This window comes from Necator americanus, chromosome X (assembly GCF_031761385.1).
Source record: "Necator americanus strain Aroian chromosome X, whole genome shotgun sequence".
In the NCBI taxonomy this organism is placed as follows: Eukaryota; Metazoa; Nematoda; class Chromadorea; order Rhabditida; family Ancylostomatidae; genus Necator; species Necator americanus.
Window position 1 is genome coordinate 29,084,992 of NC_087376.1, and position 144,179 is coordinate 29,229,170.

The 144,179-nt window shown below is 37.0% G+C and overlaps 12 protein-coding genes across 21 annotated transcripts; 6 read left to right on the forward strand and 6 right to left on the reverse strand.

Annotated features, from left to right (window-relative positions):
- Positions 1 to 23,148: 23,148 nt before the first annotated feature.
- RB195_025829 (uncharacterized protein) lies at positions 23,149 to 25,181 on the forward strand (the record flags this gene model as incomplete). The annotated part of the gene is made up of 5 exons (XM_064214136.1): positions 23,149 to 23,289; positions 23,370 to 23,470; positions 23,708 to 23,814; positions 24,858 to 24,961; positions 25,050 to 25,181. 5 exons carry the CDS (start codon positions 23,149 to 23,151, stop codon positions 25,179 to 25,181), a joined length of 585 nt encoding a protein of 194 aa, XP_064070017.1.
- A 4,249-nt stretch (positions 25,182 to 29,430) lies between these two features.
- On the forward strand, positions 29,431 to 35,839 carry RB195_025830 (uncharacterized protein; the record flags this gene model as incomplete). 3 transcript variants are annotated; one of them, XM_064214138.1, is made up of 26 exons in its annotated part: positions 29,431 to 29,503; positions 29,561 to 29,736; positions 29,833 to 29,984; positions 30,097 to 30,187; positions 30,240 to 30,332; positions 30,389 to 30,496; positions 30,756 to 30,911; positions 30,976 to 31,068; positions 31,933 to 32,004; positions 32,095 to 32,196; positions 32,276 to 32,356; positions 32,447 to 32,575; positions 32,632 to 32,760; positions 32,816 to 32,869; positions 32,926 to 33,015; positions 33,081 to 33,171; positions 33,239 to 33,531; positions 33,597 to 33,730; positions 33,784 to 33,856; positions 33,922 to 34,008; positions 34,070 to 34,198; positions 34,404 to 34,523; positions 34,874 to 34,990; positions 35,042 to 35,224; positions 35,580 to 35,641; positions 35,791 to 35,839. In XM_064214138.1, 26 exons carry the CDS (start codon positions 29,431 to 29,433, stop codon positions 35,837 to 35,839), a joined length of 2,937 nt encoding a protein of 978 aa, XP_064070018.1. The 3 variants fall into 3 exon arrangements, with proteins under 3 accessions (XP_064070018.1, XP_064070019.1, XP_064070020.1); XM_064214139.1 differs by having other exon boundaries at positions 33,239 to 33,516; XM_064214137.1 differs by lacking the exon at positions 35,791 to 35,839 and having other exon boundaries at positions 35,580 to 35,645.
- A 2,539-nt stretch (positions 35,840 to 38,378) lies between these two features.
- Positions 38,379 to 45,982, forward strand: RB195_025831 (uncharacterized protein; the record flags this gene model as incomplete). 3 transcript variants are annotated; one of them, XM_064214140.1, is made up of 12 exons in its annotated part: positions 38,379 to 38,435; positions 39,978 to 40,052; positions 40,110 to 40,246; positions 43,263 to 43,349; positions 43,412 to 43,553; positions 43,719 to 43,850; positions 43,906 to 44,018; positions 44,146 to 44,268; positions 44,475 to 44,571; positions 44,668 to 44,775; positions 44,867 to 45,065; positions 45,894 to 45,982. In XM_064214140.1, the coding sequence occupies 12 exons, from the start codon at positions 38,379 to 38,381 to the stop codon at positions 45,980 to 45,982; spliced, it is 1,359 nt and encodes a 452-aa protein (XP_064070021.1). The 3 variants fall into 3 exon arrangements, with proteins under 3 accessions (XP_064070021.1, XP_013309453.2, XP_013309455.2); XM_013454001.2 differs by lacking the exons at positions 38,379 to 38,435; positions 39,978 to 40,052; positions 40,110 to 40,246 and adding an exon at positions 42,692 to 42,714; XM_013453999.2 differs by lacking the exons at positions 43,263 to 43,349; positions 43,412 to 43,553; positions 43,719 to 43,850; ... (4 more) ...; positions 44,867 to 45,065; positions 45,894 to 45,982 and adding an exon at positions 41,285 to 41,327.
- On the reverse strand, positions 41,449 to 41,787 carry RB195_025832 (uncharacterized protein; the record flags this gene model as incomplete). The annotated part of the gene is made up of 1 exon (XM_064214141.1): positions 41,449 to 41,787. The coding sequence occupies one exon, from the start codon at positions 41,785 to 41,787 to the stop codon at positions 41,449 to 41,451; it is 339 nt and encodes a 112-aa protein (XP_064070022.1).
- Positions 41,896 to 42,393, reverse strand: RB195_025833 (uncharacterized protein; the record flags this gene model as incomplete). Its single annotated transcript, XM_013454000.2, has 1 exon — positions 41,896 to 42,393. One exon carries the CDS (start codon positions 42,391 to 42,393, stop codon positions 41,896 to 41,898), a length of 498 nt encoding a protein of 165 aa, XP_013309454.2.
- A 1,478-nt stretch (positions 45,983 to 47,460) lies between the features above and the next one.
- On the reverse strand, positions 47,461 to 54,260 carry RB195_025834 (uncharacterized protein; the record flags this gene model as incomplete). Its single annotated transcript, XM_064214142.1, has 12 exons — positions 47,461 to 47,552; positions 47,668 to 47,866; positions 47,932 to 48,039; positions 48,914 to 49,010; positions 50,309 to 50,431; positions 50,834 to 50,946; positions 51,066 to 51,197; positions 51,479 to 51,620; positions 51,687 to 51,773; positions 53,508 to 53,644; positions 53,823 to 53,897; positions 54,204 to 54,260. The coding sequence occupies 12 exons, from the start codon at positions 54,258 to 54,260 to the stop codon at positions 47,461 to 47,463; spliced, it is 1,362 nt and encodes a 453-aa protein (XP_064070023.1).
- A 5,553-nt stretch (positions 54,261 to 59,813) lies between these two features.
- RB195_025835 (uncharacterized protein) lies at positions 59,814 to 64,949 on the reverse strand (the record flags this gene model as incomplete). The annotated part of the gene is made up of 14 exons (XM_013454003.2): positions 59,814 to 59,858; positions 60,173 to 60,292; positions 60,385 to 60,546; positions 60,609 to 60,688; positions 60,748 to 60,871; positions 60,932 to 61,096; positions 61,162 to 61,335; positions 61,397 to 61,510; positions 62,213 to 62,308; positions 62,420 to 62,606; positions 62,690 to 62,775; positions 62,838 to 62,963; positions 63,020 to 63,189; positions 64,862 to 64,949. 14 exons carry the CDS (start codon positions 64,947 to 64,949, stop codon positions 59,814 to 59,816), a joined length of 1,737 nt encoding a protein of 578 aa, XP_013309457.2.
- A 12,367-nt stretch (positions 64,950 to 77,316) lies between these two features.
- Positions 77,317 to 87,270, forward strand: RB195_025836 (uncharacterized protein; the record flags this gene model as incomplete). Of its 4 annotated transcripts, XM_064214146.1 has the most annotated exons (21): positions 78,318 to 78,389; positions 78,539 to 78,684; positions 78,753 to 78,857; positions 78,931 to 79,001; positions 79,070 to 79,185; positions 80,632 to 80,706; positions 80,882 to 81,065; positions 81,360 to 81,510; positions 81,588 to 81,702; positions 81,908 to 82,118; positions 82,181 to 82,204; positions 82,283 to 82,344; positions 82,532 to 82,655; positions 82,777 to 82,887; positions 82,942 to 83,083; positions 83,599 to 84,633; positions 84,717 to 85,046; positions 85,124 to 85,293; positions 85,415 to 86,315; positions 86,750 to 86,800; positions 86,865 to 87,270. In XM_064214146.1, 21 exons carry the CDS (start codon positions 78,318 to 78,320, stop codon positions 87,268 to 87,270), a joined length of 4,602 nt encoding a protein of 1,533 aa, XP_064070025.1. The 4 variants fall into 4 exon arrangements, with proteins under 4 accessions (XP_064070024.1, XP_064070025.1, XP_064070026.1 ...); XM_064214143.1 differs by lacking the exons at positions 82,181 to 82,204; positions 84,717 to 85,046 and adding an exon at positions 77,317 to 77,340 and having other exon boundaries at positions 78,300 to 78,389; positions 83,605 to 84,633; positions 85,061 to 85,293; XM_064214145.1 differs by lacking the exon at positions 82,181 to 82,204.
- Positions 87,271 to 91,179: 3,909 nt separating this feature from the next.
- On the forward strand, positions 91,180 to 94,191 carry RB195_025837 (uncharacterized protein; the record flags this gene model as incomplete). The annotated part of the gene is made up of 7 exons (XM_064214147.1): positions 91,180 to 91,184; positions 91,261 to 91,327; positions 92,318 to 92,444; positions 93,478 to 93,548; positions 93,607 to 93,744; positions 93,882 to 94,001; positions 94,081 to 94,191. The coding sequence occupies 7 exons, from the start codon at positions 91,180 to 91,182 to the stop codon at positions 94,189 to 94,191; spliced, it is 639 nt and encodes a 212-aa protein (XP_064070028.1).
- A 448-nt stretch (positions 94,192 to 94,639) lies between these two features.
- Positions 94,640 to 97,055, reverse strand: RB195_025838 (uncharacterized protein; the record flags this gene model as incomplete). The annotated part of the gene is made up of 5 exons (XM_064214148.1): positions 94,640 to 94,720; positions 96,250 to 96,372; positions 96,636 to 96,713; positions 96,807 to 96,895; positions 96,962 to 97,055. 5 exons carry the CDS (start codon positions 97,053 to 97,055, stop codon positions 94,640 to 94,642), a joined length of 465 nt encoding a protein of 154 aa, XP_064070029.1.
- Positions 97,056 to 113,704: 16,649 nt separating this feature from the next.
- On the reverse strand, positions 113,705 to 117,726 carry RB195_025839 (uncharacterized protein; the record flags this gene model as incomplete). Its single annotated transcript, XM_064214149.1, has 8 exons — positions 113,705 to 113,841; positions 114,520 to 114,672; positions 114,732 to 114,791; positions 114,894 to 115,039; positions 115,161 to 115,264; positions 116,670 to 116,840; positions 116,962 to 117,027; positions 117,631 to 117,726. The coding sequence occupies 8 exons, from the start codon at positions 117,724 to 117,726 to the stop codon at positions 113,705 to 113,707; spliced, it is 933 nt and encodes a 310-aa protein (XP_064070030.1).
- Positions 117,727 to 127,019: 9,293 nt separating this feature from the next.
- Positions 127,020 to 136,798, forward strand: RB195_025840 (uncharacterized protein; the record flags this gene model as incomplete). Of its 3 annotated transcripts, XM_064214151.1 has the most annotated exons (27): positions 127,038 to 127,099; positions 127,158 to 127,351; positions 128,003 to 128,121; positions 128,257 to 128,331; positions 128,397 to 128,457; positions 128,524 to 128,575; positions 128,637 to 128,755; positions 128,999 to 129,111; positions 129,231 to 129,323; positions 129,378 to 129,461; positions 129,578 to 129,644; positions 130,126 to 130,186; positions 130,246 to 130,311; positions 130,376 to 130,460; positions 130,742 to 130,931; positions 130,991 to 131,065; positions 131,555 to 131,611; positions 131,782 to 131,954; positions 132,066 to 132,225; positions 132,323 to 132,446; positions 132,771 to 132,900; positions 135,090 to 135,510; positions 135,900 to 135,961; positions 136,077 to 136,142; positions 136,202 to 136,287; positions 136,566 to 136,654; positions 136,740 to 136,798. In XM_064214151.1, 27 exons carry the CDS (start codon positions 127,038 to 127,040, stop codon positions 136,796 to 136,798), a joined length of 2,943 nt encoding a protein of 980 aa, XP_064070032.1. The 3 variants fall into 3 exon arrangements, with proteins under 3 accessions (XP_064070031.1, XP_064070032.1, XP_064070033.1); XM_064214150.1 differs by lacking the exon at positions 136,740 to 136,798 and having other exon boundaries at positions 127,020 to 127,099; positions 136,566 to 136,713; XM_064214152.1 differs by lacking the exon at positions 130,991 to 131,065.
- Between the last annotated feature and the right edge of the window lie 7,381 nt (positions 136,799 to 144,179).

Here is a 144,179-nt window from a genome sequence, read left to right on the forward strand (position 1 = left end):
TTGTTGTGTTCTGGAAAACGTCGCGCTAAACGGCATTCGATGGCTTCTTTACATTCTTACTACCGTCTTGTTAATAAATACAGATTGATCTCCGTCAAAATAGATACCTACATTTCCCTTCGTCTTCTAAGTTTTTGGTAGCATCCGCATTAGAAGTCATTTTTTACGTTCAAACTGACGCATAGTATCCGAAAGTTTCACTAAAGTGCACTCGTCAACGATCGAACGAAATGTCCGTCGTCGCTCCAGAGCGAGTATTCCAAATTGAATTTGTCGAATTTTGTGGGGCCTTTCTGTGATGTGCACAAAGCAGCGATGTGGATTTGTGGAAGACAATCGGATGTGTAAACCCCCACAATAAGGTAGGGAAAGATATGTTAATGTGGGTCACGAGAGGAAAAGAGAGACTGCGAGTACGTGTGGTTGGCTAAGTGAGAAAAACGAGAGATCCAGCGAGGTACGAGAAGAAGAAAAAGGACAGCAGGAGTAAGATCGGATTTCGTCGTCTTCGTCAGCTCTTGCCTTTCGTTCCATGGGCAGTTAGTTTCTATAACTCACCAACGCTTTCATCGGCATCCTAGAAGTACTCTCAGCGTTGCTTGGAATCGTTTAAATTGTGGTGGAGAATACGAAACTCAAAATACACTGTTCACCTACAGTATCTTCATTTGTCGCGGTTTTCAACACCTAATTCATGCTTTGCAACCTACACATCGTTTTTTGACGAAAAACGTGTGGAAAAAGAATCTTTTGAGCCAAGACATCATCAAATCTCACAGCGAAGAAATTATCGAGCACCTCTCAACAGATTCCCGCTTCAGCGGCAACGACATGATACCACGCCAACTCTCGAACTTATCAAGCAGTACATTAATTTTCGTCGTAAGCTGCGCCTTCAAGACCATATCTTGAAGTATTCACTGAAGGATTATGACGAGAAAAACTGACTTTTCTTCTAGTGGAGGCTACTAATGACAACTGAAATCAAATTTCATTGTGAACCATAATGTTTTCACATTAGACATGAAAATTTTGCCGAAATTAAGAAGCATATTGGAAGAAGCTGTTTTTCTCGTTCAAATATAGCTAATAGTAGCACAAATCTTCGGAAGTAACGAGTGATCGTTGTTTTCACTAAAAATCCTTCAAGTGAATAGAAACAAAACAGAAACACAGAAAATAGAAATTTTTGAATAAACGATATCATTAGAAATTGAAAAGACCGAAGAGTATACCAGAGTTTAAAAGGAAAGTTCTCGAACTTCTCTGGTCTCTGTAGCAAATCGAAATTCTCGGCGTCAGCTTTCACGGTAATCAAAATATAAATAAAATATGGACGATATTACGACACATTTTCGCTGGATAACCTTTTTCTAGAAAGTTCTCGAGAGTTACAAGAATACTCCTACACCTGCGGCTGGAACCATTTCCCGTTAAGTTTCGCACGTTGAAGAGCTGTGCCTGCAAAAACGGGCGTGAGTTTTCGCTGCAGACCAGCGTTTGTCGCTGTTTCTCGTGCCGCATCGCTGTGGCATGGGTGGTGGCAACAACAACGGCAGTTAGGCCGTCCATCATTCCAGTTTTGCCTCCTCATTCGAAGAAACACGTCGACCGCATTCTGCTTTTCTCCCCAGCATGCTACATTCAGCCCCCTCGTCCTTCTTCCTATACCGTAGTGGAGCTAATCCGGGCGAGTCGCGCGCGACTTTTTTCACATCACTTTGATGCACCAGCACACACGCGGAAAGTTCAACAAAATCATGGCAGGAATGTAGAGGAAAAGAGTTTCGACTAGCGTTCTGCCGTTTGTTGCATTTCCCGTGGGACATCCGGAGACAACGTACATAGAAAATGTTGGACTGACACACTACGAGTTTACATATGTATATACTTCTGGAAAAGAATAATCCTGGGAGGTCGAGTTCCACCACCAATCAAGCTGAGTAAGTACCACTGCAAGCCCAAAAACCAACTCCATTGCCACTTAAAAATGGTATGTAAACTGCACTAGCTTTTGTATTTCGACGTTTGCGTGACTAGTTGTGACTCTCTCCGGCTATTTAGTGCCTCTTAATCTTCAAATAGTCGCAGTGGACCTACGACCAGCCATTATCTTATGACCGCTGGCCGCGCGATATTCCATCAATCACAATGGTTTTTGATCGGCTCAATTCGACACGCTGCGAAAGGGGCGTTCTCGATCTCCGTCAGCGACCGCGCCCTAGTAGGCTAGCTGAGCAGCAACAGTAGTTGACTGCAGTGAAACAACACGACTTCAATCCAGACTTCAACAACATGATTATAATCGTTTGGTTTGCAAGGAAAACAAGCCGAAATAGAGAAATTGGCTGAATACGAATAACTACATTACCACATTATGCGCCTAAAACCACACTATTAAACCAAGCAGTTCTTTTGTATAGTATGCGCCCTCTTGTTTTGTATGATATTAAATAAAGGTGCGACCTAAATTGTTCTGCTTTCCACATCAAAACTAATGGAACATAATTTAATTCTAGGCAAAAGTCAAGAGATCCTGTTCAGACTTATAATCAGGAAACTAGACTGTATACTGACTAACGGAAATCTGTGTGAAGATCTTAAAAATTGAAGAAATAACTTCACGTGCTGTGCCTACATACAATCAAAACATTCCAGATGAAACTGCGGAATAGTTGCACGAGTTTGAAAAATACTAGAGGAAACATTATAATCCAGATTGAGAAGTAGCTCTAGTGGTTAGCGCTGTGGCTAACAGTGGTTTCGACTTTCTTCATCAATAGAATAAGAGTTCAAACTTCTCATACCGTACCTATTTGCAACTACAAATGATACCAGCTCGACTAAATTATTTCCAAAGCCCTCGTTCACATGCTCGAAACAAGGATAGAGCAGGCCTCACGCGTATTATACTTTAATGAGTCGAAATAGCAAATAATGATGGAACATTGGAACGAACAAAAGAATCTTGCAGCATTTATTGATGACAATTACTGTGTAACTACTCCTTTCTTTGTTCTACCTTTAAAGGGCACCTTTGCATTTAATACGAAGTATGCGAGTGGAGTAAGATTTTTCGTCTTATTAATAAGCATAATTCGGATCGAAAGCTTATCAAGAGTTTCACCCACATATAAGCTTCACCCATCACTAGAGTTGAAAAACACTCTCCGTCCCCCATATATACAGGGGTGCGGCATGCCTTAACGGGCGGAAACGCAGGCTATTTCTTCAAGGTTGCACTAGTGACAACTGAAGAAGATCCCAAGGAAAAAACCAAACAGCTTAAACGCAATTCTGCGTATACTGGATGTGCAGTGTAACCACAACATACGCATAATCTTAAAGAATCCATGCTTCATTGTCTTTACTACATCGTTGGCTTCTGTTGACGCTGTTGCCCTTGTTGCATATATGTCGCTGGTGCTTGAGAGACGAGCACGAAGAGTTGCTGGCCGAACGAACGAGGTTAAAAAACCAGCTCCAAAGTGCATGACTCGCGGATGAGGCGAGCACTAGCATCCGTTTTACGCTCTCTGCCGTTCGATTCCTCTTAGGGCTCCCACAGGGAGCAGCGCCATGCGTCTTTACTGAAGGGAACCCACAAAATTACTATGTACAATGCACGTTAATAACATATCGACTGAATACCGCTTTTTTGTGTTCACGCTTCCGTCAATCTCAACTACAAAAATAGTAGAGACAAATGGAGATTTCCAATAAACGGCTGGAAATCTCTATTGTCTCCAAAAACATTAAAAATTTGAAAGTTCCCAAAATGAAAGGGAAAGTATCAAATAAAAGGAGAAAGGGAAAAAAGAGCGACAAATACGATGTTCAACTCGCAGGACCTAAGATTTATCACAAGTCTTGGTAGTAGCGCCTTATTAAATGTACTGTTGGTTTCTGAAACTACGCAAGATTCGCTGCGGTCCACGAACCCACCAGGTAGCTGCGCCCGAACTACTGTAAAAGTCGTAAGTTCTTCGAGCAAAAATCAACGTGTTGCTAGTTGTTTTTAGAAGCTTTGAAAATCAATGTTTTCAGAACAAAGAAATCAAATCACAATTTTTTCTACTTTACGAGAGTGTTAGAAATCACGTCACAACATTGTAACCGTGCGAATGTGTAATAAGCAAGAGATAGAGTTCACTTGAAAAGAAGAGAATAACGAAATGGAGATGCTCGTCCATGACGAAAATTTGATATGTTGCACATTGAACGGAGAAGTAAAATAAATCACGAGTAAGTTGACAAAAGCAGTAAATTCAAAAAGCTTGCGATTTAATCGCAACTAACTTTAGTTGTAATCATGAAGATAGACAAATATTCCCATATTAAGAAAACAAAGAATTGATTTTGAATTCTCAGAAAAAAAACACGAGAAAACACGTACGAATATGGATATGGCCACCTAGCGTCAATTAGTGGGTGGTATTGGACAAACGAAAGAAAGCATGCAGACGAAAAATGCAAGCAACAACACATCATATGCTATGGTTGCTGAACATTTTGGAACTACACGCTTTCACAAATCGAAAAAAATACACAGATAACCAAAAGTAAGGCGATCTTGAGTTGTTAGTGAGATGCAATCTTCAACTTCATCAAATCTGCTTTGACGCCACTCATAATTTGTTCCCCTCGTCTGTGCCAAAACTAGGATGAACGAAAGCAAAAATCAGAGGAAACTAGTACTCATCCTCCAAGTGCTGACTGCATGAGTGTAAATGGAGGATGGTGTGGGTTGTGGGTGTAAAGCCCGGGATGCTTTAACCATGAGACACAGAGCAAAAGACTGCATCTTATTATGTAGGCACAGGCGGACACATATCTATTACTAGTTACACAACTAGTTATGTTGTTCTCTCTTTTCGAGTTCTGCACCTCTCAAGACGAGGGAGAAAACTAAAAAACTGTGAAGAAAGTACAAACACACACTTCTTCTCTGAGTCGAGGCAAGGTATATATTGAGTCATATTGCCAGTATGAGAAATACAGTTGAGCATACTGAGGCATTGTCTGGAATTACACGTACCTCACTCTTACAGTAACACCGAAATATGGAATACCCATTTTAAATACGACCCGCAGATTATAATGAAGGTGTGCTTAGAGCAAAAATCAAAAACTCTCCCATTCATGGCATCAAAGTTAGCTTAGTTATAATAAATGCATAGCAGTTCATCGTTATCTGCAAGGCAACCTATGAAATCCGGAAAAATATTAAGTCGTTATATTCACATGATATGTCGAAGTTGTTCCCTTTCATTGGAATGGCATTAAGAGAGTCGTGCTTCAAACAATTCTTAGTGGACGCTATACCAGGGTGGTGCTCACTGATCAATGTACATTAAGCATTAGATTGTCAGCGACAGTGATTGAGACCACACCTATGAAACAACTTACACGCATGTTCGTACACGTACAACTATGAATGTTGCACAAATTGAGAAAAAAAGTAATCAAGGACACAGACGAAAGTCACAATCTACGAAAATAGTAGATTTGTCACTTCTATAAATGAAAGTAATGCATTAAGCGGGCGAAAAGTTTGGATACCTCTCAGGAAAAACAGTGAGGAAAATGTTAGACTTTTGCGGAAGAATAGGAGAAAAATAACTACTCAATTAACTGCCTTCAATTTCCGATAGTGTAGTAAGAACGACATAAGAAGCAGAGTATTTTAAGCACCAATACAGTCGGTTCAGAAAAGGTTAAGGAGGAAATTGAATGCAAAAATATTACATTGTTCTTCGGTTTCAGAAAAGGTTAAGGAGGAAATTGAATGCAAAAATATTACATTGTTCTTTGGTTCGAGTGAATTCAAACTATATGTGTGTTGTTGACTGTGTTTCTTCGTCGTATTCGGCGACGTAATCATTACGGAATCGGACACACCCAAACACTACAGCAAATCTCGTCGCGTCGTCGCCTCGACGAAATGCCTAATCTAGCTACCGTAGCTGCAATGCGTCGCATTTGACGTGATGCGACGCCACCATATCATCGCACTCCACATGCCACACACGTATCCCATGATGCGCCGATCCTCTCCCTTGTTGTGTGAGTGTGTTTTTTCTTTCTCCAAACTGCACGAGGCTATGGAGATTACTCGCAATCATACCAACGATTATGACGTTGCATAAATCGCGTACTGCTGTGCTGCTACTGTTATGAAAATATATCCTTTACATCTAGTATCCGTATATCTGCGTACGAATTGCTCATCTTGCTTCTTGCAAGCACTTACTCAGCGCAACCTGAGCAGATTTTGATGCGCCCCGAAAGGTTGTATGACGTCACGTTACAGTGTGACTACGTCGTTCAAGTTTGGTAGCGAAAAGGAAGGGTAACCGGGAAATTGAGAAAAGATATTCCTCCCCATCGAACATTATCAGAACCAAAGATATAAACAAAGCAAGGCGACGATATTTTCTTCAGACGCGGTCAATGCTAAGCATAGAAATCCCTCGACGCTATCAAACCTCGTCTGCCTTTACCATCTAATGAAGGTAGGGATACCTACAACTTCTCCATTTTTCTTCAAGAGTACAACTGCACAAATCTTTGTTTAGTAGCTAAACTAAACTACTTTTCCCTGACCACTATGTTGTAACTGCTGACAAAAGACACTGACAAAGGCGATTGATTACATTTATAGAAAGCTCTATGAAAGGATGTAATTTTGTCGACTAATAAGTAAACGACAACTAATTCTATAACTATTATGTGTCCACTCTTGATCATATCTGACTTCCCTTCACAAATACTTCATATATTTGCATCTATGTAGCATTTAAATAGAAAAACGAAAAGAAATGAAAGGGGAATTAGAATGGGTACGAACAAAAAAGGTGATAATTGATGGGCACTGGCACACAACAGAGCACTAGGTACTCTAGATTTAAAATAATCACCGAACATTCAACATGTACTTTGAAGAACTCTAAAAGAGAATTTTAAGAACGGTGTTAGAGAAAATGTGTATCTCTACGAGGATCAGCTCTTGGTGTACGTGTACGTCATTCACTTTTTCTAGATGCCTATCACATCCACCAGCTCTTAGTTCAACTGCTATCTCTTTGCATTTTTTCTCATTTGGGTGCAATTTTAGCCAAAAAGGCAATCTATTATGCCGAAATAACTTTGGCTGTATGTTTGTGCCATTTGACCACTATCGCAGCGTTAGGATAGTCCGAAAAATCCGCACTTGCTCGCCCTACATTGCTTGTAAAATATAGGATGAACCGTCGTGGTATGGTGCTACTAAGTACCAAAAACGCTCAGTAATGTTAATAAAGGGGTTATCAAACAATTGAAATGATCCATACATATGCTACCAATAAGGGAGGCAAAGCAACTCTGTTACGTACTTCATCACCAGATTTATTTTATCCGTAGGTTTCTACGAAGTGTGGATAACCTTGGAAGAGTAGAGCACATGAGTTCAAAGTAGCCTCAGCATTACCGAATCCTACACTACTCCGTTGATTTAGTTTCTTCGCTCTACACAATAGCAGTCTATTTCATATAGCACAATAGTATTATATACAACAAACAATAAAAGCCCTATAACGATTACATTGCAAAAAATCTTACGAACATAAATGGAACACATGTTTGAATCTATGCGTATGTACATTTGCTTCTTCTGTTTACCTATAGCTTCAGCGGAAAAACTTATCTGTGACTCGAACACGTGCACAGATGCGTGTATTTCGTCGCCGTAAGAGCAAAGCGCGAGCGTTTCTTCAGAGAAAGATAAATCCGGAGAAAGGTGATCATCAAGGGAAGGCAGAATTGTTGCATTTCAGTTCTAGTCACACAGTATAATCTTAATATATGAAATGATCACGACTCCAAAATACATTCGGTTACTGCCCATCTTTTTTCTTCTTGCATCAGTTTCGTCTCAGCTACGAAGAGAATCATAGAATAGAAATACAGTAAAGGAATGCAGAAAACTAAGCACAGAAATGGTTATCACCTGGAAATTGCACACAGCCGCGAAAGAAAAGTACCATGGGATTAAAAATAGCTCATCATAAGCGAACACTTCTCATGTGCAATATAAGGACCTGTTTCATGAGGCACCAGGACCACCGTTTAATTTAGCAAACTTTCCTACAAACATGTACAGAAATTGTTCTTGATTCTTCCTGATAAATGAAGATTTCTGGATCAGCTACTATTATTTAGCTAATTGTATAATTTAAAAAACACGAGAAAACACAACACTTTAAGTGGAGAAATGACTACGGCATTGAGACATTAAAGAAATAATAAATTGTTTATCAAAAACGAGAAATAATTCGTCTCCAACTTTCCTTTCTCTATCAAAAATTCGGGAAGAGAAATCGAAATGATGAAGGACTATGAAAACTAACTACGAAACCAGTTAGCGCATCCTGAACATGACATATTGAATAAACCAACAATTCTGCACACATACATATATACCACGAGGGAGCGAGGTAATAGCGGCACATACGAGCCGATTCCTAGGGCTACTCTTATGTTCAGCAAAAGTTCAAGAATCTAAAAACTATCTAATGATGAGATGACGGTCAAACCGTTGCTGCATATGCAATAGTGTAGGTGCGGTGGTAATCTCAGCTCTTATCGGCTGCTCGCAACGTTCGCTTCACTGCATCAGCTTAGCGAAGCAAGTCAGCGTTCGTTGAACTCAGCTGCTACGACTATGGGATCGTTTACTACTGTAGACTTTGTTGTGCAAATTAGTGAAGAAACAGGAAAATATGGGAAGAACTTCACAGGAATATACTATTTTTAAAATTGAAAAACAGTGGTACAGATACTGACTCGCTGTCTCATTCACAATTAAAGATGCACTGCACAGATATACGCTTCGAATCCCCAAATGTCAACAGTTTATCACAATCGCTTTGGAAAATACAGAAAGACATAATTCAATTGAAAAAAAACGACTAGCATGGCAAAAGAGACTATTCGTAAAAACTAGAACCACGTGTAACTGGTGATGTGGTACTATTTCGAGGCAGGTGAAAACTTCAAAAGAGAAAAAAATATGTTGTACACAAATATGCTGAAGTCGAGCGAAAAACTTCGTCGAGAAAACTGTCTCGCGTAATTCTCGTTTAAACAGAAGTGTTTTCATTTTATGAGCTTACACATCAATTAGCTGTGACTAGCTTGTGTTGATTGACACGCCTTTTGGGTCAAAGACAATGAATAGCAAAAACGTTTTAAAAAAGGAACCACAAAACTCCCTTATAACTAGCGGGAAGAAGATTCTGTCTGTGTTTGAAATGATGCATCTACAAGGTTGAACTTTTACGTTACAAGCCCAATTCCAGTTTCCAGCGGAGTCGGTACGACTTGCGCTTAAACTGCATACGAAACAATTTTAAAGAATTGTAACTAACGCAGTCTCCATCATCTAGCTGCTGGTACTAGAAACGTAAGATGATATAAAATTGTATCTGCTAATTTAATAAACACATTGACAGCGGAACCTTACAACCTAGCAGTACGCAGTCCTCACAGACTGTTAATGTAGTACACAAATATTGCATTCAGTGAACGACGAAAACCTTTCAGCTTTTGAGATAGTTGCTTTCGCAATACTGTTAACAGTCTTTTGTCAGCTTCTGTTTACCTAAGACTGTTAGCAATACCACGAAGTTTGAGTAGAAAAATTCCGTTGCAATCCATGCATGTTCTTTCGAGAGTTGTAATGTATGAAGGAAATGCCGTTATTCAAACGTTGAAAGAAAATAAAATAATGGGAAGAAGAACTCAAAGAGAAGAAGTAGCTGACGTGAAGACGGGTGAAGTAACAAAGATGGAACCGGGAAGACCTAGACGAGATTTCCAGCTTTCTTAGAAACTGACCCACACCTGTCCGCTTTCGATTACCTTCCAGTTGCTACCTGCTATTTGTTTTCAAATGAGAACAAGCAATGTTACGTAAATTGCGACTCAGACTCCTTCAAATAGAGGTGCCAGAAAGTCTAATATAACGATTCTCGAAAAAGATGAAATCTCACCAAATTGAGAACAAAAAATTCGACGAAAAAAGTATCACGAAAACTCGCGGAAGGTTTCCACGCTACACAATTTGCACACGATCAAAATCATGGTTTGTGACATTTTTGCAAAAATCAAACTCCCATAACTACAGGACAAAGCAATGCTTGAAATCAATGAATAGAGAATTAGAGAACTTGGCATATCTTTTCGACTCCCTTCTTATGGGTCTAAACATCTCACAACTGCTATCCTACACATAAAAAATCTCGGATTTATTGGAAGCCGTGCATAGCTCTGTGCGAAAGACAAGAAAACTATGTCCTTTAAACTTACATGCTAAATACAAGTTCCTACGACTATTCGTCATCAGTATCTATCTGATTGAAGACTTTGTAAGGTCACAGTAAAAAAATATAGAAGGTAGAAAATAACGATAGTCACCAATCGATGCAGTATTGATTATTGCAGAATACAATCTAAAAGTATTTGAAAGTTTGGTCGTGCGACCGAGAATATTATGTGTGATCGTTCCATTGCTATACTGCTGACATTAGCTGATAAGACTTGTTCTAACTCCATAAAACTGAATCGATTCAGATAAAAATGTTATTGTAAAACCTCTCCGTCAGAATACAATTCTGCGAACGGAGAAAAAGTACACCACCATCTTTTGCTACCTGATACAGAGCACAATTAATTTAGCGCAATAGTTGCACCTGATTTCCAGAAGCGTTCACAGGAGGCTTGATAGAAGCGACTGATGTATAGCGCTGGGCAGGACACTCTTTAAAAAAGCGCCGAGTTCGGATGCAACATGCGAACGGAGGCGTGCATGTGTGCTCTGTGTTGTGAATGGAGCTGCGTAACATAGGGGCGACGATTTCTACTGCCCTGCCGACTCAAAGTGGGCTGCTGGGTTCACTTTTCTACGGCGCAATGAAATCTAGCGGGCAAACCGAGAAATAAAGTGAAGAAAAATACTGTTCAAAAAATCTATTAAGCTTGAGCAAGGCTACCATGGTCCATGTTTGCTACGCCAAACTTCTGTTGGATATCTTGCATGCTTAACGAGAAAATCAATGACTTGGAAGTTAGAGCCAATCTTGCCCCTCAAAATTTAAACTACAAATCTTTCCAAATTTGGGAAATCTTGCGCCACTTATTATTTAGATTTGTTCACTTTACTTTTTGTTTATCGAAAATGCATGTTTTATTTAAATTTCATGACATCCAGAGATTTCACCAGATTATGTACAGCTGAATAACAATTATGATGTTTGCGTCCTTCTGAAGTAGCACATCTACCTGAAACTATACCGCAGGAGTGCGGTCATTTCGTAGTGCTACTGCTTTTAAAGTTCACTGAGAGCTGAAATTAAAAGCTGATATCACGCTGTAACACTATAACAAATACAGTCATCGCATATTTCAGTGTACTTTGAAAAGGTCGGACAATTGGAAGTCACCGCCAATATATAAGTCCTTAAAGACAGCCATAATGAGAAGCGTAATTCATATCGGATCTGACAAATGAAAGATCTTCTCGCTATAGAGTTGCGGTCTTTACAATTAACACCCATAAACTCTTAGGTTCTTTATTCTATACCGAAGTGTTCGTTAATATGGCTTGTACCACCTAGCAGTTTTTTTAGGAGGTATTCTTTGCTCGTACTACGTATTCCAACTTCTGATAACTTTACATTACGTAGTAGTCTCGCTTACAAAACAAAATGTATATCGAAGTAGTCAGTCCATAAAATCTATAACTTCTACACAAACGATGGGCAGATGATGTAGTATAGTTTAGTACATCATGGTATAGCTTGATCCGCACTGTGGAAATATCACATGTCTTCTACTCGGCCTCCTACTTCACCTCCATTGCCTATCAGATCACGCTGCTGAGCGAGCGAACTCTGGCTCTTTTTAAGCGGCGCCACGCAGGGATATGCATTATATCGATGCTAACAATCTGGAAGAAACCAAATCTTTTTTCACGACGGAACGAACGCTCTAGGACGTTGCCACAATGAAACAGTCAACGTGAGCGTTCGTCCGCTATCAGATAATTACTCCCTCTCGAAGCTGCCACTTGCACGCACCAATTCGCCATCAAGCCCACAGTGTGTCCCCTCACATCACACACCGCCCAATAGAATTCCAAAAAAAAACCTCCCCTGCCTCATAATACCTCTAAGGAAACTGTTAATGGAAGCAACTCAGCATGAATGGGAAGATAAAGTGAGGGACCCAACAACTACGTTGATGATTTTGAGCCCGTATAACTGGACAGAGACTTCAAGATGAAACCTTTATGTCATAACCAGACAAACAGTTTTTTTTTCCAGTAAAAGTGAAAGGAAACCACTGACGAAGCCCAAACCCTGACCTTTACCATATTGTTATCGGATAAGCTAGTAATCCGAAACCACAGATCAATGTTGGGAAACCAAAACAATTAGAAGACTGCGCAAAAATATACTGAAATAGTGCCGAAAGCAGCGTAAATATGATCCCAAAGACGTTGAGTAGGGAGAACACGAATCCTCGGAATTAGTGATGAAGACAATTAAGGGATTATTCACAATGTTCACATGCATCAAAGTAATCGCTGTTCTATGTTCACATTTGAGGGTTTCTTAAAAGCAAAATATGCATAGCTAAATTAGTTCTATACAAGAACCAACAGCCTAGTTCCAGTCATGAACAAAATGACACGTTTCTCCGTAGAAATGTAGCAGTACATTAGATAAGGAATTCGTTGAGATCTGACCATATGCATAGCAAATATACAATGTGACATTCTGCAAACTTTACTTACATTGTGATTAAAGGAGTGTTAGAATGGAGGACTTGCTATACAGTTAATTACTGAGTTTAATTACCATAGATTTTTTGGTGAAAAGAAGAGGAGAATACGAAAAGTGAGTTTCCAGTTCAACGCATTACGGAGTGGTTTCGGTGATTTTCTTTCTAAGACCGGCATTTAAAAAAAAACAGAAACCAAAAAACATTTAGATATTGAATTTAGTTTTAGCCTTAAATTAGATTAACTAGTTACCACTGAAAAAAAAAGAATGGAAAAATGTTGGGTCCAATTTCCGCACCAAAATATTTTATATTATTATAATATTGTATTATTTATGCATTTATATTTTATATAATTCTGCAGTATCTTTCAAACACAGCCACATCTAGAGTTAGAAAGCGCCTAATCAAGGTTTTCTTTCTTTTCACATTTCTAAAGAAGCTCATAACAGTGGGAGAGGGAATTTTCAGTAGGATCCCAAGCACTTACAACCCTTCACGTCGAGGTAAAGAACAAACTTTTCTCATTAAAGATGCGGAATATTTGTTATCAACACTTGGATACCCAATCTCGACCCTCTTGAAGGAGTGGAACGCGGAGAGGGAACACGCTTAGAATCAAACCTAAACTCATTTGTATGTTCCTCCGAACCTTAACTTTAAACACAAGCACTTCACAAAACGGCAAGCAGAACGTCACTATGTAGAACTTATCCGCCTTCGATGATCACCTAGAAAAACGCGATGATTCAGTAGCCTTGTTCGTTGATAAGATTCACCGGTTTGTCTTCTTGTTTGTAGCTCTCCGGTAGTATATATAGTTAAGACGATACTGAAGTTTGGCAATGAGAGAAAGTGTGATGGGATACGCATAGTATTAGAAACCTCGAACCATTTTCAGGAATTTGATAAAAACGAGGTTCTCGAGCGTCAACCCTCAAATTAACTTTAACCGATACCTCAAAAAAAACATCAGAAGTAGAAGATCATCCCTCAGTTTATTTCGCTGCTCTGAAGGATAAAGAAAGATTATTGGACGCTCTCAGTGACATGCTTGGTCACGGTATTAAAAAATCGTTATGAGCGGCAGAATTAACACCACCTTAGAGCACTACAACAACTTTCGAAAATCTTTGAAAAGTTCCGTTATCCTACCGTTTTTGTCTACGACATGGCTGGGAAAGGAAGTTGGATGGGTCTTTTTCTGAATTTTTGAGTGAAGCAACAAGCATGCGTGTGTTCTAACGTCATACGGTCCTGGTTACCCATAGACGCAGTCTCAAGTTCGCAAGTTTGATTCGGTATTCAACTATGCATCAAACATATCTTTATGACAACTACACTGCTATGCGAAGAAGACTTTCCATATAGGGTTTCTTGGTTCCTACCACTAGTCTGAAAGTCATCACCCCACGAATCTGGGGTGATGCGGGTTTCAGGTGGGTTATGCCTATACCGAGTCGTAGATTATGGAGAGAAGGGTGATTCCGTCTAATTCTTCCTAATTGCCGTAAGAAACGGCCCGGAATATACAATTTCGAGGGTTCCGGCGCGCTATTTTCTACAAGGAGTTTGATTGGAGCGCGCCAGCCTTGTGCATGCGCCGCATCTTCTTGTTCGTTCACTACGGCAATTAGGAAGAAATGAACAGAATCACCCTCTTCTCCATAATCTAGGACCCGTATAGGAACTCTTCACCTGAAATCCGCACCACCCCAGATTTGTGGAGTGATGCTTTAAAGTATGCAGAGTATCTGTTACTGGTTACTTTGCATTTTGGTTGATGATATGCACTTTTAAGCATCATCTCGCAGCAGCGAAATCACTACGAGCAAAGCAGAGATTTGAACTCTGCCATTGCTTGGGGAAAAGCTGTGATCCAAAATTAATTTGGATTGAATTTGGAGTGTCAGGCTTAGAAAATGCGCATATTAAACTCGACATTTTTATTCAAAGATGATAAAAGGTGAAAGTTTCAAATCGGTTTCCATCTTCTTTTCTTTACTGTACTCGTACATTACCTCCAGATCTACATAAAAATCAGAGGAGCTGTATAGCAGGTGACAAAAAAAAGTAGAGCGAAGGTATTCTTTTCTTAATTTATAGCACAACCACCTATTTTCAGGATCGCTATGTACCTAACAACAACCTCTTAATTCTAAGCTTAACAAAGTGGGGAAGCTAGGTAAAAGTGATTATTTTTTAGTTTGATTTAGATTTAGACTGATTATTTTTGAACGTGATGAACCATTTTTTCCAAAGTTAAGGTTTTCCCCAACTAACGCACGTCTGTGGCCTCTCGCTCGTTCTCTAATATTACTATTCAATGTAGATGAGATCAGCAGTAATTCCACCTTTTGTTTGACTTGCGATATTTATTTTATTTGAGTTCCACTACCACTAACTACCATTACTAGATATTCCCTACCCATTTGTTGCTTTTTTCTTGATTCCGTCAAAAATTTAGTCAGTTGGAGTTAGACTGGACATTTTTTCCCTCTTCAAAACTTTACAGAACAATGTAGCCTTAAAAAAAAGCGTAACGATGAAAAGCAGATGTGTTTGGTATCAGAAGACTTAGCAGGTTCAAAAATTACGTTCGAAAAATTCAAAAGTCCCGAGCTTATAGCGAAAAAAGCTAGAGAAATCACCGGCATCTTCTTTTCACCAAACAACATCGTCTAGGAGAACCTTGTATTCTCTTCATTGAACACTAGCCATCACCATATAAAAACTACACACACTCGCAACTTACAGCATTCCTTCTCCATAGCTCAATTCATTATAATCATCATAGCTTTTGGTAGTTGTTTGTTCGAGAAATGCATTTGCAAATATCATGCTTTTCCACCGTTTTTTTCGCCTACCGCTTTTTTCTCCGAAATTTTGTTTCAAATTCTGTACTAAGTAAGATTGGATTCATTTGTTAGACTTTTGTGGAAGTCATTATAACAACCATAGGACTTTTGTTTGTTTGAAAAGCCCGGGCAAGGCTGCAGGAACTCTGAAAATAGGATGAGCGGAAGCTCACAATACCAAGACCAGAGTACCACTTTTGATCCAGTGATTTCTTTTTTTGCTTGCGGAAAAATATAATTTGGACTAGAGAATTGCGAGGTTATTGCCGTTTTTGAGATCCAGTCGATTTCGGTGTTCGAAATATTTCGTTATAGACATTCTCGTCAATGCTGAAAGAGGAAAAAACAGCAGAAAAAAGTATGTATTGTGTAAAAAAAAGCAGAAAAAAAGATGTTTGATTCAATAAACATCGTTAAACAATCGCAAGACTAAGAAGACTGAGCACATAAACTGCGCACAAGCTATTATAACGCGCATGATCTAATTCATATAATTAATAAATATGTAAGAAATACGTGTAATCGATACAGAAACATACCGGAATGTTTTAATATATACATATCCAAAGTTACCAGTGACTACTCCAACATTAGGTGAGCTACAAAAGAACGTAGCTATCCTCTAGGAAAAATTAATAAGTCTTTCGCAACTGCTGTGTATGCACTCAGAAAACAGTGAGATTTTTTTATCCAAAAAGTGACGGATTTGACATATCTCACATCCCGGAGAATCCTTATGAGACGAATTATCGCAAGATACATTGCGAAAATTGATCAGATTGCAGATGTACGTCCATCATAAATGGGCAAAACTCAGCTACTTGGGACAAGATTTCCCGCCGCTTTCTTGGGACGCGGGAGTTGCGATACTCATGGCAACGATCAATACTTTTTCCCAGCTTTTAGAAACGTGAACTTAAAAAGATTTGGTAGGTTGGGAATTATTCTCGGTAGATCCTTAATTATTCTTTCGGTAGATTACGAAGTGTTCGTTAGCTCAGTATCGCTCGGTCAAAAAGATCCTTACAGATCCACAGATACATTTGTGCTCTTTGGAAGTTCTTGGCGGCCTCAGAATTAACTTACCTAGTACTAGTTACGGGAGCTCTTTGGCACTTTGACTTCACATTTAAATCGAGATCTTTGCAGTAGACAACTGCATGAATACAAATTTGCAAGCTTAGAAATCGCCGAGTACGTATGGGCGAAGTGTGAGATTTCGCTGAACTCAGGGAGATTTGAACCAAATGCGCATTCCGGCAAAGTTTCTAGCTATGATAGCATTTGGAAGCACGATTAAAAAACTTATCTATAAAGTACCAGTTGCTGATCCACAGAAAATCACAAAGAATAATACCGACTACTCTAAAGAACTGAGTCAGAGGTGGTGATGATTCTAGGATCACGATCGCAAGTTGAATACACGTCTTCGAGAAAGGAATTAGACCAGTTCCACCCAAAATACTAGTACAAAGTATGACATAAGCTTAAGCACGACCTAAGAAAACTAAAACCTGGTCGAAACAACCTAAACAGAAAGAAGAAAAAAAGTAAGAAGAAATCGAAGGCTCTTTCTAGTAAATACACCGAAATGTAGCGAAAAGTTTCCCGACTGCCACCTATACATATCCTGTCGGATATTTCAATAAAAATCCAGGAAGGAAGACGCTATCTTCTCTTGATGCAATTCATAATCCTAATTCTATATGCTGGTTGAAACTCCTACTCATTTGTTGTAAGCAACTCAGGGGGATCAGCTGTCACTCCGCATGCGGTTATGTGGCAACTCAACAGTTATCCCTAATATTCCACCATTACGGCGTTAAGCGCAAACGCAGCCAACAAGAATGCCAAAAATTATCAAGGAGATTATGCAAAAAAAGCAAACAGCTGACTTTTTTTAGATTATCTAAGCTTTAAGAATCATTCTGGGAGGAACTGCAGAAGCTGCAAGAGATGTTGATCCAGAGATTTAGCATAAATTCGTCCGGCTTCATTAACTACGATGGGCTTATCTGCATTCTACGATGCAGTCGTTTTCTAGGAGAGAAAAAGTCAACTGTGGGCGAAATGAGGAAAATTTGACGATGCATCCATCTACCACCAAAAAGATCTTCGGCGCTAAGTACTTCTCGACGAGAGCGCTTGTACAACCAACAGTAAACTTTAAACGACGTTCGTACCTTCGAAAAACCACATGTTCGCGCAAATGTTTGATCAAAACACGTTTCTTTTGTAGAAGACGTCTTTACTGACACATAAAAAAAATCGCAGTACAATTGAGGGTCAAACAAGAGGACCACGTAGAAGTACCCAATTCAAGAATAAAAATGTTGTTAGCCATTGTAAAACAGGTTCAGCTCACAAGAAAAAAACACAAACGAATCAATTTTGTATGATTTTCAAATACTTCCCGGATGTTAGAAAAGGCCACCGATTTTTGAAAACTATCATGTAACTTTTTAAAAGTGTGAATGAATAGTATAAAACCTTTCGAAGTATTATTATGAAAACTCCCCTTACAAAAGTAAATTTTAGATTAATTTGAATGAACATACCGAATTCTAAAATGCATTTCTAATTTCTAAAACGTCTTATTATTGATTTGAGACATTGTACAAAATGAATTAGCAGTGCTAAGGAAAATAATGAAGTGGATCATGGAATAATTTCGTAAAGCGTAACATAAACGACAATCTTCCGGAGAGCATACAACATAATGTGGTTGAAAATTGACAAATAACATTTACACACGTGCGCAATGACGTCGAATTTTGATCTTCTCGTCAAAACTTCGCCTACAATTTTGCAATAAATCCTAATCATAAACTAAAATGAATCATAGATTTTAAAGAGATACGGTAACTATTATATTTTAAAATCTAAAGGCAACTATTTTAAAATATAGTGAAATACTTGTTTACTCTGCGTTTAAGATCAAATACCGTAAGATTGTTAATCGTGGTCTACCCATCAATAAGTTGTGTGCACAAAGAAGTGAAGGATGTATCGATTGGAGATTTTCACAAAGAGAAAACCATTGCACGCGCTCTAGAAAGCTCAACGTAAACTTTCGGGGAAAAAAACGAGGATTTGTCGCAATCCTTAGTTTCATGGAACTTTTGGTGGGGACGACAAACTGTTTCCTACGTCTCTCTGTGCAATCAGTAATTGAGATCACGAATATCCTTCTTATTGTCATCAAGAATTAGGTCGCAGAAAGATAATTATCAGCTTTAGAGTGTAGATGTGAAAGCGAAGGTAATTTTTGTTCACTGTAATTCTCTGTAACTATGTAACCTCGACTATAAAATTGCACACAATCAGAAGTTTGACACATACATATGTTCCACTATTTTGACGAAAACTTAATGAAACCAGTAAAAAATTGTAGTCAAAATCAAACCTCCCTCTGAAATTTACCGAAGATACGCAAAATAAACATCCATATCACCTAATTTTTATACAACCTATTTCTCATTTCCTTGATTTTGTTTCATAGTTGCACTGTGCAGACACGCTTTACATCCAATTTTTTAGGCGTTCGGATTTTTCAACCAATCGATTCTATTCTCAACATCTCGAATTTCAAAACACAGCATTTCTCCAAATAATATTAAGCTGATTACCATTAGAATGTTCCAATAAAAATTCCTTTTTTGGAAATTCATTTAGAACTCTATTCTGGTAAAAAAAAAGAGGTAGCAAAACGTGTACTCAATGATGTCAAATCTTTGCTACTATCGCTTCGTAACAAAAACCAGTGATATAAAGAAGAATGTGCGTGATAAGATTTGAAGAAAACTCTAGCTAGGTTTCACGCTCAACAAAATTTTATACTCAGCTTAAGCAAAATATTGCTATAACTTCGAACAACCTTTATGCTTATCCTTGAAAATGGACAATTTTGCTACATGGGCACATCTAATTTTGCTACAGTCATCAACATGTTCTATTTTAATTTTATTCAACATGTCATTGCTATTTTTAAGTCTTTCACAATGCTATGAAGTCTGGTAACTCTGAAAAGGGAAGTAGATATAGAATACATTAAAAGGAATCTTTAAAAAAAGTTACAGGCGAGAGTAGTTTGCAAATTATGAGCACGTTGAAAAAAATACCAAAATATACCAGGAATAGCCGTATATGTTGTTTATGTCCGTCAGATACGCCATATACATGATAGCACCAAATTGTTACCTTCGTTAAATAAATAAAGGATAGATACACATATCAATGGTCTTCATACACTTAGCTATAGGAAAACTAGCCTTTTAACACGAATATTGATCACCGCATAAAACGTACGAAATGTACACACATTCGTTCATGGCAAATACATGTCCGGCTAGGCAGATATTTTCATTTTAAATGACACGTATGAGCGGTGCACCATAATTAATTGCCGGATATTCGAGATACAATGTTTGGATAGAATAGTGCACAAAATAATCCATTCAAACGATGTCCAAGACCACACATATTCTTATAGCAAATAAGCGAAAGATAGTAGGATATGGGATCCAATTTAAAGTGAAATCAGTAGGATCAACAAATCCTGGTGATATCAATGAGACACGTCACGACACTCTACTCTCATAAATTTCCGAAGTCCGTTCCTTCATTAAATTATTGTCAAGATGAAAGTTGCTTAAAACAATGCGAAGAAATTATGAGCAAGTCTAGCAGACACGGAGAACTACTTTCAAAATTTTATCCACACACTTAGTACCAGCACTCAAAAAATGCGAAGAATTTGTAGTTTGTAGTCTCGTTCTCTTCTTTCATCGGAACAAATGAAAGAAATTAATGGAACTATTTTTCACTCAACAAATTTTTCATCAAAATTTCACGCACAGCTCCTACTTCTCCTTCTGCTGTACGTACTTTTTAACGCAAATATATAATGAAGGTCACAGTACATTCGGATTTTCCTTTCAATTTGAATAAAATTTTTCTTCTCTTAGCATCTCCAAGACGGGTAGTTGTTTGGTGTTGTCTGTTGTTTGTTTGACATATTATCGTAACCACAAAAAAAGGTGAGATTACTTCTATCCTCTGCTTGTTCCAATCCAGAACTAATTAACTAACTAACTAACTAATAAAATTAGCATCAGAAGCAAAAACCAAAGTAAAGTAAGTGGAACTAATGAGACTTCCTCCTAAAATAAAATGTCATAGAAAAAACATTTCGTAGTTTGCCACTCACCCAGATACTACCTGTACAAATCCTCGACGAATTTCACCAAATAAACTTCAAAAAACTAATACTGCCCTCAAAATTGTATCCAAATTTCTTTTTGAAAAATAAACGAACAAATCTTGTTCAGATGATCTCGGTAGAGTTTATAATAGTCAAGCAAACGTTGTCGGTTTACATGGTTTTATCGATAGGAGCTGAGCTTTTATCGATTTAATTTTAAAAAATAAAAGTATCCAACAAATATTGTTATTACCCGGATAAACGTGAAATGTCGGAGGCTTTATCAGAGGATGGTTGCTGGATAGAAAGCTCAGAGTTACGATGTCAGTGCATGACTCCCCAAAGCGATGAGCTTAAACCCTAGAGGTTTAGCCAGAAATGGGCCTCATTGTGCCTGACCAATCTAGCGTAGGAATTTGCGCTAGAGATGGTTCATCTGCTCGACTCAGTCTTTAGGCTTTAGGCACGAATGAGAATAATGAAATGCCAACCATCTACGAGATCTACGAGAAACCGTGCCACAAAATTGACGATGTTGGAAGAGAGTGTAGATCACGAGTACGGCTGTGATCACACTCAGCTCCTCTTGATTGGAATGAACAACGACGTGGGAAACGGCGCTGACGATCAAATTTTCCCGCGAGCTACCTAAAGACGCATTACGTACGCGTGCGGGAGACACCGAGTCAGCTCCTCACTGATTTTTCATTCGCCTGCAGGCGGTGCGTATGTATACGCTCGCGTTCGTGATACTTTTCGTAATACTCCTTATCTAAAATTTTAACCTCTATCTTTTCCTGTAGAAATCCTAAAATCGTGGATTTCGCGATGAGATGCTTTTAAAAATCATTTTGTTCCGCAAGTAGCCACTCCCTCCCCATTTTTTCATCCTGATAAAATTTCTGGTTTTATTTAAGGACCAAGTCAAAAGACGGTAAGCATTCTTAAACAATACTCTTAAAAAGGTAAACATAGATAAATAAGTGATAGACCCATCGACTAGTAAGCTGATTCAGTGGCTTCTAATAATTTTCAATCAAAATTATAGTGCGTTCAGCGTTAACGAGAAGACACAAATCTACACATATGTCAAGAAAAAATCCACCACAAATCCAAAAATCCCTTAAAGGAAGCTTTCCAGCAGTACACATATGAGTTGATTTGAGAAATATGCAGTTCGCAAACACCACAGCAGAGATAAGAAACACCTACTATAAATCCAGAAATCAGAGGCTCCATAACCTTCAAGGAGGCAGGTCCTCGAACCCATAAGATTGGCAGAACTGTGAAACTGTTCAAAGTGAAGTAGTCTTAAATCTCCTGATTAGGTTATTCTTTGCCCTCGAACGAGTAGCGAGATCCACTTCACGTTAGCTTCCAGAATCCAATATAAAAAGAAATGCTTGCAGGACCACCCGTAGCAAAATCCCAGCCTGATTCTCCAGCCACTCACGTCGTTAATTCAGGACCAGCTGAATAGCGGACTACTCGTGAGCTTGCGTAGAAATCTACGTCAGGAGTGTACCTTTGGCACTTGCTGTCTGAAATATTCTCATAGTGGTATTTTTTTCTTTTTTTTTTGAAAAGATATGGTGTGAAAGAAAGGAATTACTGCAGCGGCTTCCTGAATTAGCTGACAATTTTGCTGGGTAAAGGTGAAAGAGCTTTTACATTACTATTATTATTGTTATTAGTATGATTATTATTACTGTTATAATTATTATTACTATTATAATTATCATTATTATTAGCTACTACTATCTATTGTTACTATTATGGAAATACATTTTTAAAGGATTATGTCCTAATAGTTTGTGTCTCCTACGAGAACTGAGGATTCCTCGGTATCCATCAACGACAACGAGTTATATGTGCATTCTCATATTCTTGTTTATACAGTACGCTCCCGTCCGAAGTCCGAGTTTATATGTTAAATGGGAAACTCCTGAATGCCCCGACTGTAGGGGATCGCAATGAAGCAGAACATCACGGGTGCTCAGAAATGACGGATCGATACAGTGTGGTAGTAATGATTCCAGGAGTTCAAACTGGGAGAAAAATCGCACACGCTTAAATCGTAGCACTAATTGAACTGTTTCAGCGATGTTTTACCTGAAACGAGGGCCAAGCTAATGGGTTAAGTGACCCGTTGAATGATGGGTGGCTGCGCTAGTAGGCAGGGACAGTGTGGGTGTGAGAGAGCGGTTTTTGGTGGGCGGACGGACGGTCCAGTCTCGCTTAGTGTTCACGTCGCACTTGACGATGAATCGACGAAGCTCCAATGACGTCTTCATTGTCATCTTCATCGTCACCCTCGTTCAATTATCTTCTCAAGTATTGAATGAAAACAACAGGAAACTTGAATGGATCGTTGGCAAATGGAGATCCGAGTTCTCCGGCAAGGTGACGACAGCAATCGCTCTACGGCTTTTACTTTGACTACATCCTCATCCTCACAAAACACTTAATCATATGTTTTGAAGGTTTTCTGGCCAACAGTGCCTACAATGACGTTCGGTGAAGAGTTGCTCATTCAAGAAGCACCCATCGCTAAATCTGCCAATGTTCAATTCTTAAATTTCTCGTAAGTTACACTAATTGATCATCAAGTATCTAAGGCGTATCGAATGCCGTTCAATGCAACTTCTCTCTCAAAACACATGGCTGACTCGATGTTGATTCGCAAAACTGAAAATGACCGTTCCGTTTAACGAGAACCTGATTCTGTTATCTTTTCGGACAGTTTCTCACACCTTTGTCTTATTCGAGGCTATTTTCACTTACTGGAATCGTAACTAATACATTTTTGTTATTTATTCAGTGCAAGGGCATGGTCACACTCAACCAAGGATCACTTCCACGACGAATGGGGATATATGACTGTTGACAACAACGGGAATGCAACGTTAATGACTGCTGGGAACAATGGCGAGTGCAAATTCTTCGATATTGTTCTATGTTGAGGAAATCTTTTTTCTTTTATATCATCCTATATTTCCTTCCAATCACTCTTCTCTCTAACAAATTCGAGAGTTTCACAAAGTCTGCTGTGTCTCAACACTGCATTCTTCGAATGGATTACATCAAAAAGAAAAGATAGAGTAAAACGTGACAGCGCTTCCAACGGTTCCATCCAACAAATAATGGATGACTGCTTACTTGTATAAGAACTTTACTGGCAGGCAACCTTATAACTATTCTTTTGGGACACCTTCGAAGATCAGCTAGTTACTCCGCATTGATTGAAGTTACGAAGCCGGTATGGTAAACCGCAAGGAAGACCATGATGCAATACCTAAGAAACGTTGTTTGCAGATCCAGACTGATTCTTCATATGAGCAGCATCTTTCTACAAACGCTGTGCAGGAACAACACACGTTCTTTGGCAATTGTAACGTACGAAAATCATTTGAAATGTTCCGGAATTTTATTGCTAATTAAGCTTTCTTAAGGCAAAACAAACGTATTCTTTCTGACGCGTATGCTTTCCTTATCGTGAGAGTTTCACGGACGAAATATACCTGTTTCATAATCGAATGTTACCTGTTGGCTGCACAACCTTTACAAAAAAAAAGATGATTATGGCAGAAACTTGCCGTGAACAAGCATCATTCGAATAAGAATCCCAGTTCTTTTACTGGCCTTACGACCGTCACAGTCATCATGTTCGCCTTCTTCGTCTACTCATCTCAACGACAACGAAATTGATCCGCGTTTGGACCGGCTATTAGCGATGTAAGCAGGGCGGACACTTATGTAGGAAGCAATCACACTACTGATCCAGATTTTACGTGATCGTAAAGCTTCATGGAACATCATTGTATCATTCTACACTGATATACCAATTGTTAATTGCAAAAGATGATGCAAAGATTTAACATTTTACCCGTCTAGTTTAGATGACAGAAGCTACGCTTTTTTTTTCTTTTCAAAGCAAAAATGGAGGAGAAGTCTAATAGCACTTATTGCAGGTTTTACAACTTACGAGGTTGGAAAGGTGGCGCACCACAAACTCGTTCTAACGCTCAAGGATATCGGGCGAATTTCGTTTTCGCGCGATTTGCCCGTCGAGGATGTGAGCCATTTTCGATACAAGAAGAACACCAACCTCATGTTCCTTACAAGCCTCCGTCACATCCCATCCTACATTTTTACGATTTTAGCTACGCCGAACTTTCATACGACACGATGACCGTTACATGGAACAAGTGCTTGAGATGCGGACGGCTACACATCCGAAATCTGGATACCTGGAACATACAAGAGTGATTTACACTAGACAAAAAGATGAATGATGGTCGTAAAGCTCAATCCGGTGATATGCCCATGAAAAAAGAACGAGTAGACCATGTACAGAGTATTAATTATGTAATAAAATAATTTGAGCATATATATTTAACAGCAGAAAAACTTCTCGTCTTACTCCTGGTAATCCAACTCGACGTGTCCGATTAAACCTTTCGCTTGCGGAATTCTCTTTTATACTCAGTCATCAAGTTCTCAGTAATCTCCTAGTTCTTTTTTTCTTTCTTTTTCTCTTCAATTTACTACTTGCGACTGGTGAAGTAAATGCCTATTGCACTTTCATACAAGAAAGTAATGGACCATGAGGTACATTCAAGACCCTCGTCCAAAACAAACGTACAGCTTCATAGCACGGTCTGTCGTGATTGTAAGAACGAGTTCTCATTACTCACAACCAGTTAACGTAACAATAGCAATTGTGTGTAAGTTTTCTTTTACAAGTTGCTAAGGTATCTATGGAGGTTGAAATACCAAAAGAGGTCCCACCAAGCGTTATTTCTTACTAAAACAGGGCTAACAGTACACATTTAAAGGAGGTAAAATGTCAAGTGAAATGAAATATCTGATAATGCGATAAGGAAATTCCATGAACTGTCAGAAAATTTATTTTAAGCCTCAAAACGAGTTGTTTCGTCTCTCTCTTGAAGTGCGAAAACGTCAAAAAAAGGAGAAAAAATTCTGAGCCCGTACGCTGGCAGGAAACAATCCGGTAATACCACGGTTTTGAGTTGTTCTATTTCCTGTTACCCCTAGCAAGGCCGGTTCCAAGTACAAAAAGTTGGACATTAATTAGTTTAGACTATGGGTAGAACAGAAAGAACTCGAGAGATTCGAGTGGGAAGAATCACGGTTAAGGTGTGACGGTTGCTAATGAGTTGTTGATCGAATCCTATGAACTACGTTGCATCCTCAGTGCTAGTGCGTTCACCGAATCTGAGGGGTTAGGTGGAGTATGTATACGGAGGGAGATCCTTCCTTTTTTTTTTAATTGCCGTAAAAAACGGCCCGGAAGATGCGGCACGGCACAAGACGGCCAATCAACCCTTACAAATGCAAAACAAGGTATCTTCTTTTTACGGCAATTAGAAGAAATGGGAACACTCCCTCCCGTAGTCCCCATCTCAAAAAACTCCACCTGAAATCTGCACCACCTCAGATTCGTGGGGTGATGCCTTTCATTGATAAATTTTTCTTACCGTTCCCTTCATACATACGTAGTTAATGAACTCCCGTGATCCGAAAGCTGTACCGAAACATGGCTGATGAGAAAGTACAATCATAGTCCTGCCCCGTGAGATCAAAAATTTTCAGGTGGCATTTTTGTCCATATATATCTTGTTTCGGTCACGAAGTCTCTCCGCATATTTTTTAGTCAAAATTTCATCTGTAGCATAAAAAACCAATGAACTAACAAGCTTGCACATATCCTTAGCGCTCGATAACTCGGAATGGGTGACTGGGATTTCTTACCTGAGCTATTACCGTCGAATTTGCCACATTTCAGAAATTTTGCACTAATATTATAAATAACACGATTAAAAACTTCAGGGGATCCGAAAGATGATTTATATGAATTAAAAGTATCACCACCACTAACCTCAGTAAACTCCTATCCTAGCGCTGGAACCTCACTTATGACTGAAGGTACTAATTCAAGTCCTCAAGACACCTCTAGTCCAATGTCGACAGTTTTTTTTTGGCTCCCAGTCATCTCTTGAGAACTTTTCCGATTTAAAGGATTATTTTCTCTCTAATAATGGTTATAGTATATTGTACTCTAAGGTTACGGCTCAGTAAATGATGAAAACTAACATTTGTAGCCAATGCAATAAAAAAAACCATTCAAGACAGCCAGCAGCAACAGCAGCAAATCTAAAAAAAATAATAATTGTACACGATGACGTTTGGAGAAGTATATATCGATTACTGTGTCACCTCCTCTCTTACTGTCGCAAAAAAAAGTGATACAAGGGTCCTTCATCGTTGGAAGCTTTTTTTATTTATTAGGTAGATGAAATGAATTGTATTGATTACTAAAGAGGGCCTCCAATACTATCCTACAGATAAGCGTACAGAGATCAGTACCGTATTGTTGCTTCTTTCTAGAACACAAAGCTATGAGGACGAAGAATACGGATAGTAGTTATTGTTTGGTTGTCCATAGTTCATTATAAGAATATTTTTTGTAATAGTGAAGATCCTAGTTGGAAAGTTGAACAAAAAGCTGTCAATAATATCATGGTAAGGAAGATAACCAAAATATTCGAAAATCTTTGGCGCTTAAAGTTAATGATAGCGTATTCGCCCAATACAATAAATTGTGAGTTCCAATTGAGATATAATCCGTTCAAAACGACCTCCAACTTTGTGCAATGCAATTGCGTAGGCGACTGCGTTCGAAGCGATGCGGGGGATCGTAGCAGCTAAGATCGAGGAAGTAACCTTGCTAACGCCATTTATCGCTGTAGTTCCCGATGGTCCTACTTCGATCCGAACCGCTATCTCCGCCGCGCCGCGCCGCTTCGAACACGACCGTTTATGCAACTGAAAACAAAATTCAGGTCCTTTTGACCCAATAGTATCAATTCAGTGTCCTCATACTCCCAGTAAGTGTGGTTCACATTTATCGATCGAGGAACGAAACGCTTGCTTGGAATGAGGCAGTTTCGAATCGCCGACCGTGAGAACGCTGTAAAATCTCTTACAAATGTTCCACAAGTTTCAACATAAATAAAATTTTAATTTAAGAAGCAGTTGTGTGATTTTATCCTGGCACTGGGATCCAACTCATGTTTTTTTTTCATATCCACGCAAAAAAAAACTGCAAGATGGTTCGGCTGCTCTTTTCCCTAAGGGGATCAATGATGAACGCTACGAGAATTTATCGGAATAGTTTCACAACTATTCCTACTTTCTTTCTGTTTTTTTTTTTGTTTCATCACTGTGAAGGCATTCTATTCACACTTCGATCATAGTCTAAAAATTTCGAATTTTTACTAGTGCTTATGCAGGACTTAAACAACTAGTCTACGGTAGTAATCGAGCAGTTTTTTATACGATAGCCTACACTTAATGCTATAATTTTGTCGAAGCGTCGGACTAAAACCCATGCAATATGCCTTGTAACTCTAGCGTACACAGAAAATTTGAATAAAAACGTATTTTATTAAGTGTATAGCCTTCTGATATATGAAACAAATAATGAATGATCCCGATGATTCCTTCTAATTTGTCGAACGTTTGCAAACTCAAGCTACAGTCGTCGTGTTCAATTGGACTGACGCAGCGCGTCCATCGTACGGGACGCAATTACAGAACATTCATCAAGTGCATTTCTTATTGATATTGAAACACTATGATTTTGCGCCCACTCGTTCACTCGTTTATTGTTCACTATACCAGAATTTTTAGACTAATTGATAAATAAAGTTGTGTTAGTTATTCTGCAAGTTGTTCATACCACATAAATGGAACGGTGCGTATCAAAATGAGTGACAACACATTCCCACTGCAAGGATTGAAAATCGTTCCAGCTTCTAAGACTTTGTTTCCAAAGTCCCCTAAACAATAGAGATCTTTCCGAAGTGATTTGACTATCCGGAATTTACATTTCTAATCATAAAGTCCTGGTCCTTGATTACTTGCCACAATACATTTATGTCCAACGAAACAGCTACTTATTCTTCTACGGAATTGAACCACGAACTCATAAACATGTACCTCTTATAAAAAAAGAATAGTTCTCCAAGACTGTATTGGAGTTCAAGATGTATCACATAGGAATTAATTGATCTAGATTTTGGTGTTTAAGAGCTTTCGGAACTGTTGACGGTTCTCCTTGACTCCAATGCATTACAGAGGAGTTAGAACGAAGTTCAACGCCCCAAAAGCATGCAAAGCGGGCGGGCAAATGAGCAGAGCGCGGTCCTACGCGGAATATCTGCAACGATATCTCTAGTACACGTCGGCAATGTATGGCGATAGGCATATTTATTTAAAATTTCATGCAAATGAGTGAGGTTTTAGAGGTAGTTGTGCCGGAAACTTTACTAGTGTCCACTTCTCTTATCTATTTAATATCGTTCTTGAACTCCTCTTCATTCTCAGTTATAGTTGTAGTTCACTCTGACAATCCGACATACTTATTACCGATTTTGATTTTTTTTCCCCGAGTTCTCTTTGGATTCTGTTTTGGAGTTTTGCTGGTTCAATGATGAGATGTTACGTCTTTAGGGCAAGATGATCCTGAGATCATCAATTTGTCGCACTCTGCTGGGTCTAGTGGCTTGTACATTCTTTTTAGATGGTACAGGTAAGCTTATTCCTTGAAGCAAAAATAGTATAGTAATATGTATTATGGGTTTTCCAGATGCCGCTCTTGCTGCAATGTCGATTGACTTGGGATCAGAGTTCATTAAAATTGGAATAGTTAAACCAGGAGTGCCTATGGAAATCGTTCTAAATAAGGAAAGCCGTCGAAAGACGCCGAATATTGTAGTAATAAGAAACAATGAGCGATTATTTGCAGAGACCGCAGCTGCTGTCGTAAGTTCGCGAACCTATTATGCATTTTTACAGTATTTTTTTTCAAACTGCTTTCTATTCAAGGTAGGTATCTGTGAGGTTTTGTGTTTATTCCAGGCAACAAAATATCCAAATTCGGGTTACCAGTATATTCTTTCGCTGTTGGCTAAACAAAAAGGTGATCCAAGTGTTGAACTATATCAGAAGAGGTTTCCTTTCACTGCTTTCACGTTCGACGAAGTGAGGAACACCGTTTTATTTCCATCAGAGTTGGTTTACATTTGCAGTTCCTATTTTTTATTGTTTACAACCCCAACATTCGATCTTTTCGGCTAGATTTCTTTCATACTCTAATAATTCGGAATGAGGATCATATTGCAGCAATGCTACTTACAATGTGGAAACCTTACTTGCAATGATTCTATGGTCAGCCAAAGAAACTACAGAAGCTTTCGCAGAACAAAGAGTGAAAGTAAGTTCATGCCCGAGGTTTACTTTTGTAGGATCTATGCAGAATCTTTAAGGATTGTGTAATTACTGTGCCTATCTTCTTCAATCAAGCTGAACGTCGAGCTTTGGTGGCTGCAGCTGATATCGCTGGGCTAAATTTACTTCAGGTAGAGTTTTTTTGAGGTGGCTAGGTGCTTTTTGCTTCCATTTTTTTTATTTTTAGCTCATCAATGATGGGTCTGCTGCAGCTCTTAATTATGGAGTTTTTCGTCGAAAGCAAATCACAGAGAAACCGCAGACCATGATGATTTATGACATGGGTGCTAGTAAAGTGATTTTTGTTTTTCTCTCTTTTTTTACTGGTGGTCAACACAAAGAAGTTTTTTTTTATTAACATTGTCTCCAATGGATGAGGGGAGAGACCGTTTTAACCGCTCCAAAACAGCATTAACATGTGCTTTACCGTTTGTGTACGACGAAAAGAACACACCTTATCTTTCCGGATGCAGACTGTTTCAACATTTGCTCTACTGTTCCTTCTTTGTATCTTCTTTGTCAATTCTATTCTAGCTATTTCTATTAAATTCCAGACAACTGCTACCATTGTCGAATATGTCCTTGAACCCGACAAGAGCAGCAAAGTGTCAAAAACATCGAACCCAGTTGTGAAGACGATCGGTGTTGGTTATGATCGAACCTTAGGAGGATTTGAAATCACGTTAAGAATGAGAGATCATCTTGTCAAGGTGATAATGACTTTATTTTATTTAATCGCATAGCGGGGATTTTACATGCTTTTTTCCATCACAGTTATTCCGTGAGACTGTAAAAACCTCTACTGATATCACCACAAATGCAAGAAGTATGGCAAAACTGTTAAAGGAAGCTGAGCGAGTTAAACAGGTATTCTTTTTTTTTGTTGAATACATTGACGGGTATTCGACCAGTCTTTCGATTATATTCGTTCCTTCTCTTGGGACCGTGTGATCTTTAGCATACTAGTATTAGTAAGTACATTCAATTCATTTTCTTTACTCGAAATCGTTCTAGTTTCCGGAGTAGAAAATTGTGTAGGGGACAAATTGATTATGGAAACTGGCTGCTTCCTTTGAAGCGTTTTACTACATTCGGTTATTTACTATTGCTATCATGATGTGTTAATGATAATTTTTTCCATCCTTTGCCTCCATAACGTTACATATCCTAAATTCCGAACGGTAATTTGATTCGCACGTTGATCACGAATATACTGTCCATTTTGCCAGTGTACGAAGTTATCTGTGCTCTTGTTTTCCTGATCATAGTGTGAAAATAAAAACAGCGTTGTTTCACATACTATTCTTAGACATGATATCTTTGTAGCGCATTTTGAAGCAATCTGCGGCTTACCATTCTTTGTGTTCATATGCGGCCTCCTTTTAGTCATAAAACCAGTTTTTCTGTTTCGAAAACGATATAAGCAGTTGAAGTTGACAGAGTAAATAATCCCCGCCATTTGTTCTTTCCTGAACTAGGAACTATTGTGCGATGATGTTGACACGAACTTGAAGTCGCACTCGTTGTAATTATGATCAAAAACGCTACAAAAACGGTGACTATACGCAAATGTCACGATACGAGATTGATGTCACACTCGTTGTAATTGCATGCGGTATAGCAATAAAAGAAGAAAGAATATGAGATTTGCTTTCGTTCACTGTTTGCACCATTATGAATGAAGTTCCTATACGAATTTATCAAATGGGAAGTTAACTTTTTGCAGTTTAGGTTTTGTCAGCTAACAAATATCATTACGCTCAAGTAGAAGGTCTTCATGAGGAACAAAACTTCCGATCCAAAGTAAGTGTTAACATTATTTTTAGAGTTTTAGTTAATTTAATTATGATTGATAGTACCCTGTTGATGCGAAGCTACAGTGTATTAAATAAGGTGACACGTGAAGAGCTGGAGGAAATGATTGTGGACTTGGAGCCTCGTTTCTTACAACCAATTAATGATGCCTTGGCCATGGCTGAGAAAACTATTGATCAGGTGAGCTGGGAACCGTTTCTTTTATTCTCATTTCTATTCTTCCGTTCAAAGAGAACTTCCCTCACTTAAAAGTGTTCAGATCGATCAGTTTGTTCTGATGGGAGCTGGTACTCGAGTTCCGAAGATTCAGGAAGTTCTTAAGACGATTTTGAAAGAAAAGGTAAGAAGATAGGGCATCAGTAACTACTATTTAAAAGCTCTACGAATAACTTCTTCAACTTCATAATTTCTGGAAACAACCCACTTTTAGGAAGTTGGCCATTTCCTCAATACTGACGAGGCAATTACTCTTGGAGCTGTTTACCAAGCTGCCGATCTTTCAAAATCATTTAAAGTCCTCCCATTTGCGGTCAAGGAATTGGTCCTCTTTCCCATCCAGGTTTCGTACAAAATGTTCTCAGTTTGGAGTCTGCTCCGTACTTTGTTTCATTTAAGGTCAACTTCAAGTCAAAGTCGGAAGATGGCAATCTCAAGGATGTCACGCGCCAGATTTTCGGTTATAAAACACATTATCCAACAAATAAGAAGATAGTTACATTCCAGTCTTACAGTGATGACTTTGAGGTTCGCATTTGAAATGTTTTTAATCTATAAGAACGCACAAATTTACTTCGTTCAGATATCTCTTGGATATGGTTCTCTTGAACATCTGCAAGATGTGCAGAAGAAGCAAGTTTTTATCACTTTCTTAGCTTTTGTTTAAAAGTAGCCTTGTTTCGTTCCAGGCAGTTCGGAAAAACTGATTTGGCACAAGTTTCTATCAAAGGCCTTGGTACTGCAATCGAGCAGAACGGCACATGTCCGGAATGCGAAATTAAGGCAAGGCTTCGTCGGCAAGAATCGAAATCGGAAAAAGATCCTAGTCTGTTATATTTTGGTTTCAGGGTGTAAAAACTACCTTTGCAGTTGATCTATCTGGTATTGTTTCTGTAGTCAAGTCAGAATTTGTTGTGGATAAGAAACCAACACCAGAAGGTTAGCAAGGACTACGATTTTTTTTGTCTTTACAGATTACATTTATTTCTTGTTAGACGTTTTCTAGAACTCGCTACGTATGAAGAAGATTTGAAAAAATACGAGGAAGCTGAAAAGGTGCGAAAAGAAGAGGAGGAGGCGGAAAGGAAGAGGAAACAAGAAGAGAAAGAAGCTGAAGAAAAACGGAAGAAAGAGGAATCCGAAAAAAACCAAACCACTGAAGAAGCAGAGAAGAGAGGACAGGACGAGGAGAAGAGCTCAAGCACAGAGAATAAGACCGAAGACGGAAATGCAACCACTAACACAACTCTCGAGACTGGTGAGAGTGAAAAAGAAACTGAGGAGGTAAAAGAAAAGAAGGTGAAGTGGTGCACTGCTAAGTAAAAGTGTTGATATTCTTTCGTTTCTCAGCTGATTTATTTTAGCCACAGAAGAAGAAGCCGTTGAAAGCTCCTGTTCAGCCGAAAGCCAAGACTGTGAAAGTCCATTTAAACACTTCAGTCAACTACGAGGACCTTCTTGATTTGAATGAGGAAGAGATGATGTTGGCTAAAAAGATGTGAGTCTCTTCGACTACGAGATCTCATTCAATAAACGTTAAAATTTCTGCAGTCTGGCTGACTTCGATCATGCTGAACAAGAAAAACATAGGCATGAGGAAGCCATGAATGCTCTAGAAGGATTGGTAAATCATGTTACACCATCTGATTAAACTGGGAATAGTGTCTGAAATTCGTGTACTACCTTCAGGTTTACGACCTTGCAGTAAAAATTGAGGACGGTGAAGAATTTGCGGAATTTTTAACCAAAGAGGAGAAGGAGAAGATATCAGAAGAGGTTTCTTCCGTATTCTGATAAAATTCTGAAGTTTTTTTTTTCGTTATTTTATTTTTTGCAGTTGAAAAGATTGCGTACATGGATGGAAGATGAGGCGGGTATCGATACTCCCACCGAGGATTTCATTTCAAACAAGGCAATTCTAGACGAACTAACTGCTGCTGGGCACAATCGAAAGAACGAGAGATTGGTGTGTTTTCTAGATTCTATATTTACATTGTTTTTTGAAGTACTTCGCGGAAGATTTTTTAATAGAAGAACAATCTGCTTTGAAGCCGTAAATTATGTTGTATCTAATTTCTTATACAAGGTTGGATACCACATCACAAATTCTTTAAATGAGAATATCTTTCGATTTTTTCAATAGTTCTACTTTGATGAGTTTTGTGATTTAGCATTACCCGAAAATGGCTGAAACTATGAGCAGTCTCTTCAATCAGTCACAAACATTCTTCAGTTTTGCCCTCAACTTGACAACCACAGATGATCCTGTTTTCACAGAAACTGAGATTGAGGTAAATTGAATGTTTCAGACATTGTTACGCACAGCAATTCAGAGCTCAATATGTACTTTAAGAGAGTAGAGAGTAATTATACCTTTGTAGTGATATGGTGTGGTGAGTGTATTAAAACTTCGTAGAATCGTATCGTAGAACTACAGATTGGGATTACGAAACAAAACACGTAAAAAAATTTGCTATAAGTACCTGACACATAGTTGTTATAATTGAACAAAAATGCCGTAATCCTGCAAGAAGATGTCCTTGATCGAAATAAATGTGATGCTATTGCAAACGTACGAAAGGGAACGGAAACTTGCGTTAATCCTCCATATTGGTAGCTTCAGAGACGTTCAGTGTTTTAGGTCCTGTCCAAGTTGATCAATACCACGATGGAGTGGTGGGAGGAAAAAAGTGCTGCTTATGACAAACAGCCGAAACATGAAGATCCTGTTGTAACGATAGAAGAAATGGCCACAAAAGTAAGGTGTAGATTGCTTACGCTTGACTTCATTACTTGGCTCTATTTACAGATCCGTGATCTCGATCGTGAAGTAAAATATCTTATAAATAAGATGAAGAATTTTAAACCGAAGAAGAAAGTGGAACCGAAGGAACCTGAGAAAACTAACGATACTGATACATCCTCAACACCTGACAACACTACTGAAAGTGTCGCTGAGGATAGTGAAAAAATGGAGGGCAAAGAGTCAAATGTTAGTACTTTTTGGATTTTTACACACAGTGTGTCTTTCTATACTCTTTACAACTAGTATACAGTTTATTTGCGAACGTACTCATTCGACATTTTGTAAGGAAGAAGGAGGAAGGAGTGTTAGGAATGGAAATATGAGGAATTTTTTCTTTGTTCTAATGCTGTGAAGTGGAAAGGAAACAATATTGTTTACCGTTGCTTGCTTGAACGTCCGATCTAGTCGACGCCGCGCTGTGTTCCCTATAGCTAGTCATTGCTTAGTCGTCAAGAACTCGTCCCTCAATTTCCGAACAACAAATTTGTTGGTTAGATCTTTGAAGCCAATGGAACTTCATGTTTTTAGTTTTTCCTTTTAGGACACAGACGCTGAAGAGAAAAAGCATGAGAGAGAAGAAAAGGAACACGATCCGTCCGAACTGTAGGCGTTCAGCGGAATCATAGGTTTTTCTCGTAATAAATACGGGGCATTTCATTCTCATAAGTGATCATACATTTTGTTACCTATAAATATTAACTCATTGTTGAATGTCCACTTCCGTTGTTACTCATATATTATATTTATTGTAGGCTGCTTTTTCATAATACCAGGCGGAAATGTTGGTTTGGGGTATTTTGATCCAAATGTCACTTTAAGCTTTTATGGTGTTGTCTTCTCTTTGATTGAATCACTTCTTTTCTTCATTCTGTTGCAGAATGTGAATAAATTGTTTCTCTGCTCTTCCTCGACCGTTTTGGTTGTTTTTTTTTTGCAGTCAACGTTCCATCCTTCCCTGACCAAAGCGTGGAATTATTTCAGTGAAAAGAAAAGAAAGTGACTCTGATTGTGGTAGCACTTGTAAAAGCCAGAAATCGTGAATGAAAATACCCTCGCGATTCTTTTTTGTTGAAGGTTATAATCTAATAAATAACGAAGAATAGATCTGTCGAATTTCAAGGAGCCAATATTAAAGGCAGCATACCACGAATCTGGGGTGGTACGGATCTCAGGTGGAGTATCCGTATACGGGTTCGTGGATTATGAAGACCGAAGTGGTCCCGCTCATCTCTTCCTGCATCACTGCAAACAGCCGGCCCCTGAATGCTGCTTTGTACGATGTCTTCTGTTGCAGCGCGCCACCCTTGCGCGCGTACTGCCTATCGGGGCAGTCCGAATTGATTTTCGACGAATCACAGGGGGAGGCGGCGCAAGGGGTGGAGCAATAGATGGCGTCGTACAAAACAGCATTCTCGAAGCGGCTGTTTACAGTGAGAGATGCAGGGAAAGATGAGCGGACCTACCCCGTCTCCATAATCTACGACCCGATATATGGATACTCCACCTGAAATAAGCACCACCTCAGATTCGTGGTGTGCTGCCGTTAAGGTACATGGTTTGGGCATTTCTGCAGATTCTTCAAGGCTCACATTTTGGAGATGTATTGCTCGAATCGGGTGAGAGTTGAGGTCATCTTTAAAGATAAAGGTGCCGGCCCGGTTTTTTTTTTTTCAAATATGACAAAGTTTAGGTGGGAGGAAAGGCCAGGGCACTCAGTCGCGCTCTTATTTCTGGAAGTTAATAACTAAATCAGCCGGGCGTTAAGAACTAACCATTAGTCTTTTAGAGGATCAATGGCATGTAAGGTAAAGCTACTAAGAGAAAAAAGAATAGTGCATCTAGAAATAAAAGCGCGGTTGAGTTTCCTCCCAACTACATTTTTCTCCGGATGCATCGTTCATAGTATTGGGTGCGTCTCATAGCTGCAGTGGTTACAAATCCACAAGGGCACGGTTTGACTTGACACCGGTATCTTGAGTGACGTATTTCCGGAAGTTCTTTATATAAGTTCAAGGGTAGTGCAGGAAGAATATTTCATCGAGTCTCTATAATTTAAAGTTAAACATTGATTCGATTTAGGGCCGGTGTAGCGTAGCTGTTAGAGGTTCCGCTTCCTGCTCGATCGATCGGAGGTTCGATTCCGCATTAGTGCCAACCAAGCCTTTCATCCCTCCGGGGTCGATTAATTGATAGCAGACTTGTCTGCGAGGATAAAGATACCGACTTGACACATCGACTAGCCACCGCAAGTCACTGTATAGGCCAGTTACACGATCATGAACCTCAACGATTCTGAATTGAAGTGAACGTGGGGGGGCGCATCCCAAGCGGATTGATTAACGCCGAAAATTTTATCCTTTTATCCTTTATTGATTTGATTTACAGCATGAGAAGAGCGGCTGGTTGTTTTCTTTATTCCATTAGATCTCGGTAACAAACTTTGCTGGAAATATGTGCACTGGACGAAGTAAGTGAGGCCCGTTGAGCTCTTATTTCTACAATTTTTCTACTCCAATGATATTTTCCCGGTCTTTCTGATACTTACTCTTATCAACCAGACACTATAATGGAGATTCTAATCCTACGAAACAGGTGCTTACGACATTTTGTCCTTCAGGATTACTGTATTGGTAGAGGTGTTTTTATATTGAGCTCTTCTATGTGGAAAAGTAAAGTGGAGGAAAAAAGAGCGTTTGCGTTAGCATTTGAAATGTTGTTCGCAGACAATTTTTTGTACTTGGCACCCAAAATAATGCATTTATAATCGTTTCGGACCATCAAACTTGTCTCGAACAGATGAGCAATTGAGATTTTGTGGAGAATTTCATCACCTCCTCGCTTTTTTTCCTAAGAAGATGTCATTTCTTTCAACTGTCAGCACGCGAGTGCGTTGCGATTTTGACTGCAAGATAGCGGTGATAAGATATCGTTGTGAGTTCTTTATTGTCTTCATCGCATGAATGCTTTATTTTCACGGTAACGCTTTCGTCGCTCATCTGTGTTGCTTCCTTTCATTTTTCATGTTTTTTCCACTTTAATTCATATCTTTCTTGCTTCTATTAGTCATTGTTGCCTCCTTAGAGACAATCCTTATTTATTTTCTACCTTCTTCCTCTTTATTTCATAGCACCATGTCTCAATTGTTTATATTCAGTTTTTTTTCCACACCTAATTATTGCATCTATCACAATAGACAACATTTGAAACTCGTAATTTGACCTCTTAGTGCAAACAAACGTATCCGCACTACGTCAATGCATAGCACTTGACCGAATTCCATTAAATTTTTCCTAACCACATGTTCAAACATGATATTTTTATTTCCGAAGTTCTACCAAAAATGCGAAAACCTTCATCGGTCACCTGTGACATCGTTACCACCGGCGAAAAGAAAACGGTTCGTGTAATTTTGTCTGTTATTTTTTTGTGTGATAAGGAGCAAAGTATTCTGATAGGTTCAATGTGCATTTTTTTTGTTCCCTCTTCAGGAGAACTACTGAGCAGATATTAGTGATAGGCTGGCTACTACTGGAGAGGAAATGAAATAGTCGTCAATATTTCTTTATTTTTTTGAATTAATTTTAAATTCTCCCACGTTATTGACGTCTGTACATAATTATATCTCGTGTATATATTCTATTTATTTGAATAACAATACTAAAACATTTATTTGTTCCGTTGACACTAATCTGTTCGTACTAACATGTCTGAATCTTTTTTTATTTTATTTTATTTTCTGCAAATTTCTAATGCATTTAAAGAAATTCGTGTACTTCTCTTACGAGAGGAAAGAGAAACGAATAGTTGTTTAACCGAATAATTACATTTGGAACATTATCCGGCTACTGAATGCATCTGAATTCCAGACTATAAGCTTTTTTTTCAAGGAATGTTAAATGAAGATTTTTTTTTGATGTTTCTTCTTTTTGCTATTTTTTTCATTCTTTACGAAGACGTCAAAACGATAGCTGTAAGGAAGAATTCATAGCAACTCTGAGAAAAAAAGATATTCCGAACTCAGTATCCATTAGAGAATCGTCACTCCTAGAAGGAAAAATGTTCCATGCACAGGATATTCATTTGCCACTATTGCTTGCTAATCACATAGCAGAAACCTAATCCAATCATTTTGCTTTTTTTTCCATGTTAAAAATTTGGTTCTTCCTTAGTTGCTTTAATTTTTATCTCACTTTGCACATTCATATGTAGTGTTCGTTTTTTTTTTTCATAACTACACCTTTTCTTATCAAACTTAAGACTTAACTAGTATCCACTAGAAAAACTAGTTTTTAGAATTCTACTGTTTCTTATTACTCGAGGTTATGGTCAAGAAACACACAGAGAGAAATACCGAAATGTTTCTCTTGTTTCTTGGTAGTTTATCTACAAAATTTCTGGTATATCAATATAGTTTTTTATCGCTTTGCTTTTCCGTGTCCACATAAACCTAAGCTGCATCACATATTCTTCCTTTCTGGGATTTTTAGCTTTGAAAAATATCGGGTCTTTCCTTATTTTAACTTTTACGAACATAGTTTAAAAATGAATGTTATAAGATGGAGTAGTTTAAAAATGATTGTCATAAAATGGAATCCTTGTATGGAAATGAGACTGATCATGGATAAAATGCTTATATTTTAGCGAATACCTAATTAACTAACTTATCTCTACGGTATTATTTTTTTATAGCTATATTCAAAATTATAGTCAAAATTTTCATGGAAATCACGGAATTTTTCCACGCAACTGGTATTATCACCTGTAGATGGTTTTCCTGTCCGTCATGCTTCTTCAACGATCACGTGCACTCGGTTGATATCAGCGAAACTTGAGTGCGATGAGTTCAGCCGGGCAGAACAGGGCACGCAAAAACACGATAGCACTGCCTTCCTCGTCGTTCAAACGGAGTGCTTATTGATCTAATTTTCTATCATTTCAGTTATTCGCTCTTCGAATCGATGGAGGTCCATCAATTAGAAAGAAGATGGAGGATTTTGAGAAACTATACAATAAGGTAGACATTAGAACATTTCTAAAAAAAAAATCAATATAGAAATAAATAAATTTCTAGTTCAAAGATTATCTTCCTGCATCTACCGCTTCACCTCCTAAAAAGAAACTTCTTCAAGCGGAAGCGAAATTACAGGAAAAACGGCGACAATGGATTATTGCAATGTCACAAACTTTGCTTACCAATCAGAACAGCAAGTAAGCCGATATTTCAACCTTTCACAAGTTATTGCAATATTTTAGGATGATTTTTTACGAATCATTTTTTGCCATTAATTATTAATTATTTTTAATTGATTTTTCTTTAATTTTCTACTATGTGTAGCATGAGCCACTTTTATATGGTGTCATAAACATTGATCATTATTATCACAACCGTTGGGCAAAATAACAATTTTATTTACTTGTGTTGCTTTGAAAGTTTGCAAAATTTTGTTTAAAGAGATTTTAGCCTGTACAGAATATAATCGTTCTATGTTAAATAATACTTTTTATTGATAATCAAAAATCAAGGAGAATTTGGAACACGAGTGCTAACCGGTGACCCTGAGTAAAATTTGATATGCCGGTTAGCATATTATTTTTATATATGTATTTCATATTCTATATAAAGCGCAAAAACTGCATATACGTTCTGAATACAAATTTCAGACTACAGATCAAAATGAGCTATTTTTTATTCATATACGCATTACGATTTTAAAGATATAGAGATTATACCGATTGATTCTATTGAATTTTGCATATTTTTGCGCTGGGATGCAGTAGAAATTTGTTAAAGACTAGGAACATAGTGAAGGCTTCTCCCATAACTCTAGACTTTTCGAGGATTTACTGTCCACGCAATGAGGTGTTGAAAATGACAACCGTACATAGAGGCAAAACCAAAACTCATAGTACGTAACCAACAAACTAATGGTTTTACGTCAAAAAGCAAAACATGACACTAAACACTGAAAGTACTACACAACAAATTCTTTTGACACATCGAACCATCAGGTATTAGTTAGGCCCAACATATTCCTTTAAAAAAAAAAGATAGCCTCGAAGTGTACAGTGATACACATTTGAGACCAAAAGGATGACATCAATAGAAAATATATTAGTGCATAATTACCATAGCATCAGTGATTAGAAACACATAAATCAGTAATTACAAAAAAGAAACCAGTTCATTTTTTGTTAGTGACTAAAACCAAAGGTCTAGAAATTCACAAACACTCATTTTTTGTCTAGGAAATTATCACAAAATCAGCGTCGGCTAGAAGTGGACGACTAACAGACATGATGTTGCACGAGTACACACAGACACAAACAAAAAAGATCGCATGGGCAGAGATCGACCAAAGAACTCGAGGCGAATGGAGGACTGAGATATGCGACGATGAGAAGTTCTTTCATCAAGAGTTCCGCGATCTCAGTGTCATCGACCGTGTGACTACGGAATGTGCGGAAGTCGTGGCCGGCGCATTGTTCGTATGAGTGTTTGATCTACCGGTATTGACACCGCGACCATTTCCTCCTCCCGTGCCACACCGGCGTTCACGAGATTTTTCTTTTTTCGGTTTAGCGATCGTCTTGCGACTTCGTTCTTCCTCAATCTCTTTGGGTCTATCGCGCTCCTCTTTTTCGCGTCTTAACCGCTCCATTCGGGACTTTTCCAGATTCCTTCGTGAGATGTACTCATGTTGCATATCTGAGTCGTTTTCCTCTTCATCTTCATCGAAGCTGCCTATCATATCGTGATCACTCCATCGATCCGAGCTGGAATAATCGACGCCATCGTCCTCCTCGTCGCTATCGAGTTGTTCATCCTGCACCTCGAAAAAGTGATCATCCATATCATATCATATCATATCACAATCCCCTTCGTCGGAGTCCCGCTTTCTTTCCCACTGCTCCAAATGATTCAATTCTCGTTCGTCTAGTTCTATTAGTTGCGCCTTATCTCGTCGTTTTTCTGGAAATGCAATGAGGTACTGCTCAATTATTGAGTTCAAAGTGGCTTCGCGTGTGATATCTACAGCGCTCCAACGACACTTGGAACATTTCGAATCCAATGAATTCCATTCGTAAATGCAACCAGCACAAAACTTATGATTGCAAGGAGAGACATTCATTGCGTTATGCATGATTTCCAAACATATATCACAGGCTAGAAGGGATTCGTCGAAGAAGCACACTGGTTTCGAAGCGTCGTTTCCATCCTTAGCCATCTGTGACTGCTTTTCTCCATTTGATTCCTCACGGGAAAGCATCGCAGCTTTCATTTTTCGAGCTTCTGCACGTCGAGCGTTCAGCGCCAACAAGGAAAGTCTTTCCTGCCTCCTAGTGACGGGAGCCATGCTGTCGCGGTGTAGGACTTGACCAATATCCGAGTAAGGTGAGTGCCAATAAAACAATCAACGTCCTCGGTAACTTTAGAATCAAGATTTGAATATAGTTGCTCTATTTAGTCAATTTTGGCCGGTACTAATAAACATCGGTGCTTGTGTAGCTGTGTTTCCTCTACTTGCTATGCAACTATTATATTTATTCGTATCCTGTTCGCTTTCTCTCACTGCTATTGTTCTGCATATATGTCACTGATTAATGTACTTCTAGACTTTTCATTCATTTATATAAGTTTTCTTCCTGAGTTCAATGGAAACCTTACCTACTGAGGGGTAGGGGTTGCGTGCACCTTTTGTGAGTATGATTACAATACCATAAGCGAAAATATCGATTTGTTAGTTTTCCCTTTGTTTCATTCCAAACTCTTTTTTTTTAAATGCAATTTTTTTTCCAAAAATTTTCAAATACGCTGGTTACACATATGGTAATCAGTTTGTACAAAATTCCCAATCTGGATACCAGTGATGAGCGTACATATGTACGTAATGCGGAGACAACCTTTTTGGAAAGCATTATATGGCAAAATTCAAAAAAAGTTGGTGGTTTTTTCCAAAACCGTTATTTCCGAGAGAAGTACATATTTATGTATGTTTACTTTTTCAGAGATATATATATATATCTAAAAAAAAAGTTCTTTCCTGGAGACACAAAACAACTAATTTGAGGACAACTAAACGTATGAGTACCTCCTTACCTCGACGATTACGTATTTCCTCACAATTTGTGGAGAAGTTTAAAAAGGTTGCATGAAGAAGACGATTACAGTCTTCAAGCAATTATCTAAACAAAAACCTTTTGCACTCTAGTGCTTTTTTTTCAGCGAAGATGTTCGTGAATTTTTCGGGCTGGGGAGTTCAGAAGATGCGAACGATTCTCATGTTGATTTAGGGCCAAAAGAGATCACAACGTGAGTGAAATTAATTTACAAAACAAGATGAGAATGAATTCAGCCTACATTCAGCATTGCAGAGCTTGCGCTGCTGATTTTGATTTTCTAACAACAATTGGAAAAGGTAGTTTTGGACGTGTTTTCCAAGTAGTGCATAAAGAAACGGGAAAAATTTATGCAATGAAGGTCCTTTCAAAGGAACATATAAGAAAGAAGAATGAGGTAAGATACATTAGGAACTTTATTTGATCCTTACATATTTTTTTGTATATCTAAATAGGAAATATTGGAAGACAGAACCTGTACACGTTATCGTAAGTCATCAATTCCATGATTTTTTTCCTAGCACATCAAAATTTTATTTTAAATACTATGATGATAATTAAGGTTAAACATGTTATGGCGGAGTTGAGCGTACTGAAAGCAAATTTCCACCATCCATTCCTAGTTTCTCTTCATTTCTCATTTCAAAATAAGGATAAACTATATTTTGTGCTAGATCACCTTAACGGAGGCGAGGTTTGGTTTAATATTTTGAACGTGCTAAATATCTCCAACTTGATGTGTGCTATAGCTGTTCTCGCATCTACAAAAGGAAAAACACTTTTCCGAGTCCAGAAGTCGATTTTATGCCGCGCAAATCGCATCAGCACTTGGATATCTGCACGATAAAAATATAATCTACAGGTGAACTATTTAAAAGCAAGTTTTAAATGATACTGTGCATTTTCTTAAAGTATTGCTTTATATGTACTTTTAACGACTGTCATTTGCATTCGTATCCTAATGATGACTGACTAACCTCTCGTTGAAGGGATTTGAAGCCTGAGAATTTGCTCTTGGACAAACATGGATATCTGGTTCTCACAGACTTCGGGCTTTGCAAGGAAGGCATGACGCCAAATACCGTGACGTCGACATTCTGTGGAACCCCTGAGTTAGTCAGTTCAATTTATCACGAAACTCGTCAGTTAAGTTTCAGATTAGCTCGAAGTAGCTGCAACAGGTCGATGTAATTTTGCCACGAGGAAGCCTGGAATCACCAGAAGAGTTGTTATAAACCAACAAAGATTAAACTGCATTATTTATTTTGTTGGAAAGTTTAACGTCTTATCGACAGGGTAATATGAAGAGTCTTTGAAGGTACCTTGCACCGGAGATAATCCTGAAGAAGCCCTACGATATCTCGGTTGACTGGTGGTGTTTGGGATCAGTTTTATACGAAATGATGTACGGTTTGGTGAGTTAACACTGACTTTCGGTGAGACTAACAAATTGTCGGCGCATCCTTGAGTTTTTATTACTGTTCCAGTAGTTTTCGATTAATATCCTTTAGCCACCATTTTACTCAAGAGATCACAATGAAATGTACAATCGAATCGTAAACGAACCTCTGAAAATTAAAAGGAGCATTTCAGCGGCATCGACTGACATCATTACTGGGGTAAGAGTTAAATTAATAACTTGTTGGGCTTCAATCGAAAGATCTAGCCTCATTTAGATTTCAAACTTTTATTTTTCTTGACTTTTTTCAGCTACTCCAAAAGGACAAGAATAAGCGACTCGGTAGTAAAGAAGACTTCAATGAGGTCAAGGAGCAAGAATTCTTTAAAGTCATTGATTGGGAAAAACTTCTCCGACGTGAAATAAAAGCTCCATTCATTCCTCGAATTGAAAGTGAAACTGATGTTCGGAACATCGCTGAAGATTTCGTCAAAATCAAGATCAATCCGGGTTAGTTGTTTTTGACACGAGATCAACGGGTGTGGAAAGTTAGATGCCGTAAAGGAACGAGGTGTCTCAGTCCGTTCGTTTGTGAATTTCATAGTGTTTTTTCACGGTGAGACAGCTATTATTCTATGGCGGAGACTTGATCAGGAACTGTAGACCCACTGTTGTCCGAAAATATACGGTTATCCATAGTTCCACGACGGTAGCCTACCGATATCTTCTACTTTACAATAGAATTATCGCTAATCCTGCACCAAGATAGAATTGTCGTTCTCACACGAGTACACCACTGTGTTCGCTTCCTGAAATCGTTATGAAGCATGATTTCCCTTGCATTATTCTTGATTAGATTGTTCTGATCGTTTCGGCACCGTTTCTGGATGTAACTCATGTAAAGAACGCTTAACTCTATGCAGCTTTTACCCAGTCAGGATTCGATGTTAATTCTATGTGGAGGTTGCTATTTCTAGTTTTTGTTTTAACTCCCGGTAGTACCCTAAGACTCCTATCCCAGTTCCTTTGGATACTCTCAGGTAGTTTCATGAATGTACCGTAATGCAGTCAACAAATCCAGGCTGAGACTCTGAAATTTTCGGTGGTTGTTGAACTGGTTACAGAAATGAGATGACGGTAAACGCACCGCGTCCCGAAAGCTCAGAATTGTAGCACAGTACGGTTCCGGATATTTGGATGGCACGAATTCTTTATGGCACTACGATTCGCACTCATGATCATCCTTTGACTAGTATGATCCGATTGACAGTTTAACGTCCATTTGGACTCTGAAACTGTAACTGACAAGTACATCGTGGTGGAGTTAATTTCTTTCAGCATCACTGGTTCCACAAAATCTTGCCATGACACATCGCGACCACGACTTTGCAGACTTCACATATGTGCAAAAGAATCTAGTGGCATGACACAAATTGTAAATATTTTCTTTAATAAAACTTCTGTACTTTCTTGTTGGGATGAAGATGAATGAATGATGAAGATTCGATGAAGAAAAATAGAGATGAGGGCGTCTCACTCACTGCAGTACTCATACCGTTAGTATATTTTCACTCATGCTGTCGTCAGACCTCATCACTTTTCGCATTTTTTCATCTTTTTTTTTATTTCAGAAGAAAAATTTCCGCATTCCAGCAATGAAGCAGATTTCTACATTTTTCTTGCATTTGTTTACGAAAAGTTAGTTGAAGTAGTGCTAAAGGCTAAAGTTTGTGCGAGAATACTCCGGAATCAAAGACGTATCCAGAATATTTTCCATTCGAACACGTTCAAAAACGGGTTTTTAGTGTCTCTTTCCTTCAAAAAAAAAATCCTATATACTCCTATTATGAACTTTACTATTTGCGTATTTACAGCTATTCTAAATTCTGAGCTATCTGGTGAATAAATCTTAGATTATTGTATTGTAATTCTGAGAATTTAGTGATCACAGCAATGTTTAATTAAAGTAAAGGAAAACCAGAAACAAAATTTTTGTGTGAGAGTTTCATTGCCAAGTACGTATTGACAACATGATGTTGGGTTCCGAATCTGACATAATCTTAGAATGTGTCAAATCTGAACCACCTTCAGGATTATTCCACTGTCTGAATATGATTAATTACCAAACTATTCTAATGACAAGCTAACAATCTGAAAGCTGGAAATTATGAATCCAAGCTGGGCTTGTCCCTTACTCTTTTCGGATGAGTATAGGAGCAAGCTTGAGTCAAGTTGTTTTGTTTTCACCCACAGACTTCGTCCACGTTTCGGTCCTCCACGTTCGCTGATACATACAGTTATCGAAGTTACCAAGCTCCTGTATTTTCGCATTTCACGAAACTACAACAATTATACGAAAGTTGCTAACATAAAAAAGAATTATTAAATTTTAATTATAGAAGGAATAATAATGCTACCTTACTACAAGGGAACAGAAAAGAATTCTCCTGATGGTGTGCTAAAGCCTTTTACTGGCATTAACTACCATGGACACAGTGGGGGCACTTTTAAATTCAAGAGCAGCGATTACAGAAGGAATTCCTTGTACGTTGCCAAAGTGTGTAATCCAGAAGAAGCAACAAGGCGATGAAGTGCCTCTGACATAGTAACTCTGAGGTGGTGGTGCAATTCCGACATAGCCTGTTCAACTCCAACATGGACAGGTAACTTCGACGTGGATCAACTCTATTACAGACCACCTTCTTAGAAATAAACAAGATCGCATGCGTCCTGACTTCACGTGAGGATATCACCAGCTTAAAGCACGAGCGTAACACGACGTAGAAATTATTGTTGCTTTAGAATACTTAGAAGATTTACAAGGTAGTTATGGGAACGGTATAAGTAATTTAATTGATTGAAATTTTTATTGACTAGTACGATCAATGCAAGTTATGGAAAACTTTTATGTCGACAACGCGTTATTCTGAACGTATGTGAAACCGGGAAAATCGTGATCACGATATGTGGACGACATGTTCTGAGGAATGAGAGAAGCTGAAAGCAGAAAACACTTTTTTTTTTGTGAATACACATAAAAGGAAAAATATTCATTACATCAGCTAATGCTAAATTCAACTCTAATTTCAATATAAAGCTATCTGCAATTTACCTGGATTAATTTTCATCTTAACGAAATCCTCGGAAATATTGTGAACATCCGTATCGTTCTCGATTCGAGGAATGAACGGTGCCCTCACTTCACGTCGCAGCAATTTATCCCAATCAATAGGAAGGAAAAACGGATGATCACGGATTTGTTTGAAGTCCATCTTGGCACCAAGTCTCTTTGTTCTGTCTTTTCTTAGTAACTAAAGGAATTTGGTCGGTTTTAATGAACATGACTCAACAGGAAGATATTTTATCATCCGTTTACCCCGTTGATAATATCACTGGATGCAGCGGACACATTCTTCTTAATCTTCACTGGTTCATTAACAATTCGATTATACATTTCATTGTGATCCCGTGAATAGAAAGGCGGCTAAAAAAAATAATCTTCACTTTTTAATCGCTAAGTTAGTTAGATCACCGGAGAACATAGTGATCGATGAAAGTGGTTTTATTTTACTTTCCATATCAACACCTATCCAACTACTCGTAAAATATTTAACGTTCAAGACAAACATGTCAATGTAGGGACGATTTCTATTTTGGTGCTTTCCGATCATTCGTTCCAGGATATTGCTCGAGTTATGGTGTCATAAAAAAACGTCACTTTGGAATCAGCAGAATGGTATATGACTAAGAATTTTTCTCTAGAATCAAACAGACCTTAGTGAAGGAGCGTTATGTAAGTATGTAGAAATTCCTAATGCTGAATGTTTGAACGTCATTTCTCTCAAATCGTCGTCGCTGTTGTGCCCAGAACATTTTGGTTAATTTTGCGGTTAATTTTTGTTATTACTTCTAAAAGAATGATTTCAGGAAATATTAACAGTTGTTAGTTAGTGGCTTTGATCGTCAAAAACTACACGTTCCATAAATTTCTCGGTATTTTTTTTCAAAGCTTTAACGCTCAGGTATTGAAAACTAAAAAAAAAAATACTGCTTCTTGAGAGCAACCTGAAGATGCCGTCATAGATTAGAATAATTAAATTCGAGACTACCTCCACAGTATGAACGTTTGCACCTTATAAAGTCTCCAAGTCTTCTTCAAATTAGATAGTTAAAAAATTAGACTAAAAAATAAAAAAATTAGACTTCAAGTTGGAAACTCTTCAAATTCCTTAAATTAGATCGTGGGTTCAAATTCTCTCACTATAGTGTATCCTAACATTCACTGCCTTTCTTTGCACAATACCTTTATTAAAATTTGAACTATTCTATTTCAAAAATAGATAACTGTAAAAGCTCACCAAACCAAATAGCATTTCATAAAGGACGCAGCCCAAACACCACCAATCAACCGTGATTCCATAAGGTTGTTTCAACACTATTTCTGGAGCGAGATATCTAAATATACATATACTATGTGTATCCTAACTTCTTCGAAATTTCTTTACTCCACATCCATTAGAAGAACAACATCTTTAGAAAGTTTCTCCTCTAAATACTCAAACAAATCAGTGGATTAACTCATAGTTGAAATTTCTAGTAATTATTGACGAAAATTTGGAGAGTAAGGGGTGGTGAGATCCTATTATAAATTATGTGTATTCGATATCAAAGTCTACACATAAATTGTTATCTAAGCTAGTATTAAACCAAGAATTAAACAAAACTCTTGAATAAAATCTTTGTTACAAATGAGTTTATGTTATTCGTAATAAAGGTTGTTTATTTATTATTTATTTTTATTTTTCATTTTATGATTTATTATTATTATAGTAATATAATATCACTATTAATATTATATTATTATAATATTACCATATTTTTATGGAAAATATTTATCAGAATCCAATACTTCAATGTGAAAAATTTTTGTAGGGAAGAATTCTAGAGAGTGAGACCACAGCAGAACTAAGTATCACTTTTCCTCTTTTTGTTTTCTAAATCGGTTCTCGCTGACCGCTTGTCTTTTTACTCTTTAGGTCAAGCAAACAAACTCTTAAAGTCTTATCAAATCACTTCAGAGGAAAGTACTTTAAGCGTAGTTTATTATCAAATTGGGAAAACATGCAAAGAGAGGTTGTGCAGTTTGCACTTGCGAATAATAATAAGCGTTTCAGAAAAAAAAATAATTGAGACTAGTAAGAAGTTGAACCATTTCGTATGATGTTGTTAAATTATTTGTTCGTCTGTATTTGGTTTATCAGGGGAATAAACGTGTTTCTGGTGAGGAACGAAGCCTTAAATTAGGAAGAAACAAAAACAAATGTTTTCTTAAGAATTTACGCAGGACTGCATAGAATAAGTGATTACTAAGTATTGCTACTTGGCCGGAATAGCGAGGTGGTAAGAGGTCACTAGGTGGTCGATGGACTGACGTCGTCTGGGGATGTTCAGGCTTTTCATTCTCCAAGTATCCATGAATAGACACTAGACTTATCTGAGAGGATGAAAAAACCAACTTCATAAAGCGCTTGGCTCATCATGTAGGCCTCCTACGCACTCATAAAACAGTTAAGATTCTGGATTAAAGTCGAATGAGTTAGCATGAGCCATAAGAAGTGGTCCATAAGAACCAGCACTTGATTTTCTTCCCTCCAACATAAGCTAGATATAGCGGGGCCCATCGGAGTTTTTTTTTTGATTATTTAAAACTTTTACAGTAATAAGAATGGGTATGTAGTGCGAAAAAAACGTACTCAGGTGTTCCACAGAATGTGTTTGTCACGGACGTCGACGTCATGTTTTCCTTACATAGTCCGAAGTCGGTCATAACCAGGTACCCGTGCTTATCGAGTAACAAATTTTCTGGTTTCAAGTCCCTGAAACTATTTACGTCTTATTCATAATTTTCATCAGGTAATTTTTATACTTGTTAGTGTTAAGCAAAGCGGTTACTCCTTCACAGTTACAGAAGAATTAATACTATTAATGCATAGATACTACTAATATTCATTTAATACTTAAATAAAATTAATAGTAGTAATATCTAATTATCAACGATCTAGAGTAAAAACGTTCAAGAGGTTGTTGACAATTAAATGGATTGAATTAGAAGGTTTAACGCCGATGATTAGCAGGAATTATTCAAAACAGTACAAAATGACTCCATCATGTTCAGAAAACTTTTTGATTATTGGCTCAATGTGGCTAAGGTACATAAATATTCGAGAGAAACGTTGATGCATGATGCGTTTCAGGAAATTCAATGAACAACGGATTACCTGTAGATAATATTGTTATCATGTAGATAGCCTAGGGCAGATGCAATTTCAGCAGCATAAAATCGGCTTCTCGATTCACTGAATTGTTTCTCCCGTTGTAAATGAGAGAACAACTGGAATTTTTCAGATAACAATGAATAATAATATTTTACTTTTTACATATATTTTATTTTTACATTATTTTATTTTTTTTTATTTTTATGTATTTTTTTATGAAGAAAAAATTACTTACCTCTCCACCGTTCAAATGATCAAGAACAAAGTAGAGTTTATCCTTACTCTGGAATGAGAAGTGAAGCGATACAAGGAACGGATGATTAATATTGGATTTTAGGACGCTCAATTCAGCCATTACATGTTTCACCTGGAATACATTCTTTCTGAAACGAGTTTACTGTTCAAAGATAGGAAAATGTGCTGATTGCTTGAATGTTTAGTGCCGGAACAAAAACCCTAATTACCAGGTTTTGATGGTTTTGTTACAATCATACGTTCGGAATTGCTACACCTTCAGTTTCCTACCTGTTATTACGAGGAGCTATAGATTGTACAATTACTCGTTCATCAAATTATGCAACAAATCCGACGTCATGATGTCTGTCGGTCGCCTTTTTGAAAGTACATAATTAAAAAAAAAGGACATACCTCATTTTTCTTTCGAATATGCTCTTTGGAAAGAACTTTCATTGCGTAAATTTTTCCGGTTTCTATATGTCGAACTTGATAAACTCGTCCAAAATTCCCTTTACCAATCGTATTGAGAAAATCAAAATTTGAAGCACATGCCCTTAAGAGAGCGTTGTGTAAGTATGAAAATATGAAAATATTTGAAAAAAAAAATGAACAAGCTTACATGGCATGTTCTTTCGGACCAAGATCAACGTGTGCTTCTTCATAGTCTTCCACGTCACGAAGTGAGAGGAATTCGCGAACATCCTCGCTGAACAAGCCCGATTGTGTCAGTGTTAAGGGATAGAAAACTGCGCTTGCATAATGTTTTGGTTAACCTAGACTCAAAAACTTTCTTATTTCCTTGAGGACCTCATCATTTTAAAGATATTGGATCTCAAGGAATGAAGAAACTTGAGAGGTGAGTCGACGCGAAAATGATACTCTGAGAAAGGAACACAAAATTGATTGATGATCTATACAGTAGTGTGCAATAGACGTTGGAAAAGGATGGGATAATGGGAAGAATTTGAAAGGATTCAGAGAGATGGCGTCAATGAGAGAATAGCTAAAATGAAAAGATGAAGAAAGAATTATTGTGAGAGCAGAGGACATTACAACGTGTTAAAAAGAATGGGAGATGAGATGGAGGCATATTTCAGTCCACAAAATTTAACCATTTTTTGGCTAGAATTACAAGGAAATATTTTCAGATAGTCCGAGAAATGAGTGGTGCTCAAATAGGCACCGGTCTCTTAAATGGTTTGTTGTCTCCATTTTTTTACCGAGAAACTTTCTCAAACCAAGTGAATTATATACATAATAATAATAATAATAATAATAATAATAATAATAATAATAATAATAATAATAATAATAATAATAATAATAATAATAATAATAATAATAATAATAATAATAATAATAATAATAATAATAATAGTAATAATAATAATAATAATAATAATAATAATAATAATAATAATAATAATAATAATAATAATAATATAATAACAATAATAACAATAGTAGATTAGAGTAATAAAAATAATAATAATCGATATCTATCCATTTCCATTTATGAGGTAGACTATGTAAATAGAATAGAAGATAGAGGTCAGCTTGGAGGAGTTAGAGAGAGGGAGGGTAGAAGACGCAAAAAACACAGTTAGAGTTCAAAAAAACATATATCACTACTCACAAAGTCTATTATGTAGAGTTTCGTTGAAATTGATGTACTTTTGCTGGAAAACACCTAACAACTTAACATCTTTCGGGAGTAACCTAACGGAACCTAACGTCTTTCGGAAGTGAAATTTTTGCAGGAACTAATCTGCACTTTTGCGGGTGTGCTCAGCTGGAAGTTTAAATGAGCCGTTGACATTATGAATGAGAGGCACACAATGCGATGTTTTAATGATATTTCAATTTGCAAATTTGCGGAAAAAAATTCTGTTTTAATAACGCAGAAGAATCTCTCCATCATTCCAAATGCAAAAGATTCCAGAAAGTAAAGAAGAAAACCGTTCAGAGCAACACATATTCAACACCACGTCTTCCTAATCTATCACCTCAACATCAGCTGTTTTCTTAGAACAGACAGGTTGAGGTTATCGTTGACGTTTGTTCGATGATTTTCGATTTGTTAGCCGTTTAACTGGAAGAAAAATACGTAAGAACGCATCGGGAAAAATTAATCCTTAAAGTCAACTGTTTGCCGATGTAAATAGAGAAATGGATCGTGAAAATGACATTAATTTCAAAGATTCAAGTTTTAGCTACAGATCGAATTACATGATCGTGATCGTTAACCGAAGTCCAACGACCATGATCACCGGAGCAGATCGGAGATTTTGGAACAAGTTTTAACTGGTCACAAGATTTTCTTGGAAGGGTTCATTGTTTTGGATTGATTTGGCTATATTTTGAATAATGTAGTTTTTTAAATGAACAATAGCCAATACAATAACTTGCAGTTTGGAATTTTCACCACTTAACAGCTTACTTGTCGTGATATTCAGCAAGAAGTTCCTGTACTAGTGCAATAATCCACTTTCGTCGTTTTTCTTGCAATTTCGCCTCAGCTTGTAGAAATTTCTTTTTTGGAACACATTTTATTGAGAGCTTGAGCGGCTCTTTCACCTTAAGAAATCAAGTTCTATTTAATAAAAATAAAATACTAGAACGAAATAAAAAAGATTAGCGTTAAAACATCACTTGCACAACCAACCACCTGATGAATTAGTGTTGACAAATTTAATATGACATGTTTCGACATTAAGAAACTGAAATGACCTTAAAAAGTGCAAAACAGGCTTGCCTTCAAATAAAATTCTTCATAATCCTCAAATCGCTTCCGAGTGAATCTACCAGAATTAATCCTGAGTGCAAATACCTGAAGCAAGAAAGAGGATTCACATAGATTTGCAAAAGTTCCCAGAATTTCTACTTGAACTACGCTCATTGCAAAAGAATTTAAAAAACTCGACGCTGAAAAATAACTGCTCTTTACTGGTAAGGACAATAATTGTTGACTCTTTGAATGCCACACATGCCATCATTACAAACAATGAGTTTATTTGCAGTTATGAACTCTTGATAAGCAATCCACGTGCAAGAAATGCCACTATGTATGTGATGATGGATCTTGTTGTACGCGCATTTACGTCTGACAGAAAACCAGTTCAAAAACGCAACTAACCGTCTTTTTCTCGTTGGTAACGATCACTTCACAAACAACAACTGGCGGTTTGCGCATAGTTCCGGATGCGAAAACTCTGGAAATGTGAATGCAACTTATTTATATGTTGTTCCATAAGTGTACACCTACGAATCAAAAACTAGAACATTTGCATGCTAAAAAGAATTCGTAGAGGAAGAAATGACCGATCCTAGATAAAAGGAATCATGAGGACACAGTTGAACAACGTTCTCATCAAATTATAGACCAACACATGAAAGATTTATAGATCCCGCCCAGTTTCAAGGGGGGCAACAGGAAACGGTCGCAGTCCGCAAAGCAGATACAGCTGAAAATAGCATCGTATGGTTATCATTGTGTTTGGCGACAAAAAAAAAAAACAGGAAAAATTGTGGATGAAGAAGGAGGGAGGTATTTGTGTCGTTGTAGGTTCAAACTGTGTGTGTAGTTCCCAAACAATTCAAGCAGGTGGAACACTTGGAAGCCGAAAAAAAAATTGGAACGGTTCGTGGAGTTTGTTCAATTGTTAAAATGAAACATGATACATGACATTGTGATTGCTCGAGAGGTGAAGAAAATTCATCTTAGAATTTTTTTTTCAACGGTTTTTCAGCACGTTACAATGGAGACTGTTAACAGAGACGTAAAAACGAATATGATTTGAAAGTTTACAAATCATATCAACGTTCGGATACACATTTGAAAGTAAAAGTCGTCATTGAACCTGCTGAAGTGGTGCGATGGTAGTATCACGACGATAACACTGACGCGCAACCACGCCGCGAATCGCCCCATTCCCCTCCCATCGGTGGTGTTCGCAGTTTTTGCCGGAATTAACTGTCGACTAATCCAGCACGTAAGCACATGTACTATGCGCGCACAACGAATATGTGTCGCAAATGCGAAACCCCCTTTCGTGACGTGTTATCCTAGAGGTCTTTGCGTGATCGCGGTGAATCAACGGTCAAAATAGGCGGTTTATAAACTTGTTCCGTCTACTTTACTTTTTACCGAAATATACTTCGTACAAAGTATTAATCAAAGAATACAAATGTCTCAAGTTTCTAACTTACTGTCGAACATCACCGTGAATGACCGAGACAGGTAAAGAAACGAATAAAAATGAAAACATACCCGGATCAAGGAACAGCCAGTGAACACACAAATCAAAATTCGAATCAAAAGAAGGAAAAAAATTCAGAAACATAGTGTAATTCTCTCTCTTATGCATTTTTCTTATCTATCCTATGTATATATAATGATTACATTAATGTGCTGGAAATAGACTCATCAATTAATTCATCAAATATTCCAGTAATCATTATAATTTAAATTTTGAGGCTGTCATTCGTAACCGATTAATCATCGAACATTAATTTCTTCACTTGTGCGACATTTCATCGTTTTTTTATTATAACCAACGACAGAGTAGAACTCGTCTAAAACATACTGGTTTTTTCTTTTTGAAAATTCGCTATTCTGCTATTTTAAAAACAAATCGGCATCTTTTGGTTGAATCAAGTGCATTTTAGGTACAAAAAATCCATTGCTCTATGGATAAACTACAACTGTTTCATCTGTTTGCAGTTTAATATAACGCTATACCCCAGCTAAGATTAGGAGCTTGCATAAAATCCAGAAATATTCAATTAATTTCAAGTTTTCAACTTCTCAAATTTACAGAAGGATTGGTGGATATGGTACATTGCACTGGTGTTTTTTTATTATCACAAGCGGTCCGTATCGCGTCATCCGAAATCCTTGTATCATATCTTCCGTATACTTTGAATCGCTATAATCATTCTTTGTCCAAAAGATTGGAAACAAATGCACAGCATCCATTAATCAAAGTCTGGAAGTTAGTGTTGATTAAAACCTCGTTCAATATTGATTGTGGATGCATACCACCGAAAGGATTCACATGTGATAAAAACAAGTTTCATCGAATTTTTCGATTTCGAATTTCATTTCTACAGGATAATTATGCATACAGTAAGGAAAAGAAGGAAGATAGAAAAGTAATCAGTTCAAAAACAGTTGGAATAAAAATGTTGATATCTTTCCAAACGGTATTCTTTGTTAAGGATGAGAGATGATTTTCTAGACTCTTCCGAATCTTCTAATCCAATCACTAATCCAACCAAAACATAACCGTTTGAAAAATTTAAACCTCATAATAAATGCAGCATAATTCGACAGAACTGTCATCCACACTCGGAACGCCTATAACAGTTTATTTGTTGTTCCTGTGTAGTCTATATACATTATCATAAAAGTTTCCATAGAGTTAGCAAACAGTAAAATATATATAGCTCCATTTTGCAAATAAAAATTTTTTATCCTACTCAACAACAGAGCTATTCCAGGGATTTTTTTTCTCAAGCATGCTCTGTTTTATCGACAGATGTGTTACAGTCGTTTGTCAGACGAATCCTTCTTTTTTTTTCAAAAAAGAAAAGGAGTAGTCAAAAAAAGACGTCAAGGAAAGAACGAGGGCATCGAAAGATTTGCCTCAAGAATCTGAGAATTCACCCGAAACAAATTATGTCTGGACTTTCTGCCTGAGAGTAGAGCATTTCACCGATCAAGCCAATCGTTAACTTTGGAGTAAGGATTTAATCTATCTTAATGTATTTTAATTCTACCGGGATTTTGGATCGAAGTAGTGGAGCAAAAATTCATTAAATGAGTATTTCCAACAAAATAGAGGAGGTTGGAGATAATTGTGTTGTATATGAGGAAGATGCAAGCAATAAATGAATAGTAAAAAGATTGTAACTTCGTTGAGGTCTGGTCCTGAATTTTCTATGGCAGAGGCATTAAAAACGAGGACAGGCGATGAAAAAAGTTGTAGGCACTAATTCATACGTTTACATTCTGATGCTGCTGCTGTTTCCTTTTTTTTTTAATAATTTGTATTAAGTTGATTGAGTTAAATCGGGAAAACATTCCGGAGGAAATTCTGTCTCATCCTACATAATATGTAGGATAGAAGAATCTTATTTCATTTTTAAATATTTCAATAATTAGTTCTAAACAACTGCTTTCAAACCTGTTGCTCTGTACATGTTTTAGCTTCAAAAAAATAAAAATTAGATTGAAATTCTTTCAATGGGGACGTCGATTTTTTTAAAAGTGGTATTTTTAGTGAAGCACGGATTCACCTCGGAATCACATAAACAACGTGTATTTTGTAGAAATACCTGCAGACAAAAGGAGAGCATATCGTTTTCCATGAGATTTGATGCTTTGATCTCTTTTCTCACATGACTAAAGCAGATATTTCTGCTTTAATTATGGAATTTTATTATAGTGAGTGAGAAAAACAGATTATTTTTCTTCTTCCTACTTATTTGCCGGGTTTTTTTCTCCCATTTATGTTATGAAACAGAGTGAGTAAACAGATTATGCAATTGCAAATAAGTTAGGGATTACAGTAAACAAATGCTTTCAGGATGGGAGATACTACAGCAGTTCGAGGCACAACCTGCACTTGTTTGAAAATAATTATGTACTGTACTATTTGCAAACAATTTCCTATTCAATTATTTGATTTATCCGGAAAATTAGAATAATTCCACTAAAGTGATAGCTTCAATGCTTGAAAGAAATTGTGGATAACAAATTCAAATAGTGCACAAATGCTGAGAAGTAAGAGTCTAAGATTCAAAGTATCTTCTCATAGAATTCGAAATACGGGTGAATTTTAATGGGGTTGGATGAATAAATTAGACTGGTGGTGTAATTATATTCGAATGAATGAATATTGAGAGAACAAAGTGCTGGCAGCAAATGCATGTTCCTAGCAGAGAGTTAAACCCAATATTGGGGGAATTTTTGAGGTCCTAAGTCGAATATTTCAAGAAATTCTGCCAGATATCAAACTTTTACGTTGCTTGTGGGAAAACTAAAAGGCGACGTAAGAATTAGGAATTCTGGACGTTTCGAGAAGATGCCTCATTTGCTTTCTGTTTAGAAGAAATATTGTGAGAGATGAACGTAAAATTTTAGACGAGAATATAGGGAATTTTGTTCTCAATACCAGTTCTGTATGAATTATAATCGAAGTATTCCTCATTTTACAAAACCAGATTTTTTTTCTTGCAAAATATTTTGATTCGATGAGTCATTGTGAGAATCCACGACGCACCTACAGTTCCCTAATTGTCGCGGTTTATAGCGAAATAAGTTTATCGCGTGTTACTGCAGTACTACTCTAGTTAAGAGGATATGATCAATTTGGTGATGAACAGAGCACAACTGGAGATCAGGTACCGAGGGTATGTCTGGGAGGCAAATACGAGGTCTGATCAGTTGATTTGATTTACTTTCGAGTAAAATCGCTGCGAAAATGACAACAATTATAGCGCACTCTAAACTTTTTTTAAAATTGTATGTTGCGGCGAATTATGTTATCAGTAAGGATAAGTGTTGATTCTTTTTACTACTACTTTGTTACGCTCTTTTATTTTTGTTACGAACTTTGGTGAAGATAAGAAGATCTAAACGGGATTTTCAAGAGAAACATTAACATTCCTGGAATGTAGTAAGGAAATTTTTGATCACATTCCTCGAAGGTATGGTTCGGTGGGTGGTTTTTTTTGCTCTCACATTTTTTGAAAATAATTTAAGTTGCATTACTAACAGCTAAATTGAATTTTAAGACACAGTATAAAATAGTGCACAGGTATTTCTTTTGAAGACAAAGGTGAAACTTTTGTTCTATGGGTAGCGAGACCTTGGAAATCAGTGAGATGTGATGTAGAAATAGTTCTTCTACAGTAATTTCCTTGAGCTACTGTATACACAAAAGTATATGAGAGATGGAGACAGTATAGATATTCTTTAGGCGTCTCTTTACTCATAGAATTAACCCTGGTCGCTGAAAACTGTGTAAATATAATTTCTATGTAAATATATTCCGTTACTTCTTCGGAGTCCAGCATATTTAGAGCTATAAACAGGTGCAGAAAACGATTTTACAGGTTATTACAGAAATACATAACCTTCTACTGATTTTTGAAGGTTCGTTTATGTAACAGGGAACGTTTCGTGCATCCAGGAACAGCGACGGAAACGTAGTGCACAAAGCAAACCAACCATGCATGTTCATAGTTTTTGCACAACGAATGTAGCTATACCGGATGAAATCTGTCAAATTGCGCCATTTACTCCGAAAGAATTCGGAAAACTCGTAAAGATAAGCCGAAAAGGCTGAAAAATCATATGGACGTATATTTTTGTGTGTGTAAGATGTATTTGGAATCATATGAATATTTTGTAACATCAACATCTTTTGAAAGCAACAAATTTTACTACATGGTAATCAAGGCACATTTTTGTAGATGTGGGTGCGTTATGATACGTCCCGCTTCAAGTAAAAATGCACTTGAAACAAAATAATGGCTTTAAGATAACGCTGAAAAACCCTTATGCGGAGAAATATTACGCATAATACTGATAAATTGTCCAGATTAAGCATATACTATGCGGATGTGAGAATAAATGAGCAAGTAGTAGTAGTAGTAGTAGTAGTAGTAGTGATGCGGTTGAAATATGATCATGTAAATGTATTGAAGTGAAGTGAAGGCATTGTCCAGGATAAGTGTTTTATGTGGCGCTTTGACTTTGTCGTTGAATGTGTGTGGCGCGTTCCTGAAATATACATGCTATTGATTGTTCTTTTCAATTTTTACATCCACCCATACAGATACACTTTAATGAAATTGCTGTATGGATCGCTATACAGACAAATCTGCGGCTGAACTCTGCAAACGCTCAACCGCGATTACGGATTGATGGATATGCTAGTGCATCAGCAAATATAGTTCGTGTACTTCCGGGAAACTTTCGTTACCTATGATTTTCTCAAGACCTCTTTCTTGGACTCGTAATTGTTGTCATTTATGGATCATAATTCAGCTCATATAGCTCATGCAGTGATTTTTGCTGTGAACTTGTGCACGAACCTCGCCCTCTTTGTTGTAGAGGATCGTCTGCACGTTCGATCCGACACCAAACGAATCTTCGCTGTCAAACACTAGCGATTCCGGAGGGTTGTGGATACCACCTTGGCCGCGTGCCCAGATCTGAAAAGGAAAATTTAAGGAAATGAGTAGTTGGATAACAAAGCTGCATTCCAGCCGGGCGCAACTCGGATCAACCAGGTGGAAAAGCACACCTTAACGCTTTTTCCCGCACGAAGAATGAAATCATGAGGGAGAGTGTACACGATTTCGCGTTTTCCATCGATTTTCCTCTTGAGCTTCCATTCTCCAATGGGTTCCTCTTTAGAGCGGTGGGTGTTCTCGAGAACAACGTATTTGCCTTCAGGGGATGGATCCTAAAATTCACAACTGGATATGGACTAAGTAGGAATAGAAACGTTTCAAGAAGGAGACCCACCTGGATGGAAACGTTTCCTTTCGCTGAACGAGTGTACGAAGTTCTGCTGGACGTTTCACCTTTGACGACACGCATCGTTTCTGGAAATTATAACAAAATGAGAACCAGTTCCACACCCAAAGACTCTAACCACACCCACCAGTGTCTGCAACCTCATTGATTCCGGTGGTGCGAACGACTTGTTCGACGAGTTGACGAAGACCGGGACCGTCTCCCTCTCCCTCGAGCATTTTGCGATATATCGCAATTTCTGCATCGAGGGTCTGGAAGACGTGATTGTTTCAGACTGCAACTAGCGGATGGCCTTTTGCGGCTTAAACTACCTGTTTGGTATCGAGTAACATTTGCAGTTCAACCATGAGGGCCTGGCATTCTTCACGCATCTTACGGATCTGTGCGTCACGATCATTGAGAGCGGCCTCGTAGGAGCGTTGGTCATCTTCCAGCTGGTAGTTGAGCTCTTGGATTTGCTTCTCTAGGAGGGCGTTCTGAAATAAAATTCACCATAACTCCAAAGGTCACTTTCAAACATAAAGAACCGTCAGTAACGTACTCTTCCTTCCAAATCAGCCAATTTTCCGCGCAAGTCCGTAAGCTGTGTACGAAGACGTTTGACCTCGTCCTTCTGGTAACCTTGTTCCATGTTCTGGCGAGCGCTCTGTGTCTGGATCTCCTGTACCTTCAGCTTGTACCAAGACTCCATGTCGTTACGGTTGGTGTTCATCATCTGGAGTCGAAGGTGTCCGCATACAACAGCTAATATCCTGGTGATGATCACAGCAACCCACCTGATCGTATTCATTTCTAATATCTCTAATCGCAGATGCGAGTTCGTTCTTGAAGAACTCGCGATTTTCGCTCGTTGTGTCACGCGCTGCCATCGCTTGCAGCTCCTTGATTTCCTGAAAACCAACAAGTTGGTGTACCTCTAACGCAGAACCGACAAGAGTTAGCAGAGGGAAGAGGGCAAAAATTGCGGCCCTTCTGATGATTGGAGAGTTTGAATCGGTTATTAAACAACAATAACACTACCATTTGGTCTGGAATGCACAGAATTTTGAGAAATGCAGGGTGCCAAGAATTTTCTAAAGTTTCCTTCAAAACTTTTGTACACTACCCTCGATAAGAAGGAAGGTAGAAATCTGATATAGTGCCACACCTATCAACGAAAGATGTGGTCGCATAACTTGTTTGCGTTTACAACATTCACTTCTGTTCAGTAATCTCAATTGAGAAGGCTGTGGAGTGTGACCATAAATTTTCTATACCAGTTTTGTCTGAAAATGACATCTACTTCTGCGCAAAAAAAAAAATCCCATGACGCAAAAATTCGGTTACGAATTTGTATTCGGAGATTTCCTTATCGCCGTATGTCGTAGCCATCGTTCAACTAGTTTACTTCACTTGCACTTAATTATCCTTGACATACTAAGGTGACAAACATTCAAACAACTTCACATTATCGCTGACCCCATTAGAGAAAGAATTTCTGCTGCATGAACTACAATCCATTTGACTTTTCTTATTCTCCTAATTAATAATCGGCGATGACATGGATGTGAATTAAAAAAAAAAACTGGATAGGCTATTTTTTACAAACTTACTTGATCGTGTACTCTCTTGATGAAATCAATCTCCTCAAGAAGTGTAGCGACTTGATTCTGATAGTCGATACGATTCAGCGTCTCCTGATCGAGGTCCTGAAATGAATAATTTCGTGGTGGTGGACGAGTCGATACGAATGATTCAGAACTGGTCCGAATTCATGCACTCTGCTCTGTAAACAGTAATAGGTTTGAACGATCACGTACCGTTCTTGCACGTTGAAGTTCGGCCATAAGTCGCATATTCTCCTTCTTAAGGCGAGAAATCTCTTCTTCAAGAAGAGCAATTCGTCTTTTGAGAAGGTTAATCTCAGCTTCAATATTTGATAATTTCACAAGAAGTTCGTCAATTTTTTCACGGTCTTCAAGACGAGCTTTTGTAGCTTCTTCAAATCTGTAAATAAGCACCAATCCGATCATGATCCATGATTTCACATCCTTACAATCTGGACAATAATAATATGAACAACTCCCTACTTTCGACGGAACTCATTCAGTTCATCTTGAAGTTTACGAATTTCCTTTTCCAAATCGTCCTTCTCCTTACCGGTTTGGGTGATCAGCTGTTAAACAATTCTCTTTAGTTCAATATTTATTTATTTCATCCAAAAACACTTTACAATACCTTTTTCGCTTGACTAAGTTCACCCTCATACATGCTACGAACGCTGCTGGTATCCTTACCCCATCGAGAGCGTAACATTTCTAGATCAGCAGACAACTTGCGATTTTGTGCTTCCAAGAAACGAACCTAAAGAAATTGGATTTAGTTCCATGGATCCAGAACCTCCTCAGGGAAAAAAGTACCTTCTCAATGTAGCTAGCGAGTTTGTCGTTGAGGTCACTCATTTCTTTCTTTTCCCTCTCACGTGCATCACGAATGGTTGAGGCGGCATTCTGACCGTATGGCGATAAACCGCTGGTTACGGAAGACGATGACATCTCGGTGACAATTTTCAGCACACGATTCCCAGAACCTTGAAAAAAAAAGCTGTTAGCCCAGAAAACAGTTCGATTGTTGTAAACAGTTCGGCGTTGTTAACATTTTTTGACACAAGTAGTAGAAAAACGGTTTTCTGAAGCTATTACGGATGTCCAGGGACATCCAGGGAAAAGAAAAGGTTTTTGTTATGGGAAACCCGTTATCATCTAAAAATCCCTAATTTGTTTTGAACGGACCGTCGATTGGCTAACGTCTTTTGCGGCATTTTTTTTTGTAGTGACAGGTTCTGTTATGGAGACTCCAAAGAAAGACAGAGGGTAATTTTAAAGTGCTGATATGATAGAAAACGCAGCGATGCAACAATGAAACTATCACGAGTCACTAATTTTAATCTAATCTTTTTATGAACATCAATCTATGGAATTTCCATTTTCACTGGACAAATAGACTTAAAGAAATCTAGGTATATAATAATGAGGACTTCGAGGACTTGAACACAAATCATATTTAATTGCATGTGGGAGATTTTGTATAAGAAACGCACTAGGATGCGACTTTTCACGACATTTACTAATTTTTTAACGTTAACCTCGCTCAGAATTTTCGTTATCCTGGCTTGAACACCTCCAGAGCAATAACCGCTCTCAGAACCTGTTTCGATCCTACTGCACACAAAAATTATTTCCAAAATGATGTGAAATTCTGTGAGAAGAGTTCGGATGCGTTCGATAAAAGATCCGGTTCACTAGGGATCCCATTATCTCCTTCATGTCAAAATAGTTCGTGAACAAATAGATGGAAGGAGGGAATATTTGATTTTGATTGGTTCTAATCTATAAGTTGTTGTTTGTGACACGACTTTGAATCGTTACAGTCATGTGGCATTCAAGTTCAAATTCATTTAAACAGTAAGTTTCATGAGAGTTTCCAGAATTTCCTCCTGACAGCGGTTGCCATCTACATCTAGATTTACTAAGCAGTAAAACAAACAAAATACCATTTACTAGTAAAAATCATCAATCACATGTTGCGAAGAAACGTACTTGAAACGCGCAAAGCATTAAAAATCTAGAATTCATCACTGTCACATTTATTCTGCTCTACTCAAATTATTTCACTTAAGGTATCCTTAAACTTTTCTATATTTCTCTGAACTAAGATTATCTACCATAACACACAGGACTCATTTTTAAAATTCCCGCTCAAAATCTATTTGAAACGATGAGTCGAAACGATGAAGGTGGTTTTCTTTTGTTTTCTCTCATCTTTGCATTCTTTAACGTATTTTATACAGCAAAAGAGATAAAAGGGAAACTGCAAAAGTTTTCGTAGATTCTAATCAGTTTGCGAGAAGCAGGTTTTGACGCAGTCGATTGTTTCCGTCAACTTCAGTGCGAGAAAGGCAACAAACAACATCTTTTGCACTAATGGGTTTTTCCTTTACAGTGGGAGCCCTCTCCTTTCCATATAATTCTGCAATGATGTATTTTTACTATTCCATATTTATCATTTCACAGGATCGGATCCGTTTGGCATCGCGCTATTGAACGTCTCACAGAAAATCTGAACATTCTTCAACTAGTATCTCAAAGGGAATCAAACTAGATGAAGAACTGTTTTCTGAAAGCGAAAGTTTTCTGCAAGTGCTACTTCCTGAAAAATTCTAGGATTTTGCTGCATTTTTGATACACAATAGCAAAGCTAACCGGGTGTAGAGTAGTTCTGGGTGCTGGACGTCGTGGTCCGATTGAACGTCGGTCGAGATGTGATAGAGCTGCGGTATTCTTCGGACATCCTTCAACACGACAGCTTTAGTGGAAGCACGAATGAATAGCATAACGGTAAACGTGGACGTACGTGCAAACAGTCATTTGAAGTAAACACGCAACGATTCATGCGTAAGCAAATGTTTGAAGGAGAAGAAAATGATTGCACAAGGAAAAGTAGAAAAATAAGAAAGAAAAGAAAGAAACGAACGAAACGAGTACGAATCACAACGACAACGTCAACGATTGGCTTCGTTGCTTCCCTAAACGAGTGAACGGTCGGCATCTAATCAGATACGACCTCGCGGGCGGACACTGACGGTACCCCCGAGCCACGGCCGCCCACCCCACCGCTCTCCTCCGACCAGCCCCATTAAAACGTCTCCTATTCTCTCGTCGATCGACAAAATCTCTCTTCTATCTCATCAAACACTACACTCTTATCGGAAACGATTCGTTAACTTCCCAAAATGTGCGTTTTGTGGGCTTGAAGAGAGAGAGATAACAGAATTGACCTACTTACTTGTAACCTGACAATCTTGCTGATGTTTTTTAAGTGTTAGGCAGCGAGTGCCCTTTCTTTGTCTCCGATGCAACCACATCGCTGCCAATCAACCGCTTTTTTTTTGACAGCAAAGAGAAAGGTTTGAATTTGTGATGAAAATCTTGCTACTCAAGAACAACGACAAGGTTAAGTTTTGGGAGAGCGTAGAAAGAGGACTGTAGAAGGCAGTGTGGAAAAAGTGTGGAACGAAATAGATGGATACTTTGTTAGGTACAACTGAGAATGGAATGCGAAATGTCTGGGCACAAATACAAATCAAATCGCTCTGGAATTCGTGCCATTCCCAGGAGAAAAACATGAAATACCTTGGCATAATATATTTTAGAGTAATTATTCTTAACAAATCCAGTATTAGAACAAGTGATCAAGTCCAGATGATTTAACTTATGTTTTTTTTTGCTACTTCAACAACTGTATACATAGAATACCCAAGAACATGTAAAATTGCTTTTTTTTTCTTGCAAGTTTCTTCCTCAATACCATTTATTTTAACCTAGTAGGAGCAGTACGGTATATTCCGACTAACGTATCACGCATAAATCGAAAAACTTTTTATGGATGGAGTAGGATGCTTTAGAAACGATATCCTCCTCACCTCAAATGCAATGAGCTTCAGTTCCTAGAAATTAGTTCAAAATTTCTCGTCTTATTGGGCATATAATTCCAATTGATGAGAATAATTAGCTAATGATGAACATTAATGGAATGCTATGGATAATATGAGACAGTAGAACCACAAAAATAATTTTCTTAATCTCACTACTTTAAGGAGGAATTCGAGGATACTCCAGATACGTACTCGGAACATAAAAGATTCAATAGAATCAGTACTGAAATATGTCTGTATCTCCGTGATCAAAACGTGAGGTCCCCATTCCGTTATCATTTCTAAGATCCTGAGTGATCGATTCTATTGTGAGGGACGTAGGGGGACAAAAACACAAAGATGGAACGATAACAACCAGTTGAAAAACTGTCTATAAACATGACAAAATGTCATCCGTTAAGCAAACCATTGAATTCGTCGAAGTTTACGTAAATACACAAGATGACAAAGGGATTCTTATTGATTTCATACCTATAGCAAGGATTCGCCGTAACGGTTATTATATTTAATGTTGAAAAATATTCAAGAACAGTTGTTTACATGCCTTCTGTACGTGCACAGACGAACAGCCAAAATAGCTCAGAGGGTAGCGGTGAATGGGGAGAACGCCGCTTACTCAACACAAAACTTGTCTACCTATGTGAGTGATGGAGTTATTACTGTATTTAAGTGTCGTCGAAGCACAACAATGTTGCAGTCCGCCTTTTACACAACACAAAATGATGAAAGTGTGACCTGCGCATCAGGCAAAAGTACAAGTCACCCAATGTAGTGAAAATAGATTGAATGAAAGAAACTCGGTTCAGGTTGTCAAGCCTCGCAACGTCTGCGACGAGTCCCAACACTACACATTTGACGATGACTGAATATGCTGAACTAACCGGCAGCAGATATCATAATGAAGGTGTCGATGGGGTGGGGTTCGAAAAAGGCCTTCGCAACGGGGCGTGGTATGATGCATGGGACCCCGCGCCGAACGAGTAGGTCGAGGATACACACCCCGTTGTGCACCACCCATCCGCAATGAAGGCGTCGACTCGCAGAGGGGGAAAAAACCACCACCACCACCACGATCAGACTGTTGACGTGATTCAATCATTACGATACGAGTCGTTACACTTCAATGGAGCACCTTGAGGAGGTCAACGAACCTGAATCGTCGTCAGAACGCCTCATGAGAACTTGCCTTTCATGAACGCAATGTAGTAGAAAAAAGAAGCAAGCGGCTTTTGTTGTTTGGAATACAAGTCGTGGAACATGTGAATACGGTGATAGGAACAACTCTGACAGACGAAAAGAATTCAACAAGTGATTCTATCAGAAGTTGACCATGAAAACATAAACCTGTTCTGGAGTTGCTGCTTTGCGTTACTGGGATACGGTCTCGATCTCAGTGCGATGAAATTATTTAGAGAGCGATGAAAACACTTGCATCCATTATTTAGAATATTATATTAAGCTGTGTTTACTCGAACAACGCAAAAATCACATTACATTACAATTTATTGAATCCTCATTAGACAATAAATCAATTTAATCGATTGCAAAGAACAAAGGACTGTTTTGTTGACATCTTTGTTGGTTTTCTATTAGTAGCAGAAACTTAAATGTCGAGTCCTATGACAGTACTTTCATTCTAAGTTGCTGGGAAGCGAAAAGACTCAGAGAACGATCTTTCCCCTGCAGTAGTTTATATTTATGTATTCTCCGGAGAGACGATAAGGAGAGGATTAGACAGTTTAGTAAATCTGTATACTAAAAAACAAGTTCCCATTGCTAAAAATTGCAAAAAAAAATTGCAGCTACCTTTCAAAAGTTTTTAAGGCAATTTCTTCATTTTCTAATAAAAAAAATCATATCTTTCACTCTTTATTGATTCATTGAGTGTGCAGTTAACAAATAAATTCTTTTTCCATAGAAACATTCCTTACTGTTCTCTGACCTTGCTCATAAAAAAGACTATTTCCTATTTCAAATAGTTGCCGAGAATTGGTACAGAAAAAGAAATGACATTGCTTTCGGAAAATAATTGATGTTTGATCAAAAGACAAGTTTTTTTCTGACATGAGGAAACAGCCAAGGACATATCAGGTAAACGTTTACTTTTTAAATTGAAAAAAAAACACTTCTCCGTCAGAAATTGGAATTAGTCATACAGAACTTCCTGAGAAAAAATTGCTTAAGTAACAAGTCTTTAGGAAATTTTTCATGAGTCATTCTTGAAATGGTACAAAAGCGAGTGTCATACTTTGATTTTTACAGTGGTTCACAGTGTAATAGCATGTTTAGAACAGGATTCGCATACATTTCAAGAACCTCGTCGTTCCTCAATGTTTGACTGGTTTCCGGACTTGGAACTCGTTTGTACCAGCTAAATATATACCTTAGGAAGGGGTATATTTTCTTAATAGCATTCTATACATCTGAACATGTAATGTACAATGCAAATAGATCTTGAATACCCTTTAATTTTTTTTTATGAACGGGTTTTCAAAGAATAATATGCAGCACATGAGGAAACTTCCTTCTACGTTGAAAAAATAGTCAAGTAATTTTTAGTCATGTGCCCAAACCAATGTAGCTATCATGATTAAGAATAAAATTTAATTTTAAAAAATTGCAAAAGTTTTTCTTTCTCGCAATGGGTAGTCATTGTTTTATACGTATTTTTCGTAAAGAAAGTAGTCTTCGTGTCTAATGTTAAATGTTCTAATGTCAAAATATTAAGCAAAAATGATTTTTCATTCTTGAGTCTTTTATTTTGGTTTCGAACCACCAAAATCGTACTTGTTTAAAATTAGTCAGCGAATGAATGAATGAGTGATTGAATAGAAGAATGAATGAATGAATGAATAGATGAATTAGATGATGAACTGACAAGAAAATGTGTGAATTTTTCCGACCACTGGCAAAATCAACCGTAGAGAAGAACTCTGATACAGTTTTCAAATTTACGTATTCTTTTAAAAAGAGTGAAGTTCTGCCGGAAGAAACATTCTTGGAGTTTATCCAGATTTGATTTAAAATTGAAAATTTTCTAAAAATATTTTTACAAATATGAATCAAAGTAGTTACAATTAAGGGTATTTATATGATTTGCTCGTGATATCAGTTGATTATCCTAGAATAAACCTTACATAATCGATGTCAAGTAATCGTAGGCGGTTGTAACGCTCGCCTACAAAACGTTCGGAAGGGCGTTGGCCGTATGTGTCAACGAAGGTTACTCATCCACAATGGTTTTTACTCACAATTCATCCCTTTTCGCCTATTGTCATAACGCTTAGTGAAAACGAAAACTGGAAGAACGCTGACAAATGTTCGTAAATAAAGTCTTGCTATGTATTTGCGCAGGGACTTTACTACAGATACTACTGAGAACAGTCACAGTCATGTATTACAGGAAGAATCCGTTCTTTTTTTGTTATCAAGAAAAATTATCCGGCACACCTATCAGCACTTTTCTTTTAACATTCTGTTTCTGGCTGAATATTATAAATTTACCGTTAACTAAGTAGGACAATACGATCTTCGATTAACAGTAGAGCTGATCGATAACACGAAAACTCGTCCAAATTTCGTATAGACTAGTCTTAGATCGCAAGTATCCTCGTATTTGTCATGAGTCACACGACAATGCAATCTCATCTCGTTACGATCATTTGATATAAATTTGAATGGTCACGACGTCCTTGACGCGAATCAGACTGCGGTTTCTCTGATCGAATCAGATAATGCCAGACGATGCCAACGTCAACTGTTATATGTTTAGGTAAACAAACTATGTAGAATTGAAATATGAATTTGAGAAAAATTCTCAAGTTCTTATATAGAAAACGAGACAACATCAAGCGTCGAAACATGAAAATTTCCTCCTGGAACTAGTTTCTTCTCAAGGAATCTGAACAAATGTGCAGAAATCATCCACCTTCTTTTAAAATGTTATTTCCACACAAAACGTTTTGCTTATCCAAACTTTCCAACAGTTGTCGATGCCCTGTTAGTGGCTTTGTGTTGACATTTTGCCGATCATTTTCCAAATTATTCACATATTCAGAGAGAAATATTTTTTAAGTGTGAGTCGCTCAAATAAAACCGAAAATGAGAAAAGTATTTACCGTACGATGATTACTTCAATGTTTATCTTATAGTGATTATTATTATAAACCAACTATGAATTATAATTTTAAAAAAGGCCTACAAAACCATAAATTATGATTAAAACTTAGAATAAAAGTTCCAAATTGGTTTTTCTTATTGATTTCGGGTATTCTAGTGAAATCAATATATTATTTCATGCGTATTTTATACACCTTATTTTTTAAAGCATATCTCAGGTTTTTTTTATATTCCAATAGACAGACACATATCTGTTTTTTAAAACTGGTCTTTCTCAACTAATCGAAAATTTATCTTCGATTCGTCACAGAAATTGAAGCTACAGGAAGAGGCTTCGATAGAATTCCGACTGAATGTTGGACTTTTTTGTTATATCCAGAAATTTTCAATGAATAACAATTACTCGTTATTGTTCGGTCTAACAGAATTTGGCCACATTTCATTGCTGAGTGATTCTAGAATTAAGTATCGTAGTAGTTACTGGTGAACATTGTGGGTAAATTTTTGTGGATTCTAGTTTACAGTACATCTATGTACCATATAGATAGCCCTAAAATTCCACAGTTACAAGAATTATTCGCAACACATGTACATAACTTAATTTCGTCTAATAATTGAATATCTTCTAAATTACTGTAAATTTTCACTAATTTGTCTATAAGAGGGTGTCTAAGTTTACTAGGAAGAAAATTGAAATAAAATGCACTGAAAAAACGAAGCAATTTTTAGGAGAATTCCATTTTTAATTTTGAAATTTGTTCGATATTAAATAATTCATGTATTTGGTTACAATGTGCATTTACAATAATCCATGCGTTGTATGTTCTCTGCAAATTATCGGCTACTATTTTTATTTCTACTAAAAGAAATGGCTACTGTGACTTTATCTTCTTATTGGTTCCAATCTTCAGATGACCTTAAGAGAAACAAGTTTCATCACGGGCACTTGTTGACACTTTATTATATAAAAGTTTTTTCATCGGAAGCAGAGATGGCTGGGCAGAGAAAGAGGCTTGTTTAAAGGTGTTTTTATTTTTTTTTTGAAAACAATGTGGAACATTGGGATGAAAACTTTCTCTTACGAGAAAAAAACATTTCTGAATAATAACGGAAAATAGTACACATCAACCGTAGCAATTTTACAATTCTAATTCAACGTCCAATGGAACACGGATGTTGCAACACTTTACTCATTTGACTCATTCACGTTGTTATGGATGTGGTGCAAAGCAAAATTCTTAATTTCTTAGTCATCATAGAACTACTGGCTAATACAATAAGCACACAACGGGAGGCCCCCACATTCTCAAAAAGAAAACGTTGCGACACGTCGAAAAAAATTGAAGTCACGGGGATGTTAACATTTCAATGACTTCCGCAGTTCTATCAGGAGTATCCGGCAGACATCGCTCAGCTATACCATTATCATTTTGTTACAGTAATCTTATTGTGTTAAATATAACAGTGATCGAATTGGTTCGTGACTGAGTGAATCAACAGTGACCTCGTTCAGATTACAAATCCCTCTCTATTAGCGGTAAAGAACAATCTTTTACCTTGCTCTAACGCGTTGGAATGGATATCGTTCCTCCTGAGAAGTTCTTATAAAAGAAAAAAAATGACAGCGACATATAAGAATTCTAATGTTATCTCTTCCCTTTTTCTCTTCCCATTGTTTCTTCAATATCCTTTATCAGCGAAAATTAGACAAAATAACAGCTACAGTATCCATGAAAGCTATGTATCTATTCAGTGAGAAATATGTTTTCTCATCTATAATATTTTAGAGAAGTTCAGTGAAAGATGTTCGACTACTTTTATATTTTGTCAATCCTGAAAACTAAGAGTTGGGCAGATTGCAGTATAGGATGTCTACTCCCTGAGTTCCTTCTTATATACACTGACAGGGGATCGACGTGACAATGCAGTGTTCGTTTGGGGACCTATTAGAACTATTATAGCACTTGTTTAGTATTGGATCATGTAGCAATTTCAAGGATTTCGTCGAAATAAATAGCGCAAACATTAACGAATCATGTGTTGCTACTTGTGAATGATGTAGGTTGTCTCGAATATAAGATAGTCGTTCATATACTTGCACATAAAAATCCTGAAATCTATTCGGGATTTCCACAAGTAGATGCGAGCAGTATACGGTAGATGCTTCCATCGCCAAGGTCCACTTTCCCTACTGGACCGATGTTCCTATTATTCTCTGCGTTGTGTCGTTGGAACCTCATCGCGGTCTTCTAAGCAAACATACGATAAGGTCAAAACGACATGAGGCACGGTGAGGTTGCTTAAAGGCACCATACCTCGAATCTGACGTAGTGAGGGAAACTACTGGACAAGCTAGAAATGAAGTTGTAGTTCGTGGAATCAGGGAAGGTTCCGCTAATCGCTTCCTAATCCGCTCGTTGTAAAAAAACGTCGTGATATGCTCAGTTTTTTCACGTTTTCACCTGGGAAGCGCCACGATTATACACGCGTCGCATACAGTTGCGCAGCGGTTGAAAGCCATTGAGTTCTTCTCGACTGCCTCCATTCAAGTGCGACCAAAGAATAGGTTGCCGAGGGGACCAGAACGTATACATAGAGGAGCGTCCTAACGTTCTTCAAAGGAACTAAAACGGTTCTCATGCCGTTTTTTAGGACGATTAGGGAGAGATGAGTGGAACCACCCCTGACACCAAAATTTACAACCCCATCTTTAGCCTTCCCCACGGATGCGCTCACCACGTCAGATGTGGTGCATGCTGCTTTTAAGCGACGATGTTCGAAGCGACGCGGCGGAGAGAACGGTTGAAATCGGGGTGGGACCTTCGCGAATTACAGCGAGGAATGGTGCCAGCGAGGGTCCCCCTGTATTCTAACTATTACGTCGCATCGCTTCGAGCGTAGTCGCTTACGCAACTGCGCCTTCCATCATTTCGTTTGGACCCTACTATTTATACTCGTTTATATATCACTCAGTGTTAAAAATGGGCAGGAAACTTTATTTCAGTGGAAGTCAGGATGTTTATGTTGGAAATGAAGGGCTAGCTTTTTTCCGAGGAAAATTTCTGTTTTACCAAGGATTGATAAAGATCGAATAAGTGGTTTGTTTTGGGTAGGTTGACGATTTTACTATCTTCTTTTCTAGCCGTGTAAAAATGTTATATTATGTTCTTATAAAGTATAAAAATATTTCAAAAAAAATTAAAATAAAATGAATGCAGAAGCCTATTGATTTCCTATGAAAGGCAATTGTGAAAAGCTGCGTCCCCCACCAACCGAATTTCCACTTCCTGCTCTTATCCCCGTTAAACGGTGCTAAAGAAAATGGAAGTGTGGGTGTAGCGCAGTATGTAAGCGGTTCGCTGTGGCCCTACGGTCAATTGTTCGACACCGCCGTAGTGTCGACGAAGCCTTTCATCAAACCGTAGTCGATGAATTGGTATCAGACGTGTTTGGGAAGACAAAAACCCTAACATGATCATCGGCCACCCCGTCATTGTGTATGCCGGTTGAACGTTCGTAAACCTCAATTGATTCTGGATTGAAGTGAACATGGTGGGGCATCTCTAGTGGATTCATGCCCCAGAAACTTTATCCTTATCTCTTTTAGAGAAGAAAGAAGTAATTCCGCTAGAGATTTGTACATTTTTGTAGCTCATTAAACCCTACTGAGCAAAATTTTTCTTTGTTTATCTATAGTTATCCTGACTAGTTCCCGAATTATTAATTGATCTTGTAGACCAGTCCCTCAAGAGTGCTTTATACTGAGTTTCGAGGCTGAATTACAAGTAATGTAGGTTCTCATTTTTGTATTTTAAGATAAATTTTCTCAAATAAGCAGCAGCGGTGAAAAAACATATTAGGAATTGCGATCATATGACATTATGCGAAATAATTCTATCGAACTTAACTTGTTTCTGGATTTTTGAACATGTGCCCACTTGAGAATCCAGTATTCAAGTACCAGTCAAGTCTTAATTACCCCACTTTGAAATCATCCCAGGGAACGAAGTTCAAGCGTTTTTTACAAGCCAATTGCCTTCGGGAAGTTCTATAGCATACTTGTGTAGCAAAAAAAGCAAATATTTTCTGAGATGATTTTTTTTTCTTGCGAGGACTTGAGGTTTAATAAAAAAGAAGGACATTGATTGAGGCAAACCTATTTTTTGCTACCAGACGTCGAAACTAATTTTGTTCAAAACTATTATTTATATTCTATAATAAATAAACAGTTCGAATGGTTTCGAACGAAGGGAAATTCACAAATTTCGCCTCATCTTTATCAAAAATCAACATGTTTGTCATCAGGAAAGATCCTCAAGTTTCCTGCATTAGCGTAGTTCCTTCACAATTCTACGATATGACAGCAATAATTATTTTTGATTTTTTTGAATTTATTTGATCTCTATTTCTAATTTTTTAAAAATCCTTACGTAGTGCTGGCGGTAAGGAAAAAAGATTTAGAAAAAAAACTCCATCGGTAGTGCTACACTAGACCAGAATAATTAAGAAAAATTATTATTAGATTTAAAAATCAAAACATACAAAGTAGAGGGAAAATTAATCGGGAAAAACTGTCTTGAAATTCTTAATTAAACAGTCTTTAAAGGAAGCTAATTACTAAGGTTTGAACGGTTAGAAATTCAGAAATTAAATTCTTTTTTTGTAAATCTTCAAAAAAAGATGTCCATGCTATACATCTATACAGGAAGAAAATTTGTTGAACGTTTTGCCGTCAACGGATTGGTCGAGAATTGAAAGAATGTAGTAATAGAAGTAAGAGTAAGAGGGAATAAATACCTGATTAATTTGTTGTTGCGCTTTTTCTGGATTCAGTACAATTCCTTTCCAATTTGAAGAAAGACCTAATGGACATATGATGTGACGAAAAAAAAACGCTTTACAAGAAAAATTAAACAGATAACTGCTGCAAGCGATCCGTCTTACTGTATGCCTCACTTATGAAGACGACAAATGTTTTGAATTGATTTTGACAGCATTCCTTTTGATGCTACCGTTGTGGTCCTCGTTTTCGTAAATGGAATGTTACTGTCGTATTACAGAACTAGGAAAACCAAGGAAACAACATCATCCAGAAAATAATTCTAACCTTTGACTCAAGTAAGAGAGTAAATTGTGAAGAACCGCAAAGAAACCGACACGATGCGATCCATGACTCTGCAGTGCTACGTCGTATGGACAGCTCATTAGCACCTACCGCGAGATTTTTTCCTAGATGAATCCTAGGGAATTCGTATGATAATTAATTAATTAATTAATACGCTAAATATTAGCGTAAAACGTCGGCTTACCTCTCTAAAACCATAAGAGACAAACATGTGAAAATACACGATTGATTTGTATTTTTTACTATAATTATTTTCAGCGCAATTTTTCTTGTATTTTAATTGGAGTTTATTTAATCTTGAAGTTAAAATATTCGTTTCAGGAGCGACAGAGTCAACCGAATGGAATCCATCATGCTTCCTTCACCACATTCTTTCAGCATGTCTCCTACTTACCGTCACAGTCGGTTGCAATCACCTAAAAAGTTGGGAAAGTTTTCTTTCGAACAGTTTAAGATTACTGGAACAAATCGAAATGATCCGTTACTTTTTGTCTGGATTAGTTTAACATTCCTATACATCCTTAACAAAACTGTTTCTTTATTTTCCACTTAGAGATGAGTTCGAAGTTGTGAATCGCAGCACAAATGTCTTTACCGTTCTCGTCAACAGCCGATTTCTAACTCGATTAGTGAGAAATGAACGAAAAAGTGTCGGCGAATTGATGGAGCCATTTTTCTTACAAACTTCATATCTTAGTGTGACCGAAAATGTTGAAGAATAATTCTGCAAGAAAAATTATTCCGTCCTGTCTGCAAACAATTCGTGAGTGAAACGATTCAATTCGAAGAAATATGAGCAAACGAATGGATTCACTGGAGACGTTATCTGTAGCGCATGGAAGAAACAGAAATATAGAAATCGCTGAAATAAAGCAATTTGTCCTAATTTCATTATTCATTATTATTCATTATTATTCATTATTCATTATTCATTATTCACTACACAAATAATTCGATTACTAGAAAAGAAAAGAAAGTACATGGAAAACATCCTATAAGTAAACAGAGAGGATTTTTTTTAAGGTTCTTGGCACTAACGTATTTTGCACAGGTTATTTTCCATATTTGTCTATTTTAGACGAAAAGAACTCTAATTCTACGTATAAGTTAGCTGTGGATCTCGGCAATACCTCCGTAAGAAGGTCCCAGGCTATGTAAAGAATTTTTTATGAATCCGGAAAGTTTTCGGCTATAGTAAAATCAACCCATCCACACTTTTTCCACATGATGTGGATCACTTCGTTTTCGTGCCGAAAGGTTAATGCTTCGTTTATATTGCCATAGAAAACATTTTCTTTACGGGTCTTCGAAAAAGTTAGAGAATAAAAAAGATGATATTACAATAATTGTCTTGTTTCTTTCAAAAATCTCCAATATTTCTCCGCTATAAATTAAATTTAACCTAACCTAAAAGCCTATATTGTACACATGTACAAAACAGCTTCAAAATCAACAAATGTCAAAACAAATCTTATCAGCTCTCAGGCTCTGATGATACCGACAGTTTCGATAGTTGGCCGTATGCTCCTCAAAACTCCTACAATCGTCGAACGGTTTGTTTGATTTCACCTCACCAACCGCCGGTCCGTCCACAGTTGAAAGGGATTGTCAGTTGTTCGTTCGGCCTATATTTACCGAAAATATTATCTTCTGGGACGGGTTATTCGTCTTTCATTGTTGCTGTGAAAAAGTGCTAAATCTTCTTGTTGTGTCATAGCTTTCATACAATCATTCCTCAAAAATTTTTAGTTGTTCTGACGTGTCTGACTTGTCATTATATGTATATGTCCTCGAGATCCTCTTTCATTTCAATACATACACTATGTTTACCAAGAACTGTGTTAGCTCAAACTCTGCTGCGTTTCATTGTCGAGCTTGTGTGCCTCTTATGAAATCCTCGTGAGCTGTCTAAATACGCGAAAAAATCCTATGATTACAGTCATTATACTTACATTTCTTCTCTAGATCCCACGATTTCAATGACGCAGCAGTTAAATCCGCAGGTGATTTATGATTTTTTCGGTAGAAGACCTGTAAAATATCCATATATGAAGATATGGTCTTTTTTGTCAGTAATCATTCTCGAGAAATCTAACTCCTGTTCTAAAGGGACTCATTTTGAGTGTTTACATTTCTAGCTTCCCATTATCTTTTTTCCCCTTCATTTTTAAAGTCGGTTTCATTTTTCCGATTTACCTCAACATTATTTTTATGATCCATCCCAGATGTTGTACTGCATGAATCATTTCGTGTTGAATTACGTTTGCTTATTGAAGTATTTAGCCGTATACCCTGAAATTGGGGTAAAAAAGAGCCATCTACGATTTTTCATGGATATCTATCCTTGATTAAATCGTTTAATAACATTATTGTTTATAATGTATCGTCATTTTCTTTCACTTGCTTGTGGGTACTCATGAACACTGAAAAAGCGCTTTTTTGAGGTAGTGGGAGTCCAGAAATTTTTTGTTCTTTTTTAGAGCGATCCTCTTCAGAAACAATAGTCATAAGTGTTCTGGCCTCGGTTCGTTTCCCTCTCACTGCAATGCCGATCCTCGTAAGAAAAAATTTGATCGATACACGTCAAAAGAGTTCCACGAATGAAGATTTCACGGCTTTTGTTCACCCCAACTTTCAGTTTTATTTTTATTTTTATTTTTTATATTTCTATTTCTAGGAGTTCTAGGATATTTTACAAACAATAGACGAATTTCGAACAGAGTGTTATCGAAAAAATATTTAAAAAAAAAATATGGGAGCCATATCCAGAGAAAAATTCATTGTCAAGTAGGCCTCCATTTGAATTTGAACACGTAGAACCAATCTGTATCTTTTATCCAAACCATGTGTTCACATTCAATATCCTCAGATTTCTCTCGGGCACTCAACTGGGTGTGCTACACTTCCTCAACAAAATAAACATCGCCGATCCTTGAATTATCACATTATCTTCATTTTTTAGGCGACAAATATATCCAATATGTCTCGAAGACATCCAATTCGACGTTATAGACCGGGTTTAGATGAGGATCAAACAAGAGATGCTATGAAAGTGAGGTTTTCTCCAGTCCACACTTTTCTATTTTAATTTTTTATAATTTTTCTACTTTTATTTTTTCTATTTCCTTCACTAGCTGCTTCGCATAACTTTTAAATACTTACTAAATTCGCATAGGTACAATATAACTGCCTTTGATTAAGGTTTTAGAGAAATTCGTCCGTAAGAAGTATAGAAATTCTGTTCTTGTTGGTACGAACGACTACGATCTGAACTCTTCTGAACTTCTAACACCACAACCATCAAGTCGCCCAGCTTCTGGAATACAATTCCCACAATTTCCCAGCAGGTGTTGAAATTTTTTCAGCATTCATTTATAAATTCACATTCTCTTCTATTTCTGCGTATTTGCTGTAGACAATTCACTTTCGATCAATCCACAGTTGGTCAGGAATCTCGTCCGCCCCTTGTCTCTACCTACACGTTTGATTTTACTGAACATAGTGTTAAAGATGAAATTAGGTTAGTTAAGGTTTATTTCTGCAAAAATTTACACATCTAAACGGTCACAAAATTTATCGAAATTTTTTCCAAGGTTCGACAAGGACAACGAAACAAAAGCAGCATATATTTCGCGAGTTTTACGATATTTCTATGAATATTTAGGTATATTCTTCATAATATTTCAACCCAGGAATGAGTATATACTTGCAATTTTAAATTAGTTGTTTCAGGTCTAAAACACTTAGCGCTAATTTTGATTTTAATATTTTATGCGTTGGTTGGCGGCTTTATTTTTATGGTCATAGAGCTTCCCGCTCAGCAACAAGCAGATTCAGATTTTATAAAGGTGAACTTATTTGTTTTTTCTATCCGAATAATTCCGAATTTTCTTCCATCTTTCCTATTTTCTCCGGTTTCTGCCCCTTAGCTATTTTAGTCGTTTTTTTTTTGCAATTTTCTGACTCTTTCTAATTTTTTGACATTAAATACCTGCTTTTTTCTTTCTTTTTTCTTTTTTTAGCAGATTTTTTTCTTCTATGTAACAAATTCTGTTTTTATGCGCAACTGTATATACTTCTTTAACATTTTTTAAAGGATTTTTTTCAACATCCCCAAATCCTATCCGAGTATCTTTCATCATCGCTGACTGTGATATAACCGGTTACCAATATGGTTAAGAATACAGCGCTTAAATCAATAGTTTTCCAGAAAAGAAGAAAAGTATACACGACACAAACAAATCTGCTTTCCACATATTTAACGCGCATCCAGAAGAACTTTTTCAGGATCGTTGCAAAAGCTCTGAAAGTTTCTTATTTGCTGTTGTAATCCACTTCTTGGAAAGCACTGCTAAATTTTACGACCAGACATGCACTTATGCTAATATGCTTCTAAAAATACTCCCATGAAAGCATCGTAATCCGGTTTCAATGATACAGAACCTTCACTGACTCTTCTAGTCAGAAATGTGCTGCACTTCCACTGAATTTGCTTTTTTTTCTCACAAACCAATGAAATTTTGAGAGCATAGCTACAAAAAATCACGGAAAAATCTAAGAAAAATATCAAGGAAAGAATAATGAACTTTGCACTGTAATGAGTAAGTTGAAGAGATCCCCTCTCGAACTCATCTCATAAATATCGGGAACCGTGGAACCTGACAATCTTGTGGATTGTATTGATCTAAGGAGATGAAGATCAGAAATATTTGAACAGTTCCGGAACCAAGGAAGAGCTGTGAAACGATAGAGGAGGACGAAATAGTAGATCGGCAAAATAGTAAGGCTTTCAATCAAAAATAGGAATCAGAAGGAAAAATTACAAAAAGGCGAAGATCCCATTAATTGACGGCGATAGCGAGAATCATATCCGTAAATCGTATCCACTACAACACTCAGGAAATGTTGGTCAAATGTGGGATCAATGTGGGATCGAAGTTGGTAGTACCAACTGCTTAAAATTTTGAGAAATTTTGACATTTTTCAAATAAATAATCACAAAAAAGAACCGGGACCCAATCTTTAAAATACTTTGAGCCAGAATTGCAACTGTTAACCTCTGAACACTTTGTCCACTTGGTGAGGAGTGGTTAGTGATCTAGACCAGATCCATTCCTTTGCACCAATGCGGTCCTGGCGGTACTCAACTGGTTAGAAACACTTCACTCAATCCATTAATGACTTATTTTTGTTTTCTTCACTTCACTACTAAACAGTAACACTTGTTTCTCATCTAGTACGCTGGATCAAAGCATTTATATAACCTCCACTTTTCATCCATGCTAAAATTTCAGGATTCGAAACAACGACACTCTCATCTAGCTTCATTTCTTCTGCAATCCCTTTACACCAGCGGATGTCTCAAAGAGGTTCTTAAATTCTTTACTTAATATCAAGCTTATTCCGAGTTTTTATTCTGGTTGAATTTTGGCACCAAGAGTTTTTTTCTACTTTTTTACGTTTTCAAAAGGAAGAACAGAACTGAAATATCTCATAAGATTTCAGCTCTTTAATTATGTGACCGATTACGGTAACGCTTTGCAGTTACGGTCAAAACATGACTCTGAAACTCAAATAGTACATGAGAATTCATTATGTGCTCTTACATTACGACCACTTCTTAAATCCTACGATGAATCCGTAAGAAAAGCGTTGGCACCACAAATACAATGGAAATGGGATTATTGGAATTCTGTATACTATGCAGGAACAATTTTCACTACTATAGGTTTGTTTGATTAATTTTTTAAACCGTCTGTTTTTTCGAGCTTCGACATAACCTTAGTGATTTTTCCACTTTTTTTGCTATCGTTTCAAAAATTACTCCCATTTTTATACTAATTTTAGAGAAACGAGTAGCCGCAGGTATTTGATATTGACTGACGTTGGCTCCAGCCTCTAGGATCTAATTATGTACTTATAATTTCCATCGAACCTTCTTCGTTCTATTCATCAAATATCAAATATTAAAACATTTCAGACTAGTTGATTTCATTCAAAATCCCATGACACACTCTTCCAGGATATGGAAATATAACGTGCAGAACACCTGTTGGACGATTTGTTACAATTTTATATGCACTTTTTGGTATTCCAATGATGCTTGCTGTACTTAACGTTATTGGAAAAGCTCTATTTGGACAAGCTCAAACATCTTACATATTCGTCCGCAGGTAAAAATAAAATGACAAAAATAAACATTAAACCGTTTGTTTAGAAAATCCATTCCACGATTGGCTTGGATTTTCAGGTTATTTCGACGTCGATTGCGGCATTTAAAAAGATCTCGAGATATGGAAAGGTCTGGAACTATTGAAACTATGACTACGGATGATACTCAAGGAATGAAACAAAACCCTGTGGAGGTTCGGAAATATCTTTTTTTTTTGTTGCTAGGAAATAGGTCATCATGCGTTTTATTTTTCACTGGAGACTTGTCACAATATTCATTATCGAAAAATTCTGAATAATCCATGTAGCGTTAGCGCTTTTCGCCTCCTCGATGAAGTCAATATCTAGCCTTCTAGGCGCCAGAAAAAAAAAATACTTTTGAGAAAAAAAAACATTCAGGATCTCTCACATGTGGACGAAACTGGACTATTCGAAACGTTTCCAATGTCATTAGCTATACTTCTAGTATTTCTTTACATGTTCCTTTGTTCTTTCGTATTTTCTATCTGGGAACAATGGGATTTTTTCACTGCTGTGTACTTTTCGTTTATTTCGATGAGTACTGTCGGTTTTGGTGACGTCATACCTGGACATCCACGATATGCATGTGGTAAGCTCTATTTTGATGCTTTATATTAAAGCAGAGATGGTTGAAACTCTTCAAAAATTCAGGAAAACTCCCGAAAAATGTCGAAAGTTTTTTCCGAGTTTGATGTTTGTTTGATACTTTTTCTAATGTTTTTGTTAGCCCCGGCATATCACTTCTATTTTCAGTTTTTTTCGCCTTCTATTTTGTTGGGTTGGCACTATTTTCAATGTGCTACGCGATCATACAGGTATCCATTTCACTCTTTTTTCTTTTCCGTCTTCTTCTTCTTTCCTTTCTGTCGCAAATTTTCCAGGTGTTAACTAGGTTTTTTCATCACTCATTTTTCTTTCTTTTTTTAAATTTTTTGCATCAGTTGTATCCTTACAAACAGTAGAACACATCTATCGTCATTCCACTTTCCATAATTTTTAAAGGTCCGCTGGGAAAATCAGTACATGTGGGCGCTACAATTGATCGATCAAGAACATCAAGATTTGATCGACCATCAAGAACCAACGCAAGAACACGAAAAAGAAGAAAAGGAACAGAAATCTGCGGGTAATTGGGAGTTTCATCGCTTTTGATCTAATCACTACCAATCAATATATCAATCAAGACAATACGAATACTATTATTTACTCACTATTACTCTTACTATTACTATTCGCGTAAGTTCCAGTTGACAATTCTTCATCAATCCGATGGCGATCACCACATCATGAGAATTCAGACAGTGATGGTGAACATATAGAGGAGTTATCCTCCACGGATCGTAATCGATGTAGTACTGGTAAGCTTCTGGAAGACATCCCACTATAGCATTCTGACAAATATCCTCGTTCAGTGCTCTTGGATTCCAAGGATTTGCCGGTGGTACCTCCACCAGTGTTGGGAGTGTTTCTATCACGGTCCATTTCAACACGACAAAAGAGCACTTTAACTAGATCCGAGAGTGCTCTAAGTCGACGAGTTAGCCGATATAGTCGGTAAGTTGTTGTTCGAGGATTTTCGGGATAATTTCCAGGAAAAAGCAGCACAATTTCTTATATTTAAATATCTATTTTTATTATACATTTATTTTTCTTTCTATTTTCTTATATTTCATCGGATCATCACAGTTCTCCACGGATCTCCCTCACTAGAGGGATCACAGCCGGTTAGTCGCGAGGCTACGTGACGCGTCCCCGGGTGGCGGATAGGGGGCTAATCGCGGACCAAAAGCGACCTTGCGCTTGCCCAGAGACGCAGGTGGATTCAGGGGATGGACTCCCTGTTTCTGCTGAGCCAGGACTGACTCATGACATCCTTGTATCCCGCACGTCGGTCCGGCCAAAAGCCTGCAATCAAGTGACTGGGAGGTGCAAGGGAGGCGGTTTGGAGTCGCCTCCAACAAATAAGCTCCACATGTCCACACCGGGAGAACGAAAGTTCTCCCAGAAACTCATGGGACTAGAGGCTTGCAACCTGCCCATAGGTTTTAAAATTTTTAAGCAAAACACAGTAATAGAAAAGAGTCTCCTGATTCCGGAGGAAAGCCTGGTACGGTAGCGCCAGGTAGGACGGGGTTGCAGGAGTCATGTAGGCTACCAAAACGGAAAAGGACTAGGATGGCGATCTGTACTTACAACGCACGTACGCTTGCATCGGAAGCGGCCATCGAAGATCTGATGATGCAAGCCAAGAAGATCAAGTACGACGTCATCGGACTGACCGAGACGAGACGACGTCACCCTCTCAACGCCGTGTATGAAACTGGAGAAGAATTGTTCTTAGGAACATGCGACAGTAGAGGTGTTGGTGGAGTTGGCGTCCTCGTCAACACGAGTATGGCAAAGAACATCGACTCTTTTGAACAACTTACGACCCGAATCGGACGTCTGCGGATGAGAAGATGTGGCCCAATACCAGCTTTGACTATCTTCGTCGTTTACGCTCCAACATCAAGCTACGAAGAAGAAGAAGTCGAAGCTTTCTATATGGACCTGGAGAAGTTCTACCAAGAAGATCATGCCTTCTACAAGGTCATAGTTGGCGATTTCAACGCTAAGGTTGGCCCAAGAAGAACGCCGGAGGAACTTCACATCGGGACCCACGGCCTACAATGGAATGACCAGGGAGAGAGGCTCTCCGAGTTCATCATGACGACTAAGACCATCCATGGGAACTCGCAATTTCAGAAGCCCTCTTCTTTACGCTGGACGTGGGAGTCACCCGGTGGAGGGTACCGTAATGAAATAGACCACATCATCGTCAATAAAAGGTTCTGCCTGACGGACGTCGGTGTTGTACCAAAGTTCTATACGGGATCGGACCATCGCCTCCTCCGAGGAAGATTTTCCTTCACAAGGAGAGCAGAGAAAGCCGCCAAGTTCAGAGAGAGAAATCCCAGGACTACCATCAACTGGGATCTCTTCGCTACGTTAGCCGGCTTTTGGGAAGATTCTGCAATGGACAACATCGACGAGGAATATGACCGGCTTGTCGAACACCTTCACGACTGCGCGAAGAAGGCTGAGAGTTTTAAAACCACCAAGAGGTTTGAGAACCCAAAGGGAACAGCCATTGCATCGAGGAGGGGGATGGAGAAATCTACGACTTCTACTCTAATCTATTCGACAGCCATGTCCACTTGCCTCCTCACTATCTGAGGGAAGATGGACAAGTCATTCCAGAGGTTCTCCCGTCCGAAATACGACATGCTATCATGTCGGTAAGAAATCGTACGGCACCCGGTCCCGACAGAATAAGACCAGAACACCTGAAGAGCCTTCCGCCAGTACTCATCAACACCCTGGCGAGGCTCTTTACACGTTATCTGTCGGAATGCAAGGTTCCTAAACAGTGGAAGACCAGCAAGACCGTGTTGTTGTATAAAAGGGAGATCCACATGACATCGGCAACTATCGCCCAATCTGCCTACTGTCCGTCATCTACAAGCTCTTTACAAGAGTAATCCTTAATAGGATTGAAAAAGTCTTGGATGAAGGACAGCCATGCGAGCAAGCAGGGTTTCGAAAAGGATTCAGCACGATTGACCACATTCACACTGTTTCGAAACTCATCGAGGTATCACGAGAGTACAAGATGCCGCTCTGTCTCACCTTCATCGACTTAAAGAAGGCTTTCGACTCGGTTGAGACGGAAGCGGTCGTGGAAGCCTTGGACAACCAAGGCGTCCCTACTCTAGAATATAAAGGTACTTCGAGAGTTGTACAGTAACTTCACGACCGGAATTTCACCATTCTACAAGAACATCATCATTGACGTGAAGAGGGGGGTCCGACAGGGTGATACAATTTCACCCAAAATATTCACAGCCACCCTCGAGAACGCAGTGCGAAAATTGGAATGGGACGACATGGGAGTGAAGGTTGATGGTCGGCAGCTACACCATTTGCGCTTTGCTGATGACATCGTACTGGTAACACCTAGCATCAGCCAAGCGGAACGAATGCTGACCGAATTCGACGAAACATGTGGATGCATCGGTCTTCAGCTGAACCTACAAAAGACGATATTCATGCGGAACGGATGGGTCTCGGATGCCCCATTCACGCTCAACGGAACGAACATATCCGAATGCACCAGCTACGTTTATCTGGGTCGGGAACTGAACATGATGAACGACCTGACCCCCGAGCTGGGCAGGAGGAGACGAGCGGCTTGGGGAGCGTACAAGAGCATCGAGGATGTAGTGAAGAAGACCAGGAACACCCGGCTCCGTGCTCACCTCTTCAACACCACCGTACTTCCTGCTTTGACCTATGCTTCGGAAACCTGGGCATTTCGCAAGCAGGAAGAAAACGCGGTGAGCGTCATTGAACGCGCAATTGAGAGAGTGATGCTAGGAGTATCCCGTTTCACGCAAGTGAGGGACGGGATTCGAAGTTCCCTCCTACGTCAGCGATCGAAGATTAGAGACGCCGCCGCGTTTGCCAAGGAAAGTAAAATAAGGTGGGCCGGACACGTGATGCGCTTTGATGACAACCGTTGGACCAGAGCCGTGAGCGACTGGGTTCCCCGCGATATTAAGCGCACTACAGGAAGACCGCCGACCCGATGGTCAGATTTCTTCACGAAGTCCTTGAAAGAAAAATATGATGCTCTTCGTGTCCCACGCGAAAGGAGGAACCACTGGGCTACTCTGGCACGCGATCGGGACAAATGGAAGAATCACTGGCGCCCGCTCGACCAGTTCGAAGATCAACGGGAGTCAAGGTGATCAAGGTGATCAAGGTGATCACAGTTCTCACAGTTTTCTCTTTTCGTTTAACTTCATTCTTCTTTCTCTGCAGTAGAAAAATTCTTCCTGCAAAACACTGGATTTTTTTTTCGATACTATACCACTTCTGACCAATCGAAGTTTCTCTGAAAAATTATTTGTTGTAATTGTGAAGTTTTAGTAGCATAGCTCAAATTCACACCATCAAGCAAGTGTAAACTTTTATCCTCATTATACCTCGAAAAGGATCGTGAGTGATGTGTTTGTGTGAGCCTTACCAGCTTACATATTGAATTTAGAAGGAATAATGCGAAAACATTTACAGACTTGGGTTTAATTTTTCCGACATACTTTTTCGGATCTTGCAGCGAACATTTTTCTTTCCTAGCAAATTCTGGTTCTGCAATGTTGCAAAACGTTCCACGTTTAGGTCTTTCTTCTCGTCAACAAACAGCGAAAATTTATCACCGGTTGAAAACAAGTACGAGTTTTCGTTTTTACTTCTTGCAGATGCGCGGTAAATGTGATTGAGGTATTTTATTTAGATCACCATGGCTGTCCGTCTCTACCGATCAATTCATCTCACCAGGACCTTCAGGCCCAAGGTCAACCAGTTCAGCCGCCAGTCTCTCTCAACGTGGAGTTCATGGACACAAACTTTCGGCCATCAATGAAGTGAGCGATGAGGACACTCTGCAATCACGACGTGGCTCCGTAATGAGGAAATTGCAAAGATATGATGCGGTTGAAGTGGAGACACCGTTAATTGAGAGGATTAATATCGAAACTGAGAGTTTGGAGAAATTATGGCCAACTGACTCGCCTGAAACTACATCCTTATCACCTCCGGAAGACGACTTTGGCTCAGACCCAAGTCCTGAATCGAATCGGTCGCTAAATCCTGCAAAAATTGACAGCTCGAGGGATAAAGCGACCCCTTCAAATAGATAGGAGTTATTTTCTACTTGCATTTTTCATCAATAAATAATTATAAACAAGTATACTGTTGATAAGTGTAGTATTTTGTACTGAAAGAGGATCAAAGGGCTGACTTGCATCAAAAGAGTTTGAAGATAGAGTAACCAGTTCTAGGATCCGGAAAAAGAAAGAAACTGTCTGGAAGGAAGAGGTGAAACAATTCTCATGCAGTTATAGGTCTACATTCGCAACGCTATACGCATCATTTTCGGTTTTTTTTTCCAAAATTATTCCTTTAAAAATATAAATTTACTGTTATTATTAATCACACAATGAATGAGAACCATTGCTTGTCATGATGCAAGGAAAAAGCCATATTCCAGGGGTACTGTTACCTATTTACCTCAAAACAGGAGGAAATATCTCAGGATTTGAGCGCATCAGATACGAGCGGTTAGGGAGCACCTTACGAAGCTAAAAGTGTGCATGTAAATTGTCTGGCGTTAATCAATCCGATTGGGATGCGCCACCGTGCTCACTCCAATCCAGAATCGTTTGAGGTTCACGAACGTGTAACTGACCTATACAGTGACTTCCGGGGGCTAGCCAATGTGTCAAGTCAGTGTTTTTATCCTTGCAGTCAAGTCTCGTATCAATTTATCGACCCCGGAGGCATGAAGGACTTGGTGGGCACTAAAGCGGATTCGAACCTCCGATCGTATAGACTAGCGGGACCTCTTACTGACAGCGCTACGCCTGCTACGAAACTAATACTGTTTTTATTTTTATTCAGTGTTTGCTTCCAAGTGCCATTGTTTTTATGTGTACTTTTAGCAAAAATCTTGAGCAGTCAATTTAAAAATTTATGCAGACAGAAGAAGGTGCCGAAAATCCCGTAGTCATAGGTGGATAACTCACTCGAAGAAGGAAATCGTTCATAATTTACTTGAGTCCAGAAGAGAAGAGAGAAACTGTATGTTTGATTGATTTCTTTCTTTTTTTTCGACGATAACCGGAATCTCATTATTATCTGGAACAACGTCGAGTAGAGTAAAGTAAATAAAGTAGACAATGAGCAAATAGATCGTCTCTGGGTTTCACGAGAAAAGAAAATTTCAAGAAGGGCTTGGATACTGCATGAACACGACAACCTGGCATGATTCCATACATTAAAGCAGTGGTGAGAGAGATCGACAAGAGGTTCAGCGAAAACAAAACCTGGAGGAGTATATTCATTCTCCAGAAAATTACAAAACGGATAAGTTTGCCCCGAAAAAATTACATCCAACAAAATTTTTAGCCAGTTGTTTATTCTAATTTTTTTCGTAAAAAAGTTTCAACTTTCAGTCTTTATCATCGAAATGGATCCTTGATTTTTTTTTTGAAAAAGTTTTTTGCAACTGAAACTAGTAAACTGAATAAACTAATTTATCTACATTGTCTTCAATATCTTTCACTAGCAAAACAAGCATCAGGTAAAATATTAGAATTTTTATCAAATATCAGGATGAGTTCTTCAAAGGGGACGATATTTCAAGTGCTACTGTAGTTCAAGAATTGTGTATATTTACCGTTGAAGTATTGAGAATGGTGACGAAAAGCGCTGATAAAATTAGTTTTCCATTTTCCATCTTTTTGGAACTAACAACAGTTTTGTAATAAAACACTTAATTGAGAGAGCAAAATACTTTCAGTGTTTAAGAAGAAACAAAAAAACAACAAACAAGAGAAAAGAAATAAGAAAGATTCATTTTTAATGAAACAAGTATAAATATTGAGCCGTAAGTGTTTCATTGGCATTATCATTACAATGAAAATGTTTTCTAAATCAGAAAACAACAAATATAAATATTTTTATATTCAACATCGTTTGATATGTCATATATTGCAAATTACTAACGATTAATGGACATACTGTACTATTTTTACTCGTAACCAGATCTATGATTTCTGGACATTGCAGATCAGTTACTGTTCTTATCTTTCGGGTTGGGTGCGTCCGTCTTACGTCTATCGGTACCGGAGCAGCATCCGCTTCTCCATACATAGCCGTCTTATCATGTATGTTACGTAGACACTGTGCGCTATCAAAAGGAAACGTTAGTTTCCTGAGATAATAGAAATTACCAGTTATACAGTACTTGTCTGGGTGCTCTCTGAGCAAAGGTACTGAATAACTGGTATTTCCGAAGAAAAAAGCAGCTGATTAAAAAAAAAGCCGGATAAGTACTGAAAATAAAGCCAGAATAAGCTAAACTCTACATATCTGAAAAATTGTGAATCTTACTATCTCTGGAATACCTGCGGAAACAGTGTTTTTAGGCATCCTTTAATCCTAATTTTTAAGAGTTGCATAACATTATTATCTGGAGAATGAACATCTAAACAAAATAAAGGGGCGGGTGTGGCGCAGTCGGTTAGAGGTCCGTTGTAGCCACGTGGTCGAGGGTTCGAATCCGCCCCAGTGCTCACCCAGCCTTTCATCCCTCTGGGGTAGATAAATTGGTACCAGACTTGTCTGGGAGGATAAAAGCACTGACTTGATCATCGGCTGCCCCCGCAAGTCATTGTATAGGCCAACACGCGTTCCAAAACCTCAACGATCACGAATTCCAGTAAAACGCGTTGGCGCATCCCAAGTGGATTGATACGCCAGTGACTTTATCCTTTATCCTTTTAAACAAAATAAAAAATAATAAAATAATAATAATGATAGATGATAATAATAAAATATCTAAATTGATACTTTGGAAAATCAAAGATCAGGGACCTTAAATTGATTGCTTCAAATAGTGAAATAGTTAGCAAATTGAAACATATCCTAGTCAAATGTGTTTTTTCTTTTATTTTTTCAACTGGGAATTATTAGCTAACATCAATGTATGTATCGTGTTTATTTCCTAAAAAAAATTAGCAAATTACACATGTTTATTGGAGTTTCAGAACCTATACGAAGATTGCGACGAACAGCGGCAACTGAATGTACAAGCAATCCAAGCAATTTCGCTGAAAAAAAAAAACATTTTTGAGCAATTTGTTTGCATCTGTTTCACACGGCTCCCAAATATAACTAAAAATTAGATTAAAAATTAAAATTAAATTAAAAATTAAATTAGATCAAGCAAAGAAACGATGACGAGAATTGTTCTGCATTAATAGGAATTTCAGGGCAGATGTAGCGCAGTCGATTAGAGGTTCAGCTACCAGCAGAATCGACCAGAGGTTCAAATCCGCGCTAGTGCTCACCAAGTCTTTCATCGTTCCGAGGTCGATAAATTGGTACCAGACTTATCTGGAAGGATAAAAGTACTCCTTGACTTGAAACCCCGGCTAGTCGCCGGAAGTCAACGCTAGACACTTTATCCCTATCTTTCATTTAGAAGTTCAGTATAAACTCCCTTGAAATTTCCACTTTTGACGAAAAATTTTAGAAATTCTCTCTTAAACATAATTATTTTTTCAAATGGTGCCAAACAGCCATATTGTACTACTTCATTTTAATATAAATAAAGCTCAGGAACAATTTTCACCATTCAAAATGATTTTTAACCGATTGTTCCAAATACAAGTCGTTAATGGGAGGAAAAAGATGTAAAATTTCATGTGAATGGCTTCCTTTTTTTAAAAGAAATGTTAGTATGAGCATTCTCCCTTCATTCTGCAACGGTGCAAAAATTGTGCAGTTTGAAAAAAAAAAACTAGAATAGTGCAGGAAGGAGATTATCCCAATTTTTTGAGGTAAGCGGAAATAATAACTTAGTAGTACGCTGTTCTAGGAGAGTGAATTTAGATCAAAAGTGCTCCTAACGAAGTTCCTAAGCTTCTGTCTATCAGTAGCAGATAACGCTGCACCCTTTGTTTTACGTAAGCGAATCGGAAATTTTCTGATAGTAATAATTCTATAAAAGAAGCAGTCACACCCATTAGAAGCACTGTGAAAGAATGTGGTACGTTTCTTCTTTTTGTGTGAATTTTTTCGGTTGTTGACTTCTGTTTATTGGCGTAATTTCCAAATTTCCATAGGTCTGTCATAGTTTTCGTTACGCTCCTCGGCACTGCCGCTGCTACCACTGGACTCGATGCAATTCAGGTAAGGATTTGATGTTACTAACATTTGTAGTCGAACAACAAAAGAGAAGTAAACAGTGAGAAATCATCGTTAAATAACAATATCTTCTGTTTGTTCTTGGATTTCTTCAATCACTTGTTTTTTTCCAAATTATCTACAGCAAAGTAGCATGGACAAACCTTACAGGAAGCGAGAAAATACCGCAAAAGAAAAAGCAAAATAAAGTACAGATGTTATTTGTGCATGGATTTTGTGTAGCTCCTATACTAGGAGAAAAAAGGGTCCAGAATTCGAAGCTATAACGTCCAATCAGGCCGATGGACCTTCTCCATTAGAAAATAGTACAATCGTTGCTATTTGGTTTCTGATCGTTCGTAAGATCCAGGAAATAAGCGAAGGACATCGGCGCGTTATCAAGAGTTTCCAAACATCTGACGATATCAGGTGGTGCCTGCTTTACGTTGAGTGCGAGCAAGGAAAAAAGATGAGAAAGAGGAGCATGAGAAAAGAAGGATTCTTGTCTTTATCCAAGCAAAAACATTTCCAAAGAAGTCACAGCAACATAGTAAGCTGAAGAAATTTCATAATAATAATAAAATTATAATAATTTCCCAATGGTAATTTCATAGTAAACAAATTTCATAATTTCCAAAAGAAAAGAAAGCAAGTTGTAGGCTACAATTTTCACAGTGATACGATTTTCATCATCCAGAAAGAATAAAAAAGAAAAGAAAGAAAAGCTAAGGAAGATAATTAGGAGTTATGAAATTTACATAGGAAATATGAGATAATACGAAATTCAACCAATGATTTTTTTTTACTTTTTTTCTACTAACGAGTTTTATCGAGATAATAAAATAGCCGTAATGTTTTAGTCCTCTCATAAGATCCAATTTTTTTAGTTTAAGAGAGCGTATACAAATATTTCTTAATGCTATTAGGACTAGGAATCATAATGGAAAATAATGAAAGGAACACATAAACAAAATTTCAAATGTTGCCTACTTCCAGCCAATGTCATCCAGCACTTTCACGTGCTTAAAAAACAATGGCTACACTTTCTTCATCGCCAGAGCATGGGAGAGCATTGGAAATTATGATGAGACTGGAATCCAGAACATGAAAAATGCACGTGCAGGTAAGGATATGTTTGTATTTCAGAGTGAAACTTCCCAATCGGGAAAATCTACAAGCTTTTCTTTCAAAATAAGTGCATCTACCCTTTAAATGGATTCGTTTTTGCTTACATGTTTGGGTTCTTTACCTAATACTTTTTGTATTCTTTCTCTTTTCAATTTCCATTATACTATACTGCATCATCTCTAGGGAATACTGTTTCTGGAAACCAAATCTCTTCTGAGATCCCAAAAAAAGAAGTGAAGTTTCAGCTAGTCTTCCAAACTCATCTTGTTTTTGTTGAGAAGCGTTCAGGAACAAGTTTTCTAAGGTGTAAAAAATTATTATTAAGTGAATAATTCCATTAATGAGAGATAGTAATACATAAATAATAATGAATAATAATAATACATAATAATACAATAATAATGGGTTAATAAAGTCAAAAGTGCTGTTCTACCTTGCGACGATGAAGTATGTCAAGTGTTTGACTTAAGAGTATGGTCTCGACGAGAATCTGTTAAAATTACGTTGCGGTTTAATTGGAGAGATGGGACCTTATTCACAGCCTTTTCAATTCAATTTAAGTCAATTAAATACATACAATAAATAAGTCAATTAATTTAATAAAATAATACAATTAACAAAGATGTCGAAACCAAAGAGAAAAAGGGGCATGTCATCATGCAGCTTTGTTAATGATCCAATAATGATAATGAGAATTTCTGGATTGAATAATTACCATTGTGTTAGTTTATTCCGAATATTTCCTATCTAAAATTGAAAATTAATGTTAGAATAAAAGATGATGATGGATTTAATGATGTTTACACTCGTCTGAGCTCATCGCGACCTATGTCACAAAATCGATGAGGAGCTTCCCTTAATTCTTCAAAAATTGGAAAAACTTTCGGGATTCCATAGAACGCATGTGTGCAATGCTTGAATATTCTGAGTGTTTTGTGGAGATTGATGGCAAAAAAATGGAACTGTATTATGTATTTTTATAAAAATACATTATACTAATAATATATGCTATTCAAATATTGTTTCAGCCGGTTGGGAATACGTTGACGCATATATTTTCCCGTGCTTGAAAAGCACATGCGCTGCACCGGCTGCACAGGTATTTCATGGATTTTTATTATCGGAAAGCCCCCAGTACAATGCTAGGATTTTTCCAGGTTGAGGCAACTGTGAATCGTCTCAATGCCGAGGGTGCTAAGTTTGGCATGATCTGGCTTGATATTGAGATCTACGCCTGGTCAAGTGATGTCACTTCCAACAGAAATTTCATCAATGCCATGGGTAACCAACTTAATGTGAGTTCACATGTTTTCTGGATTAATAACAAGCTGGAAGAGGAGAAAAATCGACATACAAAAATTATATCACTAATGAAATGAGTGGTTAAAAGAGATTTATTCTTTTTCTGAACGCCTCGGATCATGTGTTTCAGGCCATGGGTGTGAAATGGGGAATTTACACAAACAACAACAACTGGGCTAACATTGTTGGAATTAGCTGGAACCAATGGGCAAGCAAACCCCTCTGGTGGGCCAACTACAATGGACATCAGGTATTCAGTGTTTATCCAGAAACGAACAAAGAAGTTCACTCACACTAATAAAAATCAATGGATGATATGTTTTCTTAAGGATTACACTAACTTTGTTCCATTCGGCGGATGGTCAAAGCCATCAATCCACCAATATGCTGGAGATTACAAAGGACCCTGCAGTGTTGACATGGATTTGAACTGGTATTAAAAACTATAGAAAGAGATGGAAATTATAAGAGAATAAATATTTAATTGCTTTCAAAGTATTTATTTCTTCTATAATACATTTGATTACTATAAGAGTCAAATATATTATTATATTATCAAGAAAAAAGAAGAAGTACATAGAAGCTTCTAGCTGAATAACTGTACAAAGCTCATTACAGAAAGGAAAAAAATCAAGGAAAAAATCGAAAAATACTACATCATTGCACTAAAGCCGTTTTAAAAGGGATATACAAACATGTGTTTATAGTAAGATTGAGAGAATAAAACCGAACTAGTTCGACACCGAGCACGGTGAAAAGCGTCGAGTAACAGTGCCTTGCATACAAACAGTATATTCTGTGCTTTTTTTCTTCGTATACCCATGTTATGTTGGCAAGGAAGATGGGACGCAAATTTGCGTACAACATATGTGGTGATTTTAATCACTCTTACTGTTCTTCATCCGAATCGATTAGTTGTTGACGTTCGTTCGTTTTGAATGATTTCTTGATTCTATCCATTTTTCCACGCTGAAATCAATACATTTGATCTAACATTTAAATCTTGGATGGTAATGGATTTGACGAGTTTATGGATTCACGTCAATTGTCAAATAAATAAATAAATAAATATGATGTTATGAATACCGAAAAGTAATGAGTAAGAGATTTTTTTGCCTTCTCAAAAAGCATTTTAACAAGAGCAATTTAAAAAAAAACCAAAGTATTAATTCAAATAGATTTAAAAAAATTTTTAATACCTCTTTCTCTTCTTTTTATCACCCACTTTAGGAATTTTGCACTAAATAAAACAAATCAATTACAATAACTTCAGAGTTGTTCCGATTCAGAGTTGATACAAAAACAGTGAGGTTATTGAGGTCATGTAAACGATACTTATTCCTTATTTCATTTTCATCATCATCAGAGGCTTCATCATCGGATCTACTGCTAATGAAGTTGCACTCCTTTTTTTGTAACAAGTTCTGCTACGGCTTCATCATCAGCTCCATCCGACTTCAATATTCACAAAAAAAAAACTTGGAACAATTTTATAAATCTCCGTATATTTCTCTTAACGAAGAACATTTCTTTTTCTTTCCTTTTTTTAGATTTCTTGAATTAAATTCCCACATGATAATATCTTTATTACAAGGAGATTAATGAGGAAATATTAAAAAATAAATTTAACTCGATTATAACATTTGAGTATAGGATTCAGTTCAGCTTACCAAGCGAATATTTTCAAAATATCACTTCGTCATTCAATTTACACAATTGGAATGCACTTTTTTCCCCGCGAAAAGAGCGTTCATTTAAACATCCATTAATTCCTCCCACTCATCGTTTTATGAAAACATTGCAAATTATCCAATGCAAGTGAGTCTGCACCACCCTCTCAGAGAAATCTCTGAGGAACAAAAAAAAAGAGGATTCCTGGGCATGACATTGTGACAGTGCAGCCCTTTATACCGGGGGACAAGCCATTCTAATTGTAGCCGAAACTGGAAACCTTCTCGAATTAGAAAAAAAAAACCAGAAAGGTGTAAGAGGTCTTACAAGTGCGAAACAATGACAATTATAAGCTTCAACAAAAAACGATTCGAATCTCGTTTCAGAACAGATTCACTTTAAAAGAGTTCTTCAAAGAAAAAGGAATAATCAAGAATTGATGGACGGAGGGAGAAAAAAGAGGGTGAATAGCTTTTCTCCAGAACGAACAAGCACAACTGTTGACGAGGAGTCACTTGTTACAAAATAAAGAATTATCTCGTTAGATTAGATCCACGAAGTGGAAAAGAAGGATCCCAGATTCTTAATGGCCACACCGAAATGGAACGCAGGATAATATTAAATTTTAAGTAGAATGAAACTACGATGCTTTTAAATTTAATTCTGTGAAAAATAGCTGAGCAAACTACGATAAAGTCTTTTTTTATATGATGAAACAAAATTTTCGGAAAATTCCCCTTTGCCATATTCGAAAACACAAAAATTTCAAAATTCTTCAACTTTAATAACGAAAACGTGTTCATCTAACTATACAACTGCAAACTTACCGTTTCTTTAAAAATTTTTTGCGATTTCTTCTCCTCATTTCCATCATGTTTTTCCTCTTCCTTCTCTTTTGACAAATTGTTACTACTACCAAATGGTGATAGTCGTCGGACGACCGATGTAACCTGAGCACACGAAAATAATTATCGAGTTAACGAGTTCGAGTTTATCAAAAATATAATATTTCATAAACAATAATTGATATGAAACTTGAAACTTTGTATGATTATATAAATTTTTCATTAATACATGGATCGGAGTATGTTCCGTAATGATAGTTTATTTACAGACGATAAAAGTGAGGTAATGAAAAATTTCGTACATCCCGTTTGCAAAGTAACTGCTCGCGACCGAAAAATTCCCCGGAGCGAACAAGAAAAATCGATACCTTTTTGGAAATATTATTTGAAGCCTTTACTTCTAAGATCATCTTCGGCTTCTCTACTTTTGGGCCTATTGAGGTAGTCTGAAAAGTAGCATCTCAAACTTCACATTGATTCAATTGAAAATAACCGAGGAGAAAAGTACCTTAAAAAACATATTTACTAAAATAAACAACCTCATTCCAGTCCTCTTCAGAGATTATTAGCTCAGGTGGTTCAAAGCAGTTAAAATCGCTAGTTGTTGGGTCCATCCAGCTAGGATTTACTGTAATTAAAGGAATGAAAAAACGCTGTCCATAGTTTTTTTTCACTCTGTCACAGGATTCCTTACCGAAATCCGAATCTTTGCCTTCACCGACAAGTCGTTGTCGTTTGTTGGAGATGTCGTTAAATCGCGAGGTGACTGCACGTGATATCGAATTCATTTGCCTGAAAGTCAAGGTTGCTTCAGGATGAATCGATGAGCTGATAATATAACGTGTAGAGAATACTAAATGAAATTCCAGAAATAAAAGGGATTTATGTGGACTGAAATGACGAATTCTCTGATTTGTAACGATGACTAATCTGTAAATGTGAAAGAATGTGTAATGACAGAGAGAAGGAAAGAAAGAGAGAGAGAAAGAAAGAGAGAAAGAGAGGTGGCTACATTTTAGAAAAATAAAACTATCATAGGCTTTCTAATATGCATATTTGATTAATATTTCTCAAGACCGATCACATGTACTTTTACGTTGGTATTAAAAGTATGAAAAATAAATTATGTAAGTAAGAAAAACACCAGGCAAAATCCTCAAAATCCTCCCAACATTCAATCAATGTCGAAGATTTCATATAAATGTACTCTGTGAATTACTGGATACGAATAACAGTGTTAAACCATACTTGTCAAAGTCAGCCATTTAAAAACATCATAAATATTTAAAGGGTAAAATTAGTACAACAACAGTCTGTCATGGCAAACAGGACTATAAACATATTAGAATTAACGATGAGAAAATTCTGGAACACAAGGAAGAGAATAGGCCTAAATGCTACACAAGTAGTTCATTTAGGCAGAACTAGTTTATGGATTCGCAATTCGAGGATTTACGAACAAAAGAAATATGACGGAAACTGCTACAGTAAAAGAAAAATAGTTTTATTCCTCAGGGGTGATAGAACGTAAAAATTTCTTTGAATTAATTCATAAAAGCTTTTCTTGATAGAATTATCTTAATTTTTTCTTTAAATTTAACTCCGTTACGGTAAAGGCATCGCATGCTTCACCTCTTCAACAATACGTCAGTTATAAAAAAATCCGTAGCGATGAAGTGAATTTTTGCAAAATGTTCTCAGAAAAAAAAACAAGAGAATAGGAGATATTGATCAATAATTTACAACATCCCTCCTCTTCCTAATCACATTTAGATCCTTCCATAAGTAATGAAATTCTTGTGATGTTAACACGAGGTACCGGTTCTCTTAGCCTCTGGATCTTGGAAAAAAACAAATAATCGTTGTTAAATACAAATCGTTCAAATGTATTCATATATGGTATATTTAACGAGTACCTGACGCCCACGCAAAAATCTTCTACAAGGTCGACGCGAGAATGTTGAGCGAGTTTGTAATGAAAATACGGTTCTAGCAAAATCATATGATTCCATTATGAACGCCGATAGAAACTATGTACTTGAAAAAAAACACAGTGAGATATATGTATGTAATAAGAATATACTGTTTAAATGTACACAGTAGATCAGTAACTGATTTTTCCTCACTTTTTTATATAATAGAAAAAATAAAAAGAAATAAAAAAACGAAACAGCAGCAGCTGTATGAGAACGAGGAATTTTGAATGAGTCACGAGAATGGAGAAAAATCTACTGTAGTTAGTATTCATGAGGTGATTCAATGTTCAAACATCAGTAAAGAACTACGAGTTACTTTCAGCTTTACTAGTTTTGTACATATGACTCAGAGTGTTGTAATATTATGTGGAAAAGATTTAAACTAGATAATTTTCATAATTTTTATTGCAACTAATCTCTAAATTAATCCTTTTTTATTTAAGGCACCAGCCAAATTAAGTTTCCAACATAACTATCATTTTTTCCGGCTAAAAAGTAGTTAACAGTACTTGAGCATGAAATAGGAAAATGATAGTAAGAAAAGAGTAAATAGTTCATAGTTAATAGTTAAATTCGTAATTTTTCATTAAAAAACAAATGTAATTTTGTCCAGAAAACCTTAGTAAAAACAAAGAAATGCTCGAGAAAGAAATCATATGGAGAAACTTGGTTATAGTTACGGAGCAACGTTATCCTTGCTCATCAGAAACGCAAAATCCATAGAGCAGCCGAGGTTGCCCAAATAATTCACGAACGTCACGAATGAATAGCTTATGTTTACGTGCTTTCGGGACTTCAAAGCATCCAGGAATGCTCTTTGAGTTGGCGAGAAATACTTGTTTAAACTCTATGAAATTCTTCTGAACAAGTTAGTGTACCAACTTATGAGCATATATTTGAAGAAAAATACGAAAATCACGAAGAATTTCACTGATTACTGGCTATTGTTCAAGTATATCTATAGTTAATTGTATAGAAAAATCCTGGAAAAAGGACGATTTTTAATCTCCGAAAGAAAAAAAATGAATAAAAACCAGCGATCGCATTACCAGGATCGCTTTGTTTGAGTTGCTAAGCATTAACGAATGAAAATACGCTTTAAAAATCGTTGCTGAGGTGACAGACGCAGAATGATGAAATGAAACCAAAATTCAAATGAATTTACATCAATCATTAATTCGTAATTCTATCACTTGAAAGAAAAAAAAATCGTTCAGCCGAAAGAATTCGAGTCACTCGTTCAGCCTAAACGGCTAATGAGGATCGCATCAAAGAGTCAAATCGTCGGAAAACGGCACATCTGCAAGCGATCAGAGCGCATATCCACGAAAGTGGAACGTTTAAAGATGTAGTCTCGTGGGAAAAAAAATCGGTGAATACTGTAGATACCATATGAACTGCACTTTAAGCTTACTAAATGCTGCATTAGAGAATTTCCACTATTAAAACTGAACCTATTTCCAGGAACAGTTAGCGACTAGTTTCTTCTAGCCATTTTTTAGTGGTTTTTTATCAGGTGATTCCAATTAACGTATATTACAATGTATTTCATTCACTCTGTAAGAAGTAGAGCTATTCAAATAAAAAAAATAAAAAAATATCCAACAAAATAAGGGTACATACAATGGATGTGTGCAGTGAGGATCAATGAAATTAATTTGACACAACTTGAACGTGAAACCAAGATCCTAAATAACATCATAACTATTTATTTGAATAACAATCAAATATCGAAAATTCACAATAATTTACTTGTGAAAAATCTGGCAGGAGGAGAATGCTCCAGAACCCTTCCTCTCAATGATATTTAACTTCCTCTCTACCTCCTCCCAAGCTGAAAAGAAGATATTCCTGAAAATGAATGAAAAAAAACAAGACGTTCTCCGGAACAGAGACAAGTGAGAAGGTGTTGAGAGCAAATTCAATTTTCTTGTCTCATTTCCCTCATTGCATCTCCTACTCGTTCATTGGCTCAATTTTCGCTGCCTAAATTATTCGCGAAAAAAAATGAACTACACATACTTCACGTGTTTAACTGAAAAAGTACTGTACTCTCCGTTTTATTCTCTCAGGATTGATGAAGAACGCTAGAGGAAGGACTGGCGAGGAGAAAAATTTAGTTGCGCTGGAATTTACTGAGACAGGAGAAATGATCAAAATTTTCACGAGACTTTTTTAGGGGGATATGGAGCTGGTATTCAGAAAAATCTTGTGGGAACTTTAAAAAATAAAAAATCCCACTTGATCTCTCATCCAGCACGGTTTTCTTCGAAAAATGAAATATCTGCAATTGTAGCAGAAATGCTTTAAGAAATTCTCTTGAGGATTACGACCCTAGATATAGAATCTCCGTCAATGTGTGATAGTTAAGGAATAAGAAAAATAAGGAGGAAACTTTGGTCGAAAATAATTAAGAAAGAAAAAAAAACTTACCGTTCCACTAGAGCAAGGTAGTTTACGCAAAAAGGCTCACACAAATATTTATCGATGTTGATAGAGCAAGGTAAACTCAAATGCAGATCGCTTTTATTGTCTTTGTAAACAAAAAAAAGAGTGTATCGAGTGGAAGATTAAAAATTTTGAACTTAGGGAAATCGGAATCGCTATGGATGCGTCCGTGCACACGTAAAGCACAGGCGAACTGCTTTAACCTGATTCGAAAAAAATCTTAAAACAAATTTAAGTTCGGGTAAATTTAAACGATATGAAGTATGGAACCAGACAGGAAAAAAAAGCGAATATCTATTAATTTATTTTTCTTCTGCTTACAAAAAAAAAGTTTGTTTTGAAAAAAAATCTCACTTGAGCAACTTTTTCCATCATCTACGTAAATAATCTAGTTATTTGGAATGTTTGCGTCGAATCTTCTCACAACGAAATTATATGGATGACGTCAAAATGTGGGATCATTTTTTCACAAGATTTTTTCAAAAGATCATTTTTTTTCTCAAATGTACTTGTCAAAGAATTTAAACTGTTATTTAATAATAACGTTTTGTAGAAGTCGAAGTCCATTTGCATTTCCTAGAAAGCGGTTTTATTTGCTTGTTCACATTAAAATACCGTTGTGATTCCGGTTGTTTGCAAAGAGGAAAAGCGTAGGAAAGACTGGAAGGAGGATTCCATGCGATTTTCAGTTTTCCAGATAGATCTCATTTGGTTCATTACTCTTCTTTAGTAAATAACTGCCTCTGTAGACATATATGGTATCACTGAAACTGTGAAAAATCTAATAAACTCTAGAAAAAGTAACTGACTGGAATTTCTTATCCAATACACAGCTACATATAGCTACATTATGATTGATATCCAGAAAGTTATGCTCATATAAAATGCAGACATAGAGTAGAAACACAGAGAAATTGCTGCTTACATGAATATTAAAATGTTTAAGGATGTTTTCCAATGTTGATCAGGTCTTTTTTTTTCTAAATGCATCATTAAATTTTACAAAGAAACCACTCGTTACAGTATTATGTTATACTGGTTCTCTTCACCATTAATGAACATTTGGAACGAATCCAACGCATTAAATGATTATTGACGACGAATGACGCATATTCACCCCAATTCCCGCTATTAAGTAGTTTTCAGGATACAAAAAGGTACGAAAATGAATGCAGGCAGGAAAGAAATTTTTGAGAAAGCGGAAATGTCCTGAACAGAACGTTTTGTGTAGTTTTTTTGATGGGAACTAGAGAGCGGATATAAAGCAATTGTGCTCGAAATTTTCCCAAAACAGTGCAAATCCACAAAGATAAATATGGTCACAATTTCCGGGACTCAACTGTTCATCTTGAAAATACTTACTGAAGGTTTTACTTCGTGTACAAGTACATCTTTAAAAAAAAAAAAGAAGATGAATAGTATTTTAGCAAACATCGCAGAAAATGTACATATTGTGAGGAAGCGAGCGCCAGGAGGCGAACCTGATGATGGAATGAGCTGTGAGCGCAGTAAAGTAAATAGAAAACGTTTGAGAACGTGATATCTGCCGGCCAGCGAACTTCTACGATGCTATCAGGATTCAACTGGAACCTATGAATTGGTAGTAAATGTAAATATTTACTAGTAAGATATGGTAGTTATTCTGTAAATCTTAATTTGTAAACTTATCAAAAAGCAGGTAACAGCTGTTTAAGAGGAAAGTATTAAAATTCGAGCATTTTCTTTCAAAGCAATCGTATATGCGAAGGAGAACCGGTGCGCGATCCAAAAACAAACGGTGTCTTAGCTCGAAGACAAACGGTTGTTCTAATATATTTACAATCGAACAGCTGTCAGGGAGAAAAAAACGGGCTGCAGTGCAAAATTTTCCCGAACGTTTCTACTGAACGGCTATACTCGATCGGCCAGTCATCAACGAATCAACCACGTAAGAGACGGGAAGAAGGAGAAGTTATCGCGATGAGGGCATACCGGAAAACACGTCCGCTGTGTACATAACGCAATGAAATCCTGTTCGTATGCACGCGTATGATACGATTATGATAAGTAACTTGAACATTTTAATATGAGACAATTTTTACATAAACTTATACCAGTTGCAAGTAATTCGAATACGAGCCATGAGGAATTTTATGGAAGGATTGAGGAGGAGAAAATATGATTGCTGTGCGCACACACTACATTCACATTATATTTGTGGTTGTGTGCTGTGTGTGTGGATGGATGGATGATAATGCGGACTTGCATATAAAATGACGACAAATGTAGAGAACGTCGAGGACGAGGAGAGAGTGAGGTGTGACGGCGATTGAATCCTCTCCTGTGAGCTGGCTGCGCAAACCGAACGTACGAACCCGAAACGACGACGAATAAAAGCCGCCTCTCCGATTGCAGTCAGCATGTGCCCGTCAGGTGTTGAATGACCATTGTTGGCGGACGGGAAATGTGCAAGCATTATTATTACGTTTCAAACTATGATCCATGAATGATGAATGGAATGGAAAAAATCCAACGGGACACTGCTATGCGATAGCTAACACTACTATGACTGTTTAAAGAAAAAAAAAAGAACGAAATTACCTACGGAAATCAAGTAAATCCATTTTTGACGTGGGTAGATCCTAGAAGAAGTATTTTAAGAAATTAACGCCGCCTTCCCTTAGTGCTACATGTTTTGCTGTCAGTTAGCATTTTTAGGAAAATAACTTTTTTATCATTTTCCTTGAATTAATCCAGCTTAAGCTTAAGTAATCTAATCAATGCTAAACATTTATCATAATCAAAAATGGAATTTTTATGAATTTTCAATCTATCGCTGTAGAATTTTCACATTTGAAGATTGTAGTCATTCTTTTTCCTGCAAGTATTGTGCAAGTTTTCAGTAAAAATTCATGTATCATAAATTTTAAAGTCAACTTTGCAAAATTTGCAAAATGCAGTGCAACATCAGTGTAATTTCTTGACATTTTAACAATTTAACCATAATATTGTTAACCGATAGGGTAATTATGGATATACTAACTTATTGATTACTTGTATTTGTCAGTGGATGCAATATTAAGAAGCGGTCGGTTTTTTTTTATCCACATTGAGAGAGTAGAGGGAAGACAAATCTCTTGAAAATAAGAGAAAAAAAAACAGCATCTGTTTTAGAGATGTTGATCCAGGATGGCTGTCATGTCATTTCGGATAAACACCTCTTCATCAACGCCCATTTGTGCAAGCAACGTCAAGTGTTTTGACGAACTCGTAACACACTAGAAGAATGGAACACGATTTAGCAAACGTTGTTTATAGCATCACACAAAGACTGACGAGAAGTACACAAACACGATTTCGGATTTCACTCGGAACAGATCCATGCGACACATACAGATATCGGAGATTTCGCCTAAGGAAACTCCACTCAGTAATACCTCCTCAGATCAATCGCATCGATTTCTCTTGAACCCTTCGAAACGCACGTCGCATAGCGTTATGTAACGAATTACAGGAACACTTTCCGGAAATAGATCCACGGAATGAAGTGGAAAGTAAGTACTTATGAGAGAAAGAAGGGCGAACGATTATCGGAAAGAAATCTCGACAAACTAGCCTGAATTTGATTTTCTTTTAATTACGTACTAATGACGAGTATCACATTTCTGGAAATGAATTCCCGTTGATCCGAGTTTCAAAGGGGTTCTAATAATTTATTTCAGTTAAATTAACCAGAATTTGATGTATATACTCATGACCTTAGTACTGAAAGTTTATCTCCTCAATAAGGAGGTCTAATCACCCTGTATCATGTAAATTTCCTCAAACACTGAGAGTTCCAGAATAGGATTAGACGACTAGACCACGCTGTACTGGACGAGATGGACAAGAATAGCCTCGAAATGTGAGGGCGTTACTGATATTACAGTACCATTGTAACTAGTAGAACAATTAAGATAACTCCTTAATTATTTCTGAATGAGGAATGATGGAGTAATCCTGGTTATCCTTCCCGAAACATCAATGTTTTCTCATACCAAACTCCTAGATCGCTGAGATCGGATCACTCTAATCCATGATGACTGTAGATTTGATACGTTTCTGACTTTTTGGGGAGCAGAACTTTATACATTCCCAAGGAATTTTGATGTAGTTAGACTTACCAGGATCTAATGCTACTCAATTCACGTTTTCTGGATGAACCACGTCTAATCTTCTTCGAAAAAAAAATCAGTTCAAAAGTTGATAATAATTACCGCTTTTCAAGTCTTCTGAAAATTTTCTCCTTCTTAATTTGTGGATCACTCTGAACTTGAAATTTCCTCCTTAGAATCATGTCAAAGTTGAGAGAATCACGCTTCAAATGGCACGCGTATTCTGGATGCTTAAACCGCTCCTTAATTATACATGCACAATTATGCAGTAACCGCTTAGTACGAATAAATTATCGCGCTTAAAACTACATAGTTTGGTATGAATATCCAGAATAACTTTTTGTTAACCTGTACGCTCAAGGATTACGGAGCTGTTGAGGTAAATTTTTTAATTGTAATGCATCAGCGCTTGATAGAGAGGAATTTGAGACCTCTGAGAGATATTTGAGCAGCCTTTGAATACCAGCTATGGTATAGCTCTGTCATTTTGATGTCATAGACATAGAAAAAAATCCAGATAGGACACAGAATTCCAAGAGAAATCTTGTTGTATGTATTTGTGATCATAGTATTGAATGTTCAACTCCTCAATAAAAAGGTCTAATCACTTACTATCATGCTCGAACCCACAAGCATACAAAGAAACTGTTTTTTCGCTTTACATAGAGAAAAAATTTCCTTCTTGAATGATTGGTTTGGCCTCTCAAAAAAATCGAAGCAAAATTGAAAATAATTTGACGAATTGAACAAAAATTTCACTACTTCAGCGGCAGTATATGAAATGCAAATTTTTTTTTTCAACGAACATGGTAAGGAGTCTCCAAAACACACACATTTAGTGTTTATTGATTGGTTTTCAAGCATGTGGACAATGTGCATGCAGAGTCACATTTGCAGTCCTAGTTCATAACATTTCACTAATAATTAACTGATTTTTTTTTCATTTCTGTTCAATAAATCCAAGACAGCGTTATTATGACCACCGCCTGATCAACATGTTACCTATTCCTCACCTAATAATCAGGCAAAATCCTTAGATATAATAAATTTCCAGATAAGCGTAAAACACAATTATACTCGTGAAGATCTTCTTTATGGTACTCTAGCTCCCTAACATGTTCTTTAAAATATCGTCAAAAACCTATTTTGAGGCCTTCAATACAAAAACTGTTCTAGTAATACTCGTAAAAACAGGATTACTCGTAAAAAGTAGCAATAGGGATGACATCAAGATGACCTCTACAGATATCTTAGCATTTTAAAAGTTGGAAAAATTCCTAACAACACAGAATCAGTTCCAAATTTCATCGATTTTGAACGAACTTTGAATTGTTAAGCAAAAAGAACTCCAATGTATTCCATTCCCGACAGGCAGGACGAAAAAAAAGTCGAAGAAAAATCACGATGGGTGACACAGGGCTGTCCTGAATTTACATTAGCGCTTTGGCCAGGATAGTCACCGACCATTAAAAAACAATCCTAGATCGAGCTCAGAATTTGTGATTGAAATAGCATCAGCAGATGACAATGAGGTTGACTAATACCGTTTAATTTTTCTTTAAAAAGAAGTTGAAATCATAATAATCTCAGAAAACAGATGTAATTATTTGCTATTTTTACTTCATTTATACATGTCGTTAGTGTAGGTGCAAGACGAGAATATTTGAGAAGGGGGTCCTTTAAAAAAATTCTCAGGGTTGTTTCTATTCATAACTAATCGAGGCATGTTTCATTAGTACGAAAAATGCAAAAAAAAAATGATAAGTGGAAAAATTAAATGCAAAAACGTTCACACAATCGTGAACACCTTGTTTGCAGGTGGAAAAAGGTGCGACTGAACTAGTTTAGTACGACGCGATGAAAAGATAAACTAACAGGACACGTAAATGACACTCGAAGAAATGCCCTTCACTAATGTAACCAAATATCCCGGAAAAAATAGCAATATTTCCGCCTACAAAGTGTATTTTTGAGGAAAACCTGGAAGAGATAAATCGATATCGGAACTGGAAATTGAGAAAAACTTAAAATTATGATTTGAAAGAATATTTTGTTGAATGACAAGACTAACAGTATTCTCTGTACCGCTAATAACTACAATCGAACGAAATCCCAGCAGAACAATCCAGAAGTTACTCTTTGCAATTATTACATTTCATATCCATTTTGGAAGAGGTAGTTTTTTTTTTTTAATAATCTAATTCGAATAATTTTGAACATTCGAAAGTGAAAGGGGAGTGTAGAAGCTGACAAAAAAAAAGAAGAAAATTTGGGGAGTCTAAACTGAGGGAAACGGTCTCCTCTGTTGGATTCTCGAAAATCACAAAGGTTGAGATTTCGAAAAAAAGATATCGGATGTAGTGGAGGATTGCCCATTGGTGAAACGTTCCTCTCGATCACAATTTCACTGGAAAAAGATACTGAGGAAAATATGCAGGTGTAATTTTATGTGGCAAGTAACGTTCGCACAACATTTATAGAAATAGAAAAGGACAAAAAAAATTCTCAAGGATAACGAAATGCAGATATAATGCAGAACGAAGCGCAGCTTAAAGAAAACTAAAAAATGAAAATTTTTTCCTACACTTCACTGTAAAATATAATCTCTACGATTTTTTAAGAAAGGGAAAAAGTGAAAAATTGAACTTCCAACTAAATACTATTGAAAATGCTGTTGCCACTGATAACAAACGAAAAAAACACTAGGAAAAGCAGTTCCTAAATTTTTTTTATTATAAGTTCATTGGGATTCGTTCTTCACCATTCTCGAAAAAATTGGGTCAGGAAGATATTTCTTTTGAGAAGAGACCAGGTGGCACATAGAACAGAAAATTTTGTAACGTAGACTAATCAAAAAGTAATAAAAAGTTGAGAGAAGTTGCAGAAAAGTAAATAGTAAGAGTAAGTAAGTAAGTAGTAAGAGTTCGGTAGAATTACCAAATATGTTGCACTAAATCCAAGAAGGATTTGTCAACATAACATGCACGGATTAATGTCAAATCCTGAAAAGTATAAGTAAAATATACTTTATTATTAATTAACACTGATCGAAAAGAAGTGGTAGATAATCCTAAAATTCAACACTAGTCAGTAGTTCCTAAAAATCGAGTAAATCTAATAAATAGGTTAAATTCAATTAAAATGTGGATAAACGGAGGAAAAATGTTTTTGAGGATATTGAGAAAGTAACTGATCCACATAGATCTTGTGAAGTTCAGATCGAGGAAAGGCGTCCCTAAATACAAGAGAGCTGATATGATGGCTAAACGAATTAATCCAGAAAAATTCCAAAGTAATCGACTATAGCATAGTTTAGGCGCGAGAATTGGAAGAAGAACGTGCGAGCGTCTTATACGGACCTAGGTCGTGGCGTCGTGTTATTACCGTCGACGAGGTCAGGAGGCGAGGAGGCGGCGGACGTATGGATGGATGCGCGGCGATGCGGTTTTTGTTGATCGCGGCCTGCATTTCCCATGGTCGTCAAACAAAGTCAACATAACATTTGTATGTACAAACAAAAAACCCGAATATTCTAATTTAGTCGTATTAAGCTGACTACTGCATGGATCCTCCGTTGCTGCTCACGTATGCCGTGACGGTTGCGGCAACTGTCGAACAACAACACAACCGTGGAAACGATGGGTGCGTTTTTGTTGTTTTTTTTTCGTACACTTCAGTTTAAAGCCGTTATGCCAGTACTAATGAGGTACTTGAAACGTAATGTGGGCGGAGGTAATGATGGCTGGAAGTTGTTTAGGCCGGTCTGCGGTTTTATGTCGTGAACAAATGCGTGCACATAGGAACTTCACCGAATGTCCACATTCTTTACAACGTAATATCTTCGCTCTCCTCCAAAACACAAGCCGGTCCTGCTTTTATTTTAAAGTCATCACGAATCTGCTTCACAACAACAATCCCAACCATATATCCTGTTTTAAAGTGAAATGTCAAGATATTGTAAACATCTGGATGCAAGATCCAAATGCTCAAGAACGTTTAAATACTGACAGAGTGCTTGGAAGACAATCGTTTGTTTGGTTACGATAAAAACAATAAAAATGAAAAAGTGTTCATGTTAATTCGACAGTGCGTCACGAGCGAAAATCATGAATTTCTGGAAAAATGGAGGTTCAGACACGAATTACGGAGAATAATCATATCATTGCTATTTGCATATAATGTATATTTAAGTAATCAACAAAATAGTAGAGTTTTTTTTTTGGGAAAAGAAAAACAATAACCTACTGATACCAAATATTCAACACCAATCAAGTTAGTATGCAAACTTTACATAGGATGGGGCCAAATTTCGTAGAAAATGAAAAAAAGGAAATGACGGAATAAATTCGATAAGCTCCCATTAAAAAAATCTCATCAAATCTAAAAACTTCATGTAAATTCGAGAATCTTCGTGAAGCTTGTAGTGAATTTCTGAAGCCACAATTTTTTCATCCTCATTTTTTCAGCGACTTTTCCAACTGGAATTTAGAAAAATTTACTGCTCCAAAATTTTTCTATTCCATTAGGCAGAAGATGAATGCACTTAACACAGGCAGTTTTTGCCCTTTTTATTTTTAAGTTACTTTTTCATTTTTCTTATCACGAAACCTGTTTAACCAAATGATTAGAAGAAGTACTAGACAGAGTATGTGGAAGGAATCGAATAAAAAATAACAAACGAATAATAAATGATAGAGAACTTGTAAACAGTACTCAACCATAAAACAGGAATTGTGAGGAGTTAGAAAAAAAATTGAGAGGTCCGAAATCCATGGTGTAGCGATGAAAGTCATGAGAGATGAAGTGTTTCCCCGCCCACATCGAAAAGTTTAGGATGACTGGTCTTCCGTCACATGCGGGAAGCGCTGACGCTAAATGCAGCTACAGTGAAATCGCTAATTCTACGACAGAAGACGAAAAAAATGCAAATCCACGTCTTCTTCGTCTTTTTTTCTTCATAACTCGTCTCAATTTAAACTTTATTCTAAAATCCTCACATCCATAGAATTATGTGGACAAGATCTACTGTCTGGATATAACAAGAGCTCTTGAAATCTACCACTAAAACACTTTTTGAAACAAACATCCTATGGAAACGAACACAATAGCAGGTCTGAGTTCCGGATAATGGCACCTCAAGGATACATGATTTTTGACGTAAATATATTTTTCGAAAACTAAAATGATAGTTGCAAATTCCTAATGTAGACACCATTGCGAGCAACTTCATATCTCTCACAGTTTTAAAATCAGGACTCTTGAGGATGTTGGAAATTTCACTAAAGTAACTTGTTTAAACCCTCGTAAATCCTTAACAAATCAGGTGTGCGTTCCGTCGACACATAACTTTAAAGAACCATAGCCGCAGTGTGAATTTTTCCGTAGTACGTTCGAGTTGTCGTTAGTTTTTAACCTATAAAGATGATAATTTTTCATGCGATTTCACAAAAAGCTTATTTTTTGGCGAGTTATCAAAAATTTCATCAAATATCAAGTGAATCTGTTTTTTTTTTTTTTGGGAGGAGAAGACCCATTGTATAATGTTGATTTTGAAGAATCCCGTACCATTCAAATTTTCATCGCATTTCTCCATTTTCCTCAGTAGAAACCCTCACAAATGAAGATTTGTGAGATTTATTTTCAAGAGGGTTATCCTTATGGAAGAGTTTCCTCTCAACATAACTAATAGCTGTTGACTGTGAACAAAATGTAAGTGGAATCAGATTAACGTTTTTCTTTGAAAAATGATTTTTAACCTTGATTTTCGATGAGACATTTTTTGTGGCAAGGTCCATTTCGAGATCACTGTTATGAATTCGTGCCCCCAATTTTCCACACAATTTTTTCAATGCTCCGATTATCCAGTGAAATACTGCGGCATATTTCGTCTTGTCCAAATCCATATTAACAAGTATTAACAAGTACAAATGTATCATTTGCTGTTCTGTAGCTTTAGGTCCCAGTTCAGGAAAAGAGAAAAAATAATGGAAGAAAGAGAAAAGTGCAAGAAAAAATTAATAATTTGCTTAGGCGAACATAATAATAGCGCAGGATATTTCAAAGCTAAAAGAAAGCATTGAGGTTCAGTCAGAAAAATGCAAAAATTACTACTTTTGACAAGATCAATGCAATTTTTGAATATTTGAAGAATATTTTGAGATGAACATCACAGAAAAGACTTATTATTACTGAAAATAAAAATGTAGTGCCGATTTAGAAACATCAACAAATAAGGCAAGCCGAGTTTAGAATAATATTTATCAAAACTAATAAGGAAATAAAAATGTTCCGGAAAAATTACGCAACAGCTTAAAAATAATAATACGAAAATAATAATAATAAAAATATTTCAACAGAATCATGAGATTCGTTGATTTTTACTTCAGTTATTTGTTGTGTCGCTCAGTTGTATATTTACATTCATTGTTTCCATATGAAAACGAAAATGACAACCACTCAGAAAGAATTGAGGAATATATACAGAGAGAATTGTAAAATCATAAATTTTCCTTTAAATGTTCAGAAATATCTTAAGTGCTGCCGCAAGACACTTCACAAAAGTGCTTTTTTCCTGTTTACAGGTTATTCCTTCCAAAAAGTGCAGTCTACTTTTGAAAAAATTTGCACTTGGACTTGGTTAGATTTCTATATTTGATTAATCTGTTGTAATTTGAAGAAAAAAGCTTCAATTTTTTTCCTTATGGGTTCTGTTTTTACAGTATTAAATCAAATATCAAATTTTTACAGTATTCAACTGCTTTTCATGAAAAAAAAATGCCCGATTAGTTATCGTTTCAATCTCAAATACTTTATTAATGTTAGTTTAAACGTCAAATTTAGATATATATTCGTCTAATGAGTTGAGTGTTCATTCGGTTACTCTTGAAACTCTTAAGATAGGGAAACAGAGAAAAATATAACGAAGAAATGAGGAGTGTTTTGTCCAGACCTCGCGTTCTTCTTGAGGTAAAGAGTGTCGATGATTCAGCACATTTATGGGAAGAAAATTTGAGGTGATGAACGAAATATAATACAAAAAAAAAGGAAAATGAATTGAATGAACACGAGTAATAACACTAGCACATTTCATGCAAAAGAAAACTAAATGGAAGCTTGCTGCAAAGAAGAAATCCATAAATTTGTCTTCCAGATAATTTTTTCTAGACTTTTATATCCAGCTATTCTCATACTACCTCTTAATATTCCATTGTTCAGAAATTAGACTCAATCCAGTCCTCATTGTCTCTTTTGACGATATTTCTCTGACGTATGTACTCTTCTAAAAAGTTCGTTTATCGTAAGAGCTAACGCAAAGGGTACCGATGAGAAAACGGTCTAAAATAGACAAATTTGTTCCGTTAAAAAGTATTTTTAGCATGCATGACTACCACATTTTCAGAAATCAATTTAGCAACCAATTTCAGAAGCTAATTATCTTATTTGTAAAGCTGATTTTAACTTAAGAATTAGCGCCAATAATTTTCCACATAATTTATATTGTTGCTCGAAATTTCGAAGATTAGAAGACAAATCACGTCATGCTGAGGAATTACTCGCAGACTTGGAAAAGATCCAAGAATATAACGAACGGTCGGAGAACAGTTCGATGAGTCGTGAAAGTGTTAAAAGGTCACATCTTTTACACATATTTTTAGTAGTCATGTGTCGCGTTGATAATCCTGGAAAGTTGCTCATTGAAATTTGTTCTTTACTTACTTACTTTACTTTACTTTAAAACGGTTTACTTCAAAACGTGGTGCAGAAATACTTTCGCTAAGGAAACTTCGTCAAATCTGATGAGGAGGCTGTTTCTCAGAATCTCTGTATTTTTAGACATAGTATTTGAGGTTCAGTTTCGTGCCTCGAGAAACGTGTCTTACCTCAGATACAGCACTCAAATTATCGATAATGGATTTATTCCAGGAATACTTTATGAGAATTTCGGCTTTACTTACTGGTGAATATTTACTGCAGTAAAGTGAACCGCTAAAATGTAGGGCTCGTCGCCGTACAAACATTGTAATGCATTGGGACAACATCACAAGGTTTTGACAGCAACAGAATTAGAAATTAGTCACCACCAGAGAAGGTCAAGGATATCGCATTCTTCTGGATGTCGCCTCCACTATAAAACTGAAATCATGAATAGAATTTCGCATGACGTAGTAACATTTTCGAAGGGAAAATCTTGGCACAACCGCATTGCTGGAAATATTTTCAGGATTCTTAAACTAATTACTCGAACATATTTCTTCCTAAACTATACGGAATATGTTTGGCTTGTAGATGGATAAACAAATCTCTAAAAATTGTTTCCGTTTTACTGAAACCATCAGAGGTCAAAATAAAATAGATTGTGTTTTTCCGAGGGCACCGGAATTCATTTTAGTGAAATTCGGAGACGTTCACTAGCCCTGAATTAGAATGTGTTCCATGAATATAGATCTACACATCGCTAAATTTTAGTACAATTGAATAAAATACCACAAAGAAGATTTTTGAAAAATCCCTCTTCTAGAATACATCATAATTTAAAAATATTCATAGAAATTTTCGAGCATTGCGTATAAAACTTTATTACGTCTTAAACATACGAGATCGAAATACACAAGTAATAATGTAAAATGACTGTTGAAACATATAATGTACATGATACAAAAAAATTGCATATAAAAATGACGAAAAAAAAGTACAAGTACGAAATGTCACATAAATGTGAACGAATGAAAGAAACCGAAGATGTACTGGCACGGGAAAACGACTAGATACACAATGAGATCGAAATATTCCAACGTGGAAAATTGTCGATAAAATGAGTGATAAGGAGAAAAAAAAATAAAATGAATGAAAATATTATAAGAATTGTCTATAAATGCTAAGCTATAAAAGTTCCTCGCCCTCTAATCGCATAAGTTCGTTGTAGTACTGGTCGACATCCTGCCATTGTGGTGGCGTATTAGGATCGATGTCAAAGGTATCACAGTGGAATTCTTCAAATTGACCAACAAATGGAACTCCTATAAGGAGAAGAGGTTAAAATTTAAATAAACTTCTACTGAAACGAAATATTTTCTGATGTCAAATAGAATTTTTGACCACGTTCTACGAAATTTCTTGAAATTATTCATTAGAAAATCCCTTCCCCCCCCCCTAAAGAAAACTCTAAAAAATTGGAATGCATATAGAAAATATTCTAATTGCTGAGCTAAAGATAATACTAAAATAATTTGATACCAGGTTATACTTCCGTATGACATTACCCGTTAGTCCCCAGTTACTCTCCTGTCACCGAATCTATCAGCTGTAAATTTCTGTCACTCACTACAAGTATGACTTTTTTTTGGCTCGATTCATAAACAAGCGTTTTGAACTTCTCTAATTCCCAAAGAATATGTAATTTGTGTAAAAATCGTCCACTAAAAAAGAAAAAATAGTGCTAAATTAATCATAATCCCAGTAGCTCTGGAAAGGAAAATACTAAGAATGGTACTAATCCTTAAGCTATTCCGTGATATTAAATTGATTTTTATTTCGGTTCGTTTTCGTTTAGATGATAAAAACCATTAGTGGATCAACGTAAACATTCTTTCTCACTATTATTTACTCTCAACGCAAAAAAAGTAAAAGCTACTTTCTGCTAGTTAATAAGTAAACAATAAATGACTGAAGTATATACTCAAATAAAATCCACGTACCCTCTAATCCATCCAGATCGTAGGTGTTAAAATCATTTTGCCAGTTGTAATCTGACGATAATCCTTGATCATCAGATGAAAATCCAACATCTGAGAATGATGACTCGGAGAAATCCATCTGTACAGACGATCCAGCAGGTGAATTGTTTTCATCTGCAAAAATTTCCAATAAGACAAAAGTGTTAATCCTGAAAGAAGGAGAAAAAACTTACAGTTTACAAGCACTTGATCGTCAATGACGGTTGAGTTAGAGTCATCAAATAGGGAGATATCTGTAATTAGCAATATTGTACTAGATTATTGCCATAAATCCAGTTGTTATCCACTCGGTCCATGGATTAAGAGGAACAAACTAGACTTTTTTTTAAACTAACCATGTGGAGCGATAGGTTTTTGCCGATTTCGAAGAGAATCCATGTATTGAAGAACAGCTGAATTCACGCGAGATGTTGGTTTAGATACGTTTTCCTCGACTTCCAAAAATCTTGATTTATTTTTCTTACTGGAGAAACAGTGCAACCTAAAACTATTACAACTTACGGAAATTTCAGGAAAGGGAAAAAAAACAGAAATTTTTTTTAACTATTTAGTAAATGTAGAAAATTCCACATTGAAACACTAATAATAGCAAATATTCTAACCCTGCTTCATTAAGCGTCCAGTAGGATCCTTTTCCTTTTTCACCGTTTTTTCTTGGTATCCTTTTAAATAGTTGATTGCAAGAGAGATTGTGACGAATAGAGTTCTGGAAATGTCCATGAATATGTACTAAATATAATACAGCTGAACACGTCGGAAAATTCTAGAAATAAATATATTTAAATTTTGAAAAAAAATATGATAAGTACTGAGGAGGAGTGGATCCTATCGGTTGGTAATGGTTCTTTATCACCCTTACGCCGTATTGAATTAGTTACTACCAATGTCCAAGAATACTGAGGATTAGTGTAAAAAGTAGGAAGAGATGCAGAAAAAAACGAGAAAGTATTGCATCATATTATAGTTCAAATGAATAGCTTGATATGTAACTATGTTTATTTTTCTGTAGGTTTTTCTCTTTCTAAGAATTCATCTAAGGATTTATTACAATTTTCGGAGAAAACGTCAACGGAAAATATTTACGGACCACAAATGTACCAGAGGACCCGGTTCATGTGCATAAAAATTCAGTGCGAAAGTGTCGAAACCTCTTTACTTTTATTCATAATATTATTATTTTTTATTCAAAACCTTACTATACTATGTCTTTCGCACAGTCCTAGGCTCTCTAAATAAACTATTCCCTGTATATTTCTCAAAAACAAACTTTCGGGTTAATCAATTTTAATATAATTTTGAATACGTTACTTTTGATGAATATGAAAAGAGCAAAAGAAATTATTGTCATTTCAGTATTCATGCAACCTTATTTTGATTCCTGAGGCTAGTTCTAAGACAGTATTCAGAAGTACTGATTATAAACTAGTGTAATGCATTTCTGGAACCTTGTCCAGATCCTAATAAAACAATCTGGAACAGTATCTTCACAGCACGACAAAATACTAGAAAAATTGTACACAATCTCTGAACCCGTAATAATATCGCAATAACGAAAATTGACTGAATCAAAGCAGTAATTGTTTATTACAAATGAAACTCCATAAATAATGACCGATAGACGGAAAGAAAGCTATATTGAAAATTTTTGTGTGATTTCTGCTGTTGATAATCCTGGTTCAATGTTGCACGAACACGAAAATGAAACTCCTTTAATTATTGGAAAAGAAAACTGACTTTTAAGAAATTTTCCAGAAATATTTTTCCTCTTTTTCACTTCAGTTTCCCACCCAAAGACTTTCTTGCAGTTTTCTTATGGTCTAAAGTAACTATCAGGGGAAACATAATAAATAAGATTTTCTTAATGACAAATTGGACACGAAAAAAGGTTATGAAAAAATACGCAGAAAATAGTTCCTATAATTCACTTCGTTCGATCAAAAAAAAGGTGAGAAATTATCTACAGAGAATGTGAGAAAACTCTGCGAGAATTGCACGAAAATGTGAACAATGTTCATCTGCAAGAAACACGCCAATTCGAGTATATGAAGACCAGTTCTCGCGTCACCGTATAAAATAGAAATTTCAGCTGAAAATTATTGCTTAGACGTTACCTTCCAAGGCCCTTTTGAACTCCTATAATATGCGTATCGTCTGGCAGCATACTCGTAAATCTCGGACAATGTAATTTTATCCACTTGGCGTTCCGCCATTGCATCCATGATCAGTTGAGCGTAGCTCAATGGCGGTTTCATATTCGTTGCATTGTAATCGATTTGTCCAGTCTGTAACGTTATTTAATTCGAATATTTCCGGAAGCAAAAACGTCATCGTTGATCAATAAGAAAAAAAGGTTAGCGAGAAATATTGAAGAAATAATTGTATCAATATATAGCAACCACTTACAGAATCGATAACATGTTGTATAGGTTGACAGGATCTCCGTTTCTTCCTAGTGAACGATATGGATTTCTAAAATAAAATGAAAATTAAGTAGTAAATAGAAAAAGTATGCTTTAATGAGTTTGTTGGATTACATTATTATCTGTTCCAAGCAAAAATACTACTATTGCACTAATCAGTAACAGAGTTAATGGTTGATCGTGTACATGAATAATGTAGTGGAATTTTAGCGGTAAAAAAACATATGAATTGACTGAAAAATGTTCCATAACTACGTGTCCGGTGTCCTTACAACCGACAAAGCAATTATAGGAGTTTAGCGAAAAATTTTATTTGAAAAAAAGATGCAATCTACGTGCTAAACGCACTTATATTTGCACTTTATGGTTACGGCTCCATCGCAATCTGTTAATCACGCTTGAGCTGCTAAGATTTCAAATAGCACCATTAGAAAACGGCTATAAAAGCCGCTTTCATTTAATTCCCAATAGAGATTGTTGGGATTTTTTTGAGAAGATTCAGGAACAGATATCAAAAATTGGAAATTTATAGTGCAATTTTTATAAAATGAAAATACTGCAAACTAGTAACCAGGATAAGTAAACCAAACAGATGTAGTCAGCCTTGTATAATTCTTTTGTGGCTGACTTTAAGAACCAAAAGCAAGGTTACCTTCTTAGGGGCAAGAAGAGTGGGAGATCCGGGAGAAGCGGCAATGTTTAGGAACCAATTCAGGTCGGGCAACCGATCCGAATACAGTCCCACCATGATTCCTGAAAAACGCGACATCTTAAGTATCTATTGTTTTAAAAAAAAATACGCATACGACAGCCACGAGAATCCGGTAAAAACCAAATGGTCAGCGACGAAATGGCTATAGCGGACATTCGAAAGTGGATTGACTGAGGCGTGCGGAAATTGGGTCGAGAGATGATTCGTTAAGGCGTGGAGGGCAGGTGCGTGTATGTATATATGCAGCCATATGAGGGCTACCTCGGGGGCTTTCTCGATGAGGAGGCTGTGAGGCTCGTTAACGTGCACCTGTCAGTGAGATCGGCCTTAGCGTCACGGCGCCTTTCCATGTCTCAGTCTCACCTGAATAGGAACGACCGCCGTCGACATCGCATCGCATATGCGATAGAAGCCCCGCGACTAGCGCTAGCACATGGTCGTTAGGTCAACAGCAGCTACGAAATTACTCATTACGAGTACGCAAGCCGTTAATGCCCTGATCGCACACCTCAAATGACTACCTCACAATCGTTGTCGATGCCGCTGCTTGCTTCTCTAGTTCCTCGTTCGCTGATTGTTCGTTGTAGGGGTACGGCAATCAACGCCACATAATCCTCTCATTCATATACGATTCATAGCAACTACGCTAAACTCTTATAGAACCTTTTAACATCATTAGTATGTTACGCAGGTGTTCAGCACTAACTTATCCAGCCTAATTGGTTTCAGAGAAGAGTCTTATTAGCTGAACGCTTCCAATTTTGGTATCCATGTCATAAGACACACAATTTAAAAAAAATCTTCATTTTAGGAGAAAATATTTCCTCACCAAAGATAGACCTAGCAGTGTGAATCGGATGGAGCTTTTTCTCAGCTAAGGGCCGGTAAATAAGTGAAATTAATGGAGTCATATAAAAAATACAAAAACTCTAATAAAGATTGACCTCCGTAGCATAAGTACAACGTTGTGATCGTTCATTATCATCCTATTTGCCACACTCTGAAGAAGTTTAGAAGGGGATTTATGTTGTAACTTATAACTCACCGCTTTTGATCTTTCAGGATTCGGTTCGTTCCTGTCATTAGATATTTATTTTATATGAAAAACTGCGTCCATGTCTATGTACCATAAACAACTCAGCTTCGTCACGCTCCTATGTTCTCCTTTAAGACAACCACGGACAGTAACATATCCGATAACGAAATTAGTAACTGGTAAAAACATGAAAAAAGAGAAAACTGGAAATAAGGCTGAACAAAAAGAAAATGGTAGCTTTATTCAATATTATCTGGCTTTCATTCATCATTTTCGTGGATAACGTGGAATTGGAAAGGATTTCATGACGTTCCACTTTTCGAAAGCTTTACTCTCTGAAGTAAAATCGAACTCATTAAGATAAAAGATGTTACCGCTATTGAGAGAGCAGCGAGTTTCACAAGTTTCCACGGCCAAATTACTTTCAAAAACATCTAGCACTTACTAGAAGCCAGCACTGTTAAATAAAAAAAATGTTCGAGTGAAACCCATCAAATTATATTTTCAATATTGTAGTGGTTGAATTCGATATAGTAATCTGTTTTGAAAAAAAAATCCTAAGCCGAGATTAAATTTCGGAAAAGTTGCGGTTATACGTAATTATTTCTGGAACAAACAAAGTGGTTAAAAGAATAAAATATAGATCAATAAAAGGCATTTAATTTTGAAAAAAAAAACAAGGTCGAGAATAAAATGTACGAAACGAAATGAAAAAGCGAAATAAATTAGCATTGATAGGAAAATTAATACAAGTACACGCCGCTAGCGGGCAGCACCTTAGCTGAGAAATTACATTTGGGAGCTTTTTTTTGCACTCTTTTTTCGTATCTAATGGCGAGGAAATAAGTTCAAGTCGAGGATTGCATAAATCATTATTAAAGTATGAATAAGACATGGACACAACTCTTGCCGTTCCATTACGCGTTTCCGTCTTAATATTGACGACCTAATAGGCAATGAAATTAATGTTTCTTAACATCGAGGATATTATTCATTGCTAAAGAATTTCGGAAAAAAAAAAGATTTTTAGAGCTATAGGAATTAGTTATAGACCAGTGAGGACGTCATGTTACCTCGCAACAACTCTTTTATGGAAGAGAAACGACAAATCACAAATAAAACACAGTCGTTGTGGTATCGTATATCTGACGCTCTGAAATTACAAAATGATAATCGATAAAGAAAAAAAGTGATCCTAAACAGAAAACCAATCGAGAAAACGATTTGGTGATAAATTTTACAGTTCTCATGTTCAGCATTCAAACAAGTGGCTAAAAGTGCAGTAATCCCCATATTTACGCCCCTATTACCATTGTACATAGAACCTAAATTATAGTTTAAAAAAAGTGATATGAAATTGTAACCTAAAAATCACCTCAACACCGAACTCAAATCCATCCATTTTTTCTATCGACATCCGCAAGGAAAAGTCACATCAAATTCCAACAAAAACATATAGGTCGCACGGGAAAAGTCACTAATTGCAATTAGTGGGCAGATAAATCGTTCCAATACGGATAATCTCCGACGAATTGCTGTTATGGACCACCTGTCATCCATAGAATAGGTTTAGGAATAGTTGATAAGAAATGGGTACCCATACATGTGCATGACTACGTAGTACTAACCATCCGACATCCGTAAATAACTTTGAAAAAATAATGAACTTAAATTAACTATCGGGAAAAGATCTTGGCAAAAATCGGGCACTTTCTCAACTGCACGCATACTATTTCAATTAGTCGTGTCTGGGAATTAAGGATATGGAAGAAATGTGCTTATCGATGTTGAGGATTCGAAAAAGTCCACGAAAAAGTATCACTACATATCCTTTGCCTTTTTATTTCAACATTTCTAATTAATTCTTTTATTATTCTTGCTACTTGCAACTCTATGCTATGATCACTTTCAAAGGATTCTTCATAAAACCTCATAGAACATATTATTCCTTTCGAGAATCAATAGTGAGGTGAAACCATGCGGATTGGTCACCGCACCTTAATTATACCTCATTAGTGGTGGTCTATAGGTGGCACGAAGCCATCAACAACGTTTTAGGATTGCCGTGCTTCAAGCGCCGACATAACTGGGGATGGATGACACCTATTTACTGCAGTAGTGAACGATTCAATCCGTGGATCCTTCAAGAAATACATTAAGCTTGGATGAAGATGCTATTGAAATGGAAGATAGATGCGGAAAAAGGGGAAAAGATCCGAAAAATGGTTTCAAAAACCATAATCCATGGATTTTCTATTTAATTTCAAGAGCTGCAATAACTTCCTACCAGAGGCTCATTGAGGCGCATGAATTTTAGATGATCAAGAAAGTTGTTATCTGGTTTCTGCTCAAGAATACGAGACGACAATTTCACTCTGGAATTTTCAGTCATCGATCATTTTTTTGCGAGATGGCAGTTAAATAGGAATTTCACTTTGAATAAAAGCCGCAAAATAAAAGTAGTATTAGAATGGAAGAAAAAATAAATGCGTTAGCCTCAACAACTACATAATGTGTGTGTGTGTGTGTGTTGCGGATTGAGCAAAGCCTTTTCGAAGGTGAATGGGCGCGCAGCCGTGCACGTTCGTGCAAGGCATTCTAAAATGAACTTTACATAGCATGAATTCACATTCCCAAAAATTCAAGGGAAAAGCTTATTGATGACCGTAGATGCATCGTAATATGCATAAAAGAGTTGGTGAAGCAGAACATCTTCAGAATTTGATATTGAAGTCCTCCTTCATCATTGCAACTCATTACTATTTCTCGTGAAAACTCGTGAGTTGCTAAACTCTCATGCGTTGAGTATCTTCAAATACGATTTTTTTTCTCAGGAAAAAAAATTCATAAGTAGATGTCTGAAAATACAAATATGACTGGGAATTGATGTGTCTCTATCGCATCCAGATTTCAATTTATATTGGGAATTAATACAAATAATTTTTTTATTTTTTTTCAGATAAAAGCAAATCAGTGATTGTAATGTATGCACTGGAATGTTAAGCAAGGTCAACACTCGAGAGGTGAGAATTTATTATAGATGAGAAGGATGTCGGGAGTGTTCGATATAACCCAAAAGAGCAACGATCGAAGAAAGCATGAATTTAATTTTTAAAAAGAAATTTTTGGGGGAAAATATAGCATTTAACAATGATTACATGTTTATTTCAAACTCCATTACTTTTACTGCTTTAAAAGTGTTTTCAAAGACGCTTAAGAAAATGGAAAACCACAGAGAAGATTTTAAAATTTTTGCACCTGAAAAGTAAAAACCGTTTTTATTTTGTTAAGTGAGGGACAGTGACTGAGGCAGTAAGCGAGGTGTTTACGCGGACCGGTGGTCATTCGACTCGGTCGAAGGCTCTCCGCTTCCGGACTCCATCGAAGGACACGTAATTGCAGCCACCCACTTTCGTGAAGGAAATCCCACCTCAACCGATACAATTTACATTGTTGCAGATGGAATTCGAATAAAAATTTGATATTTTCACTCTTTTGGTAGTTGGATATTAGATACAAACCCGTTTTTCTTATTACGAGAACACCTATTTAAACTACAAATATTTTACATTTTATATACATAGCAGGTCTTGATAGTGGTTCAGTGGTAGAAGGCTCGCCTGCCACGCGGATGGCTCTGGTTCGGTTCTCGCAGATGGAACATTTTTCATCTTTTATAAGTGTTTTCGTGACACACAAACAAACTCACATACACGGACTAAGCGTGTTATTATATAGCATCATGCCCCATGCTCTTAAGGATTTAATAGATTATCAGGAACACCTTTTTTAAATGATTCATGGATCTTGAAGGAACCTCGTAAGGATTAGAACAAACGAATCTGATTGGAAATCACTCGATATTATTGTCCTCTTGTAAATAAAGAGATCTAGACATCTATCTTTTTTATGTTTTCAGGGAAAAAAGTTATAGTCTGTACGCTACTCAAAAGATCAAATTTGGAACAAAGTTTCTGGAACAAGATTAGCAACATTTCAGAAATTTGCTTCAAAATAAGGATTACGGTTTACTTCCGGCCAATAAACTGATAGATTAGGAAGAATATCTTCGCAAATTTATTTTTTTTTCAGGTAGTTACTTAGTTATACGTTACATTTTTTTGTCGGCAGAATGAATGAAGGCTTCGTCGTACTGCGGCATAAAAAGTATGTAGACTCCAAAAAGTACATTGAATTATTTTTAAAGTCAAGAAATGAAATACAAATAATATTGAATACAATAGAATAATATGAAATATAAAAATACAATTAGTCCCTTGTTGCATTCATTCCATAGACAAATTAATTAAAATACGGGAATGCGAAGAAGAGAAATAAAGAATGAAACAGTAAATGTAAAGAAGAATTCAATCCTAACGTTAATATTAGTACATAAAACGATGTAATTACTGCGATGTGACCTAGATGTGACTATGATGGGACCTTTTTTATGGCGTGGAAAATTTCGTTTCGTTTATTAATCGATCGACAGACATATGATCAATTATCAAATTTCACTGCTCTCTGTCATTTAACGATTTTTTTAAAATAAAAATATTGTACTGTTTCCGGTAGCACATAGTGAAAAGTAATTCAGCATGTAAAAAATTCAATTGCCAGAATAGATGAGAAAATTTTCCATAGAACCTCAATGATAAGTAGATCACAATTTCACTCGCAAAACGAATGTCCCATTTTCGATCTACCGCGTGATCAGTGCGCTTAAGTCGGCGATTACCACCCAAGTTGATCGAATAACTCGAAAAAAAGCGAATGACCTCTTCTTAGAAATAAAGCGCTACAGTCAATGGAACTTAAGGGAATCATATCGTTACTTTTCTCAAAAAAAAAAAAATAACGATGTGAAACCTTGCATAATTTTTATAGCACAGGTAGGTGATAGACAATTTTTGGATATATACTTCCATGGATGAAGTACTTACCTACCGACCTAATTAAATTTATGTGAAGTCAAGAAATGAAGAAATTATCTAGCAATATTTAAAGAAAACATCCCATTCGATTGATGCAAATCACGATTGATCGAGGAGGATCATCGTGTTTCCTGCGTGAGATCATGTCATTAGTGAGCTGGCACACATTGTATGGGCGTACAGTACCTTCACAAAATCATAGAAGGACTCTATGGAGCACTTTTTAATGTGGGATTTGGTCAAATTTGCGTCTCTATCGTTCTCGTGCAGCTCCGACACCGACATCCTGGACCACCTACGACCGCAATTGCACCACTTTGATAATTCGAACTAGCAATTCAGTCACGCGTAAATCGGAATCGAAACCTACATGTGCTGCATTTTGGTTTCTAGCCCGATTTTCAAATTTACACTGAAAAACAGTCATACAAATAGGAATATTTAAGCACTACCTACATCACAGGCGAAATAACTACTAATTAAAGCTGTATATTAACCAGTAATTATAATTTTACTATTATTTGCTCACATTTTACAAGCATGATCTCATGTAAGACGTAGAAGAAAAGGAAAGATGTCAAAAGAAACTTTTTGGATGTTGGAAAAAAAAGAAACTATCCTGATTTTGGACAGCAATGAACGAATCCAGGACAGCTACTGAAAATTTCATCAGCGATTGTCCTCTCTTCTGTTAATAGAGCACGTATATATTTATATTATTGCAATTTTTGAATTAGTAGACGGTATTTCTCCTACAGGAAGGTGAAATAAGAAATTTTTAAACTCGTATCTTTTTTAAACGAACGTCACCACGTCAGCTGCTACGTTTTTATTGTCGCAAGCTTATCAACTCCCCATTTATTCGCATTCGACATTCTAGACGTCGCTTACTCATTAATCCTTCTATGATTCTCAATGAAGAGTCAAATAAATCCCACAAAAAAAATACATCCAAGCACATTTTTTCTTAGGATTTACTAGAACAATAGCCGTGTTCTTGCAGCGTTCTTCCGTGTTTACATAAATAAATGATATTATTAATAAAGAGAGAAGAACTATAAGTACAGTAAATCGGAAATAAGACTAATTTCCCGCATAACTCTCTTTGACTATGTATGAAAAAATTCTTCATAAGCTATATAAACTATTCAGTATTCCAGGTAAAACCGTACTTGCAAAAACACAGCATAGACGACTCTTATAAGAAATTAATCACATAAAAAAAAGAAAAAAATACCATTAACTGTCAACTGTTTTTAATCTTTCTTTAACCGATCGATTCCAAAATATCCTTAAAATTTCAGATAAAACATGGGAAAATAATCATAGCGAGATACTATCTTCCATGCTAGATTAAACAAAAAAAAAAACGAATATCAATAAAGTGAAATGTATCAAATACGCGAACCAAAGTAACTCGTACGTAAAGAACTGTGGCAGCAATGGTTTCTTCACATGGTTGGCATGTGATATGAAGCGCGGTAATCAACCTCATTCATTCCTCTGTTATGCTCAACTGTTCGACTCGATACTCTCCTAACTTTACTCTACTATATTAGCAATCAGACTACATTATTTTCATGTTCACACACTTCTATACGTAAATTAATTCCGAACGTATTCATTCGAGAAGAATTCAATTCTTACTACTACAATTTTTCTCTTATAATTATAGCAACTCCGAAACAGTAGAAATATTTCTTTCAGAAACTTTCAAAATCCCATTGTTAACTTCTACAACGTAAATACGGACAATGGTGAACGGTTTTAAAAAAGATTCACTGTGAATGGCATTGTAAAATTTCAAGATTTATTAATAAATTATATGAAATGTTGCATTATTGAGAGACTTGAGACGTTATATTTGTATCAAAATGTAATTAAAGGAAATGCAATAAATACAATAATCCTACTACAATCTTATTACTTGCATATAACGAGAGAAACCATATGACTGAAACTTATGAGCTTCATGACAGCGTGATATAATTTTGTGGCCGGTCGTAAACAAGTATGTGAAAAACTAAGAAAAGATTCAGTGATTATTAGCATTGCTACTGACGTCATCAATCAAATTCTCTCGAAAAAAAAATATCCTCGAAACAGATACGGGGACTATGTCGGAGCGAAGAGTACGAGATGATACGTTCATCAGTTGAACATTTTTCACGCTGATTGCGTACAAAAATTGAACAAAAACAAAAAATTGAACAAAAAAAACATTGAACAAAGATTTTCTTTCTCACATAACATTCAAAGCATTAAAAAGTGAAACAAATCTCATTAATTAATTTGGCATCGAAAGAACTGGAAGTTTTCCACAAAAAAAGAGAAAAGAGAAGCTCTCTAAGTAATGGCAGTGTCTTTTTTTTTTTTGAATACAGTTATGGTGACAATATTTGTTCTCATTCGAGAACAATATTGAAATCTTTACTTCACCGCCAGTAAATTTCACTTTTTTTAGATCAAGAATTATCTTATGAAGCAAGTCATCCAGGAACTCAGGAGAGAAACTACAAAATTAAGAAAAGAGAATATTTCTGAATACAGCTGAAATATGTTTTGGCAGTCTTTCACTGCTCACATTTAGCTGAGTATGGGATTTTTTTCTTCGAGGTAGGGAGGGGTGGGGGGAGGGGGGATTGATATGACACGACAACTTCCCTGAAGTGCACTTTTTCTGATATGACTCCCATAATTTGTTGCTGGAGACAATCGACTGGAATAAAAATTATCCATGTGTCCAGAAAACTAAGAGAAATCCCTAAAGAACTGGCTATTGGAGTAACTCTTCCTGTAGTTCGTTCTCGGAATACAACAAGTCGGAAGAACTGACGCAATGAGAACAAACAGTCCAATGCAAGATAAGGCAACCTTCCACCGAAAAAAAATCCGCACAAACATATCTAAAAACGTCGCCGTGGATCTTGGAGAACCATTGCAGGTAGGTCCCAAAACGTCTCCCCGCGTACGGTAATAGCCCGCGCTCGGCGGAGCTAACGCCGTTTCATTCCTCACGTCATCGATCGACCTTTTCGCTTGCGAATCATAACCATAAAGAAAAATTAGAGTCAGCAAATGAGTACGGAAGTAGTCTTGTATTGAAAGTATGTTTTAAGAGTAGGAGAGTGACTGTTGATTTATAGTAATCCAAAAGTCCTGGATCAGAACGTTGGGGAGCGCATTTTGTCGGTATTAACTGGTGATGTCCATTTTGAGGGGTTGTCTTTCTTCCCGCCTCTTTCTTGATGTTCTCCATGATTTTTTCATGCTGCCACATGCATGCGATTCATGAATAGTTTCCTGGATGTAGAATTAAAGGCTTAATAACTTAGTATTTCGAAGTCCGTAATGTAACCATGAGTCACTTATGCTGCATGTGTGCGTGGATTTCTCCGGAGATTTCATTGCTTTCATGGGGTTTCTCGTGCCATTGGTGGTACATTTTCATTTCCGACTTTCTTAACATGTCAGAATATTCAGCCGGGTATTATAAGGGAGACCAATGCTATGGGTTCGTGGCCGTCCCCTGAGGAGGTGGCTCGCCACGGTCTTCGGACCGCTACGGGCCATATCCTCGAGAATATCGGCTTCTCATCTGTATCCGGTGAATCACTAAATGTTCTCACTGATGTAATGCGTCGATTTATGGTGGAATTGTGGTCTCGGAGCAAGATGCTGGCCGAGCATGGTGAGTTTTTTGAATGCTCAATTATCCAATCATTAGTTGTACGCATTTCGTTTTTCTTTTTTATGTTTCCTTTTCTCTCTTTACATTATACTTTTCCGCTGTTGTGTGCGGCTTCAGTGCTTCCTAATTTATCATTTATTGTTTTGTTTTGTTCCTTTTTTAATCTTTCCATTCTGTCGAGCTGTGATCTCCAAAGGATGTTTGTTGAGAATTTTTAGCGTAATTCGAACTGATACATTTGCTATTTTTGGCAGTATCTTTTGGGCCTTTTGCATCACTCGCTGCAAAAAGCGAAAATTTGTAAATATCGAAGATAAGAATTTTTTGCATCAGTATGTTGTTGGAAAACTATACGAGTATCGTGTTTTTAGTCCTCAAGATTTTTCCCTGACACTTTGCTCTGTTGATATAATCGGAAAAGTGCATCAACTGAAAGAAACTTATTTAGTAAGTTACTGTAGCAGTGAAAGCAATTTCTAAATTTCGCCAAGCGAGTTTCATCACTTTTAATTATTTTTCATTGCCTTTCACACTTCGATTTTTTTAAAATAGTTAACCATACCATAAATTTAAAATGTTTGACTGACGACCTTCATCTTAGTTGGTGGGAGAAAACTGAGGAAAGTTATTGTCTAATAAATCTTCTTTCAGCTTGTCGAACAGAAATAACACCGGATGATATGAATCTTACCTTCAGCCGATTAAAGTTTTCAACTGTCGAAATGCGCGATTACCTTTTGCAAGTGGGGAACGTTGGCCAGCCAAAACCAGTAAGGATATCAATTTTCACTAGTTTTTTTTTCTTCTTTTTGCTTCTCCACATTTCTTGATTACACCCAATGGTCAGATTTGGGCAAAAAATTGCAGTGGATTTAGTTATCCTAACTTTTTTTTCTCTTTTCAAGTTATGCCACTTTCCTGTTCCACACCCAAATGCGAGACCATTGTTTGCACCTCAACCTAGCGCAAAGGAGCTCGAGGTCAGTGATTTGGTTGTGATTTTCTTTCTTTGTCGGTAGTGTGGTTTCTTATAAGTTCAATTCAGGACCGCCCTGCTCACATCCCTCCTTACTATCCGGCAGCACATCCAGAATGGACATCAGATGGTAATCAATATACATTCTTTTTCTTTGTCTTTCATTTCCAGGTTAATTTTTGTAAATCTTTTCCAGGTGCCGATTACCTTGCGGTAATGAAGCCCTCAACTTCAGTAGAAAAGAAGGGGTGAGTACAGTCTGAGAATATTGTAATTCTATTTATTTCACCATCCACTTCTTTCTTTAAGAGGACCTGCTGACTTTCCCGATTTTTCGAGTATGGATGCAAAGTGTCTAGGACTTTTACGGCGTGGTCATGAAGAGCCGTCTTTTCTGGATACCAGCAAAGATCATAGTTCAGCCACTGGTATGTTATAGAATTTGTATTCAGTCTATTTTTCATTTTATCAACCTATTATGTCGGTTACCTTATACCGTTTTCGAACTCTTTCGTTACTTAGCTCTTTAATTCTACACTATTAAAGCATTTTTTAACTTTTCAAATTCATCAAATGCATAAGAGCGCTCAGTTCTAGTGTGCTTCTAAGACTTTAGGAGGTTTTGTGTCATCTTTTCATTCGATATTGGGCCCTACTTTCACTGGTTCCAGGAATCCGGAGTAGTGCAAATCTGTCCTCACTGAAGCTTCAGCAGAGTACTAGTAATGAGTTGACCGTGAACACCTCCTCTCCTCGTAAGAAGACAAAGGGTAGTAGTAGCTACGTGAGTTTTCTCTCTTTTCATACATTATTTTCCTTTTTCTTTTTTTCTAGATTTCTTTTCAAACTTTCCTTTCTTCCTGTTTCTTTTTGTGTGAGAGAGAGAGTTTTGTGTTAATTTAGAAGGATCTTCACAGCAACTATTCCCCTTCCCCCACACCTTCACCGCTGTCTGCACACTTCAAGCGCGCAGAACAATCCACTAGTAGATCTGAGGTAGTGTTTGAATTGGTGCAATAAGGATTCACACTTTCCAGTATGTCATTGCAGTCCCCGTCCTCACGTTTGACTGTAACGCTGCCTCGGAAACAGGATCAGAAACAACCGAAAATTACACCTACGAAGGTGAAAAAGGTGAATTATTCTACTTTTCCCTAGTCGACTTTCAATACTTTACGTTTTATTCCATTAGCTTGTTCCTGCATCCTGTGCACAAAATTAGAAAAAAAACAATTGAAGTTTTTCTTTAGGGTTTTATTCCTGAAATGGGCACGCCAAGCACTTCTCCAATGCCAAGGCTTGAAAACCAGAGCGCAGGTTGGTTTTTTTTTCGTACAAATGTAGCACATTGCTTCTTTTTTTTAAACTATTTTCTTGTTTTCCTTGATTCTTTTTGCTTCTTTAACTATCGACTGTTGTTATTTTCTAACAAAAATCATTTCTCCAAGAATGTTTTGTTCTCTTTTTTTTGTGGGTCATGAGCTTGTTGTACTTCGACAAGTTCAAGAATTGCTTGTGCTTAATTTTTTTTCGACCAGTTGGTTCTTAAATTTTTGCACCTATATGCTAACACTTCTTGTTCTTTGCACCAGATTCGCGGGAGTGATGCTACTTTAACTCTTTAGTATTATTTTAAATTATTCTATAAACGTATGCTCTTTTACTCGAAGAAATTCTGTTGTGACCCACAGATTGAAGATAACGTCACGTGCATAAGTGTAGAAAAGGCATTGAAATCTTAACGCAATCAGTCGACGCTTCTTTAATGTCTTCATTGCCAACAGAATCTATGTTCCAGCTGAAAGCGTCGTGCAAACCCAACTGGAAATACATTCTGCAAGGAATTCGCCTGCTCCTAAGTAAGCTAATTCTCCGGCAAAATGTTCTGCTTTTCTGTTCTTCTATGTTGATCGTTTAGACCACCAGCTCAGCCTGCACAACATCCTATCCCAGATCCACCCGAAGCAGCTCTTGCACTGCAGAGGTAGTTCTGTTTACTGGTGTTCTTATTGTTGCTTCGGAATAATGCGAGATAATCCTTCTCTCAGTATTCTGCTTGCGCATGTGAAGGAAGAAGTCACGAAGGAGAAGAAGCAGCGGGAGAAAAAAGCAAAGCAAAAGGACAAGCGGAAGGTATGCCAGTCATTTTTCTTTTCAGTGGATTCTCTCTTTTATGCTCGAATTTTCCTCCATATACTCAGTTCTGATATTAAAGATTTTGAAGATAGGTTTGTTATCTGTCCTCTCTTGAACTTTGTATTCATAACGAATCTGTATCTACTACGTTACGGACGAACTCTGACTGAGATTTCTCTTCCATTTAAGTTCAGTAGTTGTAAAATTAAAAAAAAAAATCTGAAAACGTCACGTGTTCTGGTTTTTTTGGTAAAATGTTGCAAATTTACTTTTTGCAGAAGCTTCAGGAGGAGCAAGAGCTGCTTCGGAAGCAAGAACAAGAAGCCCGAGAACGTCAACTTCTTGCGGAGCAGCGCCTTGAAAAGGAGAGGGCTGAACAGCGACAGGCAGAGGAGAGGGCTCGCTTGCATTTACTCGAGCTCGCCCGTGATACAGCCACACCACCAATGAGGCAAGAAGTTCCAGAAGGTTCGTATTTTGTCTTGAAATTTTGGGTAGCATTTATCTATATAATGCTACGTTATTAGCTTCGCCGAAGTCGCTGAAAATTGTCATCAGTAATCCTCATAGCGATTCGGCTAGTTCCGCGTTTTCACCACCTCGTGAGTATCTTTTATCGCTTACTTCTTCACCTATGACAATGTTCTTATTTTTTATGGCAATGTAAAGTGTACCTCTTTTTGGTTTTGAGCAACCTTTTCATTTCAAATAGATATTTTTTTCCTTGTTGGATGTTTCTGGACTTCAAACACCCTAAATAGATAATTTCTTGGGGGGGATATCTCGAAAACATTTTCCTTTCATTTTTCTTCATGGAAAGGATTTCTGCGATACAGCCAGATATTCAGGCATACATTGATACATCAACACCCTCGTCGCTTTTTTGAATGCGCTAGTATGAGACGGTCTGTTACACTAATAGTGATAAATATCCGTGTTCCTCAAAAAATTCACTCCTGCGGAACGTTACTAGATATGGCACAATGAGGGTTTACTGTTCTCATTTTTAAAGCTACACTATGAAACACTTGTCTTACACTTGCCAAATTGAAGGGAGTCTACATTTTAACGTTATTCATATTCATTTTCAGCGCAAACGCCACAGATGCCGCTAGATGCACGAGTCCCTGGAGCGACTCCTTCTACGAGTAAGTCATTATTTTGCTTGAGTTCTCGATAAAGTGATTAACCATACTCAAAACGGCTGCTTTTTAGTTTTCTTGCAGAAGAGTAGTTTTAACGATGACCACAACTTTTGGACGTAGTCATACAAATACAAGGATCATTTAGTTGAGCTCGATTTTTCTCGTATTTACAGTTGACCCTCATTACGACAACGACTCTGATACGATACCGTTTTTCGACGACGCTGTTCCTGCCCCCACTGAAAAAGTACCGGTACCACTGGAAACAACATTTCCACTAAATATTAGCTTGGATGACTCCATGTCTCAACATCACAAGAAGAAGAAGAAAAAGGATAAGGAAAAGGTAGCGTACCAGATGTATAGGAGCATACGAAGGGTTTCATACTTACCGTATGGCCTTAGCGGAAATATATGCAGCTAGGGAATGACTTTTCGGAGGAGATATTTTTTTCAGGAAAGAGAACGATCGAAATCACCTCATAAGAAAGAAAGGAAGAAGGATAAAGAACACAAAAAGAAGAAAAAAAGGAAAGAAAGAGACAGAAGTCACGAGAGGGAGGATCCTGATCAAGGAGAGCAAAAGCAAGCAAAAAGCAGCTCCTCTGCAAAAGAACGTGAGTTTATATAGGAATTGTTCGTGTCTCCAAACTTTTCAACTTTCTTCGCTCTAGCTTGCTATTTGTAGAGGTGTTAATGAATTTTCTATTTAAGCAGCGCACGAACCAAAATTCACCCTTAAAATTCGCATTGGTGATCAGACGTCAACTACCGAGACAGTCACTGAGTCCAGCCCTCAGCCCGAAACCGTCAAGATCAAGTTCAAGAACTTTCCTACGTGAGTTCACCACAAATCTGCGTCCTTTGAAGTTGGTATCTTAACATGGCTTAGGGTTATGAAAATCTCGAGCTCTTGTGTGCACACCCATTGGATAAAATCCGCAGTTATCGAGTTATGAATGTTTCCCTCATTTTCGCTAAAATATAATAATGAGGAATAGATTGAGTATAGACAAGCTTTTGGTGTGAGTGAGCGGAACGTCTGAAGTTCCTTTTCTTCGACACTAATGCTGTGTTATCGTGAGGCTGCTTTTGGAGTGCTAGATTTTTCATCCATTCTTTTTATCTATATTTCATCATTCTCTCGAAGGATTTTTTTCAGTGAGGAACCAAAAAGGGAAGAGCCGAAAACGGTGCCACCGTTGAAGTTGGGCTCCTTATCAACACATAAAGAGGTGAAAGAGGAAGCAGCACCTCCTGAACCAAAACGCAAGTTTTATACGAAAGCTGAGGTTAGTTCTTTGTGTCATACTTCTATTTTAGAGAATTTGTGTCCTTTGTCTCTGCGGGCTTTTTTAGCATTTTCTCAGAGAATAACACCGGCCAAGATATGGTGACACGCCGCTGCATTCCGGGTGATCCGGCTACCAGTGCCGGCTCGCCCTCTGATTGCATTGTTGACCCGCTAACTGCGCGCAGCCCTGCGATACTCACTTATATTTGAAGCTCATAGCATCTTTCTTTACTAGCTTTAATTTCAACTAATCTCGCACTTACAACGAAGTGATCTGATTAAAGTATTTTTTCTACTGATGTTCACATCTATCACTGTAAGACAGAAACAATTGTACATGAAAATAACATCCGAGAAGTTTAATACAGTTTCATAAGTATTTATAATACAAATCTGCATGATCAGCGTGTTGATGTACAAGATCATACTGTGTTGGTTCGTGCCAAAAGAGTTCTTGCTAGTTGTTCGCCTATTTTTTCCGCTTTGAAATCAACTTTTTCCAAAAAGACGTGTAAAGTTCAGATTTCTCCGTATTCGGAATTACATTTGAGGTCCATTTTTTCACTTCAGTATTTGTGAGGGGTTGTTGTCGTCGTTGAATAGCTTCTTAATTGTTGTCAATTTTCTAAAATATGAGAATATAATGCACGCAGAGACCGTGACGTGCGTAACTGCCACACGTCCACCTTATACTAACTCTACATATCAGCTAGCATGTCCGGGGATTGTAAAAATAAAATAGAGTTACCGATCCCGGAATTTCGCCAGTGCTAGCATATCATATAAAAGTATAGGATAGGGTATGTATGGTTAATTTAGGGAAAAGAAAATCTAGTCATGCTGTTTATTCTTTGCATCTTCGTATGAGTTGCGTTCGTTTCCGATCCGTAGGCTATACACGACGCGTTGTGGACCACCAAGTCACCTTCAACAAACTGAAAATAGAGGACTCTTCTTGGTGACAAGTGGTAACAAAACCATCTTGGTACCTCTCATTGGTCTCCTTGAAGTCGACATGGAAAGAGACTGCACTTGTACGTCGGACCGCTGCCCTGCGAACTGTTGCAAGGAATAAGCAGTTGCCTACTTCTATCAGTTACATTCGAGAACTCGGACGTAACTTTATATCCTGACATAAAATTTTGATTATTTTTAAATATTATTCCTATTATTATTATTACAGATATTCTTATGTGTAATAAACAAATATTAAGTCGCGTCAGTTCTGGACGAAAAAAAAAATATTTTTAAAAATACACATCTGAAGAATATGTGAAGAGATTGTTGTTTGAAGAAAACCTTTCGAACACTGTAACCTGTGCCTCATAACAAATAAAGAATCCATGCTGTCACGATCCCACTCCGATAAGTGATCGATGTTTATATCAGTGGATATCTGAGTGGGTTTCTTGCCTTATCTCCGCACGCAACCGCACGCACATGTTATTCCATGCTCTATCACCGTTGTTATGTTAGGAGCTGTAAGTAATGCCTATGCGTGGAATTACTATGCGGATCGATCGATCTGTTATTATCGATTGTTCCGAATCTTTTGAGTGATCAGGTCAGCGCTAGCATCTGTTGCGCTCGAGATAATTCGAATTTTTCGTTTAGAAATCCATGAAAGATGGTAGAATATGAGATTTTTTATAGCCGATCATATCGTTGCAAAGCAACTGGTGATGAGACGCTTTTGGTAAAAAAGAAAACGTTTTGAACGTTTTTAAGGGTAGAAGAGCAAATTTTTTAATCAAGATGATAAAATTTGGTGAGAATATGAAATGGGTACTCTTTGCCTAGGTAGTAAAAAGTTACTTCGAACTCGAGCCGTGTATGTAGTGTATACCACGTAGGATTGTTTCTTTACAGCAGTAACATTGGTCATTAAGGTTAACTGATTATGTCTCGGTGTTATTCTCTGAGAGCTTAGAAGAAAGTGTGCTAACATAGCAGATATGCCTACTGTATTGAGAAATGTCCTACATTCTAACAATCTCCAGCATTTTTACATCCATCTTTGTGACTTGTGTGTGAATGAAAAGTGCTTTGCATCAGAAACTTCCTCTCTTTTTTTTGGGTGTGGCTTCTTTTATTTCTTGTCACAACGGTTTCTGCACGTTTATATTTGAAATACAAATACCACACTACTCTGATACAAAAAAAATCCTGAAAAGCAACTGTTTTCAGCTTAAAGCACCTCCTCCTCCATTCTCAAGCTTCTCCTCAGACAAACATTCTAAGGAGGAACGAAAACGGAAGAAAAAAGAAGATGAAGAGAGGAAACGTGAAAAAGAAGAGCGTAAACGCCGTGAAAAAGAGGACAAGCGGCGCTTTGAACAGGAACGCGAGCAAGAGCTCGAACGAGTTCGGGAGAAGGAACGAGAACGTGAGCGGGAACGAGAACGCGAACGGGAGCGTGAACGTGAACGCGAACGGGAGCGTGAACGCGAACGTGAACGTGAACGCGAAAAGGAACGAGAGAAGGAGCAGGAGCAAGCTGAACAACGGGAAAAGGAGCAACGAGAGAAGGAGCAACGTGAACGGGAGAAGCAGCGACGCGAAAAGGAGGTTTTACTACCGCCACCGGTGACGGCGTTTGTTAAAGCAGGTTTGTTATTTCGCTTTCATACTGTTTAGATGAGGTTTTTGTACATTGTATCCATCTTGGCAAGCATCCGTGTTCCTCTAGTTTTCGTAAATGCCGCTCAATACAGAGACGGGGGCTACATTTATTTCTTCAGTCCTTTTTTACCCCTAAGCTCTATCAGATCAGCAAATAAATGAAAATGAGTAGGCACACACCTATTATAATGAAGTAACTGTGAGAGATCAGTGTTATTTTTTTCGTCAGCATTGATTAATTCGATTAAATGAGTGCTGCATACTTCGCTATTTAGCGGCACCAATTTTGTACGAACTGTGCATAATTTCCCCGCAATTTCGTGATTGTTCTCTATTAAATCTTGCCGTCTCATTATTAATTTCTCTATATTTAAGAAAAGAAGAAAGACAAGAAGAATAAGGAGAAGCGCCGGAGTAAAGAGGAAAAGAAGAATCCGGTAATTCTTATGACTGTTCAGCTATACTAACCGTTCGTTTGTTAACTCTGCATAACAATTGACGAAGCTAGATAATCTGTGGATGCGAAGACATTCGTTCATGCTTTTTATTCAGGTTGAAGTAAGTGCTCTAGCTCCGGATGACATTTCAGAAGAAGGAGATGATGATGGCTCGGACGTGGTTCGTGTTATTTTTTTTTGCGTATCTTTCTCTAATTTCATTCTTTCGTTGAATTTCAGGTGTGGATATGTCCATCGTGCTCTGTAGCATGGACCGAAGGAGCTACTATGGTTTGCTGTGATATGTGCGATAACTGGTTTCATTGGTGAGTTCTGTTTCCACTTTGCAGCTTTTTTTTTAAATATGATTGGACGGCATATAAGTATCAGTTGATTACCGTTTATGTCTTTGTAACCTGCATTTTGCCATTTTTTCTAGCGTGTTCATTCGTTGGATTCGTTCTCCTAATCTAGGAAGTGATTTTTTCACCAATTTCTTAGAAATCGTGTGTGTTATTCTATGTTTGATGGTCTGGCTTGAATGTTCAAGTCTATATTCGCTAAAGAATTTAAACCAGCTTTCTTCTAATTTCATTTCTCCTAGGCATTGTGTTGGCCTAATTGTTGCCCCACCGGATGATGTACCGTGGTTTTGTCAGAAATGTGCCGGTAAAAAGCAAAATGAGAAATCGGGTAAGCGCCCTGGAAGTAAGCTGGAAGGGTCTGTACGAAAGAAGAAGAAGCTGCCGTGATTGCCATAGTTATTGGTGGTTTTCAGATGGAATTCTTCAAAATCTGGTCATTTTCTTTCCTAGAATTATAAGTTTTGTTATTTGATCTCAGGTAGAGGTCGTTGCTAGCATAATGTGATATGTTTTAACTGTAAATGATTCGTGTTCTAACTCGGCATTTTAAGAGTGATAGAGCTGCACGATACTGTTAGTGAAAAATATGGTTTTATTATCGTGCAAAGCCTAAACGTTTCTCCTGTTGTGATACTCGATATACGCTGTTATAAGGTTATGAGGTCATTCGGTTTTTATGCTCAAATTCGTTTTATTTCAGTATCCTTAGAGCTGTTGAACTGTTTGAAATTATGATGTTCTTTTATGACCTTCCACGATGCAGGTATCATTTGTATCAAAGATTTTCTGTTTTATTTAGAGAATTTCTCATAAAGCATGGCATTGCGACTTCTGCTTTGCTTTTCATCTCAGCGTACGCGCTGAATCGCGCACAAGCAGAGACTCATATGCGCTTACGGCTAACTGTTTGACTCCGCTTGTCTGCCTTTCCCCCCATGCTGCAGTGGTAAGCAATCAATAGTCGCAGCTAGCCTGTGTATTCATTCTATAAACGTCGCTAGTATTGTCGTATATAGTCGCATCCTCATTTTTCAATCCTCTACCTTGATACATGTCGTTAATACCAATGTTCGGTCTGCTCTTTGCTCTGCCTTTTTGCTTGTTTCCTTGTTCTTTTTTTCCTGTGAGACTTCAGATGACCGTTTTATTGTATAATAATGGTGTTCGAAGTGCCAAGTCTTCTTAATCCCGATATGATTGGAGGCACAAAAACCTCTGACGTGTACCCCTGTTTGAGTTAATACTATACGTTTTTTTTTTTTTCGAGGAAGAAATGTTCTGTAGGAAACTTTTTGTTCTGGTTGATTTACTGTAATATAGATATTTTTTTAAACGTAGGATTTAGTATTTTTCATTAGTGCGGATAGTTTCTGGACATGTATTCATGTCTGACATTGAACGGATTTAAAGACCATTTGAGACGCATTAACGCATCGTTTCATCGTGTGACCGATTGAGAAAATGCGTAAGATAGAAATAGATTTAGTAAAGTGGAAATGGAAGTCACTTTGCCTGTGTTGACACGGGATTGGAAGGTTTATCGAGTGTTGCGTTTTCTTTCAATTTATGTGAGTGAATTCCTTGAGGTATGAGGCGAAACGATCCAGCCTTCTAACCTTAGCTTCTATTGTGGTGTTATGACATGTTATTCAAGTGGGACAAGCTCCTAAACGGTAATTTGCTTTTATTAAATCAAGTACGTGATAATTCTTGAAGAATATCGATCGAATATCAACGAATATTGAATGTCAACGTTGGGATGTGGCGGATTTCATTATGGAAGCCGATCTGTACAATATTGAATTCTTTCTCTTACCTCATTCAAGCAATGATACCGTAATGCTAGAGTTCGGATCATTTATGTTTCATCCTTTATTTGAACAAAGGTAGAATAATGTAAAGTGCTGGATTTTACGAAGTTTTTCGTCTGGTTTTGTTTGTGTGGAATTGGTTTGTGGAATTAATTACGTAGGCGTAGGAGACTACGAAACAACGCAAAAATACTCTTCTATTATCAGGTCTGATATATTTTTGAATTTTCGTTCTTTCAAAATAATATGAAGTTATTGCTTCCTATAACAATATTTGTTTCCTGCATGAACCACCAATTCCAGAGGAAAAATGAACATATTCTATTTGTAAAATTAATTATGATTAAGCGCGGTCCACCAACCAGTGGTTTCTATTATTATAAATATTTAATTATAATATTAGAAATCAATAGTGAAGATGATTAATTAGTAGATTAGTGGAAAGTAACGTTATCAATATAGAAATCTTCTTGATTGTGGAAATTCTTACTGCGAAGAAAGAGTGAAGTTCAAAAAAAAACTCAGAAGAACTTGTCACCCGTTTAGTTGTAAATCAATGTGCGAATTATTTTTTACATTCAACAAGAAATATCACAATATCGGTACCATTGGCTCTTCGTCCATGTTTTCGGCCTTCAGATGTTTATCTATTTACATCTAATAATAATAAAAACACAAGGTGTAACTGGTTTGTTCATGGAATATGTCAGACCGATTAGTCTCTATGCAGGTGAATCGTTTGAGCAGCAGGTGCATCAGATCCTTTGAACCCAACGATTTCCATGAAGTAAACAAACTACCGTAATACATGTAATATTAGAATGAAACCGTAGAAACGTAAAGTTCTGTAATATGAGCTGTTTGTGATGGTTGATACTTATATTTCTGGGAAAAAAATGCACGAGGATAATTTGAATTCAATACCCAAGGTGTATGAGTGAAAAAGAAGTTAAATTTAATGATTCGAAGTCTCTGATAGAGCCTGTTTGGAGTTTAATTTTCTAAAAACACCAGTAATACTGTAGCTGAAGCTACTTTCTATAATATAATGCTTTTTGACTAGAATTTTCACGCATACTGGACTTCTATGCTGATGTAAAGTGCATTTCTGGGGACTGCTGTACCACCTCAAGGACATCGAAAAGTTTCCGGTCCCTTCATATCGTTTTTTTTCAAATTATTCACGCATGATTGCAGATCCGTCTGCAGAAATTACGTATCCTACATGGTGACTGCCTTGATATTTCAGCTGTTATTTTGAGAAAGAAATTCGATGCAGAATATTCAAGGACATAGCTTCATGGATAAATTTGGCTTGCAAGCAGTTCCCCTCCACACGTCTAGTGCAGCCAAGTTTTACGATTTTTTCCCGTCAATTTTTTTTTTAGTTGTTTTACATGAGATATACGTTTATTAGATTGAAAAAAAAAACTCCTGTTGTGTAGATGAGGTAGTTTGGGCAGGTCTTTTTATTTTGTTTTGAAGACTTGACACATTTATGGATTAGGAAAGGAGAGTAAAATCTTTATTTACTCAGTATAAGCTTTATTCTCTGAAATTAAATATAGACAAAAACAAATTCAATCACTGTCCTCAAAATATTCTAACATTTCGATTGTTCTAGTCTCTGTCTCCGTAATTGTGATCATGGCAGTATATTGACGAAAAGTCCATTTAGGGTTTGATTCTTTATTTTGTGTTTTATTTTTTTTTTGTTTTATTTTGTGAGGTTAAATTCTCAACCGATGTAGAAGGGTTCTTCTAAAAATTTCGCTGTATTAGATTTTCCAAATAAATGCATAGATAAATTCTCCACCTTTAAGAAGATTATTTATGAGAAAAAAGAAAATACAAAAGCTGGATATAATTTTTTAAATTTCTATAGCCTATAAAGGATAAAAAATCTAGCGTTAATCAATGCGCTTGGAATCCGCTACCACGTTCACTTCAATCCAGAATTCAATCCTTGAGGTTTACGAACTCGCGTGTAGCCTGTACAGTGACTTGCGGAGGTTTGCTGATGTATCAAGTCAGTGTATTTTTTCTCGCAGACAAGTCTGGGATCAATTTATCGACCTTCGAGGGATGAAAAGTGTGGTTGGCACTAGGACGTAATTGAACCTCCATTGGACATTGACACAGCGGAACTTCTTACTGACTGCGCTATAGTCGTCCCATCTACAACTTTTATCCATGAAAAATAGCTACTTTTCCAAAGTTTTTGCGACGATTAGTACTCCTTTCGTTAAAAAGGGGATGATTTCCCAATTTTTGAGCAAGTCCAAGCAAATTGTTCAATGGATAGGAATTTTTATAATTAACGAACAGGCCTATGCTATTTGTTGGAGTCTGTGATGTCCGAATTTTGTGAAATAGAACTGAAGATTTTTTGTGAAGAAAAATTAAAAGTATACATATTTCCCTTAAAAAGGAAGATAGAATTTGATAACTTTGCTCTTCACAGACCCTTGCATATGTAGCTCTAACATGCGTAGGTTTTTCGGTCATCCAAAGAATTGACCACTCTCAAGGATACAATTTCAACCAGTAAAAAACAACAATATAATATTACAAGTGTGTTTGCATAGTATTCATGGGCGTTAACAAAAGCGGTTGAAGTGGATAATGAAAAAGAATTATTTGCAGAAGTGCATTGGATTCTATAAAGTCTGATAGTTTCAAAATATTAAAGGTGAAATTATTTCTCATTATATTTATATATAATTGTATGTTAGAGATTGTATTGCCCAATTATACGCTTTTTTTTTGCTCCAGAAAAATCACCAAAAATGAAAAATCAGAAATGAGAAACATTCTAAAAAAAACACACACAAGATTAACTCAATATTTTCGAAATTACCTCTTTTTTCGAGGTTTTTGCTTAACAAATAGCTGTATTCCCTTTATATTACATAGATAAAAACATATATTACATACATATTACAGAATTCATAATACTTTATCGATTTCAGAGAGGTAAAAATTGCAAGGAATCTGTCTTTTGTTGTTTGAGACTAGATTTATCTCATTCAGGTTCAATTTGAAATCCTTCAGCTTTCGTATGCCTCACTTAAGAATGTCTCAAGGCTCACACAAGTAGTTATCCATGAATAGGCCACACACACATTGTTCGATCAGCCCCTTTGCACATCGGATGAATGCTAAACTCACAGTTGAATGAGAGAATCATGCAGCATCCGGTTGTTTACGAGGCAGCTAGAAATTCTAAGCAAATATGGATCTCTTTGAAGAACAGGGAAAGCGTGGATTTCCATATGTTCCTGCAAAAACTATGTTGATTACAACTTTGGGAAAGTCATCTGACTTTGTAGTAATCAATATATCTATTAGAGAAAATCTTAGGGTTTAGATACACTTTCAGAATTCTATAACCGGGCTTCCATGATAATTATCGCGGCTGTGATCGGTGTTTATAAAGGAGGCATCCATAATAAAATCACTCATGTGGATCATTATTGATTTGGACTTATTATGTGGTTATTACAAACTGCAAATATATAAATATATATTTATGGTGTGTTGTAAATTATAAACTACAAATTTATTAAAATTAATGTGGAGCAGAACCCTTCCAGGATAGCTAAATCTCTTCCAGAAATTCACGTCAGAATGGCAGAAAGGAGGAGTTAACAGGATTACCGCCTCGAGGAGTAATTATGTGATGTTTACGTGTATACGTAATCATGTGTACAATTCATAACGATTCATGGATTGCTGCAACTCGTCCACGGAGCATTTGAGATTGATGCAAATTCGTCCACAATTTGACAGTTGTTCCTCGGCTTGTCAAGATTTTTGAGGGATTTGCGGTTTGTTATTTGTTTTAGCCTTGCTTAACGTGTCAATATCCGTGGAAACGTTGTTACTGTTTACTTTCGAGCTTTCTTCATGGATGTTTCACGTTGACTGAAGCAGAATTTTGTCATTTTTAAGTGTTTTAATTACGATAGAAACGGTAAAAAGATGTGATACTGCATTTTCTCTTATGGGTTCCAGTGAAATCGTATGTAGGCGTTTCGTTTCTCGTACATTTGACTTTCATCCAGAACAAACATTAATCTTACGTTATCCAATGAATGCAAAAACTTGTGTCTTCCATTTCGTTTGTTGAGAATCTTTGATTGAAACATTGCGCAAAAACCATTCAACCATATCGAACATTCAACGATGAATCATTGTGAGAATGTGATTTTCGCTTAACATAGTCATCCAGAAACCAGCTCTTCTATTTTATGAAACATATACTGCAAATAGATCACCAGTTATGACATTATTTCGATTGTTTGGATTTACTCATCCGTTTTCCTTCCGTCATCATTTTCTTTTATCATGTTTGGTTGTGGTGACGATAAGTTTCGGTGAGTCAGAGTTATGACTATGCTTGAATTCTATAATAATTTTCCTGCACCTTTTACTCGCCTCGTAATAACTCATGCGTTCAGTGAGCTGAGAAAATAACGATTGTGTTTATGTTCGACTCCTTTGCATGTCTTAGTAGGCGAAGAGGGAATTCGAGTATTATGCTGTTATGCTGAAATATTAGCTCTTGAAATAGAATGGCAAAATCCCTCAAAATTTACCTCCCCGGTTCAAATCGTCAGTAGTAGCGCTTTTGAGTTTTGATATGAATGTTCTATTACAATTTTCATATTTATCGTTGAATCCACTCTGGCAAAAGTGTGCTGTACATATCAATTTCCCTCAACTTCTCAGACTCAACACTTAAAATGGCTGAATCCGTAGACGTTACCAGCACTATCCATGCTAAACTCAATAAAAATCAAGTCTCACAACTCTTCGTTAATTTCTTGAATAATATATTTTACATTTTTCCCTTTAATGGATTTCCCCGCAACATTTTTAAAACAATATGACATTTATACTACACTCTTCAAATTCATGTCATTATTATATAGGTGTAGTGTAGAAATTGATTCATAAATTATAACGTTATTATGGAACGAGAGTCATTTCCCTTTGAAGTCTTTTCAATTTATTTAATTCCCGTATTCTCCACCATTGATATTGATCTTCGGCGCCCTCTTTTTAAAAAATGGATATTTAGAAGCGAGGGAAGATGTTTGGATGGATCTGAGGACCAGTTCTCAGATAAATTTTTGTGGTTTAGATCTCATTTTCAATGTTTACTAAACTACTTGGTTCTTTTTGTGAAATAATCGACTAATTACATTTGTTGGATTTGTTCGTCGTAGCAACATCCGAACAAACTTCTAAGTCGTTATTCGAGAGTTGACAGAGATTCCTATTCTCATTTATTATTTCTTCCAGAAATAAATCTGCCAACTACCGTAGGAATGAATTAATATCCTACGATTTCAATTACAATCACTTCGCTTCAAACAATTTGCGTTTGCAATTATATGAAGCAATTCTACGATTCTGACAGAACTGATTTGATCAAAAAGAAAAAGAAATCCTTGCGTCATTACGAATTTGAGCGTTTTCCATGCATGATTACTTCTGAATGTCGACATGTAAATCGTTTATCTCACTCTTATTTTCATGTAAAAACAGATATTGTCTTAAATCGAGCGAATACAATTTACGCTTTAATTTTGAGGAAAGTTTAAGAGAGGGCAACGTACTACTTCTGTCATATTACTGGTACAATTACGTTGATTTATGCGATATTTTACCACAGCGTATTTTCATATTATAAGAGGCTCCATTACTGAGGGAAACCACTCATTTTTCAAGCATAACTAGGTAATTTTTTTCTCTATGGGCTACCGACATGCGAGAAAAAAAACTCAAATAGTTTTCTGTTCTACTTTCGCTCACTGCAAAATGTTCGATAGAAATTTGTGTTAGTGTTGTCAGTGGCGAGGAAGCACTTGAGTGCGTAAACTTGTACACTTGTCATCGTGTCATTCGGACTAGATCCTCAAATAATGGAAAATTCTCAGTCATGCAGTCTAACTAGATTTTCGTTTTCTGGATATTGAAAGATTTATTTGCTATACGAAACCTAAAATTATCTTCTAATATAGATTTTTGTGT